The sequence below is a fragment of the Antennarius striatus genome, chromosome 3, assembly GCF_040054535.1.
Source record: "Antennarius striatus isolate MH-2024 chromosome 3, ASM4005453v1, whole genome shotgun sequence".
NCBI classification, from domain to species: Eukaryota; Metazoa; Chordata; class Actinopteri; order Lophiiformes; family Antennariidae; genus Antennarius; species Antennarius striatus.
The window spans coordinates 2,388,896-2,533,074 of NC_090778.1; the positions used below are offsets into that span (position 1 = coordinate 2,388,896).

At 40.7% G+C, this 144,179-nt stretch overlaps 6 protein-coding genes and 1 long non-coding RNA gene across 10 annotated transcripts in view; 5 read left to right on the forward strand and 2 right to left on the reverse strand.

Moving 5' to 3' along the window:
* Positions 1 to 1,178: 1,178 nt before the first annotated feature.
* abcb9 (ATP-binding cassette, sub-family B (MDR/TAP), member 9) lies at positions 1,179 to 9,429 on the forward strand. Its single transcript, XM_068310991.1, has 13 exons — positions 1,179 to 1,263; positions 1,347 to 1,389; positions 1,515 to 2,167; positions 2,746 to 2,860; positions 3,757 to 3,887; positions 3,974 to 4,179; positions 4,248 to 4,445; positions 4,525 to 4,653; positions 4,742 to 4,930; positions 5,063 to 5,236; positions 6,757 to 6,916; positions 8,207 to 8,343; positions 8,419 to 9,429. Exons 3-13 carry the CDS (start codon positions 1,516 to 1,518, stop codon positions 8,728 to 8,730), a joined length of 2,403 nt encoding a protein of 800 aa, XP_068167092.1. The 5' UTR covers positions 1,179 to 1,263; positions 1,347 to 1,389; position 1,515; the 3' UTR covers positions 8,731 to 9,429.
* Positions 9,430 to 11,820: 2,391 nt separating this feature from the next.
* On the forward strand, positions 11,821 to 27,249 carry vps37ba (VPS37B subunit of ESCRT-I a). The gene is made up of 4 exons (XM_068311653.1): positions 11,821 to 12,010; positions 17,313 to 17,484; positions 23,518 to 23,600; positions 25,068 to 27,249. The coding sequence occupies exons 1-4, from the start codon at positions 11,906 to 11,908 to the stop codon at positions 25,533 to 25,535; spliced, it is 828 nt and encodes a 275-aa protein (XP_068167754.1). The 5' UTR covers positions 11,821 to 11,905; the 3' UTR covers positions 25,536 to 27,249.
* Positions 27,250 to 28,491: 1,242 nt separating this feature from the next.
* On the forward strand, positions 28,492 to 55,210 carry ppp3cca (protein phosphatase 3, catalytic subunit, gamma isozyme, a). Of its 2 annotated transcripts, XM_068309901.1 has the most exons (14): positions 28,492 to 29,132; positions 34,047 to 34,244; positions 35,779 to 35,903; positions 42,237 to 42,348; positions 45,686 to 45,831; positions 45,991 to 46,130; positions 47,333 to 47,410; positions 47,493 to 47,587; positions 47,686 to 47,811; positions 47,959 to 48,036; positions 48,615 to 48,699; positions 50,139 to 50,236; positions 52,187 to 52,213; positions 54,244 to 55,210. In XM_068309901.1, the coding sequence occupies exons 1-14, from the start codon at positions 29,072 to 29,074 to the stop codon at positions 54,402 to 54,404; spliced, it is 1,530 nt and encodes a 509-aa protein (XP_068166002.1). In that variant the 5' UTR covers positions 28,492 to 29,071; the 3' UTR covers positions 54,405 to 55,210. The 2 variants fall into 2 exon arrangements, with proteins under 2 accessions (XP_068166002.1, XP_068166003.1); XM_068309902.1 differs by lacking the exon at positions 52,187 to 52,213.
* A 1,471-nt stretch (positions 55,211 to 56,681) lies between these two features.
* Positions 56,682 to 70,667, reverse strand: adam28 (ADAM metallopeptidase domain 28). Of its 2 annotated transcripts, XM_068309900.1 has the most exons (23): positions 70,534 to 70,667; positions 70,189 to 70,266; positions 68,902 to 68,990; positions 68,727 to 68,803; positions 68,153 to 68,231; positions 67,897 to 67,973; positions 66,699 to 66,882; positions 65,790 to 65,852; positions 65,579 to 65,650; positions 65,219 to 65,388; positions 64,669 to 64,750; positions 63,791 to 63,924; positions 63,362 to 63,539; positions 61,498 to 61,587; positions 60,223 to 60,418; positions 60,032 to 60,137; positions 59,779 to 59,935; positions 59,611 to 59,691; positions 59,113 to 59,206; positions 58,916 to 59,006; positions 58,760 to 58,832; positions 58,584 to 58,679; positions 56,682 to 57,567 (listed from the first exon to the last, which is right to left on the reverse strand). In XM_068309900.1, exons 2-23 carry the CDS (start codon positions 70,244 to 70,246, stop codon positions 57,535 to 57,537), a joined length of 2,280 nt encoding a protein of 759 aa, XP_068166001.1. In that variant the 5' UTR covers positions 70,247 to 70,266; positions 70,534 to 70,667; the 3' UTR covers positions 56,682 to 57,534. The 2 variants fall into 2 exon arrangements, with proteins under 2 accessions (XP_068166001.1, XP_068166000.1); XM_068309899.1 differs by lacking the exon at positions 70,534 to 70,667 and having other exon boundaries at positions 70,189 to 70,345.
* Positions 70,668 to 84,360: 13,693 nt separating this feature from the next.
* On the forward strand, positions 84,361 to 85,268 carry tcima (transcriptional and immune response regulator a). The gene has a single exon (XM_068311118.1). It carries the CDS (start codon positions 84,463 to 84,465, stop codon positions 84,763 to 84,765), a length of 303 nt encoding a protein of 100 aa, XP_068167219.1. The 5' UTR covers positions 84,361 to 84,462; the 3' UTR covers positions 84,766 to 85,268.
* A 1,090-nt stretch (positions 85,269 to 86,358) lies between these two features.
* Positions 86,359 to 94,495, forward strand: LOC137591950 (uncharacterized). Its single transcript, XR_011034926.1, has 3 exons — positions 86,359 to 86,475; positions 87,073 to 87,269; positions 94,362 to 94,495. It is a non-coding gene; the product is annotated as an uncharacterized lncRNA (long non-coding RNA).
* A 39,768-nt stretch (positions 94,496 to 134,263) lies between these two features.
* Positions 134,264 to 144,179, reverse strand: part of zmat4a (zinc finger, matrin-type 4a) — a 96,777-nt gene continuing 86,861 nt past the window's right edge. For both annotated transcript variants that reach the window (XM_068311467.1, XM_068311468.1), the window contains one exon: positions 134,264 to 134,398. In XM_068311467.1, coding sequence (XP_068167568.1) covers positions 134,371 to 134,398 — 28 coding nt within the window. In that variant the 3' untranslated portion in view covers positions 134,264 to 134,370. The remainder of the gene's footprint in view (positions 134,399 to 144,179) is intronic.

The following is a 144,179-nucleotide window of genomic DNA, read 5'->3' on the forward strand; positions in this document are numbered from 1 at the left end:
GTCTCAAGACATCAGCTAAGGTACTTCTGATTTCTACAGTAAGTTAGTAAAGGTTCATCATCCCACAACTCAAAACATGACAAAGATGTGGCATAATTAATGCTAATTCTGAGCACCAAAGCCTTTAAAATATTTTGCCATTACATCACAATATTGGCATGAATAGAGAGTACACTTGATGTGGTTGTAACAATTTTTGGAAGTTTTCATCCTGTTGATTTATAACGTCCTTATGTATTGCTAATATGAAATTACAGCACAAAAATTGTAAACCAGAAATATAAAATCCAGTCATGACACTCCTACATTCCATTTAAACATCTTAATCATTTATGGATCTCTTTAATTTATGTGGGAACGTAAAGTTTTGGTGAATGTTTTTTTAATAGCGGCAGTAAATTTTAAAGAACCATCTTCAGATAAATTATTTCTAATTCATTATAGCCATTTCATTTTTAAGTTGCTACTGCTATTTAATTACCAAAGGTGGTAATGCAAGCTGTCACGTGATCGTCCTGCTCCATAAACACCTTGTGGGAGGGACTACAAAGAATTCACTTCCGCAATAACACTCAGAGATATGACAAACAAGAAGCATGTCACTCTCATCCCTTTCCGCAAATTTACATTGCTGTACGTCACGTTTGCTCAGATAAGGGTGTTTGTTCACGGGACCGAGTCGAATCGATACTACGTAAAAGAGATATTTGACCCAGAGACAGACACAAGAGCTTCGAATTACTTTTTAACTAGTTAATTTAATGGAGTCAGAAATATTTATATTCAGATAACACATGTACTTAGGGGACATATTTCCATTTGGATGGAAAAATGTATAATCTTAAATATAATTTCAGAATATTCTGGCAGCTGGTTTGAGTATTTGATTTCGATATCAACACCAGTAAGTCACTCACTGCGGGAAGCAGCCATTGTAACGCGACACGCGTGAAAGCGTGAAGCTTCTCGCATATTAGACGATCTTTGATACCGGTGTCCGGTGGTGTCAAACGACCTGCTCGGTAACCGATCAGACGCATGTGGACGTTGTTTGGTCGCAAGTAGCCATCCTATTTCCGATGTGGTGGTGATAACATGAAGAAGAATATGTAAATTATTTTGTAAATGTAGTAAATTATTCATATTTAGTCCTGTCTGGACATTTAATAGCGGACCAATCAGAATGTGAAGCATTAGTAACGCAGCTGCCTGCATGCTAATTGCTAACTAGCTAGAACCATCATATGGTTTAAACCAGTCTGGGTTAGTCTGGATGTTTCAAACTTATTGCACATAAGAAGAATTAAAGTTAGTTTATTAAATTAACCGTATAATTCGTTTTACAGCTTCGGGCCAGAGAATACAGGAAGTTCCTCCTTCAAAATAAAAGTAAGTGTAAAGAAATAGTAGCTTATAAGTCTTTTCTGCTATATTATGTGTGTGAATATGAATTTAAATTTTAACACTGGTAGGACTCAACATAATTATGTGTTTTGCTCTTTTCTGACTACCAGCATGGACTCCAGAGTGGCTGTGGTTGGTTCTGTGTTGTACGCCGTGCTGGACTTCTTTATCACCACTGTTCTCTACACACATGGACTGAACTTCAGCGTATTCAGAGATGACGCTCTGAACTTCAGCATCCTTCAGTCAGTGCTGGACATTTGGGGGACTGCGCTGCTCAGAGCCGCCCTCCTGCTGGGGGCCTCCGTGGGGGTGTCGTTGAATGACGAACACGGCCCACAGAGGGTCGCTAAACTCACCAGCTCCATTATCTTCACCTCTCTGCTCGTCATCACCTACAGCCTGGCCAAGATGCTGATGCTGACGGAGCTCGAACCTCTGACCCGTCAGCCCTGGGCGTTGAGCTTGATATGTTGGACCTGTGCCACATCCGCGGCTGTTCTGTTGCCCTGGATGCTGCTGGGAAGGTCCAAATCAACCACAAGTTGCCATAGCAACAGAGGCAGAGGAGGCTGCGAAGATGTGGAGAATTTGTTGGAGACTGCTGGTGAGGAAGAGCAGGAGATCGGGTTTGAGAGGAAGGAGGAGGACGAAGGGGTGAAGACAAACTCCGGCGCGACGCTGGGACGTCTCCTGATGTACTGCAGGAAGGACGGTTCACTGCTGTGTGTCGCCGTCGTCTTCCTCCTCGTCGCTGCAGTGTGTGAGTGAATCAGCAAACACATCCCATCATATAATTGAATCCAGTCTGTTATATATGATTAAAGCCCTCATGGAACAGATCGACAAACAGCTTGTTTCGTTTCTTTTGTGGAGATTGAGGGTTTTTTTTAAATTTTAATTAATTTATTTTTTTGAATATTTTTTCATTATTTTATTTTTTATTATGTAATTGTTTTATTTTATTATTTATTTTTACATTTTTTACATTTTTATGTTTTTTTTAATATTTTGATTTATTTAGCCCTCATGGAACAGATTGACAAACAGCTTGTTTCGTTTCTTTTGTGGAGATTGTAAGAAATGTTTTTTTTTAAAATTAATTTATTTTTTGGAATATGTATTTATTTGTATATTTTAATTATTTTATTTTACTTTTAATTTAATAATTTTATTTTTTAGTATTTTCATTTTTTATGTTTTGTTTTATTTATTTATTTATTTATTTATTTAATATACTTTTATAATACCCGAAGAGAACTTTAGAATGCACACTCACTTCTTTATCTTCTTTATCATCATCACGTTAGACAAGCAAATAGCCTTTGTTATTAACTGCAGGTGAGGCCTTTACGCCGTACTACTACGGCAAAGCCATCAACGCCATTGTGGTTCACCAGAGCATGGAGTACTTGAAGAATCCAGTACTCATGGTGTTAACACTGGCTGTGGTCAGGTGAGGTTCTTCTGATACTGGTTAATGTGTCGCTGTGTGATTCTGTGTGATTCATGCTAAAAGTCGAAGGAACACTACTGTTAAATCTTATCTTACAGCAGCTTTACAACCTTTACAATTCCATATTCAAACAACACACCCATCGATATGTCCGGATCTACACTTCAGAAAATCACCTGGAGCTGCTTTTTGTCTCCATGGTTACAGGTGTAGAACATTTAACACAAATCCATCAGGTGCTGTTTGAGATCCTCTGCTAAAATACACAAACGGTGGTGACAGAAGGAATAACATGACTCACGTTTGTCATATGAAAGTGTTTCTAGCTGGAACACTGGTTTTTTTTTTATTTGTAATTTCAATGATTACAATTTGCTTTTATATTAGAATCAGGAACCAGTTGAATGACATGATGGAGAAAGAAGAAGGATAGAATATGTTGCATGTCCATATTTAAATACAGTATTTGCTAAAATAGATAGATATAGATCTATCTATCTATTTTATAGATATAGATCTATTTCTATAGATATAGGCCATTCATTGAAGGGGGGCCTTTTAATCAGATGCCCCGTAAAATCTAGTGCGATATATAAAATATTATATATATATATATATATATATACTGTATATAATTTTTTATAAGCCATTTATTGAAGGTGCGCCTTATAGTATAGGAAGTACTGTACCTTAAAACAACTAGACCTTTGTCATGTGTTTCAGTTCTTTATTATCTTAAACAACAGCATGGGTGGATTTCTTAATCATAAGAACATCCTCCACAAATCCACATTATTTAAATTCTTTCTTTTTTTTTTCTTCTTTTTTTTAGGGGTGCTTTGCAGCAGAATTTATATACATTTAAATGCCTCATGGCTCCTGATCTCTGTCCTCAGTTCATTTGCGAGGGGAATCCGTGGAGGCGTCTTCACCCTGACATTTGCCAGATTGAATCTTCGGCTCAGAGATCATCTCTTCAGAACTCTAATGAAGCAAGAAATTGCCTTTTTCGATGAGAACCACACAGGTGACGTAGGAACCCTTCATATCCATTCACCTCTGTGTGACATAGCAGCCGCTTTAGTGTTATGACGTGTCTTTAACGCTCTGTAGGCGACATCATTTCACGTCTGTCAGCTGACACCACCCAGGTGAGCGACCTCATCTCCCAGAACATCAACGTCTTCCTGCGGAGCTCCATCAAGGGTATCGGCGCCTTCATCTTCATGTTCGGGTTATCGTGGAAGCTCACAATCATGACAATCACGGGATTCCCCTTCATCGGCTTCATCTCTAGTCTTTATGGCGAATACTACAAGGTAACGTGACTTTGCGTGTGCATGTGTGTGTTGATACTTTCATTTTGACAAAAGTTTTTCCTCCCTAGAAATTAAGCAAAGAAGTGCAAACAACCCTCGCAGAGGCCAACAGAGTCGCGGAGGAAACTGTTTCAGGCATCAGGACGGTGCGGAGCTTCGCCAATGAAAGCGGAGAGGCCGACTCCTACTACACCAAACTTCTGCTCATGTTCCAGCTCAACAAGAAACAAGCTCTGGCCTACGCCTGCTACATGTGGTCCAGTTCTGTATGTAAATGTGTTCCATTCTAAATCAGATGTGGAAAACATTACAGCGGCTCCTCATAAGAGGTTGTTTGTCTTGCAGTGCTCAGAGCTCGCTTTAGAGGTTGCTATCCTCTACTATGGAGGCTACCTTGTTATAAACCATCAGATCAGCAGCGGTGACCTGATAGCGTTTTTCATTTACGTTCTGGAAGTGTCAGAATGCATGGAGGTAATTCATCCTTTCATTTTCCTCCATCATGTAAAAAGTCTTAGAAGACGCAAGTAAAGCTTAATCGATGCCACATTTTACATTCCAGAATATAGCTTCTGTGTACACGGGCCTCATGCAGGGCGTTGGAGCTGCTGAGAAGGTTTTCGAGTACATGGACAGGGAGCCCACACACTCCGCTGACGGCACGGAGGCCCCACAAACGTGCACCGGCTTGGTTGAATTTAAAGACATCACGTTTGCGTACCCAACACGTCCTGAGACCGACGTTCTCAAGGTTTGTTTTAGAACATCGGTCTAAAACTTCTGTGTTCACATTCAGTCCAGGAATCACGGATTCTGATTCACCGACACAGAGGTGTGATGAAACCTTTGTAAATGACGCCCTCTACTGGTGCATGTTTTGCAGGGAGTGTCGTTCACTCTGCAGCCGGGCGAGGTGACGGCCCTCGTGGGTCCTTCAGGCAGTGGGAAGAGCTCCTGTGTGAGTCTGCTGGAAAACTTCTACGTTCCTCAACACGGTCAAGTCCTGCTGGATGGAAAGCCGGTCAACACCTTCCGACACGACTACCTGCACGCCAAGGTGTGTCACTCAGCGGTGAACGACACAGAGGAAACGCGTGATTCACTTTTAAGGCAGATCTTTGATTTATTTCTTCATTCTTTTATGTGAGTTGGGACGTATTTCGATGCTGTTCTGTGTTCTCGTTTGCGTGCGTCCTTGCGTCTTTGATGCACGTTTTTGACGCGACCTTTGAACGCACTTCCATTCAACAAAAATATTCACAATATCTCCATTTCTCCACTTAAATTTCGAACCTGGAAATGGCCATTATGTTTTGATCTTGCAGGAGAAACGTATCACGAGACTCACCTGCTTGAATTACAATCGACCAAACTGCAACATGGCGTGTGTTCGTTTTAACATGCTGCATAGAGAGAGGAGTGCATTTCACACCGAGGCCTTCAGTAGTGCTCCGTCTGAATCAATCCAACCCTCAATAACTACTTTTTGCAGGCCCTGACGGCCCACCACTGGTGCGACCTTGTTAGGTCCTGTTGGGTTTCTCTTTCTGCTAAAGCGCTTTGAAATGTCTGCTGATGTGATTAAGTGTTATACAAATAAAGGTTGATTGATTGAATGATTAATTATCATCATGCTTCTGAAAAAGATGCAAAAGTTGCAGAAAAACGACAAAAATGACAGAGTTCTTTCTTGTACTATTGTACTATTACTACATAAAAATAATCAAAAGTCAATGAAGAAAAAGAGACAGATATTACTACAGATATAACTACAGATATTACTACAGATATCACTACAGATATTACTACAGATATCACTACAGATATTACTACATATATTACTACAGATATTACTACAGATATTACTAAAGTGTGTGTGGAGAAGGTTCTGTCAGCTTGGTGCAGTGTCCACAGGAGGAAATATGAATTAAAGGCAAAGAAAACTATTAAGTGAAATGCAAAAGTCAAAAAAACAAACTGTATTGCATCTTTATTTCTAAAACTTTTTTAACGACTACCATTTTGATAAAGCTAATATATAATTTTACTCTTCTTTTTCTTTTTACTTAAAACAGTTATGACGTTGTTATTAATAAAATAATTTAAAATAACAGTTTGTTTAGTTTTTATATTGTACTATTGGCAAAACTCAGGGATGCACTGCATTCTGGAGGTAAAATGAACTCTGGTTGTTGTAGTGGGTCTGAGGGAGCTACTGGCATCAGTGGAAATATGTAAATATTCCTTAGTGATAAGAATTGTTTTTAATTTCCTGAATTATCATTTAGCAGTACTGTATTATTTTTTTAAAGCAGTGATTTATTAATCAACTGGACATTTCTTTCATCTCATTTTTGGTTCTGTTGTAACTTGCTCTTGAAAATACTTTCTTGACTTCTTTGAGTTTCATTGTCAGTGGTGTCTGGGAGGTGATGAACTTCTGGATGCTTTGTTTAGCGTCCACATGTCGATGACAGAAATGAGCGGACAGATTTTCTCCAAACGTGGTGGAAGAATGAGACACAACCATGAAACGTAGACGCTGATTCACAGGAGTCTTCCTCTCTCTCCCTCCAGGTCTCTCTGGTGGGCCAGGAGCCTCAGCTGTTTGCTCGGACAGTCAAGGAGAACATCGCCTACGGCCTGACTGATGTTCCCACGGCGGCGGTGATGGAGGCTTCCAACAATGCCAAGGCCGACGATTTCATCACCCGCCTTCCTGAAGGCTATGAGACCAGTAATTACTCCCTGAGTTCATTTATAACTCAGCAATTAAAGTGGACTTATTTAAGTTTTTGCTATATCAAATCATCATCATTTGATTTAACATTATTTATATAGCGTCTCAAACACAGGAAATGCTGCTCAAAGCTCTTTAAATTACAACAAAGGGCTTCACATACATGGAAACAAGCAGGGATAAACAGTGACTTAACCTGGATCCTGTCATACTGTTAAACATAAAATCTTGTTGCAACAGAATTAAATCTGGGTAACAGAATTAACAAAACAAAATCTGGGATTAAAACTACACAGAAAAATATACTACAGATAAAAGCGCTGAATACAAATAACGAAAATGAAGTTGTATTTAGTCTAATAATATATATTCCACTTCTAATGCAGTTTACTGTTGTGGTTAGAGTTTCATACGCTGCAGCTGTATTTCTGCTATCCCTCGAACGGATTTCACGTTAGAAACAGCTTTAGACTTAGTGAGATTTTAATATCTTAATATTAATCTTTTGTTATGAAACATACAATACGAATGATGTCGTTTTAGGTGTTTCTTATACATTTTCAGTTCACCAGCTTGAGTTTTTATCTTTATACATATTTCAAGAATTTTTTTTACAACCTGCTGCTCAAAAAAAACAAACAGAATTCTTTTATTTATTTATTTATTTTTAATAAGGAAATAGAGCTGAGGGTCATTTGCAACACGATGATAACGGATGAGGGAGTGTATCTGTAAAGGATTTACTCTTAGTCTGTTCTGTAAATAGTTTATGAATAAATAATAAATATAGCAAATTCTGATCAGTTATTAATTTATAACTTTTTTTGGATTCATTCTGATATTTTCACCCCCACCCCAATTCAGCTTAAGCCCATATGTGGTTTAGTTTAGTTTATTTGAAAGGGGACAATGCAATTTCATAAAACACATAATTACACATGATTAGAAAGGCCAAAATTAGCCAGAAGGCTAGTTTTCATCTGTAGTCCTCTGGCTATGATGTATAAAAGCAGTAAAATCAGTAAAACAGTAGAAGCAGTAAAATAGATCTACAATATAGTAAAAATATACATATTCAAAGTACTATTAGTACTATTAAAAGAGAATCACACGTATCAAAACATCACAACAGGCTTATCGTTCAGTGTTGGCAGCTATAGGAGTTGATAAACCACATTTTCAAGTTTTTGGTTCACATCAGACAACGTAGTTTAACCGATAATTATATAATGACGCATGCTTTGCAGCGATGAGGTTGTAGAACTATATCATCTTTCCCTTCTCCAGGCGTCGGAGAGAAAGGCACTCACTTGTCAGGAGGCCAGAAACAAAGGGTGGCCATCGCTCGAGCTCTCATCCGTAAGCCTCGCGTTCTGATCCTGGACGAGGCCACCAGCGCCCTGGACACGGAGAGCGAACACCTTGTGGGTGAACCCATCTGTCAGCCGTCGCCTCATTGGTGCGTTGGTTCGCGTCTGATCGTCTCGCGTCTCCTGCAGGTCCAGCAGGCTCTGAACAACGTCATGAAGGAGCACACCATGCTGGTGATCGCCCACCGGCTCAGCACGGTGGAGAAGGCGGACAGCATCATCGTGATGGACAGGGGCAGCGTGGTGGAGCAGGGGTCTCACGCTCAGCTCATGGCCCGGGGGGGGCTTTACAGCAAGCTGGTGCAGAGGCAGCTTTTAGGCATCGAGACGGGGGCGGAGCTTCTCAATCCGTCCAACAAACTCAACTCGACGACTGGCAGGGAAAGATCCGTCAGTCGGCAAAGCAGCACCAGTGAATCCGAGTACAGCACTCGCTACTGAGGACACCTGGGGGCTTAGAGCTCATTTATGGAAGAAGATATTTTCTTAGGTATCCAATAGGCCAAAGTCTTACTATTATATGCAAGAACATAAGTTGCTCAATTTGCATTTAGATCACAGACCACTCCACACACTTCACACACTATACACACCGTTAATCATCTTTTTCTTTGGGCTTTTCCCTTCAGGGGTCGCCACAGCGAATCAATTGCCTCCATCTAACCCTGTCTTCTCATCCTCTTCTCTCACACCAACTACCTTCATGTCCTCTTTCACTACATCCATAAACCTCCTCTTTGGTCTTCCTCTAGGTCTCCTGCCTGGCAGTTCAAAACTCAGCATCCTTCTACCAATATATTCACTATCTCTCCTCTGGACATGTCCAAACCATCTCAGTCTGGCCTCTCTGACTTTATCTCCAGAACCTCTAACATGTGCTGTCCCTCTGATGTACTCATTCCTGATCCTATCCATCCTGGTCACTCCCAGAGAGAACCTCAGCATCTTCATCTCTGCTACCTCCAGCTCTGTCTCCTGTCTTTTCCTCAGTGACACTGTCTCTAGACCAAACAACATCGCTGGTCTCACCACAGTTTTGTACACCTTTCCTTTCATTTTACCTGAAACTCTTCTATCACACATCACACCTGACACCTTCCTCCACCCGTTCCATCCTGCCTGGACACGCTTCTTCACCTCTTTTCCACACTCTCCATTGCTCTGGACTGATGACCCTAAGTACTTCAAATCCTCCACCTTCTGGATCTCTTCTCCCTCTAACCTCACTCTTCCACTTGGGTCCCTCTCATTCACACACATGTACTCTGTCTTACTGCGGCTAACCTTCATTCCTCTCCTTTCCAGGACAAACCTCCACCTCTCTAGCTTCTCCTCCACCTGTTCCCTGCTCTCACTGCAGATCACAATGTCATCTGCAAACATCATAGTCCATGGAGATTCCTGTCTAGCCTCGTCTGTCAGCCTGTCCATCACCATAGCAACAAGAAGGGGCTCAGAGCTGATCCCTGATGCAGTCCCACCTCCACCTTGAACTCCTCTGTCACACCTACACACACCTCACCGCTGCCTTACAGTCCTCATACATGTCCTGCACCGCTCTAACATACTTCTCTGCCACTCCAGACTTCCTCATACAATACCACAGTTCCTCCCTGGACACCCTGTCATCAGCTTTCTCCAGATCTACAAAAACACAATGCAGCTCCCTCTGGCCTTCTCACCTCTTTAGTCTTTGTTCTCTCTCATTTTCCACGTTCATCAACTCTTCAACGTACTCTTTCCATCTTCCATCACACTACTGGCTCCTGTCAATAGACTTCCATCCCTACAAGTCATCATAAGCCCCTTGTTTGGCCTTTGCTACCTTTTTTATTATATGCAAGAAAATAGGTTCCTCAATTTGCATTTAGATCACAGACCACTCCATACACTACATATTTTTACACACTCCACACACCATACATACTTCACACACTTAATATAATTTTAAAAGAGACATTTAATTTAATTTTAGTGTTAGACTCAGGATAAAATCCACTATAGATCTCCATTCTTCAGTTCCCTCTAAAAGCCTGTGGACCTTTTTATGACAATGACTACCTCTGCCCGTCCGTGTGGTGGCATTCAGTCCTGAACAAGCTGGTATGGAGGTGTGAGGAAGAGGAGTCCACTCAACAACCGCCAGCAGGGAAAAAAAAAACAAGGATTGTGTGACGATCCGACACACAGATGAATGTATCAAAACATTTCTTTAATACTGTAAGCAGGAAATAGAACTGTGAAATTCACGAGTACTGTTTTATTATTACATTAATTAACTTTGAATGTCAAGTTTGTTTCCAAAGCATTTCAGAGGCATCATTTGCAATATAGAAACAGTCATCTATTGACTCTTGAACTGAATGCACTATGGAGATCTGAATGTTGTGAGTATAAAATAAGTTGATGGCACTAGTGATACCTAAATGATATACGTCACAACAAATAAAAATACTAGTTAATGTTGGATTTGCGGAAATTTATTAAAGCAAAAATTTGGAAATGCTCCAATTCTCTTTTTATCTTCCATTTCATATTTCTGTCAATGTGTAAATCAAATTTTGAAAGATGGTCATCTCTTCTTTAGTCACTTCTTTGGCTCTTTCAGTATGTATGTATGTACGTTTATGTTCAAGGCCTCCTTGTGGCCACACATGATAACCAACATCCTGGAGGAGATTGGCATTTCAACCATCAGTCATCATCACCCAACACTGGCCTGACCTGGGAGGCTACAGCGGAGAACAGGTCTGCTTGGGGATAACAACGATCACCACAGTGCTGCAGTGCAGAAATGCAAAATGAAGAGTCACTCCACCAAATGTAATAATCTTCCAAGTATTCTTGTTTACTGTTAAACAGTTCCTTTTTTCTGTTTTAATTTTTTCAAAATGTCATTTTAAAAATCAGATTAATTAGAAAATCAATTTTCGATTAATTTGTACTTCACAAAAGTAAAAGTAAATCACAATGAGTAAAATTATATTTTGTTTAGTTTGTTTATTATTTTCCTACTATTAGTTGTTTTTGAATGTAAATTCCTTTTTGCTTAAATCTCAATTTGGATTTTGTGTGAATGTAATTATTTTGTAATTTGTTTTTTTGTGTGAATAAACATGCTTTTAAAAATCAAAATCAAAGTGTGTACCTGCAATTTGCAAAGCGAGTTAACTGGAAAAAGTTTCCACCTAGCAATATTGTGCGCCCTTGTTGTGTTGTGTTTAAGGAACGCAGATCTTTTTAACTTTCAGTTTTAAGCGTTCTTATTGATTCAGGCAGAGAAAGACCACTATTCATAGTACAGAAACGTTGCCTATTCATATTTTATTAAGGACACATATCCATAGATGGCTTTGAACTTTAAAAATGCTGACATGTAAATAATTCTGAATATAAAAAGGCATATAATAAAATCAAAACTCGGAATATATCAAAGTAAAAGTAAAATTTTTGATCGGCCGATCATAACTAACATTTTTTCCTGACTGCCTTTGAAGGCAGCATCGGGCCTGCTTTCTGACTACTTCCTGTAAGAGAAGCTCAGTCAGCTGTCACAATCGGGGAAGGCGAGTAGAGGAGGACCGCAGACCGAGACGAACACCCAACAAGAGCTAAAATGAGTAGTTTTTCCAGCAAGTTTAGCGCTTACACGATGACTCAACTCAACGAATTTCTGGAAGACGACGAAAAACTCACCCAAATGGTCCAGGAGATGGATGAGGTACGTTAAAACAGTTAGCTTAGTGACGGCAGTCGGACGTTAGCTAGCTGCTGGCTCCTTGTTCTTTTCCTCCTCGACCCTTTGTTGTTCTTCCATCACGGGACGGTGATGGGAATGGCTCGGAACGGTCGCAGTTAGTCGAATTTAGTCGTATCTAAATGTTAAACAAGCAAACTTTGTCGCACAATGTTAAATAGGGTTGAAATCGTTAACCTTGGGACAAGCAGGTGAACGCGTTAGTTTTAACACACCAAACTATCTGCGCTCAGTTTTTAAGTGGGAACAGGAATGTCACTTAAATATATATATTTTTTAAAAACTAACATAAATACCGAAGCAGTTGTTTTATTCTCGATCTTTTCTTTCGGTAAGATCCATACGTGAACTCAGAAATGTGTCGGTGTGGCTGGAGGCTCCCAGGCTGTAGGAAACCGAGGAAAACAAAACTTATAAGAAACGTGAGGTGTGGACTCAGAGCAGAGGCGCCACCAGACATGTTACAAACCACAGTTCATTTATTACTAATTTATTTCATTTATTTATTATTTATTTTACTTATTCATCGTCTTATTTCACACGTTCAAATCAGATCTTAAATCGGGATAGTTAGACGCAGGTTCAAAGTGCAGAACCTCCATTTATGGCCCCAAATGAAAGTGTAGTTTGTGATCTGTTAACCCGCAGTCATATTCTGGGAGTTAACTGGTATATAGTTAACTTCTTTCTTTAAATTCTGACAGGAAAGCACAAAAACAGCTGTTTTCTCTTTCTTTTTTTTATTTCTGCAGATATGGCACTTTACCTTTTGTAGCACAGAGTTGGTCATAATTGTCACGTTCAGTTATCCCTAAACAGGTGGCTCCTTCATCCCCTGACCTTGTGTCACCACCATCGGCTCTCACCGATGTCCAGTTGTTGTGTATCTGCTGTCGACTATCAAACGTCTGACCTTGCCGTGATAAGTCGCTGATAAGCTGTGAATTTTCCATTGCCAGTTATCTTCCTGAGGCAGGTTTTACCACGCAGACGGATTACACCGTTTTATTTCCTACGTTAATGCCTTTTCCTAAATTTTTAATTTTGGGGTCTAATCTTATCTTATTGTCGTCTTGTTTATTCTGCCCCACTAAACCCTTGTTTTTTAGAAGAATATTCACGCTCATTTTTCAATTTATTGGAAAATGTAAACTCTCCAGGAATTATTGTCTTCTTCCCTTTTTTACCCTGCAGTTTCAGTGTGATCAGTAATTAAAAACATAAAACGTTTTCAGGACACAGGAATGTTTATAGTCTGTTGTCATGGTGCTGTGGCTTTCACTCTGGCTCTCTAATTTCAGCTCAATTTATATACCAATGGGGGCTACGTGTCTTAAATCTGATATAAGCATTAGATCCATTTCACTTTGTTATAACAAGAAGAATACAGTGTAGCATTTGGATGAGTGTTGCTGCTCCGAGCGAGGCTTTTGTGTCATCAGTTCTGTTTTGGATCCACACCCAGTTTGATTGTCTCCATGGTTTCATTTCCTCATCCCATCGGTTACAGAGAGGGAGGCACTTGTGTGCTCCGGTGACACATCAGCTGTTGACTTAAGTCAGTCGAAGTGATTGAGGACAGTATTCGAGTAAAGACTTGACCAAACCAAAGGTGGAACCGTCTGGGAAATTCTTGGGATGGGAACAAAGCCAGTGTGTGTCATGAGGCATTGAGTGAAACCCAAGCGTGCTGAGAGGTGCTGCGTACGCAGCGGGGGCAAAAAGACAAACCCTGTTAGGAGACCGACAGCACACATGTTCCCTTCTGGGCAACAAGCTTCTCATTTTGCAAAGCGCACAATAAATCTCTTGAATAATGTAAATAACGCTCTTGCAAGTTTGATCAAGTCCATTCTTTTTTTTTGTCATTTCATGAATTAACTTTAAATTTTTCGTACCTGTGCGTACTTTGCAAAAAGTATTTTCCTTACTATAAGGCACTCCTGATTATAAGGCGCACCGTTAATGAATGGCCTATTTTAAAACTGTTTTCACCAGAATAGGGCGCACAGCATTATAAGACACATAAAATATAAACTACTGTAGTACAAGGCACACTGTTGGTTTTTGAGAAAATGAAAGGCTTTTAGGTGCGCCTTATAGTGCAGAAAATACAGTATTTGTCTGTAAAAGAGTAGATGAATCTTGTTTTGAAGAAAGCTGAGGCTTATTTTTAACATCGTCACATCAATTTAGTAACGTTTTGATCAGCACACCTTTTGAGGGTTGGCTGAGCTACACCATTATGATCTAATTTGTAGGTGACCCAGTTGTAGAGTACTGTTTCGGGTCATTTAAGCCTTCTAGTCTAACTTTTTGAAATGAATTAGAGAAGATCATGCTGAACACTGTTTCTGGCCTTTGGCTGATTTTCTTTTGGAGGCTTTAACTAATTCAGGACTGTATTTACAAGGCCTATATGCGGCACTTTATTTGTGTTAAAGAACAATAGAAAAGTTACAATACTTTCACACAGCTTTTCATTGATCGTTTTTGGTCATTCAGTCTCAAAAATTGTAGCACTTAAATTTATTTCATGCAATCATTTTCCTGAAGATGAGATGATCAAAAACCGTCTCTTCAGCTGCTGATCTGAATCAGGCTGTAGGTGGGAGACGATGACGATCGTCCCATCAACAAGAACATAGATGGATGTTATCAGAAGAAAACGAAGCACCCTGATGGAACGGGCCTTTACATGGACCGTCACAGAAAAGATAGAGCAAGGTGTACTTCAGCTGGAAAAGTTCATGAGTTACAAGCCTTACAAGTCACCAATTACCAGCAGTACAGATTGGATCTGACGTGAATGATTAACAGGGTCCAGGTAGAGACACGTGGCTACTGCTGTCTGTAGTTGTTATACATGATGGTTTATTCAGAACTGAAACACAGTGTTCTGTAGTGACACTTTATATGATCAGCTAGTTTTTTGGTTTTTTTTTGCTTTTTAACATTATCCACACAAACTTAAGTTATATTTTGTGTCATAATTTTAGCGTTTATATATAAAGACTGGATCATTGAAAAGTGTTTTCTCCAGGAACAAGCCTGCAGGTAAAGATGTTATTTAAAGGTCTTGTGAATGAGAACATCAGCTGGTTTGGAAGATGGGCCGCTCACCCCAGGATACAACAGAGTCGTGTTAACAGACGTATTCAGCTGCTTTTCATGATATCTCTTGTCATTTCATTCTATTCATTCAGTCTGACTGTACTGAATGTCGCAAGCAAGGCTCGTCTGAGTCACTTTTAGGAGAAAATCCATAATCACCACCAACGCTAAAGTGTATTTTTAGAGTTTTCTGCACATACAGCATATTGGCTGGATGTGTGAAATGTGTCCTTTGAGAAGTAGCAGCAGTTCTGATTTGTATTTAACCCTGAACTGTTCAAACCACATGTCGTTCTCATGACACTGTTTCCATTCCAAACTTCTCTAAAGGGGTTCTCCATCTGTTTTTGGACAAATTCTGTTTATCTTTAGTGAGAGGTTCTTCTCAGCCTTTAGAAACTGTTTCATAATTTTAAGTTACTTGTTTGAGGTATTAAAATGCAACCTAATGACATCATTATGGTTATCTTACCCTGGACTTGAAATCTGAAATCTGCATTACCAGCTGGCATTGTTGGAGTTAAGTAAAAGAAGGACTTTTTGCAGCTTTGCTCCTAATATTCCTCACAGGTTAGGATTCCCAAGCCTTTGCTGCTTTATTGTTATTATTATTATTATTATTATTTTATTTTATTATTATTTAAAAAAATAATCCTTACATTCCCAAGCCTGTGCTACTTTATTATTGATTGATTTATTCATGTATTATTTTTATTATTATAAAGAAATCCTTAGGATTCCCAGGCCTCTGCTTTATTATTATTGTTATTTTATTTATCAGTTTTATTATTATTTTAAAAAAATAATCCTTAGAGTTAGGATTCCCAATCCTCTTCTGCTTCATTATTTATTTATTTATTTATTTATTTCATTCATTCATTCATTCATTCATGTATTATTTTTATTATTAAAAAAATAATCCCTACAGGTTAGGATTCTCAGGCCTCTGCTGCTTCTTGTGACAGCTGGCACAACGTTACATACCCCTTACAAGACTCAGTGAGGCATCTTCCTAATCACCTGCATGGTATTAAGTCCTGAGCAAGGGTTCGTGAACTCAGCGTGACGAAAACACTGATGATGACTCCTCTCCCTGAGTCCTAGTTAGCTGTAACAGGGACTCCCTGTTTAACAAGTAGGGCACTTTATTCCCCGTCAAACACTTTCTCCCTGTAAATGTTCCAAATCCAGCTGTTCCTGATGTTACTACACATTAAACTTGATCCAGGTCCAGGTACTGGCGCACCTGAATGGAATGCAGCCATGGTTTCTGGTATCGGTACATCCATGGTTTTCCTGCCTGTCCAAAAGAAGGTTTTTTTTTTGTTAAATAACAAGAGAGCAACTGCAGTGTCTTTCAAATAAATATGTAGAATCATAATTTTTAATCAAACAATTATGTCTGGATGTGAAACTTCTGTGTCACAAGACCCACATGTAATTATATTTGTTGATATTTGAGTGTGTATACATCTGAATGGGGCTTTATTATAATACAACACATTATTTATTATTGTTGTTGTTGATGATAATAACATTGTTATTATTATTGTTATTATTTAGGGCAACTCCCACCACCAAAGTTGTGTCCATATCTGACGACATCGTGGAAGTTTTCCCTTCACAGGAAAACTCTTTTGTTTTGTCTCTCTAGACAAAATTCTCTCTGAAATCTCTTGAGATAAAAATTGATAGAAAGTGACGATGAAAACGTTGGATTTTTAAATGAGACAACAGAGATACTCCTCTGAGAGAGACTGCTTTAGCAAGACTTGTGAACATAAACTTAACTTAATTTTGAAAACCGGATTAATAACTATAATTAATAAATTATATTACATTATAATCAGTCACAAAAACTGCATTTTCTTGTTGCTTTTTCAAATATTCTAAATTATTGTCTTTTTAATTATGTGGACTTCTTTTTGGAGTTGTTTTGAAAATAGGCACGTATATTGGGCTGATTTAAAGTTAAAACTCATCACATTAACCTCTTTTTAATTCATCCAACAACAATCCGTAGCAGTTGTTCCTCAAACGGTTAAATGTGAGTCCATTATTGAGACCGAAAACGTTCGTAAGACTCTGCGATCGACGGAAGGTCAAAGGTAAATCTGTAAATTCATTACTGATGGGTTATTCTGTTTTGCAGATGCAGGAAGTCCAGCAGAGCAAGGAGAGGACGCTGGCCAGCAACCGAACGCTGGCGGAACAGAACCTGACGCTTCAGCCAGGCCTGGAGCTCCGGAAAGAGCAGCTCACCAAGAGCTACGGCCGTCTGCAGGAGCAGTTTGAGTCCTATCAGCTACGCAAGTCCACGTTAGGTACAGCAGACGTACACACACACAGGAAACACACACGATCCCCTGATCAGGCCCATCTCTGTGAGCTGAGTGTGGGACACAAAGTATATTCATATTTATTCCTGCGTCAGATTGCTTTCATAATGAAATTCGGGACTGAATTATAAATTAGGGGATGCATAATAAGGAGCAATATTCTCTATTTCTAATACATCAGGAGCTTAAGTCAGTCTTTGTTCACTAGATGGTTGTTTTGTTGAGACGCTGATATCCACCCAGATGTTCCTCCAAGAACCTCTCAGGGAATTTTAAAGCTTCATATTTGACATGAACTGTTTATAACTGACCGGTTGACTCCACAGTCACATCATGAGCATAGATGTACGCTCAAAAGCTTGTTAGTGACCATAACACAACATAACTCACATTTGGATTGTCTCTCACCTCCAAACTGACTGCGCTCCATTGTTTTAGAGGGATTTGTTGTTTTCTGATATTTAGCTTCGGGTGGTTGTCGTTACATCATAATACGAAGCCTCCCTCCCCGTCAGTCACCACGTTATGACTCAGACGTGGCTATGAGCTCCAACTTGACTGGTGGGGGAGAACGTCAACCGGGAAGCTCTAATTACAGAGTTGTTGAATAATGTAGTTCTTTTGTTATGCAAAACTGAGTAAAACGTCTTGAGTCATATCTGTGGTTTTCACATTCTTCTCCAGAGGAAAAAAAAAAACATATGTGGTGTATTTATCCATTTGAATTTTGGAGTGGAATATTTCTCACTTGGGGTTTTACCATGGTAAACCTCGAAGCCATTTTTTTTTTTTTTTTGAAAAAAATAATAATTTGATAATAGCGATAATCCCCGTAATGTTACGTCACACCAATTGTAGCACAGACTATTTTACATAAGTCTACAACTCAATATAAAGTGTGAATTCACGCCCGGCAATGCAAATGAGCAGATTTAACATCATTTGCATGAGTCACACTGGTTGAAAAAGTAAACTTTGGGATAAAATGTTTACTTCCATCTTGGTTGATGTGAAAAACAGTGGAAATAAATGTCTGTAGGTTCATCGTCATTCAGGTTGAGGCAAATCTTGAGTAGAGATAAATATCATTGGTCACATTATCAGGAGTTAGTGACGTAAGTAAATTCTAATTTACTCACAGGAGTAAAGTGAGTAAATTAGGAGTGATGCATCACACTTGGTGTGAACACAGTAGAAGGGATCATTTGTTTTTACTGTGTGTGTGGAACTGGAACACGTTTTCCCCCAGAAGCCCTCGAGGTGACAACAGCTGTCTGTCGCTGGTGCGTCTCAACCTTCCCATTCTGTCGGTCACCGAAATGCTTGTTTGAAGTTCTTCTGTCATGTTTCCCCACATTGTTTGTTCTTCTACTTAAACGCCAGCTGAAGAGACCAGTCTCACCAGTTCTCATGTTTTTCCGATCAGAGGCAGCATCAGACTTTTTTTTTCCCCTCCCATCTCCGTTGACATGTAGTTTCAAACAGGGACTGAACTCAGGTTAGCTACGCTCCAGAAATGCTTTGCAATTTCTCTGCAGGATTTTAAAGGGTGGTAATGCCCCCCACTGACTCACCTTCAACATACTTTACCGTGTGTAAAGAAAGCAAAGCGGCGATACTTGTGACCTTGTTGACGCACCAGTTGCCATGCGGCTCTCTCAAAATAGCATGCCAGCCATTCACTAATCTGTAACACTGATATGTTTGAATTCTCCTCCTTCCTCTGCCAGATGTCCAGGATCTGAAAGTCTGGTGCTGTCATGAATACAACACACACAGTTCCACAGTCTTTGTCATTAAGTGTTGTAGTTGGACAGACACAGTATTTTCCGCACTATAAGGCGCACTGGTTTATAAGGCGCACCTTCAATGAATGGCACATTTGTAAAACTCTTTTCATATATAGGCAAGCCTCTGTTTCCAACCACATTTCGTTCTTGAAGGCTGTTCGAATAGCGATTTGTTCGAATTCCAAATACATTTTTCCCATTACAAATAATGTAAATGGTCTTAGTCCGTTCCAAGATTCTAGAAAACTACCTTTTTTCAACATAATGTCATTTCATAATGTCATATATATATCAAATTGTATGGTAATGAAACATATCAAAGAAATGTAAAAGAAAGAAACAAACATAAGAAAGAAAAAACATGGACGTAATCAGGTTAGCCTAAGGTACGAGTTACCGTCGTCTTTAGGACAGCAGTTTATGGTACCATAACTCGTACCATAGGCAATGGCGAGAAAAAGGCGTTTGTTTGGTGTTGGACTTCCAAATTTTGTTCGATTTCTAAGACAAACAAATTCTGAATTTTTTTGTCTTAGAATTCCGACTTATTTGATGTCTAAAGCGTTCGAAAACCAAGGTTTGCTTGTATAAGGTGCACTGCCGGGTGTTGAGAAAATTATTGGCTTTCAGGTGCGCCTTACAGTGCGGAAAATACTGTAGTTGTCCAAGCAGTTATTTCTTTTTATACGAGGTCCTGTTTATCATTTGCAGATGGTTTGGTAAAGTTTTTATGAAGGATAGAAGGTAACAGTGATAATCTGTGCTTCACAATCTGAATTCCAAGCCCCTTTTTCTGAGTAAATTTGTCGCTGCCCATCTTTAGATCACAGGTTTATTTGTTGTCAGCAATCAGCGGCTTTTGTCATATGTAGGTTACCAGTGCGTGTGGTTCAATGCCCCGCACCGCTTTGCCTTCCAAGCTCCATCTGTCCTAGTTATGGATTTAGCATAAAGCAGCTGGGGGGGTACCAGAATGTAAAGACTATTTCACCAACGTGAAAGATCTGACACGCCGTAGCTTGTTTCGCCGGGATGGCACCAGCATCCTCTTCCCCTCTCCTGGAAATGTTTCTGCAATGACCTTCACTGTGGTTTCATTTCTGGAGGCGATCTATCTGATGATCTCCAGGCCCAGAATGAGCTTCAGATCAGCAGGCTTTCTGCTCAATCACCGAATCCTAGCTTTGTGTGGAGAAGTGTTGCTGACAGGCCTGAGAGTCGGCCTTGTTGTGTTTGAGAGAGCGAGACAAAAAGGAAGTGGGGGGGTTCACCCTGGGAAAACATTCTCCTGTGAGGGAAGATTTGCTTTTGCTAGAAGAGTTGAGAGCGTTTTTGAGGCTTTTGTCATTGTTTCTCTGAACTGAAAGATAAGTTCCTGTAGCGTGTTTTACAAGCTCATAACAAAAGGTTACAACATTCAGTTATGCATATAGTCAACACATTCCTGTCTGCCTGCAGTAGTGCTGATTATATGCTTGAAGATTCGGTATTATTTAGTTAAACTAAATAAGACTAAATCGTTTTTCTGATCATCATGTGTGCACACCAGATTTTGGTTATTTTACGTCCAATGAAAATACTTAAACCGAAGTGATGACGCAATGAACTGCATTTGTAAAATTTAAGTTGAAAAATGACATCAAAGTCTGAATGTGTAATCCAGTCACATGTCTGGTAGAACTACTCAGTCGTGTAAATGCAAATCTTGAGCACTTTAGCACTTTGTCTGATCTTCCTCGACTCTGAGAGGTTTTGGAACAGAGAGGAAATATTCCCACAGGATGAACGTTTATTGACATTTTCTACACACTGTCCACGCAGCCCATTCCAGAAGACAGTCTTTGTTTGATCCATTTTTAAATGTATTGCTGGAAGCAGTATGTTAAGATAAGAGCTTTTATCTCTGATGTAACCTGTAGCATTATGGCAATCATCTGCATGAACTTAAAGAATAATGCTAACGCTAGCTGTTGTCTTAATTATGTTAGGTTGACAGTTCATAAACACATTGTAATGCCATTTGTGACATCTTATCAGATGGGGAAAGAGCTGAATACAGCAAGAAAATATCACACATTATTAGTACTGGATCACTGAGCATAAAACCCCCGATGCAACCTTTCTTCTTCACCTCTTTCTCACTTTTTTTATTAATCTATTTCTTTTGAGTTTAAAGACATTCCAGCTCTGATCCACTGTCGTTATAACTGAGGAAGACTTCTTCTACTGCATGGACTTCTTCTAGTGCTACTATTTCTACTATAACTATTATTACAATTCCTGAAACACCGATTCTTCTGTCAAAGTGTTAAGGAAAGGGTATCTTAGCCTTGACTTTAATTTACACTGCTTTCTTATTTGTTTTAGCCTTTCATGTGGAATCACCCTCACTCATTTACCTTTACACCATTACTAAACCCTGCAGTATGTTCAAAACCCATAAATGACTGTGGATGAAACTCGGACCAGCAGTGAGAGACGTATGGGTGGACATATAGAAGAGTTATTATGGGTGGTAATTGTGTATAATCATAATAACGAATTCTTGATTTTGACAAATTATTCTTGTTAATGCTATTTTCGTGTATTAATTTAATCATTTATTGAACTAAACCACAACAATATCTGTAATGTGAGGGAGGACTTGAACACGAAAAGCTCAAGATGTAATCAGCAAATCGGCAAGCTGTTCACTGGTGACGTCCAGCAGAGTTGAATTATTTAAAACAGTCGCTGTGGATTGTGCACAGTTAATATCCCCCTCGAGACGAACTGTAATAACATCATTTTATTGTTAAATCCATTCGTCAAATAATATCATTCATGACCAAATACCTGCATGAATAATTGAATCATAATAATAATAATCATATTAACTAGTGAAGGGAACAAACATCCATGGATAAAAGTGCTGACACTGTCAGTTGTTGTTGGTTTATTTATATACAGTAATTAGACCATTCACCAAAAAATTTGGAAGTTTGTGGGCATACATTGATATCAATACGATGGTTTGACTGTTTCCTGTCAGAGATGCTCCTCTCAGATTAGAGCTGGGCGATGATGGAGGTGGGCGGGGCTCTGATGGAGCTCAGTATTAAGTGAAGTGAGACTGGTTCAGAGCGCCGCCCTGCTTCTCTTCGATCCCTTCTCCTGCTGTTGACATGTAGTCAAAGCAGCTTCGCTCACAGACACACTGGGTGTTTGCATGTTCACAGTGATCAGAGTGTTTGCCCTGCAGTCACAGGATGCTTTGGATGTCCCACATCTTTTTAAATCTGTTGTTACTGCGTCACAGGAGGAACTTAAGCTCTTTGATTAATGCAGGTGTGGATGCTGCTTGGAGAGCTGTGTAAACAGTGCAGCAAAGTTTTATGTTGGTGACGGGGAATAGATTGTGTAAACGAGAAGATGAAACACAATACTGCAAAATTATACTTGTTCTGGTTCTAGAGCACATGTGTCAAACATATCATCATCGCGTCTGTCCTCAAAGGGCCGGATGTAATTAAATGTAATATAAATGTAATATAAATGTAACTACTCCTTAATGTTATATAACTCTGAATTTATTACTTATGCAAGTTCCAAACATTACAGTTGCACAGAAAAAACCTGTTTGTTTGTTTCTCTGTTCTAACATAAGTCCTTTTGTCAGGTTATTAAACCCACAGAACTCCATCAATCAAGGATCAAACTATCAATAAATAAAGAAAAATAACATCAGACACAAGTTAGGACATTAACTTTGTTCACAACATTTTTTTCAGTTAAAATGATCTGAATACCTACATTGTGGGAAATGTAGTTATTTTTTAGACATTCTGACCTTATATGCTCCTGCGGGCCACATAAAATAATGTGGTGGGCCACATTTGGCCCCCGGGCCATGAGTTTGACACATGTTCTTGAGCGTTTATCATAAAGGGACTAAAACAGAGTCAGACGTACTGAAGATGGAAAGATCCAAGAATCCAAGCTTGTAAATAAAGAATAATGTGTAGTTGTAGTTTAAACCTCACATCATCTGCACTCCTGTAACTTTGACCATCCAACAAAAAATATTCTAGTTATGACTATATGAGTTCAGCCACACACTAACACAGTCATGTGTTTTTGCTGCCACAGTTCTGTACTCCCGTATTTCCTCTGACTTGTATTAACTACACCAAAGGGGTCCAGGAGAATAATGCCATTTGCACTGTTTTTCTGTGTCGTTATTGAACAGATCACAAGTCCGGAAACACCTCCCTGGACATTTTGCTGGCCCTGCTGCAGGCTGAAGGAGCCAAAATAGAGGAGGAGACAGAGGTGAGCTTTGTTTCTCTCTGCACAGATGACTTCATGAGCAGTGACACACGTCCGCATTTCATATGCTTCTCTGGATGTTCACGTCCTCTCCTACAGAGGCTCCATTGTTTAACCCTTACTGTCCTGGTGGAGAGCAGATGTCCAGTAGAATGTCTGATTAACTTCACAGCTTCATCCCTGCAGCACCAAACTGTCTGATCGTGTGGCTGATCTGTCATTCCAAATGTTTAGATGCTCTTCACATCGGTTGGATAATTATGAATTTATGCAATGACTTCTAGATGTTACCTACGTGGTTTTCAGTTCTCCCTTGTTTTGAGAACATCCATAAGACGTGTTTTGGTTCTTTCTATTGGACATGGATGTGACGTTAGTTCACTGGTTCGTCTGTTCTGACCGCTGAGCATCAGTTACATCATCAGCTGTGATTTTATGATATAATATTATGAGACCTCTCCTCTGCGACTGCAGCGGGATGCCAGAGAGCTGCAGACAGTGATGTACGTTTTTAATGAAAGCTACAAATTATTACAGACCCTGAGATTGTTGGATTGTTTTCTATTTTTATTTGCTGTCACCGCTCTCAGGAATAAGAACCAGTTTCCCCCTCAGGAAGCCTCGCCACAGCCTCTTTCTCATAGAGAACATGTAACACTGCCGTTACTACTTTTTTTTTGTCCACACTGAACAGTAAAAGGTGGAACAATACACCAAGGTTTGTGACTTTTAAAGTAGCCTGTCAGCGCTTTGTGAGCAAAGGAAATGCGACATTTAACCCAGCAATATCGGGTCTTGAATGACGTCAGCCGAGCAGCGCTTTGTAAGGAACACGACACTCATAAAGAAAGATTTGCCTTCTCAGTTTCATTCTTCTGTTCTAATAATCTTCCAAGCGTTGAACTGTTTCTACCACATTTCTGACTGTCATTATGCTAACCGCTAACGGCTATTCTCTAACTCCAGCATCATACATGATCAGACCGTGTCAGCTACGCCTCTCATTCACACAGCTGTCTGCACCTCCACTGCCCCCCCCCCCTACATGTGCTTTCAGGATAAAGGAGCCCTAGGCACTCACTGAAGTGCTGCATGAATTAGGCTAATGCTTCATTTTCTAGGCGGGGTGCATAATGCATAAATAATCACACATAAATTGATACGTAAATAAGTACAAATGATTTAAATTTCATCTCATGAAATGTTTTGGTTACACAAATAAGAAGTATTTCTTCTATGTATGATGACAGTTGCCATGTACACACTGACCAGCATCAACATGAACTGCTTTTTTTTTTTAACTTGTACTTAAAAAATGGTGTAGAAAATAATCATTTGATCTTTTTAGTGTTAAATCTAACAAGTATCACTGTTTGATTTTCTGAAAAGACTTTTTAATGTGTTTTTAGTGGGAGTCTGAAGGTGTGTCTCTAGTTTCAAGCTCCTTTAATCCATTACTTATGTCCCCAGAATATGGCGGATTCCTTCCTGGACAGAGAGGTATCCCTGGACTCCTTCATCGACACCTACCAGAGCAACAGGAAGCTGGCCCATCTGAGGAGGGTGAAGATCGAGAAGCTGCAGGAGATGGTGATGCAGGGCCAGCGGCTCCCCCAGGTGCCCATTCCTACCTCACGATCTCAGGACGTGTCGGCGGCCGAAGCCGGCAGCGGCGCTTCCCCGGTCGCCCAGCCGAGAAGGAAACCCCCGCCGCCTCCGTCCCAGCCAGCCCCACCTCTGAATCCAGCTCCAGCCGCCGCCTCCCAGCCTCCGGTCTTCTACTCATCTCCGTACCCGCCGATCCCCCCCAGAACGGGCCAGCCCTTCCCCAGCGTCTCCTCCGGCTATCCGAGCCACTTTCTATCTCAGTACCCCCCGGCTTTGCCTCAAAGGCCCCCACCTCGTATGGCCCCGCAGCCTGGCTTCATCATGCAGTAAATCACAGCTGCTCAGAGGATGGAGTGTGTGGTCAGCCTTCCACCAACCGGAGCTCCTCTGAGAACAGTTTCCCTCAGCCCGTCGGCCTTCTTGGAATGCGACCAATAACAACACGAGGAGGCACAGGCGCGCCGGTCTGGTCGCGTTGGGCCGAGGCAGACGTCTAAACAGTCTGTGGATTCACCCGTCACTCCCATCAACCCCGCCAAACAACACCCACAACAACAAAAACACAACGAGATCGGCCAGACGTTTGGCTCGCCTCGAGTCGCGACGAGTGGGAGGGGGGCTCGCCGCGAGCTGTACGAGACACACACACACACACGCGTGTGTGTGGGTCTGTGGGTCTTTGTCACGCGTCAACAACCTTTTGTCAGCTTAACAGGACCCTCGGCTCTGCGGGCCCGTCGTATTTCAGTCTGGAAACACGCTGCTCAAGCATTTATAAACACTAAAGTCATTCAAAAAGAGGCTCGTTTCCCTCTTTAGCGTAATTTACTCGAGGTATATGCAAGCAAAAAAAAGAGACCCTAATTACTGTGCAGTTTGGATTCAAATCTCATTTCCCAGAATATATTAAGGCAAAACTGAATACATGCTGTGGTTTAAAAACAACATCATCATCTGCATATAGAGATTCACAAGGTACAAGGACATTTGAATTTCAGCATCTTTTCTTGATATCGTACTAATGGAGTTACTTTAATTCTAGACTGATTAACATGTGGTAAAGATGGGCTTCAGTTTGTGCGTCTCCTCCGGTGTGAGTGTGTGTCTGGTTGAAGGTGGCCGACTCATGGACTCGTGTCTATCTCAGGGGCAGAAGGTGGGAACGGGAGACGGAAGGGAGAGGATTGGTGGAGAAGCTGGTGTAACAAGTTGATCGGGGCTTTTTAGCCTGAAGTGAATGATTTCTGTATAGCCATGCAGTGCACTCTGGGGCGTCTGTCGTTTTTTTTCTTGTGGGTTCTTGTTGTAACGCAACACTCCTTTATGATGTCCATTGTGTTCAACAGCTGGGATTGGAGATGATGATGATGCCAGCAGTCCTTTGGATGTCATTCAGTTTCCTCACACTGAGCACCAAAGACTTCCCACATCAATCTGTGTTTGTTTAACTTCATCAGTGATTTATTACGTCAGTGAAACATTTTATTTAGGTAATCTACAATTTATCCCTTCATTTGTATGTTTATGACGTTGAGCTTTGTAATCAACACAAAGTCGCATTTATCCAAGGGGGAACTTGAAAGATCAAGTTTGGTTTGCTATGGAAATTGTCCCGGTGTAAAAGTTTTGTGTTCTCCTCTTGACTGCTGTCGCTGTGCACTGTTGAAGAGCCACGAGTGCCTACACTCCGAAGTGAGGTTGAGCGCATCCTGCTGACTTCCCTTGTTACTTTATGCTCAGCTGTTGAGGACGCCCAAACTGTCAACCCTTCAAAGAAACAAACAAAGTTGCAGCAGCCTCCTGCTGATTCCATGTTTCACCAGAAAAGTAGAAAAAGGGCAGCTCCGGCCTTTTTCCCAGTCTGGTTTTTCCTTTCTGATGAGAAGCTGAAGGCCAAGATAGAGTGATTCTGAAGGTGTGCCAGAAAGACCCTTAAGCTGTACGTCTGCTGGTGCTTCTCCTCTATTCTCACTCCACTTATATTGAGCTTTGTTTGAGGTGAATTTGTGTCTATTGTTCTGTTTTTCAATCTGGAAAAAAAACAGGGCTCTAAACTATTTCGTGTCATATCTTTTGGTGATGTTTCACCTTAAGACAAAGAAGTGGACCACAGATTGGACACATCGTACTCGTCAGCAGGTAAATCTACACAAATAGAAGTTAAAGGATGAATATCTATGAACCAGCATTTCTAACAACTAACAATGGATAATTCTTTCGTGCATGGCCTTCGCTCTTTGCGATCATTCTGAAAATTCCTTTTTAATACTTATTTAGTTTTTTGAGCTGCTTTTTACGTTCAAACTGATCTACAGTATATCCATTGTTTTATGTGACTGGTGATATTTTCAGTGTAATGTTGTAGGTATTTACTTAAAATGAATGTTTAAGTGGAATTTAATGCTATTTTCAAGTTCAATAAATGTTGATTTTTTTTCTATCTGTTTCCTGTTTTACTCTTAAGCACAGAGCATGAGATGAATGCTTGGGCTGAGCAATAGGATTTTTGAAGTGAGACAAGACAGCCATCTAGTGTTACTTGTTGATCATGATTTTTTTAAAACCAAACAGTGATGGGTTGAAAATACCTTGCTGTCAAACATAAACAACCATCTCTTAAAAAATTCGAAAGGAAACACTGATTAGTGAACATTTGTTGAATACAAATGTATAAATGTCGAATTTAAATGTATCTTCAATAAGCTTTCATCCAATATTAGGTAATAAAAGTCCTGATGTTGACAATTTTCAGATATTACAAACCCTTTAGAAATATGGCAGCGTGTTTGGGTCAAGGGTCAAACAACATCAACAGTGGACGTGACCCCTGCCTCAGGAATGAGAAGTTCAAGTGTGATTTGAAGGATGGGACATTTTTTATTTTTTACAAATTTACAATGGATTTAATGAGTTCAGTGGTTTTTATAGTGTTAAAATAAACAGCAATATGCAACTTAGTTTAGATTTAAGAAACTATTTCCAGCACAAAGCGGTCAATGTATGATTAACTTCGGCAAATCCAATCATATTGTGCCCATGTACGACTGGCTTCGTTAAAAGAAGGAAAATTCATGAAACGCACATAAGCAGACGGAAAATAATATAGAAATAAAATAAAGCTATAAATTTAAAATACTGCTGCACTGGGAAAACGAGAAGTTAACACCACAGCTGTTTTAGTAGCTTTGACTGGTGGAGCGACCCCACCGGAGGCTGAGTGTTTTTAAACGCCTCTCCAAACCACGTGTCACGTTTCCATAGTTACGTCACATCGGCTCCACCATGTTGTAGGAAATCCACCTCCGCTCCTCACTCACTGTCAGATTACACTTTAATCCGGGGGAGGAAGACACACCGAAGACGCTGCCTGGCATCTTGAACGGATTCTCGCTCTAAACGCGAACTAAATGAACGCGACTTTTTTTTGGTGCTGCTGCCGTTTTTTCCTGAAGTGAAGCCGGCGGAGGAGACGCGGGGCTTCCGCTTCTGGTTCCGTCTGTGCGCCGATTTGCCAAAATGTTAAAATGTTAGCCGGCTAACTAGCTGCGAGAGAGTAACTAAACCGGATCAGCTGCAAAACCCAGCTAGGATTTATCGTTCTTTATAGATACTGTCGCTTATTTTTAGATTTTTTATCTCCATATTTTTAATTTTTATTCAACATTCATGTCAACGTAACTACTTTGTATGTTAATTTCTGTCTTTAATAAATGTTTCTTCCTGCTAGCTAGTTGAGTAGCGGCTCACATCCCGACGGGAGCCGGAGCTCTTTTTTTGGCTAGCTGGGCTCCTCCGCTGGTTCGGGCTAGCCGGATTACAACCCCCCCAGATCAGCCTGGTTTTTTTTTTTTTTTTGGACGGTGAGGATGTCCGGAAAGGATAAAGACAAGCAGGAGAAGCAGTCCACCACGGAGCGGCTGGTCAAAGGTGGGTTCCACTCCCGCTTCCCGTCATTAAAACCTTTATTTCAATGTAACGTTAAAACCACCTGTAGCTTCATCCAAAGTCCTGTTCTAGAGAGGTTATAACACTTCATAGCAAGGTTATAATGCCTTATAGTGTCGATATCTAGAGGAGTTAGTTTGTTATTCCACTATATATTCACATGCTTTCATAATCAATGACTTTTTTTCCCCAGAAAAAATAATGAAGCTAGTTTTTTGTTTTTTTTTGTCAGATTGGAACTTTTGAAATATAATATGTCCATAATTTTCCATTGGTGTATGTATGACACTATTACACTTCATACACTTCATCATAGCAGCAATCAAGCATGAGAAGTCCCATTTCGCTGCCCAGTGTCCTTGACATTTAGGCTGGATGAAGGATCAAGTCTGTCGCTCGCCGGTTTGCATGTCCAAGGATTGCTCAGGTCAGCAGCAGAGAACAGGTTGTCGTGTCCCCACTGAACACACAGACCATAATATGCTGTGACAGTCCAAGTGGAGACCGGCTGAGCCAAGTCTGAGGTAGCTTGAGAAACTCACCCCACCACCACCACCACCATCATCATCAGCGCCAACCTGCCTTCTTAATGCCAACTGGGCCCACATCGTCGTCTGTCTGCAAGGACACTGGGAGAGTGTCCTGCCAGAGCGCTGGAATGCTGATGTGTGAGCCAGTGGGGGGGGAGAGGGTGAGTTAATTGTGGAAAGAATCTCCCCAGTGATGTTCCCAACATGGCCAGCCACATGTTGGTGAGAGAGAATAGGAACGTGACAGGGAAAGAAGCGGAAATCCAGTCGGGGTGGAACCCCCTTAGAAAAAGTTTTCCATGAAAATAACACAAACTTTTGAATCTGTCACATGGGGGGAAAAAATAATTGTGTATCCCAGCAATGGATGTTCCTCATGTAACTGGTGCCTGGAGGAGGGTTTAACCAGGAGGCTACGTCAGACTAATGCTCTGCTGTGGTTGTGTAAGTCAAAGAGTTAAGCTCATTCGTTGCTGAGTATCGCGGCCGTCCTGGCAGCTCAATGGTTTGGTCATTTGATCTGACGTTTCCTCACCCAAGTCCTGTTTGAACACACTGTAGACACGGGCCGTCCCCGTACAATACCAGGAAAAAAACTACAGCAAAAACACAAATACGTTCATGGCGCGTAAAATGCAGAAACTTACAGTATTTTCCACGCTATAAGGCGCACCTGATTTTAAGGCGCACCTTCAATGAATGGCCTTTTTTCAAACTGTTTTCACCAGAATAGGGTGCAGCACATTATAAGGCCCATAGAATAGGAACTATTGTGCTATGTGTCCACTAGATTGAGGTGCGCTAAAGGGATTGCAGCATTTTCTCAAATTTCCAGAGCCAAGTCGCTCCTAGCCAAAGGCACCTGGCACGCTACGATTGATTCGAGAATTTGGTTGACACCTGAAACTGCAGATAGGCAACAGCGTGGGGGGTTGAGGTTACAACTGAGAGCTGAGAACTCATCTTCAATGAATGGCCTATTTTCAGACTTGTTTCATATATAAGGCGCACTGTCAGTTTTTGATTAAATTAGGGCTTTAAGATGTGCCTTATAGTGTGGAAAACACTGTAATCATTTCAAAAGTCTTTCATTTTGAAACTAGAATCATTACATCAGGTGTAAAAGTTCCTAAGCCTGCCTGAAATCTTGCCACTCCTGTCTTATATTAATTTAATGTTAAAGTTTAAGACTAGTTTAAGTGAGTTAATAGCTTTTTAAATTCTGCACTAGTCCAACAGTAACCGAGAACAACTGTTTGTTGTCACCTTTAATGAATCACCAGTGACTTTGTCTCCACTTGTTTTTGGAAATCATCGGTGATCCAACGAGTCTGAAATCACATCCTGCCGATAGAAGACACAGAGAGAGAATGAACAGACTAAATATAGAGAACCAACCCCGGGCCTGGAGATGTAGCTCGCCACGCTAATGCATTCACCGATAATTAGAGCAAACTGAAGTGGACTTCATGATTCATCCGTCCCCTGCAGTCTGATCCATTCATTTCTAACCCAGCGACGTCTTTTGTAATTCAACCCCCCCCCCCCCTCCATTTATCGTGTGGATTTTTTGAAACAATAGTGAACATATTCCAGCCTCCTGGCTCGTGTCACCGTCCAGAACATTATATCCTCAGTGCCGGGGGCAGCGTCGCTCACACAGTCGTGTCTTTTGTGTCTGGAGTCGTCTGTTGTCGTGCCAGACAAGCGTGGGTGTCGCAGCCCAAGTGTGTGTGTGTGTGTGTGTGTGTGTGTGTGTGTGTGTGTGTGTATGGTGCTGAAGAGTTCATCAAACATTAATGCTAATTAGGTCAAACAGGCTCCAATGAGAACTCGGGTTCAGGGGCGTTTGCAGATTATTTTTGACGAAACGGTTTTTTTCTTCGTTTTGGGACAGAATGGACTCAGTTGTGTTTCCTGGAGCTTCATTTCTATCTGTGTTTGAACAGCTTTTACTGTGCAGACAAAACCAAAACTAGAATGGATGATTATTGTAGTTATCCTGGTTGGATGGCAGGAGATGGAAGGAGTGTGTATGTGTGTGTGTGCGTGTGCTCTCTGGTTATCAACCGTCCACCGTGGAGAATTACTGGCAGCCTCCAGGACGGGCGGTTGTAAATTTGTTCGCTGTGACTGTTGCCTGAAACGCTTCATGGTCTGGTTATCTCTCTCATTACGCTTCCCTATTCGGTGTCATCGTTTTTTTGTTGTTTTTTTTTCACACAGGGTCTGCTTTTGTTGGAACTGGAGCCTTCCATCAGTGTGACGAGGCTTTTAAGTAAACAGGCCCTGAATCTGGAAGCTAATAGAGGCTTTAGCTAATCTGTTCTTAAGGCTCGTACCTCAGCTTACAGCTTTGTTCGCAGCCGTTCCTCGTAAGGCCAGGGAGCACTTACTGTTTATTTATACCACACTGGTCAACGCATGACAGCTTGTCCTCCACAAGATGAAATTGTGCTTTCCCTCCCCAGGCCGGGACGTCTTTTTGATGAGTTACCTGCAGAGAGCGACACACCTGAACCACATTCAGACTTTTATTGCAGTTGCAGCGCTTTTTTTTTTTTGCAGGATTTGTCACAGAAATATATATTTTTTAAAAACTTATAATGGATTAGTCTGAACTGATAAACGACATGTACAGTGGTACCTCTACTTACAAAATTAATTGGTTCTGGAAGAAATTTCTTAAGTGGAAAATTTCCTAAGTAGAGACGCGTTTTCCACGCAAATGCCCTAATCCGTTCCAAGCATCAAAATATAAAGCATCAAAATGCATCAAAACTTGTAACAAATACATGTTACGATTATATTATTACACAATAAATGAGAGTTGTGTATAACGTAAAAAACAAAGAATATAGTAAAGAATAAAAACGGTGGTCATTTACCTTTTAATTGTTTTTTGCCCTCTTTGGTTCATGCCCTCTTGCCCCCCCCATGAACAACAGAGTGAATTCCAGTCCTCCTTCTGAACTTCTGCAACCACCCACGCAATGCCTTAAACTCCTTAAACTTCCTTTTGTTTTAATAACGTGGTGATTGTAGATGCATTACGGACATATTCTTTGGTGAGATCAACCAAACGCATCCCTTTTTCAGGCTTTTCTATCGTCTCTTGCTTTGTTTGTACGGACAAAAAAACTCTTTTCTTCGTCTTTTCTTTTCCTCTTTTCTCCGTCACTTTCTTGGGGTCCATAGTGAATACTCTAAAAGTTAATATATTTACGTAAAACTATCAGAACACCTCATGGGTCGAGGGCCGAATGACGAGGACGCTGCATAGACACCGATCTAGCTCCACACAGAGGTCCCTCTTAGCCAATGGGATGCCAGGATGCTAGGTAATAGCCAATGGCAGTGCAGCTATGAGAATGGTGCGTTCAGGAACCTGTGGGATCTGCGAGTATCAGCCCATACTGTATTTTTACCTTTCGTAACTCGAAATATCTTTCGCAACGAGAGGCAATATTTTTCTGTTGAGGCGTTTCGTAAGTAGAAAATTTTATACGTAGAGACATTCGTAAGTAGAGGTACCACTCTAATGTGAGAAATGCGTGAGGGGTACTTCAGGCACCACGCCACACCAAAAGCTCATTCACACGTTTTCTTTTTTTCTCTTATTGCCCTTCGATTGGCTCCGTGTGGGCGTGACAGCATCCTCTCTCTCTCTCCATCCTCATCTTGTTCATTACCGGTGGCACAGGTTATCACATGCTGTCTACACGCTGATAAAGTGTTTATGTCACACCTGAAGTGTGTGCTTTGCACTGTGTGTGCGCGCTGACCTGTGGATGGTGAAGATATCAAACCAGCGGTTCATCTGGTTCGATTTGATGCTGTTTTCATGTTAAAAAATAAATAAATCCATTGATTCCTTTTGAGAATGACCGTCCATGTCTATTAAAATAGATCACTGCACTAATGCTGGATCCTGCGTTTGACGCTGTTTTAAACGTTCCACTCGTAACTGTTTCGGTCTTAAAGCCTTCAGGTCTCAGCTTTTGAAAGCATTGGCCTTTTGTGGTGACAGTAAAAGGATTGTGTAGGAGGTGCGGAGGAGATTACCGCGTGAGGGTTTGTCAAGTAGAGGTACGGGGTGTCTATCTGGGGCATGCGTTATCATGAAGGTGTATGCATGTGACTCAGCTAATGTGAATGGAACTGCTCATCATTACAATTTCATGCAAATGCAAACTAGGCTGCAGAAAAAGCTCCAGTGTTCTTATGACTGGTATGAAATGGTGCTTCGATTTTCCTTCCATACCACCAAACTTCCTGGGATTTTTTTTTTAAATACATTTTCAGATCTCCTTTAGCTCTTCTCCATTGATTCTATGTAGCTGATGTTGCTCTTTTCCTTGGACAGCTGTGCCATACCCTCCACAACACAAGCTGACTTTGAAAGAACTCTTCGAAGACGGCAAACCCAACGCCGAGCTGCTCCGCAACCACCTGGTCAAAGAGGGCCGGGTGGAGGAGGACGCGGCTCTGAGGATCATCAACGACGGGGCCAACATCCTTCGCCATGAGAAATGCATGCTGGAGGTGGAGGCGCCGATAACAGGTAGGCTCTTTCAGACGCCTTCTGATGTTTCTTTCACGCCTCATTTTCAGCTCCGGGTTTGATGGTCGACTTTGAACTTAATATGGCGACCATCCTTCAACGGGAGGTCCAGTGTTCAAATACCGTCTGATAATGGACACCTAACTCTGCCCTGGTATATTTAAGGAAAACACCCTCACTGCCATAACAAGCGGTGCTATTTAGCTGCTAATCCTGACCTCAAACGTAAGGTCTTATAAAGTATATGCAGGCAGTATTTGAGAAGCCCCAGTGGTGCACCAAGATTCTAACAGTTCTACCTTGTTAGGTAGTGTGAGGGATGAACCACTGGATGCAGAATACATTCCAAGACAGTACAGATAGTGCTATGAATAAAGATTAAACGTAGCCCCAGCTGCAGCCTTATTCTTTTGCAGCCCAGTTCCACGCTGCAGTCTCATGCCCCCTAGAGGCGGTCAGAGTCACATCAGGCTTCAGTCAGTTCCTCAAAAAATCTCTGCACACTTACATCCAGACAGCTCTCCAGATGTATTATTTATTTAGTTGGTTTTTTTTTCTTTTTGGACATATCATTACAACAGACTTCAACCACCTTCATCTCAGTTGCAACATCAACAACATCTGGAAAAAAATTAAAACGGCTGACGGGTAGACGTTGTTTAGCTTACGTAGTTCCAATCCCCAGAATCAGACACAGGGGTGTTGAACTCATTTTCTCCGAGGGCCACATCAACAACGGCTGTCTCAAAGAGCCAGATGTAACTAATAAATGTAACTTCATGTAACTTCATGTAAAATAAGTGTAACTACTCCTTGATGTTAAATAACTCCGAATTTCTGACTTATTCATGTTACAAACATTATAGTTAGACAGAAAAAACATGTTTGTTTGTTTCTCTGTTCTAACATAAATCCTTTTAATCTGTCAGGTTATTAAACCCACAGAACTCCATCAATCAAGGATCAAACTATCAATCGATAAAGAAAAATAACATCAGACACAAGTTAGGACATTAACTTTGTTCAAAACGTTTATTTCAGTGTTAAAATGGGCAGAACTACTGCTTGTGGGAAATGTAGTTTTTGCTCTCGCGGGTCACATTAAATGATGTGGAGGGCCACATTTGGCCCCCGGGCCTTGAGTTTGAAACATGTGCAATAGACGTGTGTGTTGGTCGTGTGAACATTTTAAAATTTGGTTTGACACTGATAATCACAGAGAAGAAGTTGAAATAGAACAAAATGAAGAAGAAGAAGGAGCATGTTGTTGTCATGGTAACCCTTAGCTCCTCTAAGGGTCAGAGAAAGAATCAAACCAATGAGTTTTATTGTGTCAAATCTCATTTGTGTGGATTATTAAATAGTTCCACTTCCTATATGAGTTTGTTTGAGGCTTTCCTGCTTTCTTCATTCACTATAGGTTGATTTTTGTGTCCAGTCTTTGAATGTTGTATTAACAGGTAACAACTGTATGTGTGTGTGTGTGTGTGTGTGTGTGTGTGTGTGTGTGTGTGTGTGTGTTTATTTTCCACAGTATGTGGAGACGTTCATGGCCAGTTCTTTGACCTCATGAAGCTGTTTGAAGTGGGCGGATCACCCAGTAACACTCGCTATCTCTTCCTCGGGGACTACGTCGATCGGGGATACTTCAGTATTGAGGTACGTTAGCGTGTCCTCACGTCGGTTTTTTTTTTTTTTTGGATCCACACGAGGGGGAATTCTCTTGACACACTCTCAGATTCTTACACACACACACAGACACACACACACACACACACACACACACACAACGGGCCTGTACGCATGTAATGGAGAGAATTTGGAGTGGTAGATTGAAGCCTGGAGCAGTTTGAGAGCAGTTTGTGGCTCTCGATGCCTTGCTTGAGGGCACCTCAGCAGTGCCGATTTCTTTTACCCTCAGATAAACTCGTGTGAGTTATGTGATTAAGATAGTTTCAGGTCTTATATACTTCACACAGTACGTATGGATGAGGTGTACAGTTACAAATCTAATTTCTTCCATAAAGAAGCGTGTTATGGAGCTAATTTATTCCCTCATTCTGGGAAAGAGGAACCGGTGTGGACGTGTCGTTTTAGTTATGGTTTAATTTAATTTTGTGCTGCCTGTTGAATTGTGATTTTTTTTCTTGCAGCTGTTGATTTTCAAGTAAAGAAAAACTCATTTTCACTCAGTTGTGATGAGCGGGACAGAAAGCCTCACATTTTGTGTGATTCATGTTGTTTCTTGTTATCAATTATTTCTCATGAGAGCAGAAATATGTTCTTTGTAAGTTTCCTTGCACATAATCTTTCCTATTTTTGATTTAATAAATGTAAATGTCATAAATGTGATGAATGAAAAATAAACTGATATCTGTTGTTGTGACAGATGTCAAAATTTAAACTGTTTCTATACTATGGTCGTGATGCAGGCTGGTGGCGGCTCCAGTTTGGATGGAGACGGTGACTTCTAGTCAGACATGCTCTTAAAATGTGAGGCTTGCCGCGCTGAAGATCTCACTTCAGCTCCACTTGGCTTTTTGTTGTCTGTAATTCTATTTCAGCCTCAAAGGGCACAGTTCAAACTTGCTTATTAGAACAGTTAAAAATAAGACGGAGGATTGGAATGGAGAGCTGCTCGTAGGGTCGCCTTTGTATCCTTAACAAGATCCCTGGCCAGAAAGTGGCAGCTGTTGTAATATTCCTTCGTGGCAGAAGCAGCTTCGTTGTAAAAATCATACCTATAAAACGTCCATAAAAGCGCAACTTGTGTGTCCAGCTGTGATATAACTCAAACAATCAGACTTTCACTGCACCCAATAACATCCCTAATCTAATTCTGTATCTAATAATTTACAGAGAGATTTTCTTTGATAGAGATACACACAGTATATACATAAAATAAAAAAAATAAAAAAAAGTCCCTCTCACCCTTTCAGGGTGGTATCTGTGTGTCATCCTCAAGCTCGGGTCCTCTACCAGAGGCCTGGGAGTCTGAGAGTTCTGCGCAGTATCTTAGCTGTTCCTAGGACTGCGCTCTTCTGGACTGAGGCTTCAGATGCTTCAGATGTTGTTCCATACATATATCAATGAAAATTAAATAATTTTATATACAGTATATAATCAATTATAATATATATGTAATTATACATATATATAATTATATATATAACTACATGTAATATTATAATTATATATATATATATAATATATAATATATATATATATATATATATATATATATATATATATAATGAAAATCTCTCTAAGTTATTAGATGTTGATGTTAGTGTCTGTGCTCACAGAATTAAATTAGGCATGTTACTGGGTTCAGTATTTTGCGGAATTTGCGAAGTTCATTTGAGTTTTGTTTCATTTCAGCACAGCATGAGTGAAGTTTTTTAGCCTCAGGGAAAGAAAAATATTGTTTTGTTCTTTTAGTCACGCATCACACACAGACACATGGAATGACACATGTGGGATAGCATTGACAGTTTAACCTTAACCCAGACACATCTGTTATGCTGTGACTCAACGCCAGTGTTTGTCAGCACATCTATAATTGTTCTTGTGTTCTTGTGAACACTCCAGAACACACCTGAAGCTCTGGCCAAACTGTTTGCAGTCAAGTTGACTGTCAGTCATTTGCCGCCCCCCCAGTCGCCCCCTCCTGTTGGATCACAACACCATCCAACCCATCTGACTGTCCCACCAGCTTCTTCAAGATGTTAGCTGGTGCTAACGTTGTTGTTGTTGTTGTTGTTGTTGTTGTTGTTGGGGCTGTGGTTGAACATGTGTTGTGCTATGAAAGAGTTTCCCCTTATCTCTTTAAAGTGTCCATTGTGTGTTGGTTTTTACAACTGAATTGCTCAGTAAGTTAGCCACAAATGTTGCATCCTTGACCAATCAATGTACGAACATGATTGGCATCACTTTACAAACAATCACTAAAGTCCCCACCATCACATCTACCCAAATCAAACGGAGAGTTCATCGTACATTCACAGTGGCTGGTCTGTAACACTATTACCAAATAAAAACAGTAAAAGATAGACTTTTAGGTCTTTTTTTAGGTCTTTTTTAGGAAGTAGATCTCCTAAAAGTTGATCAGAAGATGCACAGACACATACCTGCCTCTTCAGAAGACATTCTACTCGGCACACTTGATTATACTCTTCAACAAATTCACTCACCCATCCTTGAAAAGGAGGTTCTTCCAGCTACTTCCTGTTTCTGAGAACGATTTGCCGTCCAAACACGTAAGCAGTCTGACTCTGTTTTTTTTTTTTTTTTAACATTAACAATTTATTTGTGAGTCTTCATCCAGAATTTCTGGATTTGGGGGCAAATCTGTACCATGTGCATTCTTATTCCCTCATCACAAACTCATTTCCAACAAGATACAGATTCTGTTCAAGCCATTGGATCTCATCTACTTGGAGACTAATATAAGTTGGGTTGTGTCGCCCCAAGATGTCTTAACTACCCATCTCATCCCATCCATTTTCACTCCTGTTCAACAAATACTACTCCGACATCTCATTTCCATACACATTTATATTTTCTGTATAATCCAAAAGGAGTTTATAATATTTAGATGCCTCTCGCCCTTCCCCAAACATCTGGAGAATTTGTCAGATTTAGAGATTCTAACCTTAACCCTACGATGATTTGAACTGCAAAGGCAAAGATACATCCAAAAGTGACTTTTATATATATTGTTTTGCACCCAATTAGTCCAATTATTTCAGGGTGTTGGCGTTATCTAAAATATCCTTCTCCACACATTCCTTCCAAATAAATGATTTTACCAGATACTTGACTCTTCATTTAGGTTGGTGTCTAACTTAATCAGATCGGCAGTTTTCCTCCATGTCTTCAGGAGATGAGATGTAATTGGATCCGTCTTCATGCTGGATAAGCAGTGCAGCAATGGTGTGCAGTGAGTGGTGCAGATCCAGACTGTTCAATAATGTGCCATGGGGGGAGCACTCTCGGGGGAGTAATGACCAGTGAGCCAGATACCGGAGGCTGGAGGCATAATAATAGAATAAAGTGTTTAGGACTGGATTTTTAGGCAGTCCTAATTCATCTTTTTGTTGACCTGAAGACGTATTACATCAGTGCTACAAATGCATTCATAATAGCAGTTTGGCGTGGGCTAGATGTGAGGGTCAACAAGTCAGCATGCCAACATTTTGACCACCCTGTGGGGGATTTTGATGGCCGCTCAGCAGCACTCTGAGGTGGGTGAAATGTCACAGATGAAAGCAGCAGACTTAAACGGCATCGGAAATGACAAGCAATTTAAGTTTGATGTCCACACCTCAAAAAATTGTTACTGAGATTGTTCCCCCCAAGTATTTCAATGTTATGATGGTCGAGGACTTTAACTCCCCCAAAAGCGGTGACTGACATTTTCACCTAAAAACAGTTGTATGAGTCTAAGCTAGTCCAGAATTACTCCACTCACACTTAGGTGAATTAGTAAACATTCTACAATAGAATTAAAGATGAATGTCCAAGGTTTCTAAATATGGGTAACCCCAGATGTCTGTGTAGGTTCTCAGCTGTCCAGGTCAGGGTTATCCAAAGCTGTTTAAATCAATCCACTGGACTTTAAGAAAGTTTCTTGAAGACGTTTTGTCTCTCATCCAAGAGGCTTCTTCAGTTCTGAAGGTGACTGGTCTTGTCCCAGCTTATTAACCCTGTGGGGTGTGGTCAGTGCTATTCACATTTCAACGACAGTTGTTGAACCCATCTGGCTCCTCAACGATGGTCTCATGCTAATGACCCCCATTAGTATACAAAGGCTCGGTGAAACTCACATTTCGACGACCCCCCTTTGGAACCCCCTGGTACCCCCAGCAACCATCGTTCCTGGGATAAGACCAGCCACCGTCAGAACTGAAGAAGCCTCTTGGCTGAGAGGCGAAATGTCTTCAAGAAACTTTTCTGTGGATTGATTTAGACAGCTTTGGGTAAACCCAGATGTTTGTGGGTTTTTGGTCTATTGTGACAGGATTACAATATAAATGTAGCAACATGGGTAGCCGGATGCATTCCTCTTGGGAGAAAAAGGGTCACTGCACCCTCTTCAAGTTGCTTATTGAATTTATAGGTCAACAATATGCCAACATCTAAATTCAATGTGTTTCCCCCCCTAAGCTGTGCTTTATCTGCAGAGTAAATTCTCTTTGATGCTGGAGAGTGTGTCCGTGGAGTGTGTGTGTGTGTCTCTACATGTGTGAAACACAAAGCCTTGTCCCATTTCCTTTGTGTGCTTCCCCACTCCAGGCTCAAACATGGACTGGCTGGCTAAAAGTGTTCAGAGGGCTGTCATTAAAGCCCATGTCAGCCTGAGTCGCTCCAAGCCACCTCAACGCATCAGATCAAGTCCCAGAAATGTCTTCTGATGTGATTGAGCGCTATACAAATAAAGATTGATTGATTTATTATCACCATGCCTCCAAAAAATATTCAGAAATTGTATAAAAAACGAAGTGCTTTCTTGAATAAAAAAAATCAAAAGTTAATGAAAAAAAAGAGACAGATATTACTACAGATAATACTGAAATGTGTGTGGAGAAGGTTCTGTCAGGTTGGTGCAGTGTGCACAGGAGAATATATAAGCTAAAATAATCCGTTATCGTCCCACAGTGGGAAAATTTGTGAATTATATATGAAAAAAAAAAAAATCAAAGGCAAAGAAAAGTATTGAGTGAAAAGCAAAAGGGAAAAAAAATGTATTACATCTTTATTTCTGAAACTGTTCTTAAATATATAACTAATATGTAATTTTACTCTTTTTTTTATTTTTATTTAAACAATTATGACGTTATTAATAAAATCATTAAAAGTAAAACTTTGATTAGTTTTTATATTTTACTATTGGCAGAATTCAAACCCTGCATTTGGTTTCTATCGTATATTCTGTTATTACTTTTGGGATGCATAAACGTCGTGTTTGGATGCACACATTTTTCTTGAAGTGCATCCCAGGGATGCACTACTTTCTGGAGGTGAAATGAAGTCTGGTGATGAAATGACAGACCATATTTTGTCTGCCTGTTAAACAAATAGACAAGTGAGTGCTGATGAGAAAGCTTCATTTGCTTTGCAAATAATAGACTTGCTTTTTTTAATTGGAACCTCATGTAAACATGGTGTTTGTCTCTGACATGAGTTTTGAGAAGGAAAAACGTGTGTGTGTGTGTGTGTGTGTGTGTGTGTGTGTGTGTGTGTCACACCCCGGATAATGGTACACACATTTAGAGCAAATTGGTTTGGTTCCTTTTCACGTCTTCTTTTGGCTCCCACTGCAGATGGAAGTGTGTGTTGGTGTGTGTGTGTGTGTTCTGAAACAATTTCATTTGCAATGGAAGGAGTGTAGCTGTGATAACCAAGCTGGTCCAGTGTCGTTTGAATAAGTCTCGTTGTCTTTGCTGCTGGTGGATGGTGTGTGCAGGAATGTGTGTTTTTCAAACAGAACACACGGGTCAATTTTTATCAATCTACAATTTTACCTTTATGTTTCCTACATTCTATCTATTGTGTTGATTCGCAGACCTTTCAAAGACAATTTGGACTAGTACGTGAAACAGTTAGATGATCAGTGAGAAGATTGTTCTTAGAGATTGTAACCAATGAATATCCCGTCTTCTCTGCTTCCAGGTTCTCTTTTTTGAGCATTTGCTGCGTTTATTTATTTAATATTATGTTCACATGAATATTTGGGCTTTGGACTGTTGGTTCTACAAAGTAAGATGTTAAAAAAGACACCCACTCACATTCTGGGAGATGTAATGGGTATCTTTGGCAGATATTTCACTTGAAGAACAATCAGTTCATCAAGAAAATTTTCAGGAGCAGGTTAATTGTTAGTTCTAACAGTAATGTGTCTTTGTTTGATCCCATCGATACTGAGTTTCACTGCTTGGAGAAAATGAAACCCAGAGTCTTTGAATGACATTTCACTCTCTGTCCTCCCAGTGTGTTCTCTACCTCTGGTCGCTCAAGATCAACCACCCCACCACACTCTTCCTCCTGCGTGGGAACCACGAGTGCCGACACCTCACAGAGTACTTCACCTTCAAGCAGGAATGTAAGTCCAGTGCATCTCCCCACCATCTGGAGGCCAGTCTGATGTGTTTTCTGTCTGTGTAGAGGCACACAATGTATGAACGGTGTCTCACTGCAGGCACCACAGCTTCATTTCAGCTCATTTATTTGTCATTTATGGTTAAGGTTTGGACTATTTCTTGGGCAAAACACTTCAAATGCACCATTTAAGGCTCTAGGAAATTGTATTCAGAATTAATAGCAATTATTATTATTATTATTTACAATTATTAACTATTAACTATTAATTATTAACTACCGGTCATGAAAACACTCGTGAAAATAACAGTACAGTAGTACCTTAAGATACAAGCTCTTTGTCATAGAAGTTATTTGAGACACAAACTCGTTGGACTCCACCGCTAGTTGGTGGATGGATACAACATCAGTGAGACCGGATCTCATTCTTTACCATGTGTTGGTGGATGGATACAACATCAGTGAGACCGGATCTCGTTCTTGTTGGTGGAGTAAAGACGTAGCTCATTTGTTCTCATGACTTTTTTTTTCCTTTCTTTTTATTGTTTATCATTGTTTACGTAACTTTAAATATTTTATATTAAAAAAAAAATTTAAAAAAAAATGCATTGGTAAAATCTGCATGTGTATTTGTTGAATTTTTTTTTTTTTTCATAATTTAGAAGGTTTGGTACTTTTTACAAGGCTAGAATGGATTAAAATGATTTTAGTTATTTTAAGTGGGGGCAGTCACATAGTGAATTAAACCCGTATCTGGTGTTACTGCTGTAAATACAGGAGCTGATTTAGAAAACAACCATTAGTTGCAGCCCTAACCGCAGGTCAACAGGTTATCATTCTATAAATACGACGGATCAAAACTTCTTTAGAGATACAGTGGTAACTCTACTTACGAATGTCTCTACTTACGAAATTTTCTGCTTACAAAATTTACTCTATTCTTTGTTTTTTACGTAATGCACAACTCTCATTTATTGTGTAATAATCTAATCGTAACATGTATTTGTTACATGTTTTGATGCATTTTGATGCTTTATATTTTGATGCTTGGAACGGATTAGGGCATTTGCGTGGAAAACGCGTCTCTGCTTACGGAATTTTCTACTTACGTAATTTCTTCCAGAACCAATTCATTTTGTAAGTAGAGGTACCACTGTAGTTCTTTTCCCATACCGTTGAAGTATGACGTGTGTGTGACTGACAGCAGTGAGTAAAACAAGTGGAGCCCCTTAAGTAGGACCTGATCGCCTCTGAGTGTGTGTGGGATCAGGAGGTTCATCAGGGCTCCACACCGGAGAGAGGAGACCAAACCTGTTCCTTTTCATGGCTGGTACACTTGTTTTTCAAACTGTGTCTCACACACACACACACACACACACACACACACATTCACACACCGGATCTGTGACAGTTGAATCCTTGTGAATCCTCGTGCGAAGCAGGTGTGGACACATTAGCATGTCGACTCTGGAACAAAGACATTTTGGTAGACAGCTAAGACAGCCAGCTACAAATAGACTCACGACATCTCCCTGCACCTCCACCCACGTACCACCTCAGCTGTACACACACACATACACACACACACACACACACACACACACACTGTGTCCTTACACACTGTAGCACCTTTCAGTGGTGTAGTGGTGTAGGCGAGGTGTAATACTTACAGAATTAAATGCATCCTTTTCATTGTGGAAGCAGCGATCAGTGTGTGCATGAATTGAAGGAGCAGATGAAGCTGCAGGGGAAGGAGAGATAATCAGTTGGTAGCTACCGCCCCACCTTCACTGATGTGGAGTTAATAGTTCTCCAGCTAAACGGCTTTTGGTTTTCATCCTCCTCTGTCGCTGCAGGAGCGGCTCGATACGCTCCGCTACCCGATCTGGTTTATTTTAGGTACCGACTAGTCATTTCAGCAGTGAATCATCGTATCATGGATGTGTAGTCCTGAATGATTACAAGTGTGACCAAATTACAGACATTTAATTAGCGCCCCATTCCTCTGACCTTCACCTGACTGAGAACAGGTTTAATAATACAACTCTTTCCAAACATTTTCATTCTCCCATTGCCATTAACCTTATTTGATGGTCGTGCTCAGGATGTGACAAATAATCATTGTCATTAAAAGGGATGAAATTCAATTGTGTGTGGAATTATAAAGCCTTAAACCTAAACTTTGTTTGAAGCGTCTTTCCTGACATGGATCAAATGTTTTTTTTTGTCCATAATGAGAAGCATTTCTAATGGATCCATGTCAAGAGAAACGCTTTAAAACAGGGGGGTCAAACCCATTTTCATTGGGGGCCACATCAGCATAACGGCTGTCCTCAAAGGGCCAGATGTAATAAATGTAACTAAATGTAAAGTAAATGTAACTACTCCTTAATGTTAAATAACTCTCAATTTATTACTAATTCAAGTTCCAAACGTTACAGTTACAACTGTAACATAACTCCTTTTAATTTATCAGGTTATTAAACCCACAGAACTCCATCAATCAGGGATCAAACTATCAATCAATAAAGAAAAATAACATCAGACACAAGTTAGGACATTAACTTTGTTCAAAATGTTTTTGTCAAGGGTTTAAAAGGGCTGAATTACTGCATTGTGGGAAATGTAGTTGTGCTCAAAGGATACTTTCGACCTATTTATTTTTAGACACTCTGACCTTTTATGCTCTTGCGGGCCACTTAAAGTGACGTGGAGGGCCACAAAGCTCTAAGTCCAAAGTCGCCCCACATGTGGTAAAATCAGAGTATAGTAATCAGAGTATAGTAATCAGAGTATAATAATCAGTCATATATGTTCTGTTTATCAATTCCATCTTAACTCAGTAATTACATATATTAACGATTAAAGGCAATCAAAATAAGAAAAATACCATGCAAATGAAGCTTAATTTGGAAAAAGAAAGTATAAAGGACATGTTTTCACTGCACATATTCCATTTAAACCATGAGTCAGCAGACATTTCCATACATTTCCATACATTTCCAAGATAAAGCGTGAATCCACAGATGTCTGTCTGCCCTGAACGCAGCGCTTTAACGCCGCCTGCATCGTGCTGCTCCTTCCCTATAAGGACTCGACTTCCTCCTGCCCTAATCTGACCTGCTGGTCATGTGACCTGTCACAAACTGCCTGGAAACCATCATCAGTGCTGCTGCTGGCAGAAGAGCTCCAGTACTTCTTCACATCATCCGACAAACGCAATGTTTACCTCGTTTGTGGCTAAACTGTATTCCCTAAAGCAATTATTACAGATCATTTTTATGTGTACTGAGTTTAAACAATAAACCACGTTTTGTGTTGCCTCCATATGTTTGCTGCAGGTAAAATTAAATACTCTGAACGGGTGTATGACGCCTGTATGGAGGCCTTTGACTGCCTTCCCCTCGCTGCCCTCCTCAACCAACAGTTTTTGTGTGTTCACGGTGGATTGTCACCCGAGATCAACTGCCTAGACGACATAAGGAAAGTAAGTGATGGTGATTTATTTGTTGTCTAATTGAACAAACAGAAAGCAGTGGATAAATATCCCTGTTCCAGTTATCACGGGGGTGTCATGCAGGTATGAACTGGGTCTGAACAATACAGTATGTCCATTAAAACATGTTTTTTTTCCTTTGCTCAACAGTTAGACAGGTTTAAAGAGCCTCCGGCGTTCGGCCCCATGTGCGACCTGATTTGGGCCGACCCTGGAGAAGACTACGGCAGTGAAAAGACCACCGAACACTTCAATCACAACTCCGTGCGAGGTTGCTCGTACTTTTTCAGGTATCAGATCAGTGATAATGATCCTTTTGACATTTATTTTTATTTTATTTTCAGTCCTGTGTTGATTTATTCCATCAGGTTCATCATCTTAGTCCCGCTGTCCAAGTTCAGTGTCCAGAATAAAGCGGAGTCAGACACACAAAGGGTTTTATTTAAATATACTGATCAAACTGTGGACTGATTTTTGGTGAATAAAGGTTAAAGAACACATAACACGATGACAAATGATGACAGAATAAAAAAACAGGCTGGTCAGAGCGTGAAGATTCACTTTTTGTTGGTCAAACTGATTCAGCGAAACATTTTCACAAAAGGACCTGTTTATGGATAACACAGCTTGTTGCTAGTAGGTTATTTAGGTATACATAAAAAAGTCATAAATATGTAGTAGTTGTTAGAATGAAAGTTTGCTTTTTTTTTTTTTTTTTTAATTAAATTAAAAATAATGATATGTATTTTGCTCTTTTAGAAATTATGTTGGCGCTTTTGGGGTTCCACAGTCCTACAGATGTTTTCTCACTACTGGTTCAGTCATCAGGACAAAACGAGTTAAACCGGTAGTTGGAGCTGGAGCTGAAATGATGAATGAAAAATTTATTACGATCTTTATGAATGTTGGAATTTGTTGCTTTAAAATTTTTGTTTATGACATTAAATGAAGAATTTTTGCATTTTGGTTGGAAAAATAAGCAGAGAGCAGACATCACCAAACCATAATGACTTCATGAAATTCATCAGTAGGTGCAGCTTTAGCTACAAACAACCCGGTTATGTTTTCACACTGTGGAAAATACCAGAAACTAAGAATTTCATTTCATTTCAATCAGTCTAATCACAATTATCTGCCTGAGGAGGATGAATGTAACGTTGATCTTATTATAAATTGATTAGTGGGGCAATGAGAGGAAGGAAAGGCGGTGAACGACTCCTTCAGTCCTCCAGCCGAGCCGGTCGCTGTCTGGCTGTGTTTTCTGGAGGAAGCCAGCAGAGCCCATAAATACTTTTTGAGTCTTGGCTCTGGATGCTCAGCATCCTCAAATCCCCCCAGCTCGACAGGGCCGAGCACGTCACGCCGAAAATAAATATCAGAAGTACTTCCATAGGCAGGCAGTGAGGTCAGAAGTGGCCGCATGCTGTTCTTTTAATGGTACGAGTTTGAAGAAGGTTTGACCTCCACTCTCTGCTTCTCCTTCTCTCTGCAGTTACTCAGCAGTGTGTGACTTTCTGGTAAATAACAACTTGCTGTCAGTAATAAGAGCCCATGAAGCACAGGATGCTGGGTAAGTTGTTCCTCTTATTTGATTCATTTGGGGCATATTTCAAATTCAGTGTGTGACGATTTTTTTTCTTGTGGCTTTATAGGTATCGGATGTACAGAAAAAGCCAGACAACAGGCTTCCCTTCTTTAATCACCATCTTTTCAGCTCCAAACTACCTAGACGTCTACAACAACAAAGGTTTGTCTGTTTTTTCTCCACTTCTTGTTGTATTTTTTACTATTTTCCCAAGTTTTGAATCTTTTCCTCTCTCATTTCTTTCTCACCCTCAATCCTAGCTGCTGTATTAAAGTACGAGAACAACGTGATGAACATCCGTCAGTTCAACTGCTCCCCCCACCCTTACTGGCTGCCCAACTTCATGGACGTCTTCACCTGGTCTTTGCCTTTTGTTGGAGAGAAAGGTGTGTGTGTGTTGTTAAAGCAGAAAGCAGTTCTCTTCTGACCAGTAATCACGGGTTAAAATCTGCTTTTCATCTCGTGATGTGCAGCTAATGTTACAGTTTAATGGAGATGTTTTGAAATGTAAATGTGTTTTCTTTGCCCCTCAGTGACAGAGATGCTGGTGAATGTTCTGAACATTTGCTCTGACGATGAGCTCATGTCCGAGGGAGACGATTTATATGAAGGTAAGGATCAGGAAGCGAAAATCACGTCCTAGTGAAAATGATTCCCGCTTTAAAGAAGGGCAGCAAAGGGGATAAAAATGAGATGATAACCTTGACCTTGAGAAAACTAGGTCAAGGTCAAATTTCAACTTTTGTACATTTTTATGCACAAATCTCAGGAATCGGATGAGATAGAAAGACGAAACAAAAGGCGTTATATTCAGGGAGGAAAGGGGATGAAAATTAGATCACAACTATGACCTTGAAAAACTAAGTGAAGGTCAAATTTTCACTTTTATACCGTTATTCGGTACACATCTCTGAAACCTGATGAGATATAATCACAAAACAAAAAGCAACATTTTCAGGAAGCCCGAGGCACAAAAATGTGATGATGACCTTCACCTTTGGAAATCTAGGTCAATGTCAACTTAACACTTTTGTATCTTTTATGGTGCAAAATTCTGGAGACGGACAATAAAAATCAGAGATCGAGGAAAGCAGTAGGTCCAGAAACCTGGAGCACAACAAGGCGTGTGTGTGATGCTGTGTTCGTGTGAAGCTGGACGTCACTGCATAACTTTTGTTTCTTGTTCCAGGTGGAACGTCTGCAATGAGGAAGGAAGTTATCCGGAACAAGATTCGCGCTGTGGGGAAAATGGCCCGAGTCTTCTCCGTCCTCAGGTCTGACCCCAGTTACTAACACCCCCCCACTCTCATGAGATCACTCCAAAGGATCCTGTACATGTATATACAGATCATAATGAGCTCAACGGGATGGGGTTCACATTGACAAATTGAATGGCAGGTCACCATGGTGACGTGAGTGGAGTCAGCTGAGTGGACAATGGAGTTGTGTTTGGAAACACGACGTTGTCCTGTTAGGATTAATGAGCTGGCACCAGATTAATCACGACGCAGCTGAACTGCATAATGATATCAGACATTATTCCAGATTAATGGTGCTCCTGCCGCGTCGCTCCGCTGCAAATGAGCAGCTTGTTTTCAAGACCAGAGCATGTAGGTCAGCGCTTTGAGAGCTTTTTCTCAGTGAAACCAGGAAAATCCAGATGTCAAGGCGAAATTGGTTCAGTTTAAGTCAAACTAATTCCCAAATGGATGTTAGTTTTAAAATATATTTTATTCTGTAAGTTGTGCATAAAAGTCATTTGAGTCTTTTAACCCAGGTTCTGGGTTAAATTGAATTGTATATATATTATATAATTATATTGAATCTAAATACTTAACTCCGTAACACACAAAAATGAAATTATGTATTTATAATTTAATTTATATATTATACATTTATAATTGAATATATAAAACTATTAATTAAATTATATATTTATTATACATGTATATTGAATTGAAATATTTGACTCCATAACACACAAAAATTAAATTATATATTTATAATTTAATATATTTATAATTAAATATATAATAAACGATTAATTAAATTTGATAAAATTATATATTATACATTTATATTTAATCTTAATATTTGACTCCATAACACAAAAAAATCATATTCTTTGAATTTGTAATCACATTATTCTAAATTTGACTAAGAAATTAAATGTATGCCTAAGGTGTTTTTTTTTTTAATAGGATCTAACCACCTTCCAAAATATAAAAATGTTGTAAAAATGACAAAATACAAAAACTCAAATGCACAGATGTGTGGTAACACACCTTAATGTAATATATGAAAGAACTATTGATCACTTCAGCTGCTAAATTTGACACAAGTTGCCAGTGACCCAGTTTCAGAACCAGGACACCAAGTAGAAGTTTGGCTGCAGGCGTTTGGAGCTCATCGGTCTGTCGGGGCAGTGAGTGGGCTCAGGTTCTGAATCCATCAACCTGTTGGTAACAGAACAGTGTGTTAGCCCTCAGGTGTGTGTGTGTGTGTGTGTTTGTGTGTTGTGTGTGTGTGTGTGTGTGTGTGTGTGTGTGTGTGTGTGTGTGTGTGTGTGTGTGTGTGTGTGTGTGTGTGTGTGTGTGTGTGTGTGTGTGTGTGTGTGTGTGTGTGTGTGTGTGTGTGTGTGTGTGTGTGTGGTGACAATCTGCCTCCTGAAATGTAATCTATGCTGTTTCTTCTTTGTTTTTTGGGGGTTTAGGGAGGAAAGTGAGAATGTGTTGACTCTCAAGGGCCTGACCCCGACTGGAACGCTTCCTCTGGGGGTTTTGTCAGGGGGGAAGCAGACCCTACAGACTGGTAAGTGTGTTAAGTGTGTTACTCATCACACTCCACATTCAGCAACTTAATACCAGCTCCTCTGAATATCTGTGGGTTTGAAGTTAAGGGGCAGTCATGAAGCTGAAGATACAACCGTTGGCTTTCTTATGGACAGATGCAACTCATCTGATCTTTAAATATATAGCTGGAGCTAGCAGCTTTCTAGCTAGCCTGTCTAATGGCATTACCTGTAACATTTGTTATTTAATCTGTGATATTTCATTTTTTTATTCCATACAAAAACCAAAGTGGGAATAATTGTTTCTTGGCCGGCAGCGTTAGCTTCCTGAAATCGTCTCTGGTTGCCAGACAACCGCTCCTGACTGCTAGCTGGATGTTATTGACTTGTTCTCTTGGACGGAGGACGGTTTGTTGTTTTCTGCTCTTTCTACGCTTTTTTTTTTGCCAAGATTATCTTAATCTGCTGCTTGCTCCAGCTCATATCTACTGCACCTCTTGAGCAGTTAAATGGGTTCTACTTGCATGGTTTTATAATACAGGAAATAACAGTTATCTCAGAATGTCATCCTTCCTCTCTTATTCTAGCAATAAAACTACCAAATGTTGATTTTTTAAATGTTTTTATTTTGCAGCAACGGACGTGTTTGATAGAATATTGAAATTTAGGCCGGTAACTTGAGCAGCATATTTGAACTACAGTATTTTCCGCACTCTAAGGCCCACATAAAAACCTTTCATTGTCTCAAAAAACAACAGTGCGCCTTATAATCCGGTGCGCCTTATAGTGCAGAAAAATGTCATTATTTTGCTCAGATGTCAGAATCTCCTCATTTGTCAGTATAAAACTAGCTGGATGTAACATTTACGTCATATTTCCATCAGTTTTTCCACATGTGTTTGTGTTGTTTGATGTTTGATGGATCCTCATTACCGACAGCATCTGTGTTTGAGATTAAATGAGCCTTTTCTTCTTTTTTAATAAACACCCATCCCCATTAAATGATCCATGATCCTGGAAACACATGTTTAAAAGCCTAATTAGAGAAGATATGTCGATTTTAATGCAAAAAAAATGATGTATTCTTATTAATCTAAACCTCAACTGAGTTAAACTCGGTTGCCTCCCGTCCCTCGTAAAGCCCGTTTGAAAGGTTCTAGATCAAAGATGGCAGCAGAAACTTTGGGAGCTGAGCTGTGGGCGGACCACTGATCTAAAGGGCACCGCCTGGCCTCGCCCCGACAGAGAGCATGCTGGGAGTCGTGCTTTGCTGGGCTGGAGGCTTAACAGACATTGAATAATCGGACGACGAGCCACACGTTGGGGACCTTTTGTGGAGAATGTCATTGTGTGTTTGAGATCAGTGAGTGTGCTTTGAACAAAGAGTTAGCGATCACGGATCGTTTGTCTTCGTAGGCGCAGCTCACCAACTGTTCGTCTTTATCGCACTAATTTTTAATTCAAAGGTGTCATTAGATGTTGCTTTTGCAAAATCTAGCGAATCTGACCCCCTGACGGTGTGTGTGTGTGTGTGTGTGTGTGTGTGTGTGTGTGTGTGTGTGTGTGTGTGTGTGTGTGTGTGTAGGCGTGCTCTGCACAAACGCATCGTCCTACCTGCTCATTGTCGCACGTCTCCATTCTTAGACTCTTAGCGCTCATCCAAATCCCCCCCCCCCCCAGCTCCACACGACTAAGTCTCCATGACCCTTTAACACCAGGGCCGTCTTAAATCTCCAATCGGCTCCTTCGCCCTGCGAGCTCCGCCCACTGGCTAACACGTAACATTACGTTTTTCCAGCTGTTGCGAACGTTCACGCCTGTCTGTGCTCTACAGCACCCCCTGTTGGTCCTACCGGGGGTCACACCTTGACGTTACTGTTGATCATATTGTTGTATTTGCTGCTTCCGGCTGCCTTTGACGACTCCCTTCTCTCCCCCCCTCCCGTCTCCTTTTACTTTCATGAACATAGCTACGGTCGAAGCAGCTAAAGCAAAAGGTACGCATGGCTGTGTGGCTCCGATTCTGTGTCTGTCGTGTGTGTCGTTCACCCTTTAAACACAGTCCCATCCTTAAAATGTGTATTTCTCTCTTGTCTTTATTGTTTCTTTAGTGTCCCACACTTATATGGCTGATTTATTATATTATATTATACTATATTATATTATATTATATTATGTTATGTTATATTATGTGATATTACATTATATTATATTATAATTTATTATATTATGTTATGTTATATTATGTGATATTACATTATATTATATTATAATTTATTATATTATAGTATATTATCTTATGTTATATTATAGTATGTTATATAATATTATATTGTGTTACATTATATTATATTATATTAATTATGTTATATTATGTTATATTATACATTATATTGTTGTACATGACTTATCATTCTTAGCTCTAGTGTCTGTTGTGTATTTTGAGTTTAGGTAGAACTTTTCAGATCCGGGGTGGCAGGCAGGCATTAAAAAAAAAAAAGACTTGAAAACTTGAAAACTAGCAAGTTGAAAACTAGATTTTAATTAAATATAAGTATTTCTAAAACGATGACTGTCCACAGCCGAGGCTGACTCCCCTCCATCTGCCCTGCTGGGCTGTGGTTTGCATCGGCTTCTCCTGCCAGCGGCTCCCCAAACAGAGAAAAGCCAGCTAAGACCTGGCTAAAATAAGACCGGGGACATCCCTGCCTGGGATATTTTCAGAAGCTAATCCTGTTACACATTTGGCTGTTGCTATACTGTTTGCCCCCCCCCACCCCCCACCCCTGTGGTCTGTAGTGGTTCAACACGCCTCGGGCTAGAGAGAGTCACTGTCACGAGTACAGAAATGAAAGAAGTCACGGTTGTCCTGGTGCACAACCTCCCAGCAGCAGTGGTTCCCAACCGTTAGTACATACGTGTACTCACATCACACCCCTGATGTAACTAAATGTAACGACTCCTTAATGTTATATAACTCTGAGTTTATGACTTATTCTAGTTCCAAACATTACAGTTAGACAGATGTTACAGTTAACATAAATCCTTTTCATTTGTCAGGTTATTAAACCCACAGAACTCCATCAATCAAGGATCAAACTATCAATCAATAAAGAAAAATAACATCAGACACAAGTTAGGACGTTAACTTTGTTCACAACGTTTAGTCAGAGTTAAAATGAGCTTAATTACTGCATTGTGGGAAATGTAGTTCCTGATCAAAGCACACTTTTGACCTACAGTATTTTCCGTACAATAAGGTGTTTAATAATCAATACAAGTTGAATTTTTTTTCAAATTAAAAAAATGTAAAAAGAAAACAACAAAAACATAACATGTATTGATTCTGTTTATCCAACTCTTAGAACAGTCATACAGGATGTCTATTTCACCAATGATCCAACTGGTAGAAAGTGCTTCTAGCTTCATTTTATAATTCTTATTACTTGTTTAATCATTACTTTATTAATGTTTTATAGGCTTATAAATCACTCGAATGTGCAGTCATTACAGAAAGGCTGAATATCTTACGACGGTTGTAACGTCAGAGTTCCAGTCGTTTTTGCCTCAGCAAAAAGATGATATCATGTTAAACTATCCTCACTCCTGAGGGGTCCCCGATGTCGTCATGGTTACAGCTTCCTCACGTCAGGGTAAACCATCAGGTCCGAGCTGTAAAACCAGCCGGTAAATGTTCTTCATGTTTGACTTGATGACTTTGTCTGAACAGTCCCTCACCTTTGCTTTTCACTTTGCACGTTTTCTGTCCGGTTTCCCCTCGGCTGTTTGGACGTTACCGTAAGTCTACGACGTGTGAGGTGTTTTACCTGTTGTAGGTGGTTTACCTGTGCATGTGTGGTATCCTCTGTCGTCTGTACTGTGATAGAAATGATGCTGTGTTTGGTGCCGATCAAATGAAACTCCACCTGGAGTCCGATTCCTCTGAAGAATGTGTTTTTATACTTTCAGGTTGATGGTTTGTGGCGTTCTGACTGTTTTCTGTCCGGTGTCTTTTCTCCCCCTTCAGCCATTCAAGGCTTCTCCCCCACGAGGAAGATCCGTAACTTCGAGGAGGCGCGCGGCCTGGACAGGATCAACGAGAGGATGCCGCCTCGCAAAGACGGCCAGCAGCCGGACGGAACCACCATCAACACCAACGCCCCCAACAAGAACGGCACCGACGGATAGAACATCGCCCCTCCCATCTCCAACTCATACATCACAGCGCCCCCACCCCAGCCGCTCTCACAATCAAAAGAAGGTCACAGCGCTGGGAAAAATACTTCCAGATGCTGACAGAAGACAAAAAAACAAGACATGGAGGTTAAATCTAATCTTATTTATTACAGATGAAATATATTAGATATATATATATATATTATGTATTGGCAACAAAAGGAATAAATGAAGACATTTTTTTGCAGCTGTTCAAATGTATACTTGTTCACTAAAGTCCTAACTTATACACGTAAAAGTTAAAAAGACAAAAAAAAATTTTTTTTTATAAATTTGACTTGGTAATGATAGATGAAGCCCTGGTTCTGCAGGATTTTTAGTCACTTTAATTTTTTTATGATCCTGTATGTGGTGAAGTGAAGGTCAGAGCCTCTAAAGCCTCTTGAATCAAGGTTCTTTGTCGACGCTGGAGGTTCTGCATCAGATGAACTATGACCTCCGTGATGGAAGAAGAAGAACATACTCTTTATTATCCCCTTAGGGGAGTCACTTATATCAGAACAAATAGTAAAAAATCAATGTTTTGCACTTAACAAGACAAGTTCACTCCAAAATGTTCTTCTACCTGTTCTAATTTTGGGGTAAACTGTCCCTTTTTAAAAGTAGGTATTAATGAAGGCTTGTAGTCTTACGTATACATTTTCGCACATTTTGCAACAACAATTTCATACTATAATTATTATTTGTGACCGCCACGGTTAAAGTGAAGGATTAAATGCTTTGTGAGTGATGATAGTTATTGTTTGCTGCCTGTTTCTGTGCTGGTTATGACTTGTTTTCACTTGATGGCAAATAGGATAAACCAAAAAAGGGATGCGCAGCGTCGCAGGCTTTTTTTTTTTTAATTTTTTTTTTATGTCAACTCTCCCACATCCTGTTTTTGGAAGCGCCTCCTTCTTCTGACGCCCTGAAGCTGAGCTCTCTGGGAGTTTAACGGCGTGTCGGTATTCACTTTGACAGAATAGTTCATCATTCAGAGGAACTGCTGGACATACCGTCCTCAAAAACAGACTGACGTTGATTTATTTATTTTTTTTGCTGATGACATGTTGGTGTATTTATCCAATTTTTGGCGGTTTTTATTTGCTGTTTTCTTGTTAAACACTAAAGAAAAAAGTAGTTCTCAGAGGGATTCCTGTGTTGATGACGATATATGAGTGTCTCCATCCCCTTGTGGATGAGGAGTGCACACCTGTTTTGCATTGTGATCTTTGGTGAACCTGTGGCGGTACAGTGACGACACGTCGATTGCTGCTGCACCCACAGGAGATGGACTAGTCGTTCCATTCCGCTGGGATGATCCCATCACGGCACGTCAAGCTGCCCATCGAGGACTGAAATCATCTCAATCGTTATTTTTACAACGAAGACATGTGGTGTCTAGTATTCAGACTTCCAGCTCCACAGGACGCTCAGCCCTTTAAGACCTGCTCGCTCTCGGGACACACAACCGACCCAACTGGTGCTTCGACACGCCCGACTGTAATCCTTGCTGTCTTTTCGAAGAAATAGACTTTAAGATTTTGCTATTTTCTTGTGATTACACCCTCTGTTTTCTTCAAAGTAGGCGTTTGCACTCGTGCCATGCCACCTCAGCCGTGAGAGTGTGTGCGTGTGTGTGTGTGTGTGTGTGTGTGTGTTGTGGATGGCGAACAGAGTTGGGTCAGATCTCCATTCACAGGACTGAAGATTTAAATGTCAATGATTTTAACTTTGGTATCCTTCAGTTTTAACAAATTGTTGTTTGCCACTATATTCAGTAGATTTCTGGGAAGTATTTCAGTTTGCATTCTTAACTGTGATGTTTAAATTTTGTTTTAAAGGTATGGCTTCATTGGGTGAGCCACGCAGTATACTGAACGCCTGACAGGTCCTATACATATCTTGCGGAATGTAAAAAATATTCTTCATCAAGAATCTTATAATAATAGCTGTAAAAAAAAAAAAAATGGGTGAAAAAAAAACTGTACCGTTCTTGTCATGCGAAGCCATGGAATCTTTTATGTAGATGTGTCACTTGAAAGAAAATAATAAAATTCAAATACAGTGTTTCATTCGACTTGTGCTTGGATGTTGGTTTTATTTCCGTCTTTATTCCAACTTCAGCTACTGTTGAAGCCTTAATGGTGACCTCACGCTGCCGGCTCTGCTGCCCTCTAGCGGACGAAGCAACAATGACGTGTTTCTGATTTAAAGTCCAGTATTCCTTATGCCAGGTTTCACATTTTTATTAGTTACGCCCAGTTAATCTGTACAAAATACTTTACATTACAGGATTAATTTAGATAAAAACATTTCTGATTCCAAAAAAAGTCCAGACATTCTGCTCAGAGAAGAAGGAATTTACTTGATAAAAGTCTCAACAGGCATGATCTCCATCTGGTTTAGAGTCTCCTCAAAACACAGCAGCAACTTATACAGTATTTAGGTTAAAGGAATTGTGATGCCTGACATCCTCACTGTTTGTGATTTTTACGTTTAATCTGCTGTTTTCATCCAAACATCAAAATAACACCATTTTGCAGTCTGTCTAAAAATTCTACTATAAAAAAAGGGATTTTCATGGATGTTACTTTGGTATTGAACCAGCAGCGAACGGCATCTTGATGTCTTTAATGTGCTGCTTATACAAACTCAACTGAGCTGGTGTGACATTTCAGCAAAGCATCATCTAGGAGTTCCTAAATGAGTCTACAGACACTAAATGGACGACCATAGCTTCAAAATACCTCTGTCGTATTCCTGTCGTAGAATTTTCATCAAATATTCTCTGAAAATCTTAACTCTCTTTTCATTCTCTATTTTCAATGACGGCATAGCATGGATTTAAATAAAAAAAACATGAATATTTGACTGTTTTTGATCATGCCATGACCCAAAAGTTTTTTTAAAAAAGTGCCTTAAATTGCTTTAAGCTTGCCAAAATGTGGCATTAAAGTCCCAGTTGAAGGTCCAGTTTGTCGCTCCTGCAGACAAACACCCCATCAAGCTTCTGCCAAGCAGAGCAGTCATGACAGAACGTGTGTGATGAAGCTTCTCAGTAACGTCTCCCCAGGTCTACTGATTTCTGGCTGCTGTGATGTCACACCTTCGGTGGAGGAACCGGCCTCAGAGCCTAGAGGACAAACCAGAAATAAGCATCTAAGTTTAACATTTTGATTTATTCTTTATAGCGTCAGAAACGACACTGAAGGGTAAACACTAGTTGTGAAATATGCCCATTAGCTCTGAGAACGAAAATGACAACAGTCTGAAACAAGCCGTAACAGAAACATATGATTCTCTAAAGATAAAGAAAAAATTCCTGTAAGACACAAAAGGTTCGAGGGCAAAAGTAGAAAATTTCTTTCCTGAACTCAACAAGTTTCAGACAAAGAGTTTTGTAGATTGAAAAACTAAAGAAAAAAGTAAAATATATGATTGTAGATGAGAGGATTTTTTCTTCTTAATTTTGCCTGCTTTTTAAAAAACAAAAAAGCAGGCAAAATTTAAAAATTTAAAAAACTAAAAAAAATTTTTTTTTTAGTTTGATAAATGTTAAAAGTTTAGATGTTTCTTTGTTCAGGAAACACAGAGTACTATTGAAAATCCTCTTTACGTGAATCTCTTCAAGATTTTGTGATGTGATTATTTTGTAATTTGACTTTTATGAATAAACATGATATTAAAAATTTTTTAAAAAAAAAATTGTGTAGTCATGAAGTTCCTCATCTTGACCACAAGATGGCGACTACTTCACAACCTGAGCGGACTACACGGCCCCTCTGAATGCTGCTCTGTTGGAAGTTGAACGTTTTCCTGTTGATTTATGACTTGGTGGGTTGATGACATTTTCTTTTTTTTGTAACTTTTTGCGTGTACGGTGTTATCGACTTTCAATCTTGCTAGCATAATATTAACTGCTTAATGCTAGCATAATGCTAGCTGCCTGGATTGTTCCCTCGTCTTTCCAGTCTTGATAACAATCCATCCTGCTGATCGCTCTAGCGTCGACTTTGAAAGGATCTTTATGAATCAAACTTTCCGTCATCCACCCAGAGTTGGATTGAAGGAGCCAAAGTGATGCTCAGCATCAGAGGAGTGTAAGCCGTGTGTAACATGCTGGGAAAAACCCTTATGGGATGTAGTTACCGGGCGTCCAGGTGTGTATTTGGGAGCTGCAGGTTTGTTTCGGTTCCCCGCTGGGGGCGGGGGAGGTGGAGCTCCTCTGGGTTTGGGCCTCGCAGCCTGAAAGCGGAACCAGGAAATACACTGAGTAGAAACAGATTTATCTGTTATTTTAATAGCTCTAACATTTCCAGCATTACCAGTGGTTGTGGCGGGGGTTGGCTGGTTGGGCTGAAGGGACGATTGGATCCGTCCACTGCTAGGGGCTTCGTTCTGGTGTAGAATAAAGACAACTCTAGCGACTGGCTTTCAGATCGAGACAAAGTGAATTAAATTTGACCAAACCACGGACTTACCCCTTCCGTTTTTTCCACATGTACACAGCCACTCCAGCAATGATGCTGAAAAGCACCAGCAGCGCCGCCACGACGATACCGATGATGGCTCCTGCAGAAACAGAGCAGACAGCGTTTGTGTGTCTCCTGATTGGAGGGACATTAGTTGTGCGTCTGATTCCATATTGCGTTTGTTCGGGTTGCTGCACAGGTCTTACCAGGAGAAAGAACTCGGAAGGATTCGTCCTCTGACGTGCACGAGGGCGGCGCCCACCCGGGCTTGCACTGACACTCGTTCTTGTGATTGCACACCTGATCAACACAAAGCAAACCGTGATTCTTCATTCCAGTGGTGCTCCCAGTGCATCTAATGGTTTGTTAGCTTCCTGTTTGACCTCCACAGAGGTCATCTTTTCACCCCTAGCGCTTTGATCTATGACAGTAGGTCAGAGCACTAGCTTTGTATTTGACCTACGCAAGTAGGTCAGGGTAAAATTTTGAATTCAGGGGTGTCACGGGATGTTGCAGTCTCTGACTGTTTTTTGCTGGGATTGCAAAAGAAATGTGACCTGTTGGGGCCACGGGTCAGACAGGAAGTCAGTTTGGATCCTGAGTAACTGTTATCAAATGCAATGGAGTTAAATTGATGAATTTCGTTGTTTTTATTTCTCACTTTTTATTTACAATGAAATAATTGGGACACGTTCTGTACTTACAGCATTGCCTGAACATTTGGTGGAGCAGTTGATGTTTCTGTACGCCACTGGGATCACCACACACTCGTTGTCTAAGCAAACCTAAAGAAAAAAAAAAAGGGTCAGTTTCTTTCAAACACTGATTGTGGGTCACTCACACACACAGGTATCCCTTTGGCAGACTGTTACCTTTCCAGGACCACATTTGGACCCGGTGTCCACCTGGCCGTAGTCTTTGGTGTAGTCTTCGAAGAAAGCTGCCTTGCAGTCGGAGAACCGGACCATGCGGCCGTAGTTTGGGCTGTTTTGACCGTTGTGGCAGAAGAGTTTCCCGCAGTAGATGTCTCTGAGAGGCAGAGGAACCAGCATGGAGTAGAGCTTTATTCAAACACAGATACTTTGACGGGTCTGCAGAATGAGCCGTGTTGTTGTTGAGACTCACTCTTGCTGGCAGGGGATGTACTTGTCATCTGCGGGCCGTTTGCAGAAGGCGTAATAGACGCCTCTGGTGTTCTGCGTGTAGCAGAAATGACGGGCAGGAGTCGCACCTGGAGGATTCCATCGCGTGATTACGATCTCTTTAAGCAGCACAGTGTTTATCCAAATATCAGTGTGTGACAACACGGCCTTCACCTGAGCCATACAAGCGAATGCACTGTTCTGCCCTCCGCGGACACTGGCCGTTGAAGCAGTAACCCCTGTCGTCATCGCATGAGAGGCCATTCAGGGCAAAGTTGTCTTCCGGACAGGTGGCGCTCTTCCCATCGCAGTACTCCGCCAGATCACAGTCATCCTCCTTTCCACGACACTCCATGGTCCGAGGTGCGATCTGTGTGGAGGTGCACGTAGAGTTTGTGTGAATCACCACAGACCCGACTCTGTCATGCCAGACAAAGTGACTTTTATACAACACAATTTAACTGTGTTGTTATACTTTATATGGTGAGGGTTTGGGGAAAATACTGTTCCAATGACACTCAAGGGAAGCAGAAATAAGATGTGAACAAAACACCCATTCATTTCAGAATTATATAAAAACAACTCTTTTTCAAGGGCTGTATTATTATTATTATTATTATTATTATTATTATTATTATTATTATTATTATTATTATTATTATTATTATTATTATTATTATTATTATTATTATTATTATTATTAATAATAATAATAATAGTTATTGTTATTGTTATTATTATTATTATTAATAATAATATAATGTCATCATTATTATTTTTATGTTATTAATATTCATCTTTTTATTATTTATTGTTATTATTATTTATATTATTAATGTTATTATATTATTTTTTAAAATTATTATTATTATTAATAATAATAATAATAATAGTTATTGTTATTGTTGTTATTATTATTATTAATAATAATAATATAATGTCATCATTATTATTTTTATGTTATTAATATTCACCTTTTAATTATTTATTGTTTTTATTATTTATATTATTAATGGGTTTTTTTAAAATTATTATTATTATTATTATTATTGTTATTAATAATTGTTATTATTGTTATTGTTACTGTTATTATTTTTGTCGTTTATTTTAAAATGTGTTTTTGTTCCATCCACCTGATGGAAGTCTGTGATCTCTCTCTTAGGTACGTATCTTAGTAAACTGTCTCTGTGACTATTAACGGTAAGAACTGTAACCTCCTGCCGACAATTCTTAACCAGAAAACGTTCCACAACAGGAGACGTCAGGAGAACCTTCTAATCACAGACAGATTTGAGATGATGTCCAGATGAACATGAAGTCAGGCTATCCTGGAGATCTTAGTGTGGATATGTGTAATACCGGAAATGTCCACTAGAGGACCAGCGGCCCACTGAAGCAGGGAGTGACAGACAGAAATCAGCATTTGCACACATGACTGAATGGTCTCACCTGACAGTTCTGGCAGCACTCCCCCTCCCCACACTGGGAGCCCTCCGTCAGGCTGCAGGTGGTGGCGTTGCAGCATGGGTTGGTGCAGTCCTGAAACCACATCACACACATATGAGTCTGGTCCCAGTCTGTCTCTTGATTGTTCTGTGTTAAACCTTCGTTTCTTTCGTTGTGTTCTTATGCTCTTATTAAAATCACATTATTTCATCATTTTCCCTCCAACTAGATCTAAAAGATGAGGTTTCTGTTCATTTGGTACAAAATGACACCAAACATGAGTGTCGGGCTGAGGATCCGTTGATTTGATGTTATGGATACAGAAATTTAACAGGTTCTGATAATGCAAGATCGGACATATTTTGACTTTTTCCACGAACTTTTCATTAAATTATTTATATGTTTGATGAATAAAGCACAATTAGTCTGTGACTATGTATGATTTAGGGAGTCTCCGATCTCTGCAATGTGTGGTAACATGTCGGCACATGTGTTTCCAAAGGTATTTAATCTCTTACACTTTTTTTAATTTGTTTTTGATGCCACAACATTATAAAAATGTAAAAAAAAACACCACAAAGCAGTTGTGGGAGCATCAGGTTATAGTTCTTAAAGCACAGTTTGTGTTTATTGTAGTCACAACAGCAGGATGTTCCACTTTGAGTTTTTAAAAAATAAAAATATATAAATATAAATAAAGAAATTTATATATTAGACTTTCAATGTTAAATAGAATAAAATTATTTTGGAAAACCATTTTAATTACGTAATAATACATCAGTTGCTGTAATTAAAAATTGCTGACAATAATTTCCTTTATTCCACAAACAAATCCCCTTAAATAATAAACGTGTTATGGTGTCAGTGGTGCAGGTATATACTCTGTGGTTTTTATTTGCCTTCATGTTTCCTGCATTATAGTCCTTGTTAAAAGTATGTGCTGCAGTGACTTGCTGATAAATTCTTATCTAATGTCAACAGTGGAATTACTTTCATTTTCAAACGGTAGTTTCAAAAGTTCCTGTTTCATTTAGACTGGAAGGAGACGATCCATACTCCGTCTCTGTTAGTGGTTTCATTCCAGTGGAGGAAAACAGGTCTGAGCAAATTCACAGTCAATGTCATGCAAAGAATCTGTCTCTGTCTGCCTGTTTGACTGCCTGTCTGTCTGCCTGTCTGTCAGCAGATCCTCTTTAAGAGCCTCACAGACACTAAACTCTCGCTCTGAATCATTTTATGGGCTGTTGACTCTGCTCGCATCAAATTCCAAACAGAAATGATTTTCTGGCGCCTCACTTTAGCCTCGCGGCAGAAACAGTTTCAAAATCAGTCCCACAGAAACATTGCAATCACAATGTGTGTTTATAACATGTTTATAACATAACAATAACGAGATAATAACTGATAACGATGCGAGACGAGGATTTCTGGTGACTGACAAACACGAAGAGTTGCACAAGGCGTCTGAACCAAATGAAGTCGATTGTTTGGTTACAGGAAATGTTTTTGGGCGTGGCCGTTTGGGTGTGTAGAAAAACAATACTTAACCATCTGTTGTCTGATCACAGTTATAGATAGATAGAGAGATACTTTAGAGGGAATTGTACAAAAGTCCCGTTTCTGTGTCTTGGACTGTAGAAACACTGCTTTAAAATTTTTATTTTTATTTTGCGCCTTATAATCAGATAAACCTTATTGTCCAGTGTGCCTTATATATGAAAAAAAGCTTTAAGAGAGATCATTAATTGGAGGTGCGCCTTATAATCCAGTGTGCGGAAAAACTAATAGAGTGGAAAGTACCCCCGTGAGGACCCCGTGTTAGGATGGGTGTGTGGGCCCCTGGCGAGGGTCGGTTTGGTTCACTGACCTTCACACTCCCACAGTCACACTGTTCTCCCTTCTCCAGGAAGCCGTTCCCACAGACGGCAGGGGTCACCACGCCGCCGAACGCCGGCTTGTCCAACACGCAGTTGGGTTTGCGTCCGCTCAGGTACTTCTCATAGTTGTTGTGGCTGCAGCTGCTGAAGGTTCGTGGGATATTCCAGCTGAGGAAACAAGCAGGCCTTTTTCTGTTCGCTCAAGTTTTGTGAGAATGGTCATATATTTATACGTCCTGTCAAAAAACACTCATGATTTACAGCATCTGACGCGTCGTCCATGTAGGACTCATGTGAGTCACAGATGCTGTGACGGTGAACCAACTACAGTGTGTTGGTTCAGTTCAATAAGTGGTCAGTGAACGTCATCCAGTAACCCAGTCTGTAGCCCGTTGGGTCTCCTTCACACCTGGTCTCACCTGAGGGCGGCGGCCATGATGCAGCTGTCCCCGGTGCAGGTGCAGCCGCTGGAGTCATCGTGGTCCATGCCCAGGTTGTGGCCCATCTCGTGAGCCAGGGTCGCCCCCACGGCAATGGCCCTTTTATTGTGATCCTGAGACACACACACACACACAGACACACACAGACACACACACACACAGACACACACATGGAGGTCGGTCAGCCAGCGCATGACCCAACACATTTGTTTCTTGATTTTCTGAGCACTTCTTGAGGAAGTTGTTGCTTCCATAATGGACGAGACGAGACCGCGATAGAGTTACAGATAAAAACAAGATGCACTTCCTGTTCTTTGAAAACAAATAATAAAATCTAATCTTGACAAATTAACGATCGTACGAAGGAATCAGACATTCTATAGTAATGGTGGATTATTAATCTAGGAGGAACATCCACCCATTTTCTTGTGGCCCGCGAGAGCATGATTTGTCTAAGAATAAATACCAGTAGGTCAAAAAGTGTGCTTTGAACAAAAACTACATTTCCCACAATGCAGTAAGTAAGCCCAATTTAACTTTGACAAATTTATTCATTGATAGTTTGATCCTTGATTGATGGAGTTCTGTGGGTTTAATAACCTGACAAATGAAAAGGATTTATTTTATAACAGAGAAACAAACAAACATGTTTTTTCTGTCTAACTGTAATGTTTGGAACTAGAATAAGTCAGAAATTTATTTAAGAGTAGTTACAATTATTTTATGTTACATTTAGTTACATTTATAAGTTACTTCTGGTCCCTTTGACGACAGCCATGATGCTGATGTGGCCCTCAGTGAAAATGAGTTTGACCCCCCAGTGGTAGAGGTTGGGGCATCTGTTTAAAACACCTCACCTGTATGACGCCTACAGAGTGACCTGTACACAGAGTCCCAATGAAAGCCAGGCCCACCGTCGATCCTTCAAAGTCAATACCGCTGAAAAACACCAGCGACAACACGAGGATGTTGATCTGTTCACACACTTCTCCATGCAGTTATCTAATCAAAGATTTGATCTCCCTATTCACAGGTAAGGTGGCTATAATGATCAATAATATATGATTGGTCAAACATTCAAGAAATCTGACAAAATTCATGATAGTTCTTTCGACTATGGGCTAATTTTATTAGCTTTTCCTCCTGTAAAACATGCCGGCTGGGGGTTTGAACTCATTTGGGTGTGACCACGGCTTCCTGTACAAGTGATGAAAATCAAATTACTTAAGCAAGATGTGGCAAATTTCAGTTGTTCATCAGTACATCAAGAGTGATTGCATCTTCCCTATATTGAAGAAGAAATGTAAGCTGAGATAAAAAATGACGTATTTGATGTCTGTGTTGGTTAATACTGGAAAAATTCCCCTACAGGGATGATTAAAGGATTGATTTATTTTTCTCTTCTACCTGACGAGATGTGCGTTGTCGTGCTTTTTCCTCTTCACCAGCTCAGAGTTTCTCCACCTCATAAAAGCATCCAGGTTGGCCCCGGCGGGAGGGGTCACTGTAATCAGGTCACCTCTGGACCAGATCTCCAACCCCACCAGAGCGACAAAGGTCCTCAGAGGTTTGTACGCCTGCAAAAAAACCACCCCAAACACACCATGAGAAGGGCCGCGCTGATCGGCACGGAAAAGGAGAAGTTATTCAGGAACATTTTGGAGGAAATGAACTGTAGGCTGAGGAGGAACAAATTAAAACGAAAGATATCTGCACGTCTTCAAGTGACTTACAACTTTACCAGACACGGGAGAGGCACTGACTCACCATGTTAACAAAGTTGACAATTTCAAAGATCCTCTTTCTCAGCTTGGTCTGATCTCGATCCATCTTGATGTACTGAAATGATGTCATAATAAAAGGACATTATTTCTCAACATCTGATTCATGACGAACCATGATTTATGCTTAATCACTGGGTTCTACCAAAATTACTATATTATGGGTTGTTCTTGGTGTTTCCTGTGTGTGTTATTACCTCACGGTTGTCAGCCACGAGGTAGAGTTCGATGTATTTCTGCTGCTGGAGGATAGAAATACCCTAGAGGGCAAAAAGTGGACACATGAAGTTTCACTGCAAGATTAGCCGACGTAATAACATGTGTCAAACTCAAGGCCTCGGGGGCCAAATATGGCCCTCCACATCATTTAATGTGGCCCGTGAAAGCATTAAAGGGCTAAGTGTCTCAAACTAAATAGGTCAAAAGTGTGCTTTGACCAAAAAATTCCATTTCCCACAATGCAGTAATTAAACCCATTTTACAAACCCACTTAAACAAAATTGCTGTGAACAAAGTTAACGTCCTAACTTGTGTCTGATGTTATTTTTCTTTATTGATTGATAGTTTGATCCTTGATTGATGGAGTTCTGTGGGTTTAATAACCTCACAAATTAAAAGGATTTATGTTAGAACAGAGAAACAAACATATTTTTTTCTGTGCAACTGTAATGTTTGTAACTTAAATAAGTAATGATAAAGAATGAATAAAAAATACATTTTGTTATTTTTAAATTAATTTTGATTTAATTTAATTTTTAAATTTAGTTATTTTTTAATTTAATTAAATTTAACAACATTTAATTAAATTAAAATTAATTTTAAAAAGTTTTTAATGAAATTAAATTTTTTAAAAATCAAATAAAATCAATAATAAATTTAGAGTTATTTAACATTTAAAGAGTAGTTCCATTTATTTTACATTACATTGAGTTACATTTAGTTACATTAATTAGTTACATTGACTCTTTGAGGACAGCTGTTATGCTGATGACACCTTGGTGAAAATGACTTTGACCCCCCTGAACTAGACTGAAACTGATGGGATGTTTCAGTGACGTTTGTTCTGCTATCAGGTGATGTTAAATCCTGGGTGGTGGTGTGGTTACCCCCAAACCGGAGCGGCTGCGGCCCGTCGGAGGCTCAAAGTCATCACTCCAGCTGGTGTTGGTGACGCCACACACAGCGGGCGTGGAATTGGTTTCGTTGACGGTCATCACTGCGTGATCGCCCTCGTCGTCCGCGGTCAGGGGCTCGATCAGGTACTTCTGGGCAGATGTCCTGAAGTAGCCCCTAAACACAGGTCGGGATGGTTAGGCGTAAATCTAGTGATGCAAACGTCAGAGAGTAAAACCTAAAACCTTTTTTCTGTGACATTGGTGCATTTAATCTAATTTAACAACTAATGAAGAAATAGATAAACATTTTTTAGTTTCATTTCCATCTGTGCACATGACGTATATTGTTAAAAAATAGCACTTCAGTATAATTTAAACTGACTGCTAGTAGCAAAAATTATTCAGAGACTTCTCCCTCTTTGAGCATTTAGCTGATTTATTTCAAAGTATTGTTCTGTCTTAATTTTTTTGGTTCCTGCCATAGTTTCAGAAGCATCTGATGATAAACCGTTTGTTCTATTAGGAGCAGATCTTTGAAGGTTGAAGCTAAGCAGGAAGAAGATGTATGCCTCCTAGGATCACAGAGAAATCAGAGTTACAAGTAACTAAGTGATGTGTGTATCCAACGTGACCAGACAGACCAGATTAGTGTGATGTAACTCCTGATGTAACTTATAAAAGTAACCAAATGTAACTCAATGTCATTTAAAATAAATGTAACTACTCCTTAATGTTAAACAACTCTAAATGTATTACTTATTGACAGAAAAATAACAACAAAGACAAGTTAGGACATTAACTTTGTTCAAAACAGTTTTGTCAGAGTTAAAGTGAGATTAATTACTGCATTGTGGGAAATGTAGTTTTGGTCAAAGCACACTTTTGCACTTTTTATTTTTAGACACTCCGACCTTTTATGCTCTCGCGGGCCACATAAAATCATGTGGAGGGCCACATTTGGCCCCCGGGCCTTGAGTTTGACACATGTGAGCTACAAAGACGATAGAGCTTAAGGAACAGGGCCGACTGGACCTCTTGGTGCCGGGTGGACAGAAAGAAATGTGAAGAACATTGGAAAACATCTCTATTTTGCTGACTAATCATTTATTCATCGGTTCATCTTCACAGCATGTTTTATTTTAATCCTTAATCCTTTCAGTTTGGCGACAGTGAAGGTGCGGGGGCTGACCTGAGGCCGTCACAGGTGCTGATGCTAGCAGACGATCCTCTGTCGTTCTTAATGCTCCCCTGGTAGTAGCAATGATCCTGAGGACGAGATTATCTTAGGTTTTTAATCTGCTGTCAGTCTAATAATTCAACAGTCGATCACTTTTAGTTTAAAATTATTATTTTGAAGCTAATGTGAGTGGAAAACAGTTTCATTAGACATCAGCTTCTTCTTCTGTGGGGGGAACTGAAACTCGCCCCCGAACACGAACACTCACAATGTCGTTGGGACTGGTGGTGACCAGCGTCCCGTCTTTTTCGTAGAACGTCTCTGTGTAGTCTTTGGTGAGTAACTCACTGATGATGACAAGATACAAAAATAAACCATCACATCATATTATCACGCTATATTTGCATGTGATCTGTTTCCGATGGCCTGTTTCATTTGTATTTGCACACGTAAGACGGTTAATGACGCTGGAAAGATCTGTCCTAATGGAGAAGAACAACATGTTCCTGATAGCAACTGATGCAGGAATAAAAATATATTAAATAGTAAATAAAAATAAATTAAATAAAATATTTTATATTTAAAATATTTAATATTAAATATATTTAATACAAAAATATTTAATATTAAATATATCTCATATATTATTTAATAAATTTAATACATTTAAATTAAAACAGAAAGTAGTACTGAATCAAACAAACCAGCGAATCTATTGTCGATCAAGTGATAAATATTTCATAAATTCCCTGGATTACCTTGAAAGTGGGTTTTATAACTACATGAGTCTTTTTGTTCCTTATATTTAAACAAGAAATGTATTAAAGGAAGTCAGAACTTGCTTATTTCTTTCCAGTTGCATTTCGATGTTTCTTCCTCCAACCGTCATTGCATACTTGATCTTCTGAGGCCTGATGCTCTGTAGAGAAGAAGACATATGTATGTTGGTGGAATCACAACCTCAGCTTTTGTGTACATAGACAAGACAAATCCGTACGATTGAGAAACAGGAAGTACCTCTGTTTGTCTTTTTCTAACGCCGTGGAGTCTCACAGGTCGAACCACCTCGTAGTCCTTCACGTCTTCAAACCCATGACCGCGGCTCTCTGTGACGATCCAGAATATCAGTCAATCAATATACGATATGTCTGTGAAGAGAATTTGTCTCCGATCCTTGAGTTTTATTCCCTAAGTCTGCTGCTTGTCGCATATTTTTACTTTTTGCTGAGGTTGATCTCCTGGTTTTGACCCAGGAACTGTCTTTACCTGTATTGTCCGGTTTTCCCATTCACTAAAACACATTATAGGCTATTATGAATGTTTACAGCACCTGTTATTAATGTTCAGCAACTCCCCTGTGACTTCAGGTGTGTCACCCAAGATGCAACAAATAATAATATAAGACGTGCATAATGCTGTTTTCAGTACAGTCAGCTTAGCGAATTGGACTCTACACAAGATGAGGTCGAATTCTTGCAAGAGCATTACGTACGAAGCTGAAACAGTTGTGAAACCAACAAATGCACTAATGCAATTATTTTCTTGTTCCTCTTTGCAGCTCATGACATGTTGATATCAAGTCAATTGACTAACACCAAATACCTGAGGCTCTGCCCTGACAATGAGCGAAGGATCCTGTTACATGATGATATGCTCTGTGTTGGCTCCATGCATCGGCCCACATTCACGTTTTGCAACTCACCAACAAAAAAAGATGTTTCCTCAGTTCTTCATTCAGATTTTTCATCCTATTTTAAAGTGTTCAGTCATCAGCAGAAATGTGAAAACTTATGATGCACGAATGATGGAACTCCCCCTGGTGAAATCTGCTCATAAAGGACGTGACTAAGTGGCTCTGAGTCACGTTACACCTGGGAAGGTGGTGATTTTGGAGTCCGGTAGCGATCATGTGTCATATCAGCAATGCATTAAAGTTAATGACCACATATTTACACACATTTACGCTCATTTAGCTGATGATGCCTGATCGCACGCAAGGCATTGCACCAGGTATTTCCTTTCTAGTCATATCCTTCACCTGCCAGAGTATCAGGTTATTCTATTCACAGTGATGTAGACGTTGTAAACTGCCCCTTTGGAACAAACATCACTCTTTATCCTGAAAACAAGGCAGGTAACACATCCTGCTTGAAGCATGTTAGAGATCATTCTAACACAACATACCACATCATGTGTGTTCTTTATTTAATGCTCAACAACACAGTCTAAATGCCTCAGTTGAATAGGGATTAGTTATTAATTAACCAGTGTTCTGAGTGGGGGTAACAGTACCCGGTGGCTCACCTGAGGACTGGAGCATGGCATTCAGAATGAGGACCCACAGCAGGATGGCTGGCGTCATGGTCGGAGTGCAGACAGTGGCTGTAACAGAGCAGACGGGCGCTCTGATCAGGCTTTATGTCGTCTACCTGCATGCTGTGTTTCCCTTCAGGAGGCCACTCCCTCCCGGGTCCTAATGGACCTGTCACAGATACTTCCTCCTTCTTGACGGCGAAGCAGCGGCATGTGCACAACCAGCCTGAACACGCCTCTGTTATGCTCCAAGAATGCAGGAAGAAGCAGAGGTGGTCTCTGACTTTGACTTTCATGACATCCCACCAGCAGAATTTAAATCAATAAGTATCCTACCTTTTGAGCTGCTCCTTCTTTCTTGGAGTGAAACCTACAAATCAGGAGTTTGTCACATCCTCTGTTGTGACTGTGTGACTCACTACTTAGTCCATCTCATTCCCACAGATGTCATTTATCACACAAGAAGTCACCACATCCTAAAGTTTCACAACATTTGCCAAATGCAGACACAGCGTGAGTTCCAGTTGTAGACGTGTTGATGTCCTTGTGTCGCCTCGCCCACTCAATGCATGACCTGATGGCAGCGCAGCATCCACAAACAAAAGGGCCAATGTCTGTGGACTGTCCGAGGCAGAGCCGGACAATTCAGCACACACACACCAGCGATCAGTTCAGGAGGTGGAGCGAAGAGACCTCCGAGTAACATTCCGTGGCAGATTCATACGATGGAGGATCTCTCAGGGTCAGTTCGTGTGGAGGTCAGACTCCTACAAGCCTCTCGATGGCGTTCATGTGTAGAAGAACACATCATCAGTCAACATGAGAAACCAAATGAGCTCTAATGATATAAAACTAACTCACGTGTCAGAAAGAATCCATTCATGGACATCCTGGTAAAACATTTTCATTTAGGCAGTTTTGTGATGCCCCTTTCATTCAGGACATGACCCCACGCAACAATCGGCCCACTGTGACCCTGGTGGTCACGTCCCTCCGGGACACGCGTGTGAAATGAGTTCAGAGCCTGATGCTGCTTCCTAGGGGACCGATGGATGCTTCAGGATTTGTTCCATATAAAAATGGAACTCTATACATGTTTCCATATTCAGGTCTCACTTCACTAATTTTTTCTTGAAGATGTGGCTGAAATCAAACATTTTCTTTCTCCAGTGACGTGACTGAGGAGTAGCTGAGTGGTCGTCATGATGAGAGTCAGGCTGTGTGGAAGAAAACGGAAAATATTACTTCACAATCGGGACAATTCACATGAAAATATTAATATATATGTAAATACATGTGTAATTGAATGTTGTCCTCCTGTACGAACTAAATGATGTAGGAACCAATGCTGTCCTCCTGTAGGAACTAAATGATGTAGGAACCAATGTTGTCCTCCTGTAGGAACTAAATGATGTAGGAACCAATGTTGTCCTCCTGTAGGAACTAAATGATGTAGGAACCAATGCTGTCCTCCTGTACGAACTAAATGATGTAGGAACCAATGTTGTCACCCTGTAGGAACTAAATGATGTAGGAACCAATGTTGTCCTCCTGTAGGAACTAAATGATGTAGGAACCAATGTTGTCCTCCTGTAGGAACTAAATGATGTACCCCGGTTGCTCAAACGTACTCATCTTACCTTCCTCAGACTTCAGAGGCATTTTTTCCCAGTGTCAGACTAGCTCGTCTCTCTCGCCACCTGGTGGTCAGATCTTTACACTGGAGGTATGTAGGCTGTAAGGATATAAAAACATCAAACCATGCAGATCGTTTGTTCAAAGTCCACTCTGTGAATAAGAATATAAAGAGCTGCAATCTCATGACCAGCACTCAACACAGGCACAGGTGAGATGGGGGTACACCTCTGGATTAGACGCCAGCTCATCGCTAGGCCACATGAAGAACAAACAATCTCTCACGCACACACTCACACCTACATATAATTTGGTGTGACCAATTTACCTAAGGTGCGTGTTTTTAGAGGTGAGAGGAAGTCAGAGAACTCTGAGAGAACCTGCGCAGACACAGGTGAACCAACAAACTCCAACAGAAGGGAATCAAACCCAGAAATTGTATATTAATTAAATTACACCAATCAGCAGGTTCATATTTAAATGTCAAATACATTTTTTGCATGCTGAGAAACGTACATTTCTGATTACACTTGTCATCTACAAACTGAGTGGTTTTTGCTGACTGACGCCCGACTCCTCCACAAAGTGTTCTGGGAACTGCTTCAGTGGTTTTTTCTCTCTATCATTTTGCCAACAAACACATAACCTGACTGACGCGGGTGAAAAAAAAGAAAAACAACCTCTCCGGTAGATGGAAATGACAAACATGTGTTACACTAAAATATCACCATTTTATTAGAATATTAAAAAACAGAGATGGGAGGTTCATTAAGTCGCTTCTTTCTCATGCAGTAACTGGAAAACTGCTCTTCTAGGTTAGCATCTGGTTGTACTTAGACAACAAGACTATTTATTATAGCTTACATTTTATTGCTCAAACTTCTCAGACCTCTTGTTGCTTCAGTGCATCCCCAAAAACGATTTTAATAAGCAACCTTTAAACAGTGCTACAGAGATAATTAATAGTTAAAACTACATAACAACACAATAAAATAAACCCCATGCAGGCAGAACAAATGTTTGAGCTATCCGTCACACATCTGCTTTCATCCATTGTGTTTGTGTCATGTGATCTCTTCTTGTTGTTGTTTGTTGAAATACTGTGACATGATTGTTGATCTTATTTGAGTAAATGTACTTTATTGGAGTACATGTACTGCAGTAAAGACAAACGTAGATGATAACACAAAGAGGGAAATGTATGTGTATGAAATGTATATATTTTTCAAAGTAAAAAAAAATCATAACAATATTATAGGGGATTTGATGCTTTATATGATGAATCCTCCACCTGTTAGACATGTTGGTGATTGCTGGGATGTAGTTCTTTTTCTCACCACCAGTGGGCGACGTCCTCCCGACAGAAACACCCAGGCCTGCCTGTGATGAGGTCACATGACATCAAGTTCAATATATGTCATTTACTCTCATGCGGAGTCACACACACACACACACACACACACACACACACACACACACACACACACACACACACACACACACACACACACACACACACACACACACACACACACACACACACACACACACACACACACAGCACTTTATATATTTATATATATAGTTTTTCACTACCATAATAACCAAAAACTGCCCGTTTTCAGCTCCCAGTTGCCCCCACCCCCTAACCCCTGGGGCTTTTGATGCTGATGTGGGAGGACAACTGGCTTGTGTGGCGTGTGGAACGTGATGGGAAAATGTGACTTTATCGACCACACACAAATCAAGTAGGACAACTTAAATGATGAGGCCGATGGAGTCCTGCCAGGGACAGGAAACCAGTTTCACAATTGGTCTGACCTCTGAGATCACAGATGAATCTGGCTCCTGGTTTCAGTTGTCCTAGAGGTTGAGATCCATATTATAATTTTATAACAGAATTCCTCCTCACAATTGTTCTGAGTTCACCGGAGTCTTCATCGAATGAAAAGATGAAACAGAGAATACAGCAGATGAAGTGAGAAGAAGAATCTTTTTCAAACATTTGCTTATTTAAATATTCAATTTTGTGGAAAAGTACACATGTATTCATCAAGTATACTCAAACCATATATGCAAATTGACTTCTTGTGTTTTGCTTCATATAATTGAGACAAAGGAGGTTTTTTTTTTGAGCATTCTGCCTTTCTCCTGTGGACAAAGGTTTTTGTTGCTTCTGACTTACAAAAATTACATGATCTGAATCAATTCACGGTCTGATCGGAATACAAGAAAAATTCTGGAGAATTTGAAAAAAGTGTGAGACACTAGGTAATAATGGTACAGACTGAACTGAGATCAGATTGTAACTGAAACCACACTGATCACATTTGGGGTGAAATATGACATATTTTCAAAAATTGGTGATCTCGATCACGATGAATGAACACAGTAATGAAATATTGAATTTCTAGAATAAGAACCAAAATAATCCCAGTATTAATGTGCAGGACTTTTCCCCCCTTTGCTTTCTTCTCCTCCAGATAGGTTCGTGACCCAGCTCACCCCCCCCCCCCAGACCCCAGGTGCCTTGGTTCTTCTGCCTTGTTTCCATCTTGATCTCACGTAAAGCCAGTCTACAGTAGCCAGCTGTAACTACTAACATGTGTGTGGATGTTTTTGAGAGCACACAAACCAGAACTGGACAGTTCTGAAAGTATTTACTTAAGTCAACATACTTCAATATACTCTTACATATCCAAAAAACATTAATAGTACTTGTTATGCAGAATAATTTCTTCTGAATTTTATGTATTCCAGTATTTATATATGAAAGTATTGAAATTTTGATTTAACAAATAAATGTAAGAAGAGTGACAAATATTAAATATTTAAGTATCGTCATGACATCAGTATAGCTGTAGATTGTCTGGTCTTTAAAAGGATGGATGATGAATGGATGGACTATGAATGGATGGATGGATGGATGGATGATGGATCAATGGATGGATGACGAATGAATGATGGATGGATGGATGGATGGATGGATGGATGGATGGATGGATGGATGGATGATGGATGGATGGATGGATGATGGATGATGTTTGGATGGACTCCTTCTGGCTTCACTAGAAGCTGCTAAGGGACCCACAACGACACAAAACAACAAGAGACCCCATAACAGCTGAAGTGTAAGTATACACACACATTGAGCCAGAACACACTCATCAGGACGACGTGATGCCGTCTCTGTATAAATGCTGCACAAACATGTTGGTATGACATCTCACTGTTTGACAGGCTTTATATTTATGATGAGCCCTTCATCCTTTGGTGGACCGTCCTCATCCCAGCGCTTCTCCTCCATGTCAGAGCTGGAACAACACTGCAGGCTGTCAGCAGAGGCTGGAGGCTCAGCCTGTATTAAACACATGGCTCCTCTTTGTTAACGCCACGTGCTCCTGCCTACCCTGGACCAGGACGGATGACGTACCTCCTCCCTCACAGCCGGTTTAACGCTGTATTCTGACACGATGCCTCCATTAGCATTATCATGTGCATGCTGCTGCCCTAATGCTACAGAACTCCACTGACTGTTGACCTCATTCCTGTGTTTCAGCGTTTATCTCTCATCTGTTTCCCTCTTTGCTGCTGTCACATATGTGATGCTGTGCTTCACGTGAGGCTCAGCTCAGATAAGAGGTTTGTTTTTTGCTGGCATCACTGATATTCGCTCCCACTCTCCAGCTGCTTCGGGTAGGAACAGGAACAAAACCCTAGTGGTGAGAAAGCTCATCTCTTCCAATCAGACCGGTTCGAACCAGCCTGAAGCTGAATCTGTCAGTTCCACATCCAGGCTACCAGAGTAAGCAATATTAACCCCCCCGTGCAAGGAATGTTCTAAATGACTTCCTCTTAATGTTTAGTTTCACTAAACATGAGTGTTACTCGGGGATATCTCTTTTTTGATTGCATGTCTTAATAATAGGGTTCCCATAATCTAACAAGGAAGAGCCTCTTGAACTCACACTCAGTGTCCCAGCAGTCTAATAAATGTCTAATGATGGTAAATAAGCTGTGTTTAAGTGATGTTTTCCTCTCTGTCTCAGCTGCTGTCTGACTGTTTGACATTCAGTCTGCCTTTTAAAAACCAGTGAGTCACCTCCTTGGTTCCCTTGTGTCTGCTTCGGAGTGGGAAATGAGGTGAGCGCGAAGACTTACTCTGTGATTGGAAGAAACCAATTTCTAACCTTCTTTGTTATTTTTGAAAATGACAGCAGGGAGGGGTCAAGGGTCAAAAGAGGCACTTTTCTACCTGAAAAGAAGAATTCCAGTTTGGTCTGGAACACTTAGAAGAAAAATGTTGCAGTCAGAAAGAAGACGGTTGATGTGTCAGAATAATCAGAAAACAACCTTCGTAAGTAAAACCGACAGGATTCGCATCAAATTGGACCCTCGTCACATAAAGCATTGATGTTGTGAAGGCAGAAACATGGCGGACGGCAGTGGATGCTTGGTTGAAGAGATTATCATTTCCTTTCATAGTCCAGGTGAATTGATTTTTCGTACATGTCATTTGTGATAAATTTTCAATTTATAACTGTCCATACAGTGTGACCCACATTGATTAGAAGAGTGATCAATCATCATTAACACTGATAACAAGTCATTTAGAGCAATATCTGAGTGTTTTTATGGAGGGTTTTGGTACAGCAACACGTCTGGAGCAACATCAGTGGGTCACATAAGGCTTCAGCCATCACACGTTTGACCCGTCTGAACTAATAGAGCCTTAGATGTCTTTAAACAATCAATCCACCTTAATTTAAATAGCACTTAATCACATCATCAGACATTTGAAGCACTTTAACAGACAAAGAAACCCAACAGATCCCTGCAGAGCAAGCATAAGCGACGGTGGCGGGGAAAAACTCCCTCATTGAGGAAGAAACTCTGGGCAGGACCCAGACTCTGGAGGGCAGTCATTCGCCTTGACCGGTTTGGTTGGGAAAATAAATGTACTGGGGATGTGTATATGTCCAATCCAATGGGAGACGTCAGGATCGCCCTTCAGAGGTGTTTGACCCATTTCTCCTAAATGTCTTATTTTATAAACTTTCTGGAACTGAAATAGCATTTTATGGACAGATCAGAGCATTGTTAGGTAAAATCCTCCTGTTGGTTCTACCTAAGAGTCGTCAGGTCTATCCAATCGGAGACGCAGGAAGACGGGACACTGTATAACCATTGTAACAACTGTAAAGTTACTATAAGGCTTACTGCTGGCTAGCTGTAGCTCTATAATAATAACCTCGCAAGAGTGACAGCTCAAAGAGGGTTTCCCTGAAGGTCTACCAAGACTTCTTCCTCAGAAGACTGTGTCATCAGTCCAGCGTTGCGTGCAGTGGCGTCCGGTCTCTCTGATGTGACCATGTCCTCCCACCAGGAGGAACAATGGGTCCAACGTCGAGTGGCTCCAGCACTTTCCTCTACCTGGAGCCGGACCAAACTCAAGCAATTCATGTCCTTCTCTATTGTAATGTTGAGTGAATGCAAGGTCAGCACATTTGACCCGCGGCCAGCTTTATGTAAGCTAGTAGAAAATTCTGGAGTGGAACACTCACGACTGTTTGTGTGGAATCAATTACATGTTCCTATTGAGGGTCAAAGACCTGACAGCTCCTGCTGCTCATCAATCACGTGTTTTACGCAGCAGGAGGCTCACCATGGTGATCGTTCCTGCCTGCTCTACAACAGGATGTTACACTTCATCAAACTCCCTGAGTCACCGATTGTTTGTTGGTGTGTTATGGTGACCCAGTCACAACCCGTACTAAACATTTGTGTGCACTTTCCAAGATTGAAAATCTTTTATCAAGGGATATTAAAATAATTATCTTGTGTTTAAAGCTATTTACCAGTTGTTGTTGTCTTTTTTAAATCTGGTGTACTTATTTCCAGACTGAAATTCTTGACAGATGAAATGACGTTGTAGCATGAACTGATTATTCGCAAATGTCAGGCTAGTTAGTCCACAGATTCCTTGTTTACTTGTGTTTTAGCCTCTTGTTTATGCAGTGCAGCTTTATTTTTGCCGTCTCTCACGCCTGCTGGAGTCTAAACTCTGGGTAGACCGTGAGCATGATGCTAATATAGCGTCATGCTTATAGGTAACAGTCTCGTCTCAAATGGGATTTTAGGAACATCAACACAGTACATTATAATTATAAAGCAATTTTGTCCCAGACTTGTTCCTGCAGCAACTTGTTTATGAAAGTTTAGTGGAAAAAACTTGCCATAGCTCAATTTGTTAGCATAATAATGTGCTAATTACCTTCATAATAAGGGCAGCAGTAGCTCAGTCCACTAAGTCTTGGGCTGGGGTACCAGAAGGTTGCTGGTTCAAGACCCCTGTTAAGCAAAAAAAAATTGTGATCTGGCAGTGGATGACTGCCAAGGCACCCTTGAGCAAGGCACCATCCCCTTTATCAGCTGATCATTGGGCGCATCAAGAAGTTGCTGCCCGCCGCTCTGCCTCCCATCGCTTGCATGCCTACAGGACCCTTGTGTGTGTGTGTGTGTGTGTGTGTGTGTGTGTGTGTGTGTGTGTGTGTGTGTGTGTGTGTGTGTGTGTGTGTGTGTGTGTGTGTGTGTGTGTGTCTGTTATGGGGCTGTGCTCACATGTATGTACATATATATATACACACACGTGACTAACAATGTGTGTGTAGAGTAGAAAGATAATTTCCCCCTATGGGGGATAATAAAGCAAAGTTCATTTAATTTCATGGAAACGCTTACTGAAACAGACACATTAGCTTGAAATATGGTTGGTCATGAAAGCAGAATATAACACACATATACGTAGAGTAGAACTCTAAGTTCTGTAAATATATTAAATTAAGTGAACATAGACATCCTGCATAGTTTCAACTTATTATCTAGTTCTCTATTCCTGTGTAAATACCCTGTGTGCAATGCAAACTCCAGTCAAAGTCCCTGTATGTGTAGCTAATGTTAATTCTGAAGTCATTATGATGTTTTGTCTTGACTCGTAGGATATTTTGAAGTTAAATTCATCCTGAAGAAGTGACAGTTGTGACAGGATGAAAGTCAGAGGATGCTTAAAGTCATGGCATTTCGTTTTCTGGGAACCCAAAGGAGTGTTTTAATGGACCCAACCTCGGTCCATTAAAACGCTGCTTTTTAAGGGTTTACGTTAAAGGCATGAAGACATTCTTTGTGTACCGCAGCTCATCTAAAAAAAAAATGTGTGAGAGAAAACAAAAAGCAGCTGTGGGTGCATTTAGGAAAGCATTCGCGTTAACAATCCACCCCTGAGGTGAAGAGAGGTCAGGCAGGTTTGTCCTTTCAGCGCCACCCGGCATGACGGTGACCTCAATACGATCCACCTGACTCGGACGCGGTCGTCCAGACTGGGGGGCGTCGTGTGGATGGATGTACAGTGAAGGTTGCCCCGGGGCTCCAGCGGTGCAGCCAGCCGTGACGCGGACGGCTGCAGCCGGATCAAGCCGGTTCAGTGTAATAGTGCCTCGGTGTTCAGTCACTTAATCTGCATGTACCGTCCGGTTCCTGGTGGGGGGGAGAGGGGGGAGGATGAGAGAGGAGCAGAATAAAGAGGAAACATGAACTCTACATTGCGTGCAAAGTGTTAGCGTTGGGCCTGTTGTGGCTCGGATGCTTCCCACACCAGCAGGTTGTGAAACCCTCCAAACCTGCATCATTAAAAGAAAAACCTGGTGATTCCTCTGAAGCCCTCTGAGAAGCTTTCAGAACAATTACCCTCAGACTTCTATGTAAGAAATGAGCAAGACATCAAAACAGAGGAAGATGGTTAAACTCTTTTTTTTTTTATGAGGCAGCTGCATTAAAAAAAAATACATGAAGTTAAATTGTGTTGTTTAGCGTCGTCTGATCATTACGGTGTCAGTCAGACTAAACCACGCTGGGTTTATGGTTTTTGCGATGTCTCATCATGAACTTCTACTCCCGTCCAAATCTTCTTTTTCTGGGAACTCTGATTAACTCCTACTTCCAGCATCAATTTACAATATTTGAAATACTTTGCCCCCCTCCTCTGCTTACAATGCACCCTAGCCATAATAGGGCTATTTCCTAATGAGTCAAAATGTTACCGCTCCTCTGTGAGACATTACACCCACAGTGCTGGTTAATGTTAGTAATAGTAATGTTCAGAATCACCGCTTCCCTTTGGCCATGTGTTATAAGAAGCTGCATTCACCCGCAAACACCTTTCCTCTAGAGCGGGGGTGTCCAAGGTTCACATCAGCATAACGTCTGTCCTCAAAGGGCAAGATGTAACTAATAAATGTAAGTAAATGTAACTCAATGTAATGTAAAATAAATGTAACTACTCCTTAATGTTAAATAATTGAATATACTATTCATTCATATTTTTTTGTCCTTTTAATTTGTCAGGTTATTAAACCCACAGAACTCCATCAATCAAGGATCAAACTATCAACCAATAGAGAAAAATAACATCAGACACAAGTTAGGACGTTAACTTTGTTCGAAACATTTTCATCAGTGTTACAATGGGCTGAATTGCTGCATTGTGGGAAATGCAGTTTTGTTCAAAGCACACTTTTGACCTATTTATTTTTAGACACTCACCGTTTATACTTTCGCGGGCCACATAAAATGATGTGGAGCCTTGAGTTTGACACATGGTCAAACACGTGGAACTCCATCAATCAAGGATCAAACTATCCAAGTGAATAAAGAAAAATAACATCAAACAATATGTGTGTGTATATATGTGTATATAACTTTGATCAAAATGGGCTTGATTATTGCATTGTGGGAAATGTAGTTTTTGTTTAGAGCACACTTTTTATTAATCTATTTTTAGACACTGACCTTTTATGCCCTTGCGGGCCACATAAAATGATGAAGGCGGGTCACATTTGGCCCCCCGGGGCCTTGAATTTGACACGTGTGCTCTAGAGACTCACTCCCTTCTCCTTTCCTGTGCTAACGTTGCATAACCATCCACATGCTAACGGCACACGCTGGTGACAGAGTACAGCGAGGCCCTTCAGTCAGATGTAAACACAGCCGGGAACAAGTGTGTACACAAAGCCTGTGTGCAGCCGTTATTCACCATTATTACTGGTGCATTGAACCCAACTGACAGCACTGACTGCTGTAACAGTCACACGTCCAGAACATCATTGATGTATCGACTGAATGGGGATAGCAGCTCAGTTTACCCATGATGCAGCTCTGGTCTGATCTCAGTGCAGATATATCATTATTATTTGTTATCTCAGTGCAGTAAATTCAGACGTTCTGGATCATCAGGTTCTTTTCTAACAGATGGATAAACATTGAGATAAACAAAGCAGCACTGGCTAAAACATGACCTCCTTGTTGTTGATAAGATTAAATCGATATATTTCCATTTATCTTCTGACGGTTTTAAACGCAGGACTCAAAGTTCAAAGTCTCACCTGACCTGTGAAGTCTGTTGTGATAAAGCCGTTTTTTTGTTACCTGTGGTGTGTGAACCTATGGTGAAGGGCCAGGTGTAACTAATAAATGTATCTCAGAGTAACTTAATGTAATGTAAAATAAATGTAAAATAAATGTAACTTCTCCTTAATGTTAAATAACTCTAAATTTATTACTTATTCAAGTTACAAACATCACAATTAGACAGAAAAAACACATGTTTGTTTGTTTCTCTGTTCTAACATGAATCCTTTTAATTTGTCAGGTTATTAACATAAATAAATTAAGAACCACAGCAAGGAAACCTTCATATCATTTCAGTGCATAGATCATAGTCAAAGAAGGGTTTATAATTTTAAGATTCAGGATAAATGTTTTGATTCGTGATATTTTATGATGTATTGATCGTCAGTATCACACGCTGTTCCTCACCTCTTAACATTCATTCTGGAGGCCGACTATTAATATGATGATAAATAAGAAATAAATTGAATAAATACTCTGTGATAAACTGACAATCTTTTATTTGCAAAAGACAACAAACGACTTCATGTCTCTCACAGGGGAGCTGTAACCTTTTTAATGCGTTAAGGTTTGACAGGATGTCCGATTTAGATAAAGATTATTGACCCTGTGTTTAATATCAGAGTACAGGCTGTAAAACTGGGAATGTCAGGCAACCCGGAGCCTTACGTAACATTCCTGTGGTGAGTTTAGAGCATTCAGAGCATCCCAAGACTTTTATAAGTGAGCTGGAGTAACTCCTGCACAGGTTTCTGCTGCGATCAACATTTTATTTCCTTCGCGACGGAGCAGAAATAAACAGACGTAACAAGGAGGGAACGGCAGAAACACCATCCCAGACAGATACCGCTCTAATCTACGACCTGCACTTTATTTTGGGACAGTTGTTATGTAAATTGTGCCTAAAGTTAAACATTTGTGGACACGATCTTATCTCGGATAGATAAAGAGGAAGGGAGGAAGCCCGTCTCTTGGGCATCCCTCCTGTTCCAGTTTCCGTCCACTCCTTGGAGCTTCATTGTGCAACGCATGATCCTTCAATCCTGGGGGGCGGGGAGACTCTCGTAAATATGCCTTTTCCACTAGCTGACACGTTAATGTTCTCTGTCTCCAGTTGTGATTTCTCTGCCGGCACGAGACGGGCATCCTGTGGCGACACATTGTTCACTCTGAAAGCTGTCAGAGAGGATCTGGCTGTTGTTTCCCTCCACAATACCTCCAGTTTGTAATTCCACTCGTGCAAACAAGGTCGTTGCCCACATGCCAGACATAGTTCTATTCCGCAGATCCCCTGGAGGACGTAATGCCCCATCCAGAAACCCCTTTGCGGCCGCTGGTTCTGGCTCCTGCTGGTGTTTTCTCCATATAAGGGACTGCTTTATGAATTATTCCTGGAGATGGGACAACCAGGACAGCAGGAGGGTTACGTCAGCATGAGATTGACACTCGCTGCTGTTTATGAGGCGTTGCACCTAAAGGCGGGAACGCCTTGCAGCTTTATCACCCCTAGATCAGCCAGACTAGAGCTTCGGGTCAACTCCAGCCATAAACACCCCCACCTTCTAGCCCTCCCACCTCACGGCCAAGTGTAAGTCACGTATTTTTAGCTCTATGACTGGAAAAGGCAGATAAAATCTTCTGTAGCGATTTTCAGAACACGGAAAACACACCTAAGTTACCAGCATGGCCTAATAATGTTGCAACCTGCTTTAATTAGCAAGTAAATGCCCTTCCAAACACATCAACTAGTCAGTAGTCAGTGGTAATACTGCAGGCCATGTGTAAATACAGATATCACCGCATCGGAACATCGACGTCTACATCAGAGCCGCGTCCAGTCTGAACGGACGTCCCAACAGGAAATGAGCATCTCGTCCAGTAAACACACAGGAAGCACAAACAGTTTGAATGAGCTCACCGCCTTATAAACTGTTTCTTTGTCACGTCAACCGACTAGATTAACAAATATGAAAAGAAGAAAGTACACACACATCACATCTGTGGTCACCACATGTCAAACAACCCTGATTCCAAGGAAGAGCTCGACGCAGAATAAATCACAAACCCTTGATGGACTTTATTCCAGTTAAGACGTTTAAACCACAAACATGGACGCCTTGATGCACCGTGTGTGTGTGTGTGTGTGTGTGTTGAAGCATTGCTGAGTCCACGTTGTGATATCCTCCGTCCGATCACGTTGGTTTTAAACGCGGCGCCGCTCGAGGAGTCAAAGGTCAGGGACGCACCGTGTTGATTTTCCTCCTCACCTCTCAGGGATTCCTCTGATGTTATGAAGTGTGTTTGGTCAAACCCTGAATGCTGTACCTGGACACTGAGCAGGACGTTCAGGAACACGCTGAGACTGCTGGACACACAGTTTTTCACTGCCTGGTGAACTTTGTCCCTGTTGATTGACTGAAAATGATGTGAAATTTAGCCTTTGTACTATTTTAAATTATTTAGTTTGGGACTCTTTCTAAAGCAACTTTAGCAGGAGAAAAATTTTCCTTATAATAAAGTTAATCTACTCTATTCTTATTGTTCCTTTACTTCAGAAGTAGTGGTGAGTGTATTTTCAACAAATACTGGATGAATGGCCTATTTAAAAAAAAATCTCATACATAAAGTACACTGGATTATAAAATGCATCTGAGAACTCATCTTCAATGAATGGTCTATTTTAAAACTTTTTTCATACATAAGGCACATTGGATTATAAGAAATTGAGAAACTTAAATTCTTTATAGTGCGGTAAATACTGCAAATTGTATTTTTAATAGACTAAAAATCTTCATCATAAATGATGTGGTTGATGAATTTGTGAACACCAGTGAATAAAAATCGTGAAAATGGTCACTAAAATTCCAACATGATGCATTTGCAACTCCTCTGCTGGCATCCAAACGCCTGTCGGCTCGTTGTTTACCGGGCGGACGGATGGAGCGCGACCCCGGCTCCGTGGGACTCTCTCCGGGCTGCGCGCCACGAGAGGCGGCGCTCCAATCCGCCTCACGACTGCTGACGTCACCGCTCCGAGCCTCCCTCTCACGACTATAAAAGTCTCAGCTTCAAGCTCCAAAGACGCACCAGCCGAACGCTGCGCTCCTGACAACCCAAAGCGCACCGCGTTGGAGCCTGCGCGTAAAACGAACAAACAAAAGAGTCGACATGTCCAGTTACGCGTCCTCCGAATGTCGCCGCGTCAGCCCGTCGGTCCACGGCAACAAGTTCGACACGGCGCACCGCAAGAAAGCCGTGGCCAACATTTTTGAGAACGTCAACCAGGACGCGCTGATGAGGCTCTTCCAGAAAACGGGCGACATGAAGGCGGAGGAGAGAGTGAGGAGCATCTTCTCCTACACCCAGGACCCGGAGGAGACGGCCCGGGCGCTGATGGCTCTGAAGCAGCGGAAGAAAGACAAGTTCCTCCGGATCGCGGGGATGCTCCGGCAGCTGCTCAGAATACGATGACTGTCTTTCTCTTGGGAGTCGAATGTGAAAACGCTTCCAGCCTGACTGGCTTTTTCTGTTATTATACGGCCGCGGTGCGGCTCACCTGTCGCCCCGGATCGGGTGCGTCAGGACGCGCTGGCCGCCTGGAGGGCGACGCGCAGCGGGGACCACGGGAGGAGAGTCCTGCGTGGATCAAACGTCTGGGAATTAAAAAAAGAAAAGAAAAAAAAGGGAAGACGCGTCTCAGATGAGACGTGAACTGTTCATGAACGCATTCCTGAGGATGCTGGAGGTGTGACCTCCATGATGATGATGATGATATGGATGAAGGTGATGAACCAGACTGTAGTGCCGAAGAACCGACTTGCCTGTTCCTGAACACATGCCTTCACTTTTGTTATCTGAACACTACTCATGTGTGTGTGAGTGTGTTACAGCATCACATGTAGCACGATGACGTCATCTATATGTTCCTTTGTCCGTCATTTTTTAAAAATAAATTATTACCTAATATACAAAAAGTTTGTCCTTCTTTACACCTCTAAGGTTAAATTCTTATTTATGGGAGTGGGATTAATTCTCGCTTTACCGCTCATCTCACCAGGTTATCCAGCTAATGACTGCAGATTAAGTATCATCTGAGGCCTCATTGTAGATTAAAGGATAGAAGTATTAAAGTAGGTGAAACTGTGACCTTTAGCTCTCAGGGATTAGTGAGGAGTCAAAGCGTGCAAAACGAAAACCGAACCTCCAGCCGGGGGCCTAGAATTTAAAGTCATGATATTTTTCTAATTTTTTAAATAAATAGTGAGGAAAGTATGATTAGATCTAAAAGTCACTCAACATTTTCAGTTGTCCTCTGTCCAACAGAGTGAAAGAAGGGAGGTCAAACCATTCTGGTTGCCATGGCGATGGGAAACATCCAGTGTAGTGTTGATTCATGGAGGGTCAGGTTGGACTGAATGAGGCGGTTTTTTATTCTGACTCAGCGGAGGAACGGATGGAGGGAACGCTGTTACTCATGGAAGGAGCGTCGGGTTTCCCCATCACAGCATCACACAGGCTTCACCAGACCAGCGGGAACCAGTTTGGCTCGGTTTGGTCGAGGAGGGAGGGGGCGAGGCAGGCAGGCAGGCAGGCAGGGAGGGGGGCTTTCACTGTGCAGCTTGTTTGTGCAGGACTCTCTTTATTGCTCTCTAGATAAGAGGCTGTGTAAGCAGCATTACAGGGTTTAGACAGTTACAGTCACCCCCCCCCACACACACACACACACTCACACACACCCCTCTGATTATTAACTGTTATTAATCTACTGTATTCTGCCCATTTTAAAGCACATCACTGCTTGTGTGTGTGTGTGTGTGTGTGTGTGCGTGCGTGTGTGTGTGTGTGTGTGTGTGTGTGTGCGTGTGTGCGTGTGTGTGTGTGTGTGTGTGTGTGTGTGTGTAGTGGATGCCCTGCTTAATCTCCTCGCTGTGTGAGTTCCCCTGCTGGTTCAAACCAGTTCTCTGGTTGTTGTTGTGTGTGTGTGTGTGTGTGTGTGTGTGTGTGTGTGTGTGTGTGTGTGTGTGTGTGTGTGTGTGTGTGTGTGTGTGTGAGGATGTGTGTGAACCAAGGCGCTGCTCACATGTGAAGCTCCAGTATCAGTCGCCTGCAGGCACCGAGCGCTCAGGTGTGGATCCATCAGCGGCGGGTAAACACCAGGGAACAAAAGAGAGCACATCTGAAGTGGGTTCAGTCGGTTTCACAAAGAAAAAGTCCAAAAGTCATGGATTAGATGTTCAGAATAAATAAAAAGAAGGAAAATGGTTGAAAATAGAATCATCAGATTGATAAAATTCAATGATTCAATATTATTTAATTCAATATATATGGAGGTGGTATAATAAATAAGGTGTGTGAAGGGGTTTTTATGCAGAGAACACACACGTGTGTGTGTGTGTGTCAGCTTCAGGACGTTTGTCGCCAGTAAATAAAAATTTAAAGTAGTTTTGTGACTAACCATCAGAAACAGGTTCATGAGCTCAATAATTTAACTTATTATTTCGCTATCTGAGCGAAATAATAAGTTGACTTCCATGAATGCATGAGATAGCTCAATATTGTGAGTGTGGCTTCGATTACTTTCATCTGAGTCATATCGGTATTTAACAGTAGATCAAATGAGTCCTCAGAATGCCTGAAGGTGTATCAAACGTTTTCATTTTAAATCTTTCCAATAGGCTGAACAGGCGACACATCACCCAGTTTGTAATCTTTTGGTTCAGTCTGGCTCGTGTTTCTCACACCAGCCAGCTTTTTATTGACCTCCTTTTCCCCTTTTAGGGAGTACAATTGTTCCCAGCCACATGTTGGACACTCGGGGCAGACGTCCTGGCCTGTGTCTGTGGTGTTGGCAGCCGTGTGCAGAGCTGGACCCCAGCCGGTGGGGTCCCTCCTCTTCCTGCCTTTCATCAGTCCAAAGGTGAAGCTTTGATGTGAACCAACTCAGACTGGATGGCGGAGCATCAGGCTGGGTGGAGGTGAGCGCCGTCCGGGACCAGGACAATAACGTTACCTAAACGTGACCATAAAAAAAGATGAGTAAAAATAAAAGAATATGATAAGAATATGTGAAGGATGCAGCTTTTTGTAATGTATGTGCATGAAATGTATATTTTTTAAATTTTTGTGTGTGGAAATATCTATATCTAAGGTTAGCATATATATATATATATATATATATATATATATATATATAATAAAAATGATCTTTCTGTTCTTTCTGTAACACCTTTTGCTTAAACAAAGAAAAGCTGTTGGTTTAATTCTGAGGCGTTCCCTGACAGGTTAACCATCAGTGTTTTCACAGAAATGCATCTGTCTATATGCGTGTGTGTGTGTGTGTGTGTGTGTGTGTGTGTGTGTGCATGTGTAAAAGACAAAGACATGAAGAGGCGGCACGGAGAGGCGCTAGACTAGTGATTACAGCACAGGGAGTGGCAGCCGACTCGATTCCAGCGCAGACCGGTTCCAGCCGAGGTCTGTGATGAGGAACTAAGCATGAGCTGTACACAGGCTTAGGATTAGTCAGCGTTCAGTTGAAAGACACAGCCATAAAACACACAACCTCCAGTCATTTCTTGGGTTTGTGTAATGATGGGCTGGGACACTTGGCGGGTTTCACATTAACAAAAGGATCTTCTGGATTCTATATTTATCTTATTTTGTCAGTAGAACAAACCAATGTGCTGGATCTCCGCTGAAAAGACAAGTGACTAAAATGATAACAAAGGCATTTATCAGACATTGGAAAAAAAATACTTTTATTCCCATTACTTATTTTAAGAAGCTTTTTAAAGCAAGTGTGGCAGGTTACCAGCAGAAACACACCATTATATGTAATCATTCATGCACAGACATGAAGCCCTGTTACAGACCTGAGACCAAAAAAATTACAAAACAGTTGATAACACCTCAACAAAAATATTTTAAGGCTCCATAATTACATGATATTATATTTGATCTCTCCCACAACAAGTTGGGAGTTCAGCCGACATGAGGTTGGGTTGGATCCACATTAAGGAAGTGCAGCGCGTTGCAGTTTCTAAGAGCAGAGAGGCAGGAACATGAAGCATGTTGAGCCACATCACACGTGTTGTATTTGAGATTAACATGATCAATCAAGTGCAATCAAGTTTTATTTTCTCTTTGTCTTACCCTGTCTTTATCTTCATTTTATTTCTTTTCCACCCAACCGGTCAAGGCGGATAGCCGCCCAAAAGAGTCTGGGCCCTGCCCAGAGTTTCTTCCTCAATGAGGGAGTTTTTCCCCACCATTGTCGCTTATGCTTGTTCTATTAGGTTCTGTTGGGATTTTCTGTCTGTTAAAGTGCTTTGAAATGTCTGTTGTCGTGATTAAGTGCTATATAAATAAAACTTGATTGAGATTAAAATGATTGATCTTGGCCAAAGTTAAGGGTTCCTAGGGTAGCGCTGGATTTGGTAATCTTGTAGAACATCTAACACTTTCATTTCAGGGGTTATTTGAGTTTCTTTCCCCGCTGGGGGCCGTTTGAGCCCCTCTCTGGTATCAATCATTAATCAATAGGATCAGTCATTTCATCATCTGGGTAGAACCTGATTAACTCCGCTGAGCGACGCTTGTCTCACTGAGATAATTCGGGTTCAAATCGTTTGTCTGGAGTCGGTCATTACGTAAAGTGAAAGTAGAGCCCGGCGTGATGACTGTTTAGCGTGTCTCGTTCAAATCCTCCAGAATCCTCGAGCATCTTTACTCTGTTGCCTCCCCCAGTGAGGAGAGTGTGTGATAATTGAATCCCTGCCCTGTTTTCACCCACATGTGTCAGAAGCAGCTGGTTGGCTGTTGGGACAGAGCAAAGATCAAGAGGTGATGATGATGATGATGATGATGTCAGACCCCCCCACAGGAAGAAGGTCAAGTATGTGAGGAGAAGAAGAATGCAGGGAGAGAATGGGCAGTGTTGTTGGAGGTTTTTCCTTGAAGCGCCAGCCTGTCTGACACATTTCCCCCCAGCGGGGGCCCCGTGTGCGTCGTGGCATCATCCGGAGTCGCAAAAGCTGAAAATGAAACTCACGCCTTGGCACCCGAAACAGGATTCCTAGAATTCGAGGCATCTCTGGTGATTGATAGTCTTTGTCCAGATGTCCGTCTGTGTTGTTTGTGGGTGAGTCGGTGTATTGTGTGCGTTGGAGGTGACCCTCGTCACCGCGCAGACCCAGTGACGCTTCACATCCCAATCAAAACACGTTGAAACATCATGACAGTCTAAGATCACGCTAGCGGTTTGCGGCAGCTGCACTTCCTGTCCCTGCAGCTGCCTCGTGACAAACATGGGATGGAGGCCAGAGGTGACCATATAGGGTAGAGAGGAAGAGTTGGAGTGTGGTGTGTTTTGCTAGATTAAATTCTTTCCAATTCAAACTGGTTTGGTTTGCCCACACTTTGCCCTTCATGACGTCAAAGCTGGACAAACGTAACATGAGATAATCTTGTAAACTTAAATCCAAAGCGACAACAGACTCTGGAGTGACGTCGTGATGAAACGTTGTTGTGGAAGTACAGTACAGTGTTTTCTGGGCTATAAGGCGCACTGGACTATAAGGCGCACCTTGAATGAACGGCCTGTTCTTCACCTCATTGCCAATTTTTAGTAGGTAGTCACATGATACCGTACTTGCATTCTATTGGCTGACTGCTACCGGAAGTGCAATGCGTTCTGAAACTCACTTAACGCAGCGCACTTCCGTGTATTAAAGAAACACTTAAAAGCGCTTTAAACAGTCTATAATATCATGGGAAAAGGTAATATAGATAGAAGGTGGTTTAATATCAGTATGGGGGGGGTTCATGAACTTTTAAATTACCATAAAAAATAAGATCAATAGACACTGTGAGTCCGTTCAATGGAGCAGATGGACTATGGGTCTCAAGTTGGGAACAACTTCCCCAACAAGTTTTCCCAGCAAGTCCTGCAAAGACGAGTTCAACAGGATAGAAGAACGCAAACTCATAAAATATATAAGGCTTAAAATTCTTGTCATGCTTTTCTTTCTGCAGCGCTGTAGGAGTCATTCAGGCTGAATGTGACCATTAGCATGCTGGTGCTAACGCATAACATGTGAGCAAGATAGAACGGATCATTGTACAAATGGATTCTTGACGTAGATGTTTGCATAAACAAAGAACTATGTAAATCAACTTAGTTTAAATGACAATTTTTAATCAAAAATTAATTATTTTTTTTGCATTGTTCTTTCTGTCGACGACCGTAAAAAGCCACACGTATAGACCGGACCGTCAGAGGAAAGTCGCTCATGACTTCTGTCGTCTGTTGTGAAGCTGATGGTGGAGCTCAGAGCCGATGGTGATTCCTGTCCGTTATCTCAGGTCACGGCGGCAGCACGGCTTCATTTTTTGAATGCTTTTCCATCAATAGGAGATAACTAGAAAAACCAGCCTAAACCAGAATGGTTCCTAACTAACAGGCGAATAAACGCTGGGGCCGGTTCCACTACGAAACGTTCCAACCCCTTTGCTCACCTTCGGCTTCGGCTTGACGGGACGGACTGTTCTTTGAGCTGGTTTTGCGATGACTCCCTGGAGTTAGAGCTGGAGTCGAGTCCAGGGCCTGGTCAGGATGGAGGGGGCCTCCATTGTTTGCGTTTGTCTGCATCGGTGTGTGTGTGTGTGTGTGTGTGTGTGTGTGTGTGTTTCTGGAGGAAGCCCTTTCCTGTGTGGCGCTGGATGTTCCTTCTGGGGCTGGGCGGCCCTGCAGACATGCTGTCTCGCTTCAGTTCCACCACAAGGCCTTACCATTGTTCTGTGTCTTACTCCCTTTGTCCTGCTCAGTCTGCCCCCCCCCCCCACACACACACCTCCACCCTCTCCCCCTTGTCGCTCGCCCCGCAGGTGCAGCCGATCCATCGCTCAGTGAAGGAAGTTCTGTCCTGAAAACAATAGATCCTATTTCTGCACGGGTTCTTTGTTTTATCTGTACGTTTGACTGACTGCTTATTTTAGGTTTTTGACATCAGTTTTCAAATTGTCAAATCACAGTGAATTGCAAAACCCCCCCGTCAGCAGTCACAGCCTCTTTCTGCTGAATGGTGAGTCACTTTAAATATCTTTATTGACTGATGTAATTGTGCCGTGTCGATCACCCTCATTTCCCACGGAGATTACTCTTCATTCCAGTCATATTTTATCAGATGGGATGGAATTAAAGCTTTGGCTGCAGCTTGCAACACCGTCACTGGGATTGCAGGTAAGAAGTGCAATAAAGGTGTGATGTAATGAAGTGCAGGGGGTCAACATTATCTCTGCTGTACGAGAGCCACCTGTCATTGATTACGTCTTCAGAGATATTGCTTGTCAACACGATTATGACAGAGATCGAAGGGCTGCCCAGTGGACAGATAAGGTGGAAGAGGCCAGTGAGTTTGGTACGGTGCCGTTTGGAGGGTTTCAAACACAGAATCCACTCCTGGCTGTAAATGACTGATAGATTATTACCGTTTGTTCTCATTTCAACAATAAAACACAGGTAGTGACCCCTCAGATAGTTATCTAACAATTATCTCCACCTGGAGGGGTCAGGAGTTCTACTTGATGGAGGTCAGATGGAGTCCAGTTGTCTGCTTATTGGGTAAGAGGATCTAAAACGAACTGGATTTCCATAAAGTTGTGTTCGCCCCAATAAATTTGGGTTTGGATCTGACTAAAGGGATGGATCAGATATAGTTACCGCTAATTATGCAATAACTAGTGAAATGATTTCCAGTCCTTGGCTTGGGCCAAGTTCAAGACCCGTGTCAGGCAAAAATTTCAGACCGTGATCTGGTGATGGGAGGTGAACACTGCTGAGGTGCCCTTGAGCAAGACGTCGCTTTATAAGCTGCTCATTGGGGCGCCCCATGAAGGAGCTGCCCGCCGCTTTACCTCCCCCTCACCTACAGGCCCCTGCATTCATCATCTTGTCTTTCTTCCTTGTTTGGCAGCCAGGAAACTACTACACAATGCAATTTGGATGATGCAAAACTACCACTTTGCATGTCTTCTGTTCACCCGGTTGTGATGCTTTCAGACTGAAGGCGGCGATTATGTGATAGAGGCTCTGCTTACTGCTAAGGGTTTATCTCCAAAGGGAAGCTGGGAGTGTGTCAGAGCTGTGCAGCAGAGGAGGAACACAACATGACAGCCAGAGAGGAAACAGGCGCTTCGTGGACAGCAAACCTCTGTCACGGCACCAAAACGCTGCAAAGTGTTCAAAAAAGTGAAAACCTGTCCGTGTTTACAGGAGAGGATGTATTCTCTCTCTGGTTTTCCACTGGGTGCACAACAGAGAAGCAGCCAGGTATTATTCTGTCTCTGCAGCTCTCAGTGAAAGCAGCTCAGCCTCCCAGAACGCGATTATAATTCATGTTGATGTAATACAACCTGAAATGTCAGGTTTTCTTTGGTAAATGTTGCCTTTTTACAAGAAAGTATCTTTGCTCCCGCCGATGCAACTCAGCTGTTTCAGATATTTCACCTGGTAAATTGAGTCCGGATCAATTGGACTGATTCGGTTGGCAAAACTCTTATTTATCGTGACCTGAAAAGGTTTGGCAAGTTGATGCAGAGTGCTTTACAGTGCAAGTCATTCATTCATTCATACAGGGGGGTGGGGGGGGGCAGAGGCTGCAATGCAACACACCACCTGTAGATCTTCACACAGTGACTCACACCACTGGAACAGTGGGAGTGAATTGGGATCCAGTAACTCGCTCAAGGACACTTCCTTCCACCCAGCGATGTAGTCAGAAAAACAAACACGTGTTATCAGAAGGTTTCCAGTGGTCAGAACAGCAAACACTGCGACAATGGACCGGCCTGGGAGGGAAGATTCACTGTCATGGATTCTGACCGAGGCTTCAAATTTCAACTTTTTTGCTCATTGCGGATTTTTGGTAGGCAGTCACGTGATACCGCACGCGCATTCTATTGGCTGACGGCATCAGGAAGTGTGCTACGTTCTGTGAAAGTCGGACTTCTGTGAGACACAAAAGTGCTTTAAACAGTCTATCAGAGTGTTTTAAAGGTAATACAGATAGAAGGTGGTTTAATGTCAGTATGGGGGGGGGGGGGGGGGTTCATAAATGTTTAAATTACCACAAATAATAATAAATAATAAGATAAATAGTTTGTGGCTCTATCGCCGAATTTGTTAATCACCTGTGGTTTCTACCGGGACTTTTCTCGGTGTCCGAGTGAATTGAGCGCAACAATTGGCGCTCCTGACGTCCATCGGCTCAGACAGGAAGTCGATAACGAACGAGGAAACCCACAACGCTCGATTGGTCTGTATGAGCAAACGTGGGGCCGTACGCCACCGGGGCTCGAGGTCATGTGACCGTGCAACATAAAAGACAGGCCAGGCTGTCAGATCAAAGTGACACTCCTGACTGTGAGCCATACCTTCATATTAGAATCTCCATCCTCTGTCATCATTAGAAACTTTGTTATTATGTTGCAATAATTTAATTTGATATAAAAAAAAATAACTATTGTACATTTTGTCAGTCTTAGTCGAGTATTTCATGTGTGTGTCTGGCATGTAGGGAGGGAGGGGTTTACCTTTGATGTGGTTTTTCTTTTTAATTGTGTTTATGGTTTTTAATTCTGTAAACCCCCTTTTTTATATTTTGTATGAAAAGCGCTCCATGAATAAAATTAATTTAATATTTGATTTAATATTTTGTATTTTTTTTTATTTTTGTAATATTTTGTAAAAATAAATAAATAATTTTTTAAAAATTAATTAAAAAAATTAAACTCCATTAAGCTGCAATGCATTCATAAAACGTTTGTCTAATTAAACAGCATGATTAAAATGATTATTTTTTAAAATTATTAGGACATTATCAGTTTTCCTATGATTTTTTTCTTGGATCTTGGATTGACTGGAAATTGAACTTTGACCTTCTGCTGGTGGTTGAGGAAACAGCAAATCCCCGTAAAAACAAGCTGAGATTAATAGTTTATTTATTCTTGCAGAGCAGCATGAACTAATAGTAATAAAATTGTCCCCATCCCTTTGTTCTGTTGTTCAGCTGCTGATTACATGCAGGAGTCGGATCCTTTAGAATCAACACGACTGTGACAGCGAGCAGGTTGTTGGTCGAAGCGTTAATCTGCCCCAGCGACAGCGAAGACGAGGGCTTTGGCAGACAGACGGGACCACATGATAAGAGTCCGACTGTCGTGAGAGCGTCCTTAATGGGGTCAGGGCTGGGGGAGTCAGATGTGGTCTGATGTTCTCCACTACCCCCCATCTGCAGGATATGATAAAAAAAAAAATTTCAAAGGGTTTAGAATAAATTTGTTGAAACATAAACAGTGTTAAAATAGATCTGGAGTGTTGGAGAGCGTTGCTACAACAACAAACCATTCAACATTTATTCTAAAAATAAAAAATGAATATGTCTTTGTGAAATGAAGTGAGTGTTTCTTTCAAGATCACTTTGGATATTCCAACCACATGGTGTCTCTAGACCTATAAAGGATTAATTATATTTATAAAGTTGAATTCTAATCACAAAATAATTATAATTATCAAAGTTTAGTATTTATTTAACATGTTTGTCCCCAATCATACAGTCACATAGACATACAGTATTTTCCGCACTATAAGGCGCCTTATAGTGCGGAAAATACTGTATTTTTATTCTACTGTAATAAATCTAAAGATGCATTCAGATAATTTATGCAGCTTTAGATACAATTTTGTAAAAGCTGCTTGAGATGTGTGTGTGTGTGTGTGTGTGTGTGTTTTGAATATATTCAAACTGTTGTGTGAGTGTGTGTCATTATGCATTATAATCCCCAACACAGTTCAGGTGTACGTTGGGTTACTTGGCCAGACTCACCAGTCGTCTGTCTTTTCCCGCCTTTTTATGAGCGAACTATTCTAATTTTATCTTTTACCTGAGGTGTTTCTTACGCTCCACAGTGCGTCATTACTTGCATACCTCGTTCCTGTAATAATATCAGGTCATAGTGAGGCGGCGTTCTCCCAAATCTGGCAGCCAACGCTCTTATCGTCAGCGCAGTAGTCAGGTGTACTTTGGCCGAATCTCAAAATGTGACTGACGTCACGACAGTGTGTCATCGGACGAGTGAGGCGGATCCATCCGTCCATCCATCCATCCGTCCATCCATCCATCCATCCATCCATCCATCCATCCATCCAGTTTGATTGAAATCAGTTCATTATTTCAAGCCAGCAGACATGAAAACAAACCAAAAATTCTATAATCTCTTGTCAGTCAAAAAAGCGAGCTGAGGCGAGAGCTTTAATCCTCAGTCAGTATTCGGAACAGGAGAGAATGAAGCTCACAGAGGATCTTGCATGTGCTTGGATCACCCCCCCCCCCAGAACCGGTTTCAAACCTGTTCAGATTAACCCCGTGGGTCAAATCAGAGGGAGCGTAGTAGAGCACACATCGCTGGTTTATCCAGGCAGCCTGGCACCTCCAGCAAAGCCCATAAGAAGATCAGCTGTCAGCCGTCCAGAATAGATGGAGCACATCGTGCTGAGGAGTTTTGTGTGGAAATCAACTTCCACGTGGAGATGTTAACTTTCCAAAGATAAATTCCTTTATTTGGTGTTGATGCTAAACGCCTCGTAAAGACAATCCGAGATCGCCATCGTCCAAATCCTGCTCAGCTTTGTGGATCAATGACCCGGCTAAAAGATCAAGCCCTCGTCGGTGGCTCCACGCCTGCAGATGTCGGACGAGGTTCGGAACACTCAGCACATTATTGTTCACCAAATCATGACTCATTCCTTTACACACGCTGCACTTATCAGCTTCGAGGTCAGCTTCTGGATTTCCACACTTCAAATGATGCTATCAGTGATTTCTTCTGACCTGACTTTGTGCAAAACATTTCGTAAAGTGTTCGAGCAGGAGAACAGAAAGGTAAACTCAGGTCACGTGACCCTGGGACCAATCACGCAGCAGCCGTTTCACTCCAAAAACTGCATTTTTCTGACACCTCCACACAAGAATGACTTTTTCGTGGGGTGAATATGCAAACTTTTGAAACTTTTACCCCATCATTGTCATGAAACCTGAAACTCATGTCCTCCAGTGTAGATTTGCTGCAGCCTCAGTGTGATCTTGTCCTACTGTCAGTTTGGAAAAGCTACACCACCATCTACTGCCTTGTCAAATACACTACATCATTTTATTTTGTTTGATTTTTATATATTATATCTATATTTTATATTACTGTTATAATTATATTTTAGATTTTATATATTATATTTATATTTTTGTTTATATATGTATAAAACTTTTACTATATATACTATATACATTATATATTATATATATAATTTATGTAATAAAAATGTAATAAATATATAAATGAAATTATAAATACAAATATAATATACAACACTATTATAAATATACAATAATAAATATTATATATAATATTTCTCATTGTATATTTATAATATTTTTGCATATTATATTTACATTTATATATTTATATTTTTAAATATACAATTTCTATATTATTGTAATTATATTATATCATTACATTATTATCTATAGTTTTCAATAAAGATCAATACCAGCATCATATTACATTTAAAACTTGCAAAGCAATAATGTCAGGAAGGACTGGGCCCAGTCTAATACCTGTAGTAGGTCAGGCAACGAGGTGAGATGTTAGAATAATCTCAGTCAGGGAAACTGGTTCTAACTGGTTGATCTGATCCCACTCACATGACCAGTATCATTCTGTCACTGCTGCTTTAGGTCATTTCCAGTGTGGTGTAATGACTGTAATGAAGTTAAACTAACCCATAATTTAGAGCCCGAGAAACAGTCACATCAAGGTGAACAGCACCCTCTAGTGTTAACACAGGAAAATTACTTTCATTTTCAGTGATACCATTTTTGACTCACATTGTAGGTGGCTGGTTGTGTATTTTCTAGTATTTTTAATGCTGTGTCTATTTGTTTTGTTTGTTTGTTGTTGTTTTTTGTTTGTTTTTGTATGTCAGCAGGATTACATGTGAACTACGAAACAAATGACTGTGAAACTACAAAGATGGATAACAGACTATAATAGAAGTCATTAAATTTGGATGAGGGCAGATACAGTAATTCATTTTCAGTTCTAACATTCTGGTTTTTGTTTAATTTGGTACAAATCTTTGTAAAATTTGGATCCAGAAGATGTTTAATGTTTAGTTTTCCCGACTCTAGTAACTTAAAATGATATTTACACGCCTATCTGATCAAGAGTCTGGACAAGACTGAATGAATTATGAACGAAGGGATGAATTAAAGGAGGCAGGAACAGGTCAGTTCTGGTGATGTCATCTTCTTTTCTTTTTCTGCTTTTGAACATTCCTTCAAAACTAATATTTGTTTATTCAGAGAATTCTTTTACATAAAGAGCTTATAATTATGAAGTAACCATAAGCAGGGGTAGATTCTATCATACATTAACGGACACACAGTCACAGCGCTCCTGCTTCCTGTAGGAGGTGTCATTACCCCATCATGTGGTCAAACTCCATCCTTTATTGGTCAAAGCCCTTACAGGAATTCCTTCTATATTGTATGCATTTCTCTTTGTGCAGCAAACAATGATAAATTATTTCTTACACACATGACACAACACACGCTTTGCCTTCTGGGTGAAACAATCAAGACAAATAATCTCAATGCAAGGAAAGACTCACACTTCCTGTGTTTACTTTAAGCCTCCAGAGCTATTTTCTCCTTATTTGGAATGCAGATTCTTTACCTCGTGCTTTGTTCCAATTCCAACAGTCATTGTTTGTGCTATAGTCTGTCATGGGGAAAGACAAACAGGCAGAAGAAGCAGGAAAACGGCTCAGGACAGACGTGTTTATGTCTGGTGTGTTCTGTGTGCTCCCAGGGTTAAATCAAATGTTTGTAAAATACATTTTACAAGTGAACAACACTATTTTAATATGAGCTGGGAAGAGGGAGAATGCTAACATTAGCTATTTTCTTTCAGTGAATAACAACACATCCAGTAAGTTGTTTTATTTTGAAATACGGAACACACATTTCAGTTTTGCACTTTTATTTTGATATTAAAGGAAACTGATCACTGTGATTATGGACTATTGATCGTGGATCCTACAATTCACATGATGCAGTTTTATAGCCGCCACCATGGAGACCTAGAAAGTCTGGCAAAGGTATAGTTTTAATAGTCAATTAAAATGTGTTATCGATTTAAATATTTACAATATCCCATCTGTCTTCCTTTTTCTTCCTTTTTTGAATTATAATCCAAATGTACAACTAATCAATAGTTATTTCCTGACATGAGTCAAGCAGTTATACTACTTGGCTGCTTTATTTGCTAAAACAAACTTCAACATTTTTTTTCAGAGTAGATGCCATTAAAAAAATCTTATTTCTACAGAGGAGTTATATCAAATTAAATCGCATCACTTTCACTTTATATTTCATTAAGCACAACACTTTACAAACACTTGGTCCAAAGAGCAGTTAAAGCCATTAATTGAGGTCAGTTCTTCTTTCTTTCTGGTCCATTAAGCGTTATTGTTCCCTCCTAATTGATTTTTACTGCACAGAGGCACAAAATGAACCCTGAGATGGTGATGAAGGGACATTCTTCCTGTGACGCTGTCAGAATAAAGGCTGAGCCAACACTGCCCCCTAGTGAACACACCGAGGAACATCAGTGAGTTAGCCTGCTGTGATTTCTTAGTGCTCTGGTCACAGGTACTGTACATTCAGGTCCCTTTACATAAGAATCTCCATCCTCTGTCATCATTAGAAACGTTGTTATTATGTTGTGATAATTTAATTTTATTTAGAAACTTAAGTATTGTAATTTTAGTCATTCTTATTTGAGTATTTCATCATAAATTGACATAAAAGAGGGTTTACCTTTGATATGAGATTTTTAAAAAAAATCATGTTTATGGTTTTTAATTCTGTACATCACTTTGCTTTGCATTTTGTATGAGAAGTGCTTCATAAATAAAGTTGATTTGATTTAATATTTGATTTTTGTAAAAAAAACAACAACACATCTCCATTCATCTGCAATACATTCATAAAAGATTTGTCTTATTAAACAGAAGAAACATGGTCAAGATGATTTTTTTTAAAATTATGGAAATAAAAGTTTTGGGAAACTTTGACATTATCAGTTTTAAGCTGATTTATTTCTTGGATTGTGAACTGATGCTTATGTTAATGTTAATGCAGCTGGATATGAACTCAATGCGGTATAAAGCCATGCATCCTGTCCTGTCCTTCATGCTACATGCTAACACATGACAACAACATGCTTAATTAATAATAATTACAGGTTTTTAGCAGGTATGTGTTCACATCTTATCTTAAGTGTGCTGTTTTTTTTCACCCAATTATCCATGTTATTCTAGAATTCATAGAGAAAATTCACTTTATTCTGCAAAGTCTCATGCCAACTATTTTCTTGTGCTAATCCACATACATACAGATTCATACATGGTGGTTTGCAAAAAAATAAAAATAAAATAAATATATATATGTATATATATATGTATATATGTGTGTGTATATATATATATATATATATATATATATATATATATATATATATATATATATATATATATAATATATACAGTGTATATATATTATTTGAACTTAATGTGAAGGACCAACACAATGTGGCACAAAATTGTTAAATACAAATAACATACATGATACATTTTTAAATGTATTTTTACAAGTTAAAAGATAAAAAGTGCGTGCATGCAGGCCCTTTTCTCTGAGTGAAACCGTTTCCTTCAGAAGTTGCCTGATGATCGCTGAATGATCGAATCTCACATTTCTGAAACTGCAGCTCAATACTATCCATGTCTGTCAAGATCAGTGTTCCCAGACTAAACTGCTTGCTTTTTAAAAAAATAAAACCCAAGTTACAGCTGCGATGACATCACCAGGGTTTACATTCACAGATTAAAGAAAGCTCCACGGAACAACAGTGTGTAGAAAAGTTCAATCTTTAAGAAAAAATGAGACAACACTATTAAATATACCATAAAACTGACCTTCAAAGATCATTAACACATCCTTTAATTCCTCCTCACCACACATTCACACACATGTAAATTCATTCATAATATAATTGGTTGTGAAAGTTAAAGTTTCATTTCCGTGAGGCCTTCCTGCTTCATGTTTTCCATAAACCTTAAAATAAATAGTCAGTGTATGTGACATGTAATCACACCAACATAATGTGACGACACTGTGTGTGACATATTGTGGTGAAAGAATGCAAATCGGATGTCACACGCACACACACACACACACACACACACACACACACACACACACACACACACACACACACACACACACACACACACAGATGTGTTCCATAAAAAGGATGGGATTTACAGAGGCGTCCTTGTTAGAGCTTAAAATATGGACGCCGATCTCGATCTGTCGATGGGGTGAGAAACTCTCCTGCCCGTCAGACGCCTGCAGGCTGCACGCTTTGCCCTTGTTGCCCCTTCAGAGGGCTTTGATGGGCCGGAGCTGGAGTCAGATGGGGGAAAGGAAATGCATGGCGGAGCGTGTTTAATTCCCATCGGGCCTCACGGAATGACAACAGCCAGGGGGGGGTCAGCGACAACTCGCGCGACTGAGTTGGATGCGTGAAATGGAATGAAATGAAAGAATGAAAGTACATGCACATGCATGGGGCGTGCGTCCTTACTCGTGACGACACGTGTTTCAGGTCCGCTTGCACTCGGCCTCCAGTCCTTGTCGTAAAGTAAAGTGAGAAGATCTGCTGTGATCTGCCAGGATGTCTAATCCTCTCCGGCTCATTAGCGTCGCTGTAGCTTCTAGTGTTTATTCTGCTCACTGATGTCGTTAATTGAGTGAGGATAGAAACTGCTTTCTCACAGCCGCGCTACAATAACAGCATTTACACAACTATTGTTATGCTGAGTCAGTCGTGTGATGACTCAGAGCGAAAAACAACCTTATTTACTTATGTTGTACTCGGATGTGGACTTGAAGATTCCCCATCTTATTTTAAACTCCCATCTTATTTAAAGTTTATTTACTTGAATTTGATTAAACATGGTAGAAGGGTTTAGTCCACAGCTGGACTAATACGACCCCTGTGCTGGGGTCACAGGACATCTAATCCATCCACTGTTTGATTTGTTCCATCTAGTATGGGAAGCAAACATGCAGGAGGTGTATGCAGGACACACTGGTCAGTTTTTAATAAAATACACACATGATCTGAAATGGAACGAGACCGACTGCAGCATTTAGATGACAAATGTCACTTGGATATAAATGGATTCCCAGACAAAGGCAAACTATACGGTCCAATACTCATTCAATGGCAGCAGATGAGGCACGGCCTCACCTGAAAATCATGAAAGAAAAAAAAAAAAGGAAAATGGAAGAAACAAATTAAATGCTAATATTTATCCAGTGATAATGAAGTTATTTTCCATCTAACCACCAATTTTCAGATTATTTTTACTGAAAATCGCTGAATTCTTACATTTACCCCTGAAATACTGAGAAGAGCCTCACCACGGATTGACCAATGACTCGATTAGCTGTGCTGGCAGCTAAACAGTGAGACCGTAATGCTACTGTATCTCTCTATATGTTTGCTATATGAACTAAATTTCCGTAGTTTAGCTAGCGTATATAATTTAGGGTGTTTTTTGGTCAACAGCTGTATGTGTGTAACGTCTTTCTTGAGTTGAGCGATCCTGAAACGGCTGGAAGAAGCATGAAGTGAGGCACGCAGTTCTCCTGCCTCATGGTAGGAGGCGCTGGTGATCCCAGGGATTCTTCTTGGGACTCCTTGGCCGCAGAATAAGTGACAGCAAACTATAGCCGCAATGTAGCCGCAAGAGGACACAAGCCAGTGTCTTATTGTGCCGGTCCCAAGCCCAGATAAATACAGAGGGTTGCGTCAGGAAGGGCATCCGGCGTAAAACTTTTGCCAAATCAAAGATGCGAATCAAACCTATGACTTCCATACCGGATCGGTCGAGGCCCGGGTTAACAACGACCGCCATCGGCGCTGTTGACCTACAGGGCGCCGGTGGAAATTGGATTACTGTTGGTCGAAGAAGGAGAGGAGGAAAGTGCGTTCGCACGAAGAAAGAGAAGAGGAACACCAAGAGTATAGGACTGAGAGTAGGGACGTTGAATGTTGGAACTATGACAGGAAAAGGTAGAGAGTTGGTTGACATGATGCAGAGGAGGAAGGTAGACATACTGTGTGTCCAGGAGACCAGGTGGAAAGGTAGCAAGGCTAGAAGTTTAGGAGCAGGGTTCAAGTTGTTCTATCATGGTGTAGATGGGAAGAGAAATGGAGTAGGAGTTATCTTGAAGGAGGAGTTTGTTAGGAATGTCCTGGAGGTAAAAAGAGTGTCAGATAGAGTGATGAGTCTGAAGCTAGAAATAGAAGGTGTGATGTTCAATGTTGTTAGTGGGTATGCTCCACAGGTAGGATGTGAGCTGGAGGAGAAGGAGAAATTCTGGTCGGACTTTGATGAAGTGATGCAGAGCATGCCTAGAAGTGAGAGAGTTGTCATTGGAGCAGACTTCAATGGACATGTTGGTGCAGGAAACAGAGGTGATGAGGATGTGATGGGCAGGTTTGGTATCCAGGAGAGGAACGCAGAAGGACAGATGGTAGTTGACTTTGCAAAAAGGATGGAAATGGCTGTAGTGAATACTTTCTTCCAGAAGAGGCAGGAACATAGGGTGACCTATAAGAGTGGCGGTAGGAGCACACAGGTAGACTACATCTTGTGTAGACGGTGTAACCTGAAAGAGATCAGTGACTGCAAAGTAGTGGTAGGTGAGAGTGTAGCCAAACAGCATAGGATGGTGGTGTGTAGGATGACTCTGGTGGTGAGGAAGATGAAGAGGGCAAAGGCAGAGCAGAAGACAAAATGGTGGAAGCTGAAAAAGGAAGAGTGTTGCATGACTTTTAGGAAGGAGTTAAGACAGGCTCTGGGTGGTCAGGAGGTTCTTCCAGATGACTGGACAACTACAGCTAATGTGATCAGGGAGACAGGTAGGAGAGTACTTGGTGTGTCATCTGGAAGGAAAGTAGATAAGGAGACTTGGTGGTGGAATGAGGAGGTACAGGAGTGTATACAGAGAAAGAGGTTAGCCAAGAGGAAGTGGGACACTGAGAGGACTGAGGAGAGTTGACAGGAGTACAGGGAGATGCAGCGTAAGGTGAAGGTAGAGGTAGCAAAGGCCAAACAAGAAGCTTATGATGACTTGTATACTAGGTTGGACAGTAAGGAGGGAGAGACTGATCTATACAGGTTGGCAAGACAGAGAGATAGAGATGGGAAGGACGTGCAGCAGGTTAGGGTGATTAAGGATAGGGATGGAAGTCTATTGACAGGTGCCGGTAGTGTGATGGGAAGATGGAAAGAGTACTTTGAAGAGTTGATGAACGTGGAAAATGACAGAGAACAAAGACTAGAAGAGGTGACTGTTGTGGACCAGGATGTAGCAAAGATTAGTCAGGATGAAGTGAGGAGGGCATTGAAGAGGATGAAGAGTGGAAAGGCAGTCGGTCCTGATGATATACCTGTAGAGGTATGGAAGTGTCTAGGAGAGGTGGCAGTAGAGTTTCTGACTGGGTTGTTCAACAGGATCTTAGATAGTGAGAAGATGCCTGAGGAATGGAGGAGAAGTGTGCTGGTGCCCATTTTTAAGAACAAGGGAGATGTGCAGAGTTGTGGCAACTACAGAGGAATAAAGCTGATGAGCCATACAATGAAGTTATGGGAGAGAGTAGTGGAAGCTAGACTAAGGGCAGAAGTGAACATTTGTGAGCAGCAGTATGGTTTCATGCCAAAAAGTACTACAGAAGCAGTATTTGCTTTGAGGATGTTGATAGAGAAGTACAGAGAAGGCCAGAGGGAGCTGCATTGTGTTTTTGTAGATCTGGAGAAAGCTTATGACAGGGTGCCCAGAGAGGAACTGTGGTATTGTATGAAGAAGTCTGGAGTGGCAGAGAAGTATGTTAGAGCAGTGCAGGACATGTATGAGGACTGTAAGACAGTGGTGAGGTGTGTGTAGGTGTGACAGAGGAGTTCAAGGTGGAGGTGGGACTGCATCAGGGATCAGCTCTGAGCCCCTTCTTGTTGCTATGGTGATGGACAGGCTGACAGACGAGGTTAGACAGGAATCTCCATGGATTATGATGTTTGCAGATGACATTGTGATCTGTAGTGAGAGCAGGGAACAGGTGGAGGAGAAGCTAGAGAGGTGGAGGTTTGTCCTGGAAAGGAGAGGAATGAAGGTTAGCCGCAATAAGACAGAGAACATTTGTGTGAATGAGAGGGACCCAAGTGGAAGAGTGAGGTTACAGGGAGAAGAGATCAAGAAGGTGGAGGATTTTAAGTACTTAGGCTCAACAGTCCAGAGCAATGGAGAGTGTGGAAAAGAGGTGAAGAAGCGTGTCCAGGCAGGATGGAACGGGTGGAGGAAAGTGTCAGGTGTGATTTGTGATAGAAGAGTTTCAGCTAAAATGAAAGGAAAGGTGTACAAAACTGTGGTGAGACCAGCGATGTTGTTTGGTCTAGAGACAGTGTCACTGAGGAAAAGACAGGAGACAGAGCTGGAGGTAGCAGAGATGAAGATGATGAGGTTCTCTCTGGGAGTGACCAGGAAGGATAGGATCAGGAATGAGTACATCAGAGGGACAGCACATGTTAGAGGTCTTGGAGATAAAGTCAGAGAGGCCAGACTGAGATGGTTTGGACATGTCCAGAGGAGAGATAGTGAATATATTGGTAGAAGGATGCTGAGTTTTGAACTGCCAGGCAGGAGACCTAGAGGAAGACCAAAGAGGAGGTTTATGGATGTAATGAGGGAAGACATGAAGGTAGTTGGTGTGAGAGAAGAGGATTCAAAGGACAGGGCTAGATGGAGGAAATTGATTCGTTGTGGCGACCCCTGAAGGGAAAAGCCGAAAGGAAAAGAAGAAACTATAATCTACAGTCAGCAAGTTAAGTGCAGTCATTCATTTGTTTTTTTTATAATAAGGCTCGTCTTGCCTTACTATAAAAATGGAGGATTAAATATCTCCAACTCAAATGTTTTTTCATGCTTTTGTTTTTTTTAACCAAATGTGCTTATTTGTGTGTAAATAATACGTGCAAATAATTCTGCTTTGAGATTTTAAACATAACCCACTCACCGTTGATAATTAAATGGTGAATGAGCTACACTGTAGGTTCATAGTTTTGTAAATCTAACTATGATGAAGTCATATTATTCTCATGTTACTATTAAACGGTTTTATGTGCTGCCTTCAGTTCCTTTAAGTGTTTTTCTCATGACGTTCTGTGTCTCCGCTCGAGGCCAAACTCCTTTCATCTATTCGAACATGAGAACAGAAGGACGGCTATATTTAATGTCAGGGATCAATGAGAAACTGTTGTAAATATTCAGTGGCTATCCCCCGGCCCCCCGTCCTCCACAGCTTCTAATGGGGGCTCTGATGCCCTTCAGTTTTCATATGACAGCATCGTGACAGACTTGCCAATTAACTTGTAAGCCTTCAAACAACGGATCCAGTGGAGAACGCTCCGGTGACCTGCGCCGCAGCGGGAAACCAATGCTTCATGGAGTATTTTTCCAGCATCTGGTTACAAAGGCAGCGCAGCGTTTCAGATTACACACCTGCCACTTTAGTGAGACAATGCCAGTTTTAACCATGAATGTTCCTGAAACAGATCACAACAGGGACTTATTCTAATCCAGGTTTTTTTCCATCTCACACAGAAGCCTGTAATTCAACATTTATCGCTTGTGACTGGAACACTAGAAAGAAAAAAATTCAATAGAAAGGGACATTTTTAGTCATAGCCTGATTGTCCAGATAAAAATATATGCTCGATCAAATAAATGTGGCATACAGTAGTTAAACTGTAATCCATTACTTCCTTAATACTCACCACCACCAGCACCACACTGACACTTTTAACCAAATAACCCTTGACCCTGTTTTCATGTGAAAGCATCCATTCCTGTAAAACTGCTTCTGGTGGATTGTTGTCAATCAGCCTTTATTTGTATAGCGCTTAATCACATCAGCAGGCACTTCAGGGCGCTTTAACAGACAGAGAAACCCAACAGAACCCTCCAGTCAATTCAATTCAAAAAATTTTTATTTTGTCCCCAAGGGGCAATTGAAGGAACATAAAGCAGCAGTATTGGTGCAAAAGATTGGTGCCGAAAAAGGAAATGCAAAGAGTGCAAAGAGGGAAAAAACAGATTTAATTCACAGAAAACCAACAATAACACTAAAATACACAATAAACAGATATATGGAATATAAACAGGCATGTCTGATGGGGTAATAAATAATAAATGAAAATACAAACATATCCGGCAGACCCTTCATATTGTGCCGGGAATACGTGTGTTGCTATGAAGAATGTAAACAGTGTAAACATAAACAGTGTAAACATAAATAGTAAACATTAACAGTGTAAACATAAACAAACTGTAAACATAAACAGTAAACATAAACGGTGTAAACATAAACAGGTATGTAGTTACAGGTAAACACAGATTTGCCAGCCGGAATTTCAGTTTAACTCTTCTATAAACTTGATATAACTTTTTTTTTGGCGATGTGGTTCTACTGTGTATCAGTGACTTTACTTAGTTGCCGTGCCGACAGAAATTTAATCTGATTTCCCTGCAGTCCAGCCACATGAAAAGTTCCTCTCTGATTCAGTCCAATCCGTTAGTCATCATCCGGTCTGTAGACCACTGTACCCCTATCCCACCACCACCCCCCATCTCTTCTATATGGGAGGGTCCTAATTATTTCTAGGTGGTGGTCGGTGAATGAATGAGCTCCATTAATTCATCATCTTTAAAAAGTGCTATAAATAAGTTATTTAGAGCAGTTCTTAGAGCTGGACCATCATGATCTGTATATCCACCAGAGACTGTGTTTAAATTCTACTCATAAATTAACAGTAAGTGGCTCCTTGTATTGATTGAAGAGTCAATTCATTATTAACTTTTCATAGCAACAAATCGATGATCAGGGATGAAGAATTTCACAGCCCTCTTGTGTCACTTTGCCATTTTGGAGTTTGATAAATAGAAATTAAATACTGAATGTATGTTCCACAAACAAACGGTGAAGACAGACTGCTGACTCGATGATTCTGTCGCGACCATCATCATATTTCAGAATGAATTTGAATTTTGTGACGCGTCACGTCGTGCTGAACTAGTTTGTTGTGATTTAATTCTGGGGACGGTAATATTATGACATGTCATTGTCTGTTCTGCCCGCCTGGAGCTCCTTGATAAAAGAGATTCATGGTTGAGCTTTAGAGTCATTATACAGACAGGACGGTACAATAAGATGTAGTTGTCACTTCCCTACACACTAAGATGTATAACTATTAATATATTTTAAATGAGGATGGAGTTGATCTGAGACCGATAAGTCTGCCTCATCTAGAGTGTCGAAGTCAGCTTAATATTCAGCCACAGGATCATTGTTAGAGATGTCAGCTGAGGCCATCTACTTCACAAATTTTAAAACCTAAAAAAAGTAATACACACAAAATAATGTAAATGTGGAGTCCAAGTCTTAAAATAATACAATTATCCTGTAATTTCTTGTTCAATGAATGATAAAATGGGACACATTTGGGATGCCCTGACTCACAGTAATAACAGAAGTTGAAATCATCATAGGGTCAAACATTTAATGGTTATAGAATGATATTTTGTATGAAAAGCAAAAGCAGGAAACACCTTTCTAGTATGCATCTGCATTGATGAAGAGTGTCTGTCCCTTTGTCGGTGTGATAAAAGCTGGATTGAAGGTCTCATCTGTCACGTCTGGAGACTCTGGGCTGCTTTACTCTCAGCTGCACCTGAACAACCGTCTCCTCTTGTTTATAATGAATGTCTCCCATCATCATTTCATCTGAGCTGGAAACCTTCTGGTACAACTCAGCGAAGACAAGGGACATGCACACAATAATTCTTCTATGAAATAATTTCTTTCATTACAAAGACGAAGTCTCTGCAGTCCTTTCAAAGTCCTTTGAAAAGATGCTTTCAGGGAAAAGAACATCAGGTTCTTTTTGAAAGTTTTGAAATGAAGTGTTGAACAGCTGCATGTCTGAAGATTTAATGTTCATCCCTCTAAAACAGGAGGACGGCGTAGACACCATGTCCATAGAGCAGCAGCCTATCAGCTAATGCAGCTTTAAACGTGTTGGTTCTTCCTTCAGTCGTACCCTGAAGGTCAGTCTCCACACCGCAGGACAGGATGGACGTCTGTTTCCATAGTTACAGGCAACATCCAGCTGATGTCGTCTGGCAGCACAAGAACAGGCCCCTAAGTACAAGAGCAATAGAGGCCAATATCTACCACAGTAGATCTGACCCAAGGTGCAGGCTATGTAAAGAAGCCCCAGAGTCAGTCCAGCATGTGGTAGCAGGGTGTAAGATGCTCGCCAGCTCAGCATACATGGAAAGGCACAACCAAGTAGCTGTGATAGTGTACAGGAACATCTGTACCCGGTATGGACTAGAAGTACCCAAATCCCAATGGGACATACCACCGAAGGTGGTTGAGAACGACAAGGCTAAGATCCTGTGGGACTTCAGCTTCCAGACCGACAAACAGCTGCTGGCTAACAAACCGGACATTGTGGTGATGGACAAAGAGCAGAAGAGAGCAGTGGTGATAGATGTGGAGATTCCAGCTGATGCCAACATCAGGAAGAAGGAACACAAAAAGACTGAGATGTATCAAGGGTTGAAAGAACAGCTGGAACAGATGTGGAAGGTCAAGGTTAATGTGGTTCCCGTGGTAGTAGGAGCACTTGGGGCAGTGACCCCCAAACTGGAAGAGTGGCTCCAGCAGATTCCTGGAACAACATCTGAAGCCTCAGTCCAGAAGAGCGCAGTCCTAGGAACAGCTAAGATACTGACAGAACCCTCAGACTCCCAGGCCTCTGATAGAGGACCTGAGCTTGAGGATGACACACAGATACCACCCCACAAGGGTGAGAGGGACAATATATATATATATATATATATATATATATATATATATACAGTATATATATACATACATACATATAATGTAGCCGCAAGAGGACACAAGCCAGTGTCTTATTGTGCCGGTCCCAAGCCCGGATAAATACAGAGGGTTGCGTCAGGAAGGGCATCCGGCGTAAAACTTTTGCCAAATCAAAGATGCGAATCAAACCTATGACTTCCATACCGGATCGGTCGAGGTTAACAACGACCGCCATCAGCGCTGTTGACCTACAGGGCGCCGGTGGAAATTGGATTACTGTTGGTCGAAGAAGGAGAGGAGGAAAGTGCGTTCGCACGAAGAAAGAGAAGAGGAACACCAAGAGTATAGGACTAAGAGTAGGGACGTTGAATGTTGGAACTATGACAGGAAAAGGTAGAGAGTTGGTTGACATGATGCAGAGAAGGAAGGTAGACATACTGTGTGTACAGGAGACCAGGTGGAAAGGTAGCAAGGCTAGAAGTTTAGGAGCAGGGTTCAAGTTGTTCTATCATGGTATAGATAGGAAGAGAAATGGAGTAGGAGTTATCTTGAAAGAGGAGTTTGTTAGGAATGTCCTGGAGGTAAAAAGAGTGTCGGATAGAGTGATGAGTCTGAAGCTAGAAATAGAAGGTGTGATGTTCAATGTCGTTAGTGGGTATGCTCCACAGGTAGGATGTGAGCTGGAGGAGAAGGAGAAATTCTGGTTGGACTTTGATGAAGTGATGCAGAGCAGACCTAGAAGTGAGAGAGTTGTCATTGGAGCAGACTTCAATGGACATGTTGGTGCAGGAAACAGAGGTGATGAGGAGGTGATGGGCAGGTTTGGTATCCAGGAGAGGAACGCAGAAGGACAGATGGTAGTTGACTTTGCAAAAAGGATGGAAATGGCTGTAGTGAATACTTTCTTCCAGAAGAGGCAGGAACATAGAGTGACCTATAAGAGTGGCGGTAGGAGCACACAGGTAGACTACATCTTGTGTAGACGGTGTAACCTGAAAGAGATCAGTGACTGCAAAGTAGTGGTTGGTGAGAGTGTAGCCAAACAGCATAGGATGGTGGTGTGTAGGATGACTCTGGTGGTGAGGAAGATCGTGGAAAATGACAGAGAACAAAGACTAGAAGAGGTGACTGTTGTGGACCAGGATGTAGCAAAGATTAGTCAGGATGAAGTGAGGAGGGCATTGAAGAGGATGAAGAGTGGAAAGGCAGTTGGTCCTGATGATATACCTGGAGAGGTATGGAAGTGTCTAGGAGAGGTGGCAGTAGAGTTTCTGACTGGGTTGTTCAACAGGATCTTAGATAGTGAGAAGATGCCTGAGGAATGGAGGAGAAGTGTGCTGGTGCCCATTTTTAAGAACAAGGGAGATGTGCAGAGTTGTGGCAACTACAGAGGAATAAAGCTGATGAGCCATAAATTGAAGTTATGGGAGAGAGTAGTGGAAGCTAGACTAAGGGCAGAAGTGAACATTTGTGAGCAGCAGTATGGTTTCATGCCAAAAAAGAGTACTACAGATGCAGTATTTGCTCTGAGGATGTTGATAGAGAAGTACAGAGAAGGCCAGAGGGAGCTGCATTGTGTTTTTGTAGATCTGGAGAAAGCTTATGACAGGGTGCCCAGAGAGGAACTGTGGTATTGTATGAGGAAGTCTGGAGTGGCAGAGAAGTATGTTAGAGCGGTGCAGGACATGTATGAGGACTGTAATACAGTGGTGAGGTGTGCTGTAGGTGAGACAGAGGAGTTCAAGGTGGAGGTGGGACTGCATCAGGGATCAGCTCTGAGCCCCTTCTTGTTCGCTATGGTGATGGACAGGCTGACAGACGAGGTTAGACAGGAATCTCCATGGACTATGATGTTTGCAGATGACATTGTGATCTGCAGTGAGAGCAGGGAACAGGTGGAGGAGAAGCTAGAGAGGTGGAGGTTTGTCCTGGAAAGGAGAGGAATGAAGGTTAGCCGCAGTAAGACAGAGTACATGTGTGTGAATGAGAGGGACCCAGGTGGAAGAGTGAGGTTACAGGGAGAATAGATCAAGAAGGTGGAGGATTTGAAGTACTTAGGCTCAACAGTCCAGAGCAATGGAGAGTGTGGAAAAGAGGTGAAGAAGCGTGTCCAGGCAGGATGGAACGGGTGGAGGAAAGTGTCAGGTGTGATGTGTGATAGAAGAGTTTCAGCTAAAATGAAAGGAAAGGTGTACAAAACTGTGGTGAGACCAGCGATGTTGTTTGGTCTAGAGACAGTGTCACTGAGGAAAAGACAGGAGACAGAGCTGGAGGTAGCAGAGATGAAGATGCTGAGGTTCTCTCTGGGAGTGACCAGGAAGGATAGGATCAGGAATGAGTACATCAGAGGGACAGCACATGTTAGAGGTTCTGGAGATAAAGTCAGAGAGGCCAGACTGAGATGGTTTGGACATGTCCAGAGGAGAGATAGTGAATATATTGGTAGAAGGATGCTGAGTTTTGAACTGCCAGGCAGGAGGCCTAGAGGAAGACCAAAGAGGAGGTTTATGGATGTAGTGAAAGAGGACATGAAGGTAGTTGGTGTGAGAGAAGAGGATTCAAAGGACAGGGCTAGATGGAGGAAATGGATTCGCTGTGGCGACCCCTGAAGGGAAAAGCCGAAAGGAAAAGAAGAAGAAGAAGATATACATACATACATATACACACACACAAACACACACACACACACACACACACACACACACACACACACACACACACACACACACACACACACACACACACACACACACACACACACACACACACACACACACACACACACACACACACACACACCGTATATACAGTATATACTGTATACTGTATATAACCTATAAATTAATCCATGCTTTCAACACTTCCAGAATAGATTATTAGAACACACTTTTTTCAGGCTGCCCCAAAATGTCACTGAAGACACCTCATCTAATCCAGAATGCTGCAGCCCGTGTTCTGACCAGGACCAGTACCAGAGACCAGGCTCTGACCAGGACCAGTACCAGAGACCAGGCTCTGACCAGGACCAGTACCAGAGACCAGGCTCTGACCAGGACCAGTACCAGAGACCAGGCTCTGACCAGGACCAGTAAAAAAGACCACATTTCTCTTGTATTGGCTTCTCTGTTGTTGTCTCTCTAGGCTTCTGCCACTGGGCTTTTTCCAAAATTTCTGGGCTGGCTTGACATCTGCACCAATACCTGGAACACACGTTGTATTTGTGTTTTTGCCTGCAAATCTAGTCAACTTTATTCAACACAGAGATAAGTTCTCTCTTTGTTCTTAGTTATTGAATTCTGCTGTTTCTGGCCTGAGGAAATAATTGTCCTTTTATGAATGTAAGTGCACAAAAAATCAAATAAAGTTCCTTCAATCTGAATCTGATCATTTGAAAGTCAGTATTCCTAATCAGAGAGTCATTTGTGTAAAAATAAAAGTCCATTCTTAAATCTGACCAGTGTTTGAGTCTTGTGTCGTTGTGTCCGTGTCAAGGCACCTCTGACCTCTGGGTGACCTCTGTTCCCTTTGCCCAAAACCTCAGGTCACAGCCGAGCCAAGGGGCTTGGCACACAGACAGACCTCAGGACAGAGTCTAGTCTGTCTAGGAGCTACAGATTATCTTTTGAATTAATTTTCATAATTTCATAATTTTCATGGAATAATTACATATCTTTCATTATGGTATGATCCCTTTCAGTATTTTTTACGTGAGAAGACCATCTCTTTAATGTAGTCGTTTCTGTGGTGGGGATTGATAGAATAACTTTCTCACTATCTAAAATGTCAACGTTAAATGTCAGCACCTCAGAAAGGAAAGATTGATTTTTTTGAATAACCTTTTTTTTTTTTTTTTTGCACCAGCATTAATAATATATATCAGTTTCTTGACAGAGGGAAAGTGTAATGTAGGTATTTCCGTTCTTGGGTGAGATACATGATAATTAATTTAATTTGATGCATATTGACCATGAACTGAAATGCATGTCCTGTCTTCATAAATAAAATAAAAGCATTATTTCTATTGATAAGACATCTGTCATGAAATATAACATAAGGAATCAGCTGTTTGATGTCGACTCTTCCATCAGGATATTTTGTCAGGCTTCATTAATTAAATCTGCTCTGTGTTAATTTCATGAACAACACAACAGTTTAATTATAATCTGACTCAGAATGATAATTACAGGTATTTTATTAAAAAAAACCTGTTTCAAGAAGATTAGAGGAGCATAGAGGAGTGGAACCAGAGGGACAGAAGATGGGATGGAGCAGTGATGCTGAGACGCTGACCACTGTTCAATACTGGACACTTAAACCAATCAGTTTAAAGTGATTTTCAATATTGTTTTATTTCTATTGTATTTCCTTACCTTGACTGTTCTGCACAATCTAATCTGTAGTGCTGCTGGAATCCTAATTTCCCTGAGGGAACCTCCTGAGGGATCAATAAAGTTCTATCTGATCAAATAAATTCTACTCTAATTTAATCTAATCTAATTATAAATAAATAATATGATCAAAAGAAAGTAAGGAAAGTGTTGTTTAACTGGTTAAGAACATTATTTAAAAAAAACCCAGATGGATCCAACGTCAAAGCGTTCCCACGTCAAGAGGTGAAGGTCAGGACTGCATTATTTCTGGTGTATTTTTGATTGATGTTAAACTTTTTATCTTTTAATATTTCACACAATTCAAATATTCCTGCTTTAACAATTTCTATAAGGAGTGATTTAAATGTCGCAGTAGGCAGACGACAGTTTTATTTTTCTGTAAGGATAAATCACAGATACAAGCAAGAATTTTCTCTAGCCTTGGACCTTAAATTAATGTTAGGATAAATAAAGGTTTATGTTAATATAAAACTGATCAGCACCTTACGTCTCACATCAAGCGTTCATACTTGGGAGTTATTGTAACAAAAGATCACATAAAGTAATATATAAGTCTTATAGAACACAAACTTACACTAAAATGAAAATGAAAAGTCTTTGAGAAGTTGAAGGAAATGACTTCATTAATATAAATGAAGGTTGTCAAGGTCGAACCTCAAACTCTGACCGTTAACCCTAACCTCCCCACCCAAATTCTATTTGTAGTAGAATTCCATTCTAGGCAAAGAAAACAAACTGTTCCATGCAGCTGAGCAGCTGATTCTGAATTAACTCGCCTTCAAGATCAACGCATTCGAAATAATTACATTTCCGCACCTGCAAGCCTTTCATTTCATCAAAAACCGACAGTGCGCCTTATAATCCAGTGCGCCTTATATAACGGAAAATACTGCAGTAGTCAATGAAACATTAACACAACAGTCCATGTGTGGTCATTTTATTTTTGATAGTTGAAAGCTGAGCCTCCTTTGTAATCTGTGAGGAATTGAGTCTGTAAATGTGTGTCTTTCGGTGTAGCCTTTGCTTATTTTATGTTTTTCTGGTACGATTCTACTGTTTGGGGAGTTATTTGCCGCCGCAGCCAAGCAGAAAATATTTCTCCATTAGCTACAAGAACGGTCATGGAATAGCGTTTTTTCTGGGGTGGGGTGGGGGGTGGAAATGTGTTTACATGGCTTTTTTATGTTTTAGTTGTCATCTAATGGTCTCAGCAGAATGAATTTCAAAATAAACTGGCCATCTCATTTGAATAAAGTGGTAAACATTTCAGATTTCTGCCAGACTTTGGCATTAAACTGTTGAAGCTGCTGTTTTATCATTCATCAAGATCATAAACAGAATACCAAAGCAAACAGGGTCATTACAGACTTCATGCATGGTTAGAGCCGTTTCTAACCGGCTTGTATTTGTCTGTCATCCACGGTCCTCAGCAGACGTCCAATTATAAAGATCAAAAATAGGATCCTCTTCCTGATGTCTCACCATCACATGAAAATTATCCTCCACAATACAGTTAATGAAGAAGAAGTTCTCCAGCATCGTCCCACCTCCAAAAACATGCAGCTTTGGTGAATCGATGATACACAATTGCTCGTAGGTGTGAGTGTGTTTGTGCGTAGTTGTCTGGCGTTGCGCCTGGAGTGTACCCTGCCTCACGCCACCTGTCAGCTGGGATAGACTCCATCACCCCGTGACCCGCAATAACGGATGAAGTGGATATTTGACAATGAGTGACTTATCCTTGACTCACAATGTTGTTCACCATTTTATTGTTATGGTAATGCTATTTAATTATTTATAAATAATGGTTATTAACATTAATTATTATTAATATTATTAATAATTAATAAATACATAATTGTATTAATAAGCAATTGTTATTATAATTATTTAATTATAATTATTTCACAATAATTAATTATTATTTATTTATTTATTAATTATTATTAACAAAAACTATTAATATTTAAGGAATAAATAATTATTTAATCATTCATAAATAATGCTATTTTTTAGTGTGATTATGCTCCATTTTAGCTACAGTATTTTCTCAAAAACCGACGGTGCGCCTTATAATCCAGGGCGCCTTATATATGAAAAAACGTTTTAAAGGTGCGCCTTATAGTCCAGTGCGTCTTATAGTGCAGAGAATGCTCCATATGTGTCTCTAATCCACATGAACACTCAACCAGATGAGTTATTACTTACATCACCATGCGATGAATGATCCACTAAATGTATTTTGGTTATTATTCAGAGAGCAGATGATGACGGATGTCTTTATTTTAATTTTATCACAACCAACAACTAATCAGCTCTGAGTTGTTTCCTCGGTAAGGTCACTCTAACGCCAACTGCGGCGCCGCTGACAGCGGCGACGATATTTACAGCCGATACTGCAGAATCCACACGGCTCAGCAGAGCGTCCCAGCGCGCTGCACCATTATTTAAGGTGTTGCACTAGACAGAATGAAGAACGACAAGTCATTTAAAATTTTCCTGACTGTAGGGATTGCTGATAATGTGTCTGGCCTGTTTTTAGGCAGAAATTCTATTCAGATTAGAAGACGGTTGACTGAGATGTAAGTCTATCTAACGCCCCTTCATGTCACCTTGCAATGCCTGGAAACTAAAAAGATTCATTTTCAAGCCTCAGACATAAAATGCAGGCGGAAATGTGTTTCTCAAACGGTATTTTGAAACGCCTGATTGCGAGAAAATACATCATTTCTACAAACGGACGAGGGTCCGGCGCACCGGCGAGAAATCGTTTCTGAATTGTGTCCTCCTACCTTCGGTTCCCATGAATGCTTGATGAAATTACCCCTTGACTGAGGGCAGAGTGGAGGGTGGGGGGGGTGGATTCAGGAGGCAAGGCCAAATGAGATCACAGTGAATGTGCGATGCACGAGGACGAGCACAAGGACGGCGCTGAGGGAGGAAACCCTGACTCACACAGATTGACGTCTCTGCCTGTCAGACAGTAAAATGACCTCAAACACAGCAATTCATGAATTCACAATATCACCCGTTCACTTCAAATGAGTTCAATCAGTTTCAGCTCGAATAGCAATAGTTTAATATAAACGTGATTCAATTTATTTGATGGGCTGTAGGCGAGATACATATCAGCCGACGGGCATGATGAATTGATTGTGTATTATCATCTTGGCTTTGCACTGACCATCCCAGCATAAACAACCCATCGCATTTAACATCCTAATCCCACTGATACTAATCCTGCTGGATCCCACAGAATCCTGTTGAAACTGGTGTTGAGCGAATTTTCTAATACAGTACGTGGAATTGAATTCTGTGAAAGAGTCACAGTTTGAGGAGAAGAGATCAAAACGAGTCACAGCTTCACATTTAACACACTTTTATTTTGTTTATTTATTTATTATTTATTAATAATGGTTTTTTTAAAATTTATTTTATTTTTATTTTATTTTACTTAATTTAATTTAATTTATTTTCCCTGTTTCTGTTTTTTCTGTGTGTCTGAATGCTGCTGCAATGTTTAAATTTCCCAGTTTGGGATAAATTTCATCTTATTATCTTATTTATTCCGCTCTAATGGAAAACCATTCAGTTACTGTTCTGATTTGGGACTGAACCCGCTGCAGAAACGAGACAGAAATGGAACAGATTTAAACAAATATGCAGGAAGTCATTCATTAGTGTTTATAGTCTGGTGCACTGTTGTCTCTGCAGAGAGCAGTTAAGATTATACAACACACTGTTTTAGTGAATCACCTGTGAAATGATGTGATTACAGCCTCAAATTGGCCCCCGGTGGCCACTCAGGTTCCTCAGCGCTACGCCTGAGGGTGGATGAGATATGTGGGAAAAAGGGCTCCTATTTGGAGAAGAGCTTTCACAAAACAATGAAACCTGCTAATTCATGTCATTTAGGATTATTAAATACTCAACCAATCACAGAACAATCATTACTGTAGCAGGACGGGAGGGCACCTGGGTTCACGTAGCACCTGCATTAGCAGCTGATCAGAGGCTCAGTTCCAATATTTAGAGCATTCTGTGATGTAGGTGACTGCAGTAGCCAAAATATTGTTCTTAATGATTGGATGGAAGCCTGGAATGTAAATGAAATCCATACAAGAATAGTAAATGGATTTGTTGCAGTCTGTGTCGTCATCTGACATGAAAATGAAAATAAAACATCAATTGTAAGACAGGACGTGAAGACGGACATTTCCCACTCTTTCAGGCAAATTGTATGAAAAAAATTAATCCATTTAAGCAAGAAAAAAACAAAAAAACCCCAAAACAGAAATCTGCTGCACAAGATGCATGATCCAACTGGATAAGTATAGCAAAAGAGGTGGTTGTAATATTTATGAGAACATGGTGCTAAATCTCTGCAGGAAAAAGTCAGCTGATGATGCAACTGTAGTCTTCAGGGGGACGGAGCTGCCAGGGATCACACACACACACGCACACGCACACGCACACGCACACACACACACACACACACACACACCCCCCCACACACACACACACACACACCTGTAGGTACACACACACTCCACTGGAGCAGCATTCATCTCTGTCAGACAAAACTCTCCTTTTATAAGTTCTTGTATAACTTTTTTATCAATGGTATAATGGGCTTAGCTACTGCATTGTGGGAAATGTAGTTTTTGGTCAAAGCACACTCTTGACCTATTTATTTTTAGACACTCTGACCTTTTATGCTCTCATGGGTCACATAAAGTGACGCTGAGGGCCACATTTGGCCCCCGGGCCGTGAGTTTGACCCATGTGATCTACACGTCACTTTAGACTTTGCTGCTGTTGATCGATGCAACACTTTCACACATTGTAGGGTCAAGATTTTTGCAGGTTAAAGGTTCCAGTGATCAGTTTTCTTAAAAGGTAAAGAAATTTGTCACAGTTTTTTAATGTTTATGCAAATTGTTGATCATGTTTTTATTAATGCAGTGACAGTGAAGCAGTAAAACTATTTTTGCTAGTTGTAAAGTTGCTGACTGGTAGCATGTAGCATTAGCTGCTTCTGAATTTCCAGACTGGATTTATTTCATTCTCATGTCCATGAGGAAGTAGGAAGAGTCATCAGGTACAAATTATTCACATCCATGACGATTATTTGATCTAAATCCATTAAAAAAAACCTTGAATCATTCTACTTCGGGTGTGTCTGGAAGTGTTTTTCTTGTCCATTCAGTTTCAAAGCGAGTCCAACAGTCTCCAATGAGTTGTTCATGATGCTTCATGAACGCTCTGCAAACATATTTATTCACAGTCGTTTTCCTGCATTTATTTTTATGATCATTCACACGGTGGCCTTCAACCATCCTCCAACAAATATTTAATAGAATTTCTGCTACATTATGGAAAAGGACATTTCCGCTGCCGCGTGTATACCCAGGGGAAGATTGATGGGCAGCTACTGCTGAAAGTGAAATATTTTCAGTTGTCTTTTTTGTTATTATTTCTTATCCTTGAGAACAATTTGTCTCCTGCGGTATTTGCGGTTTCAGATGACAGTGCATTAAATAAAACCTGGAAAACACAACAACCTAAAAGTGTGTATATTTGCTGGCGATGCAGCAGGCTGATGAGGGCTTCAAAACCACTTCATATTACATTTGCAGTAACAGAATTGAATTCTCCCAAACAAATCTGCTTTTTCATGCGTCACACTTTTGACTTTAACCGTTTAAACCCCGTTTAAGCAGAATTTTTAAGCATTATTTTTTGATGATTGAAAAAAATTCCACCAGTATTTTTTGGGTTTTTTTGAGTCACGAGGGAAAAAATCTGATATACTTTGCAGGCTTTCACTTCAATCCTTTGTACTTTTGAGATTTGTGTAGATTGAAAACTGCATTTTAACGCAAAAATGTGAAAACTAAGCTAACCAAACCCGGGTCTGAGTTGTAGTTGTGGACTTCTGGTTTCCTATGTTGCTATATTCATGAAAACTCTCTCAATATATTTCATACTTTTCTTTCGACTACAGTGACATGTTCCTTCACTCTTGAAGTCGTGTTCCCCTCGGAGAGCTGTCCTCCTGGGAGGTGATGATGGCGGACAGTTAAACAGAGGAGATGAGATGAAGTCGATCTGATTCAGTGAGACCCGCTGTAACTGGAGCCGTCAGTCGACCACCGGCGCAGACTGCCTCGTATTGAAGTGACACTCAATACAGGACGGGACAGCTTTAGTCCAGACCCTGAACGCTGCAGCATCCTCACCTGACAGAAAGCCTCTCCTGACTCTTTCTTTCTAGCTTCAGCTGACAAACACAACCTGATCGGCTTCAGAAGAAGCTCCGAGGGGCGCCTGCTGGTATCCGCTAGCGAGCCATTCGAGGGGCAGCAAATGACCTGAGATCTTGTTGACAGGAGGGTTTTGTATCTTTCCTGGAAAGCATGCACAGCCCTTCATTCATGACACACATACAGCACGGGCCAAAAGTTTGGACACACCTTCTCAGTCAATGTGTTTTCTTTATTTTCATGACAATTTACATTGTAGATTCTCCCTGAAGGCATCAAAACTATGAATAAACACAAGTGGAGTTTTGTACTTAACAAGAAAAAGTGAAAGAAATAGCCAAAAACATGTTTTATATCCTATCCAAAACTGTTTAAGTCAATCCACTGGATGTTTAAGAAAGTTCTTGAAGACTTTTCATCTCTCATCCAAGAGACTGAACTGAATTCTTCAGAACTGAGGAAGTCTCTTGGATGAGAGATGAAATGTCTTCAAGAACTTTCTAAAACGTCCAGTGGATTGACTTAAACAGCTTTGGATAACCATGACCTGGATAACTGAGAACCTACACAGATGTTTTATATTCTAGTTTCTTCAAAGTAGCCACACTCTACTCTGATTACTGCTTTGCACACTCTTGGCATTCTGTCGATGATGTTGAAACGGTTTTCTGACAGTCCTGAAGGAGTTCCCAGAGGTGTTTAGCACTTGTTGCTCCCTTTGCCTTCACTCCGCGGTCCAGGTCGCCCCAAAGCATCTTGACTGGGTTCAGGTCCGGTAGGGCTGCCCCCACTGTAAAGCAAGAAATTCCACTAATTAACACCTGTGAAGTTAGAACCATTTTGACTCTTTTTTATTTGGTAGAAAAGTTTAACAAATCTCAAAGATCAATCAATCAATCAAGTTTTAGTTATATAGTACTTAATGATGGCAAAAGACATTTCAAAGCGCTTTAACAGACAGAAAAACCCAACTGAACCCGCCAGAGCATAAGCGACAGCGGCGGGGTAAAACTCCCTCATTGAGGAAGAAACTCCGGGCAGGACCCAGACTCTTTTGGGGGGCCATCTGCCTTGACTCGTTGGGTGTAAAAGAAATAAAAGGATGATAAGAACAGGGTAAGAGACAGAGAGACAGAGAGTGGCAGATAGACCAGATAGAGTCAGTGTCAATGTGGTTATATTTAGACGATTGGGGTTGTTGCCTTCAATACATGTTCCCCATCATGTAGTTGGTAAATTCAAGGCACAATTATATGGCTGCTACATGCACAAGCTGTGTGACGTAGATGTAAGAACAATATATCGTATATCAAGAACCATTTATCAAGAGCACAATGTTTGACGTAAAAAAGAATCGTGGATTAAAACAGAAAACTGGTGTGATCAGGTCACCTGTGTGAGAACACACAGACACGGGAGAACATACAAACTACACCCAGAATGGAACTAAACTTAGAACCTTTGTGCTATAGCACTGCCCACCATGCTGCCCACATTAAATTAGTATTAAAAACATTTACAGTATTTTCCACACTAAGGCACACCTAAAAGCCTTCAATTTTCTCAAAAACCGACAGTGCGCCTTATATATGAAAAGGTTTTAGAGTGCGCCGTTCATTGAAGGTGCGCTTTATTGTCCTGTGCGCCCCATAGTGTGGCAAATACTGTAATATCTAGCAAAGGGCTGAGGTCTAGACCCCAGCTGTAGGTGGAGATCGCCCTGACTGTGTAGACCCTACCTCTCAGACTTCCTCACAGTCTCCGACAGAGAACCCACGAGGAGATCACACAAACACCACCGACCACGGCACAGCCGATCATCCCCCATTTCCTGTTCTCCTTCTCTTTCAGGATCCGGGCCTCCAGGTCCTGGTAGTGAGCAGTGAGGACCTTCTCCTTCATCTCCCACACTAGCAGAGTCTTCTTCTGATGGTGGAGCTCCTGGTGGAGAGATGATTTCTCCTCCGTCCACTCCTTCTCTCTCTGCAGTAGATTGTCTTTCAGTTTTTGGAGCTCCTGGTAGAGAGATAACTTCTCCTCTGCCCACTCCTTCTCTTTCTGCAGCAGAATGTTTTTCTCTTTCTTCAGCTCCTCTGGCGGAGCGTTGTCATGAGACTCAATCTTCTGCAGAGTCTTACCCTCGCTCTGCATTATTTCCAGTTGATCCACCTGGAAATACGGGGACATTTTATCACTGGTCAGGAAGCACGTCTCCAATTCACCAATTCTCATCGGGTCCTCCAGATCCTCTTGAACTTCAGAATTTGCAAAACCCTGTGTTTCCGTGATGGCTAGGATATTCCTCGATATCTCTGGGCTGCCGGTGGGGGTGAACATTCCATCGTGCAACCCGTTTGCAGAGAGAGTCACCAAAATATTCTCATCAACATTCTTGAATAAATCCATGTTGTCTTTGTCTGTCGCTCTCAGACGCACTTGTGAACCAAATTCGTGCCTTTAGTGCTTTCCTAAAAAACTTGAAAGAACATGACTTTGATGACTTTGACTTTGAAGGCTTTGATGTTTTGTCCTTCCTGGTCCATGAAAGTTGTTTAATTCTGACCTGGAATCTTATCAAAGGCTTTTATCTTTTTTGATATATATCTTTGATGTGATATGATCATGTCATCGGTTACAGTAATCCCTAATTACTCGCGGTTAATGCGTTCCAGGACCACCTGCAAATTTTTTTTTAAAAAAATCTGCGATATAGCGACAAACTATTTATTTTATTATTTACGGTAATTTAAACATTTATGAACCCTCCCCATACTGATATTAAACTACCTTATGTCTGTAGTTTTCCCACACTCTGATAAGCTGTTTAAAGCACTTTTAAGTGTTTCTTTAACACACAGAAGTGTGTTCCGGATGCTGTCAGCCAATAGAATACGCGTACGATATCATGTGACTACCGACTAAAAATTCATGATGTAGTGAAGCCGTGCGTCTGGAAACCCGAATACTGTCAATATTTCCTTCCTGCAGAGGACTGTTCTTAGTACAAGATACTGCACATTTCTTATACTACAACTTGTACTTTAAATAAACTGGGAATATTTTTGTACACTTGTTTTTATAGCCACATAAAGATGAGAATATCTGAATGTTATAATAATATTATAATATGTTTGAATATCCAAATTTCTGCAGACCCACACGAGGGTCTGGGAAATAAAAACAAGGACTCCTGTGGTGTGTTTGGGAAACGCAGCCCTGCTGTTTGTAAGTCAGGCCTCACCAGTGATACCAGTAATCCCAGTAATCCAGTGAATGCAGCACCAGTGATGCGCTGACTCTTTGCATTAAGCTTGTTTATCCTAATGTGGCTAATGTGCACATCCATTTGTCATGTGTCACGTCTCTCATGAAGTATCATATCATTGTAGATGAAGTGCATGTACAAATAATTAATAAGGCTTCATAAAATGTTTACCAGGCACACAGTAGAGCACTTTTTATTTTCTATCTGCAAAGTTGTATTGAAAGCATTTTTCTTTTGTACAGTTTTATTGACATTAGTCATAAATCACCCCACATTTGAGCTCTGGCAAACAAATTCTATAATACTGTCTATGATAAATATTCTAATGATAAAGACATTCATGGAGAAACTAACTGCCTTTTAATGCCAGGGATAAAAAAAAAAAAGAGTCTTATTAGAGCTGTATTATATTATTCCTACCTTCATGTAGAGCCATTCAGAAAATAAATGGATATTTTGAAATTGAAGTTGCAAAAAGTTATAATATTGCAGGAGAAAAAAAGTCATTTTATTAGATGCATATTATGCAGCGTGGTGCCAAAACTATGGATGAGAATTTGAATCTGTTTTGACTGTTTGTCATCATTTATTACATTCTGTTGTTTCTGCCAGGTTAACTTCATCAGAGCAGGAGTCACAAGTTATTTTCAGGGAGCTGTCTTAATTATTTTATTGGCCACCGAATCACATTTTTTTTGATAACCTCGTAGTTTCGGGTTTCATCCTCGTGGTCGGGCCCGTCTCAGGATTATATTCCAGGCTGGTTCTGGGTTTCCTTTGAAGCTGCAGGTTCTTTTTTGTCTCATGAGAGTCATGGAATCCGCTGAGATGTGCTTTAGTTGTTGCGTTCCAGTAATTTGTTAATAATGAATGAGAGAGCATACAGGAATTTAAAAGAAATAGCTGTGATGCCTTCATCCACCTAATCCCAGGGGATCGCTCCAGAAAGTAATCCCATGAAAAAGCAGGATGTGAATAAAACACAGCGAAGGAGATGACCCGCCAGGCCCCCCCCTCGACCAGTTTGACCAGTTCTGCTCCATCCAGTGTCCTCATGGCAGGTTTACGTCTCATTAGACCAGTTATTGTAACATGTTCCAGCACCAGTAGTTACTAATGATCTGCTCCCTGTTTCTGTCGTCCCACCCCAGCCCTGTCCCACCCCAGCCCAGTCCCACTGCCTGTGTTTCATCTCCCTGTCCTTCCACCGATGTTTTTGACTCTGGTTTTTTGCCCTGCCTGTACTTTTGCAAAGATCATTTGGACTTTCTTGTTTTTGCCCCTATGACCTGTACCTGGCTTGAACTGCCCTTGAATTGAATTTGAATTAAATTCAATTAATTAAATATTATTATTATTATTATTATTATTATTATTATTATTATTATTATTATTATTAGTAGTAGTAGTAGTAGTAGTAGTAGTAGTAATTCATTCATTATTAATAATAATAATGGTAATAATAATAACAATAATGATTTAATTAAAATGATTATTATTTTATTATTGTTATTATTATTAATATTATTATTATTAGTAGTAATAATAATAATAATAATAATAATTTTTTAAAAATTCTCTATTTTGGCTCACAAAATAAATAATTTATTTTGCGAGCTCACAAAAAAGAGCTCACAAGTTGAACCAAATAGAGAATTTTATATTTTATATTATATGGTAGTGGAGATCGCCCCCCTCCCATTGCACAGCATGTGGCTCCCCACAGCTCCTTCCATTTCCTTGATCATCATCGCCATGTGTATGCATTTTGTGTGTGTGTGTGTGTGTGTGTGTGTGTGTGTGTGTGTGTGTGTGTGTGTGTGTGTGTGTGTGTGTGTGCATGTGTATATACTGTATGTCTGGTATGGAGGATGGAATAGAGGGGTTTATCTCTACTAATTTTGTTTTTTAATTGTTTATAATTATTATAAATTCTCTAAAACACTTTGTATGAAAAGTGCTCTTTAAATAATGTTGATTTTGATTTGATTTAAAAATATCAGTTGAAATAATTTTCAGAATCGGGAGAAGATTAGTAGCTAGTAAGAGACTAACCAGTATCAGCTGGTAAGATAACTGGTTTAGTTTTGTCCCAAATGAATGCAGTCATTCCATCACTCATTCAGTTGGAAGCCATTCCAACCAGGTTGGCTGGGCACGTGACACACACACACACACACACACACACACACACACACACACACACACACACACACACACACACACACACACACACACACACACACACACACACACACACACACACACACACACACACACACACACACACACACACACACACACACACACACACACACACACACACACACACACACACACACACACACACACACACACACACACACACACACACACACACACACACACACACACACACACACACACACACACACACACACACACACACACACACACACACACACAGATCCTTGAAGCTAAAAGTAAAAAAAAGAAGAAAAAAAGTGGTGAATTGCTAATTAAAAATGTATAGCTTGTCTTATGGGAGTGCCTGCAAATTTGCATACATTACTTGATAACCCGGAGGTAATGCTGGCAATCGCGTGCTGCCGTACATGCAATATACAGCCCAGCATGAATTGATAATGAATTAATGATGTCATTAAACTTGTTGAATATTTACCCATTTAAAAAAAAAGAAAAGATTACGTTTAACCAGAAGCAGCGTCGAGTCGCTCAAAAAACATCCAGCTGAGTCGATCCCGACTAACTGGGTGTGATAAATGTTTGCACACGTGGTGATGTCATCTCACAACAACCACTTGATGAATGTCTGACAAACATGAAAGAAGCAGCAGAAACAAATCATCCACAGCTAAATGTCAAAATCCTCCTTGGGCGGTTGGTAAATCGTAATCGTGATGATTTCTGGTTTTACAGTTCTCTCTGGGTTCTGAGTTGTAAGACAGAGTACATGTGTGTGAATGAGAGGGACCCAAGTGGAAGAGTGAGGTTACAGGGAGAGGAGATCAAGAAGGTGGAGGATTTTAAGTACTTAGGTTCAACAGTCCAGAGCAATGGAGAGTGTGGAAAAGAGGTGAAGAAGCGTGTCCAGGCAGGATGGAACGGGTGGAGGAAAGTGTCAGGTGTGATGTGTGATAGAAGAGTTTCAGCTAAAATGAAAGGAAAGGTGAACAAAACTGTGGTGAGACCAGCGATGTTGTTTGGTCTAGAGACAGTGTCACTGAAGAAAAGACAGGAGACAGAGCTGGAGGTAGCAGAGATGAAGATGCTGAGGTTCTCTCTGGGAGTGACCAGGATGGATAGGATCAGGAATGAGTACATCAGAGGGACAGCACATGTTAGAGGTTCTGGAGATAAAGTCAGAGAGGCCAGACTGAGATGGTTCGGACATGTCCAGAGGAGAGATAGTGAATATATTGGTAGAAGGATGCTGAGTTCTGAACTGCCAGGCAGGAGGCCTAGAGGAAGACCAAAGAGGAGGTTTATGGATGTAATGAGGGAAGACATGAAGGTAGTTGGTGTGAGAGAAGAGGATTCAAAGGACAGGGCTAGATGGAGGAAATTGATTCGCTGTGGCGACCCCTGAAGGGAAAAGCCGAAAGGAAAAGAAGAAGAGTTCTCTCTGGGTTCCAGATTGAACGCCGTGGAGATGGACGATCCCGCTGCCCTTTATTACAAACCAGTTATTAATGAGTGACATTTGTAGAAAGAACTATTACAAATAATCCCTGAAAACTGATGTCAGAGAGTTGTGTGTTGACAAGATGTTCATTGCAAATAATCTGTAATGTGTTTCAGCACTCTTTTGATCTTGAATTATATCCCATGAGTCAGTTTGTGTTAGTTTTCTGTTGCTTTAATACAAATCCCTACTGGTTGTTGTGGTTGAATATTACTGTAAAAGCTCCAAAAAATGTTCTGTGGATTAAAAAAAACCTCATCTCACTTTCAAAGTTGAGTGTAGAACAGCATAAATGGTCATTTAAAGGTTCTGTGATTTCTAGGAAAGCTGGGATACCAAGAGTTAAATATTGTGATCAATATGACAGAATTCATTTGATGCGCTCTGTTGTCACTGGATGCTGTGAACCCCCATAATGCAGCACTCCGGTGGCCACCACTAAACAATCCTGACAGATCTGGACTTCAGCCTCTAGGGGGCGTCCTGCAAAGTTTATGTCTGGATTTAAATTCATAATTCAGATTCATATTAATGGTTAGATGCCTCTGATTAAAAGACTGGAGCTCATTTGACAATGATTTAGGTTAGATTAGATTAGATTAGATTAGATTAGATTAGATTAGATTAGATTAGATTAGATTAGATTAGATTAGATTAGATTAGATTAGACATCATCCATATTCCCTCATATTTTTACTGGTTTTTCACGTCTGAGATGTTACATTCTTATATCAACACATTTCACAGAACATAATATAAACACCTAATGACATTAATAATAATAGTGAACCAGAATGAGAAAGTTTCTTAAAAAGAGGCAACTGAGACTTTAACTTTTTTTTTTTTACAGTGGATTACTAATCCTTGGCGTTCCACTTATTTAAGTGTGTCTCTGATTTTCTGTTGATGTCCTCCTTTGACAGCCTGTTTGTGGACATTGTTTTTCCTTTATGCAGTTGCTAATTATTAACTAGCTGTGATGACACAACTGCAGATGGTTCTACCGCATGAGCAGAAACTATCAGTATACATAAACACAACTAAGAACATCCTTCTAGTTCAGGGGGGGTCAAACTCATTTTCACCGATGGCCACATCAGCCTCAAATGGCCAGATGTAACTAATAAATAACTAAATGTAATTCAATGTAATGTAAAATAGTTGCTCCTTTATGTTAAATAACTCTGAATTTCTGACTTATTCTAGTTCCAAACATTACAGTTAGACAGAAAAAACATGTTTGCTTGTTTCTCTGTTCTAACATAAATCATTACTGCTTTGTGGGAAATGTAGTTTTTGGTCAAATCACACTTTTGACCTATTTATTTTTGACACTCTGACCTTTTATGCTCTCGCGGGCCACATTAAATGATGTGGAGGGCCACATTTGGCCCCCGGGCCTTGAGTTTGACACGTCTTCTAGTTCATTCATTCTGCTGCCATGCCCCCACCCCTCCAACTCCACCTCCCCATCACCTCCTACTCTTCTGAGATTCACCAATCTTACCGTTTCATCAGGTCCTGCAGCGTCATCAGCCACCAACTCCACCACCAGCTGTGTAGTGGCTCCATGAGGGAGTTTCTGTTAGAGTGCAGGGCCGATACATTTCACTCTCAATTTCTTTGAATATTCCAAGATTTTCTTATAATTTCATACTTTCTTTACATTTGCGCCACTTGTTAAAGCTCACCTGTGGAGCTGTGAGGAATAAAACAGGTGAAGATGCTTTAAGCCGGTTAAAAATGAGAAAATACAAGATTTTTTCTTCCCTCCAGTCTTGTCTTGGATTAGTTGAGGAAGTCATTTCTCTTTCCTGACTACAGCTTTTTTCCGTGTATCCACGCATTAATGCATCCTTTTACACGTGTGTATGTAAATTTTATATTCTGTGTTCGTGTGCTGCGTGATTTGTGGAAACATTTCAAACATTTTTCTACTTTTGCTGAATGTCACATGCGACGTTCTCTCCGGTCGTGAGCGAGCAGCTCGGAGTCAGATTCACGGTGGTTCGGAAGGAGATTTCAGCCTCAGTAAATTATGAGGAAAAAATATTTTATTAATGCGTCATTAAAAATGGATTCATATTCATTACTTTCTCTGATAACTTTCATCCAGTTTGCATGCAAAGAGAGAGTTTCATTTCCTCCGAGAAGAGACGTTAGTGGTTTGATGCGACGAGCGTTCCATATTCTTTTCCCAGACACGACTGATTTAGGACCAGAGGAACGACCAATCAGAGACTCAAATTGTTAATTCTAACATGATTTAAAAATGTCTTGATTTTAAAAAAAAAACATTTAAAAATAAATAAATAAATTAAAAAAACTACATCCTATTTATATGGACATGACATGATTACTATCTGATGTCACTATACAAATAAAAATGTATTGAATCGTATTAACAGACAGAAAAACCACTGGTCAGCTGACAGCAGCACATGACAGAGACTATTTAGCATAATCTGGTGAATTACTTCATAATTAAATAAAATGCTTTTGCACGGGATGATTTAAACATGTCAGCCAACACAGAAGAAATTACAGATCACACATAAAATATTTAAATGTGTCCCACATTTTATGGAATGTCCAGAGACTGACACCCGAGGTCGGTGTGGATTAGCATGAAGTATAAACTCCATCCATCCATGCATCCATCCATCCATCCATCGACTGTAATCGTCCCATCTTCAGCTGCTTTTCAACTTTGCGGGTCACGGAGGTTGCTGGAGCGTTTTCCAGCTGACTTCTGGCGAGAGGTGGGATACACCCCACCGGATGTGCCTGCATATAAATATTTTAATTTTTTTAAAATTTCGGATATTTTAATCTCTTTTTTTTTTTAAATGTTGGATTTTTATTTGCATCCATTGCTCAACCAACAATTATTTCTCTCTCCAAGCGTAGAAACAGAACAGTCACACATATTTCCTTGATGCAACCTCTGTCCCAGATCCACACATTCCTTTGTCGTTGCTTTTTGCTGTTTGATCGTGACCCAAACTAGCAGGAAGTGCTCACATGTGAGACTACAGTAATACAGTATGAGCACAAAAAAAAAAAAAGATTCCATATGCACCTCAGACACAGTCCTCAAAATAACCTTCCTCTTCTTTCCAACGCAGGAACCAACCTGCACCAACCCCCCTCCCTCAGATTCTCTCGGCTCAGATGTTTTCCAGCCTGCAGACTCCAACTCCACATCGCTCTTATCTCGCTCAGGTAGAACATGAGAGATGATCTGATTCTGTCTCTGGGCGCCGCACTTCTCTACATCAAACGGACGCGCACACATCAGGCGGGGCGCGGGAGGCGACGCCGTGAAACCAGATTAAAGTGCATCCAAAAAGCTCAGTCCTCAAATTAAGGATGTTTTTATTCCAAAAAGGGTAAAAAAAAGAAAGAAAATGCTTTGTGAAAGCAAGTCAACAACAAACTCTTGGTTTCTGATTGGTGATTTTTTAAAATAATTTTTACAAAGCCTTCAATGCCTTAGCGAGATAAGAGGATTTTCGTGACCCCTTAGAGGTCAGCAAAGATATCTCAGCGACGCAGGAACCAATTTAAAAAGCTTTTTCCTTTTTTAAATTCTATTCAGATTTTAAAAGAATGAATTAATGAGTCTAGTTCCTGATGTCGTGCATATTTTAATTATAATAATTTATCATCATAGGTCAAGAGACACAGAGCCCACTCATACAGAAATATTCCATTCATGAATATAAGAGAGCTTCACAGGAGTAAATTAGAAGACTAGCCGAGGATATTTAGTGAGACACCCCCCCCCCCCACTATGATTAACCACAGTTCAATGACACTCTGTCAGTCAGTATTAAATGAAAATCCTCAATGTCTCGAAGGCTTGACGTTTTCTATAATCGGTGACACGACTGTGGAATGAAGAGCAGGTTGGATGGATTCATTCCACAGCAGTGGTTTTTTATCAAACAGGACTAATTGAGGTAAAGCAGCAGCTGCTGAGAGTTTGACATGTGACACGTGTGTGACATGTGACACGTGTGTGACATGTGACACCTTCAGCTCACCGGGAACTCGTCTCCACGGAAAAAAAACAAACTTAGAAATGATTTACCGTTCAATCAACACGCACTCCAGGCCTGCAGGGGGCGCTGGAGTCTACGTCCTGCTGAGTTTATTTAACTTCAGTGGTAGCAAATCAAAAATTAAAAAGTATTTTTATATATGACACTTGCTTTTTCACCCTTTTTTGATGACTTATGTCCAAACTGCTGAGTTGCATAAACCAATCACGGACCTTCTGAAGACTGTGGGGTTCACCTTGTGTTCACGCCGTGTTCAATCACTCACTGACGGATCTGGAGCTGCAGAAGTTGAACAGTCAGTTCTGCTGTACGACTGTTTTGTCCTTCGTTTTAATCTTGTAAAACTCAATTTAATGTCGTGCAGCAAAATAATGTAATAATAGTCCGTTCTCCGTCCTTCTCTGTCCCGCCGTCCTTCTTTGTCTCTGTCTTCTATTACATTCACTGTCAAACAGCATCAACGGCTCCATTTGTTGGACTGATGTGGAGTGAACATGTCCTTTATTTCTCCCCAGGGATTAATGAATGTTTGGAATTAAAATGATAAAGTGTGTAAAACACTCACAGTCACACAGTGGCTGTTGTTTAGAATCAGCAGGTTGAATAAAAAAGCACTGTTACCCGTAATCCCAGCGATAATCCCACACAGTAAACAGAATTATTTACAAATACAAACTGTAACACAAAGATAAGCACATTTGATTAATAAAACCTATGTTTTTACCTACGTTTTTGATACATTACGTTTACTTATAATGAAGTCCATGTGCAGCTCCTTCTGAATAAAAGCATCTAAAAAAATTTGAGTTAATATATGTAATCCTCCGTTTTTATAGTAAGGCAAGACGAGCGGAAAAAAAACAAATGAACGGCTGCATTTAACTTGCTGACTATAGATTGTATTTACGGTCACTTATTCTGCAACCACGGAGTCCCAAAAAGAATCCCTGGGATCACCAGCGCCCCCTAACATGAGGCAGGAGAACTGCGTGTCTCACTTAGTGCCTCTTTCCACCCATTTTAGGATCGCTCGACTCAAGAAAGACGTTACACACATGCAGTTATTGACAAAAAAAACATTGTCCTTTATATACTTTAAAATAAATTATGGAAATTTAGTTGTAAATGACACATGTTTGACGTGATCCGGTACTTCCTTTACATCAGTAGTTATTTTAAGTAGTCTTCCGGTTTTTTTTTTGCGATATATTCGGATTAATCACGGTAATATATCAATATACAATTATAAAGTAAAGAACAGATCAGTCCTTGTGTAGTTGCAAGTGTCTTTTATTCTTTTTAGACACAATAGAGCACATAACCCAGAGCACGAGGGGACTAGAGGATGTATGGAAGTGGATCTGTGATGGACAAATGTCTGATCCAACAGAAATGTTATCAATCAGGCTGAGAAAAGTTTTTCTTTTTTTTTTTGGACTTGCAATAATAAATCAAACATGCACGTCTCATTTTGCAATGTCAAAAATCGATGTCGATGTCGTCGGCTCTGACATCAGACGGCAACAGTTTGCGTTCGGTCCATGATGCTCGGCAGCGACTCCGTCTCCTCCCTTCTACGGGGACGAATCCTCAGCGTCAGCGTTCAAGTGATTCCAGCGGGCGGTAAAACTGTCTCTAACGGAAATCTAACGACGCCAGCTACATCGATCAAACACAAGTGCGGTTAAAATGCTGTAGAAATCACTTCAACTGTAAACAGAGAGGAATTATTCGGATGCGTTACTCTGTTCTAAAAGGTCCTTGTGGTTCTCATGTGTACAACACTGGCTTTAAAGTCCACATCTTGAATTTCTTTACAATGACATGTAAGAAAGAAGAATGCTACATTAGCTTTGAATAAGATAACGTCTCTACATAAAGCTGAAACACGCCACAATGTCAAGACTCTTTTTGTAAAACAGTTACGGTTTCGGACCATTTACCCTCCCTTACCTACACATTCTACAAGGCTCTATAGTGGAACGGGTTGAATGCGTGAGTGAAAGCAGTCAGTTACTCCTCCCTGAGATGAAGACCAGACTGAAATGAAAGCGTTAGAGCTGTTATATTATAGCGCAGACGGCTGCATATGCAAACTAAAGGAGCGTTTTTATGATATTATGATAATACTGGAATAGTTGCTGAGGTCTCAGAGCAGCCAATGGTGAAACAGCTGAGTGGTCATGTGATCAGTCAGCCTGCAAAGAAGTCACGCCTTTTTTGCCTAAACCAATATTGGCTTCTTAGATTTTTGCGAGGGACACTCTTCCCTGCAGAAATGTTCTTCCAGACATTTAAACCTTTGGCTGGGGGTCAAAGTTCAAATAGAGATTTTCAAGTCTGTTGATCCCTGAAAGAACAACTGGGTGAAAATTAGCTAAAAATGACTCATTTTTTGTCATTTGGTGCCACTTCACACTATTTATATCAGAGTTCAGAGAGCCCAGTTTTATTATAACTGACAAGAATGATGTCTAAAATTGCAAAAACAAGACATGAGTTGGATTATTTTTGAATTTTTCTTTAGAAACTTTCAAAGTTTTTGGTGATAAAGATGCATCACATTAATGTTGGTCTACTTGTAGCACTACCAGAGCCTCAGGCGGTTATTTACAGCCCAAACTAGACCAAACCATTCCAACCAGTCTAACCAGGGGTCATTATTGCCATCAATTGTTTCAAGTCACACAGGGATTTCACTCCACTGCAGGTATGGATGCAGTGGAAGCATTAGAATCCAGAGCATAACTGATGAATCCCTCCGTTAGTTATCCTACCACATGAAATAATATATGTCTTATTAATTTAAATAATTACGCTGTCTTTCAAGTAAAATCAAACAACCCTCATATTTTCATTTAAAAGCCCCACCTTCATATTGTGCAAAATAAAATATAATGTAGTGCATGCATTATCTAGAAAGGCTGCCATGTATCAGATCCACTTTAATGCTCTAAGATTGTGCATAAAAAAACAAGACCTGCGGCAGGAGGTCAAAGGTCAGGCCGGCAAATGCAAACAAACTGTCTTTAAAAGTAACTGAGTACTGTGAGGTGAGAGCGTTGATGCATCGTGTTGTGTTTGGAAAAAAAAAAGAAAAAAGTATTTTCCTCCTTGTCTGAGAGGCAAAAGCAGACAGAAAGAAGAGAAATGGAACGATGTGGGGGGGGTGGGGGGGGCAGGAAGCAGGGCAGAGGCAGAAAAAGCAGGGCAAGCTGTCCACAGCTTGTCTGACATCAATCCAGTAGTTGGTTTTATCTCCGTCCCACGTTCACTGGACACATATCTGATTCTTCAGACTGTTGGATAAACACAGACAGAGAGAGGGGGGGTCATGTTCGTCACGTTCGATCAGCAGGAAGCAGTTTTTATGTAAAACAGTTGGATTTATCAGACCATTTACACACAATGAGAAAATCACTTCAGGGTCATCACTGGTTGGGTATTTTTTAATCATTCATTCACTCAGTGGGTTCCATGGTGTGTGTTTGGTTGTTTTGTCACGCACGTGATCCTTCTGTATTAATAATGTTATTCATATAAACAGCCCCTCCCAAACCTCTGCTGCTGCTACAGAACCGTTAAAGGACAGCACCAATGAACCGATGCTAATCTCTTTCCTGAGTCCATCAGGAGGTGCAGCCAATCGCGGCTGACACTGAGGGGAGAGTTGCAGGTTACACCCTAAACAATTCATAGGGTCAAAGGTCATGTGTCGGCCCAGTAGCCCGGATCAGATGAGTTCATCACTGCACAGTCGCTGCCCTCATCTCAGCTTAGCTACCAGAACTCTGAGGCCCACCGAGGACCGCCAGGATGATCCAGTGTGTGTGTGTGTGTGTGTGTGTCTATATATATATATATATATATATATATCAAATTTCCCATTACAAATAATGTAAATGGTCTTAATCCGTTCCAAGATGCTAGAATAGAAAACTACCTTTTTTTTAACATTATATGTTATTTCATCATGTCAGTTATATATCGAATTGTATAGTAATGAAACATATCAAAGAAATGTAAAAGAAAGAAACAAACATGAGAAAGAAAGAAAAAAAAACGTGGACGTAATCAGGTTAGCCTGAGCCTACAGTAAAATAAAATAAAAAGCACATTACCGTCACCTTTTTTCTCGCCTTTTCTCGCCTTTTCTCGCACTTGGCGGCAAGAAAAAGGTGTTCGACTTCCAAATTTTGTTTGACTTCTAAGACAAACAAATTCCGAATATTTTGGTCTAATTCCGACTTGTTCGATGTCTGAAGCGTTCCAAAACCAAGGTTTGCTTGTATAGGTAAACTTCCATAGTTATGCTGATGACACGTGTGTGTGTGTGTGTGTGTGTCCTCCGGTAAAGATGGTTGGTCACACCCTCATCTGGGCTCCTGTCACGTTGCACAGCTTCCAACGGCGTTTAAATCCACCTCTCCTGTTGGTCTCTCTGTGTTCCTCTCCTCCGCCTCTGATTGGCCGGCTTCATCGATGGCTCTGACTCCGGTTGCATCGTATTTGAGGTGCAATTTGTTTCCTATTTGTTTATCAGCAGGATTTCAGAACGAAGCCGGCCTGATTTGATCTAAATGGAGGTAGAAACTCCTTCCCAGAGATCCACACTCCTGTGGATCAGACAAGCGATCGCTGATCGTCAAGGATTTTTAGATTGAGCCTGATTGACGCTGCATTCAGGTGAAATCAGACATCAGACACACCTGCAGCTCCTCAAACACACACGCCAAAGGAAGATGAACGGCAAAATGATAAGCATGAAATACCCCAGGCAGGGGCATTTCAATGGAAAATGAGGCAACAAATTCCAAACTGTTTCTCAATCTTGGAGAACATATTCTGTTTTCAAAATTAAAGGCAGTTTTTGAAGGTGTTTCATAGAAACTCTTATCTGAGACAAATCCCACAGACAGACAGAATGAGATTCATTTCTCAACGTGTTACCATGGAGACAGAGAAAAAAACCCCTACGTAGCAAAAAGCCGTGTCTTGTTTTATGAAAAGTATGTTTTTCAGTTACCAAAACACAACAACAACAACAACAACAACAACAACAACAACAACGACAAACATGAAGTTTTGTTACCTTAGCGCACATGTCAGAGTCAAGGCCTGAGGGCCAAATGTGGCCCTCCACATCATTATATGTGGCCCGCGAGAGCTTATATGGTCAAAGTACATGAAAAATTTGCTTTTACAAAAAACTGCATTTCCCACAATGCAGTAATTCAGCCCATTTTAACATTTATAAAACCATTTTGAACAAAGTTAACGTCCTAACTTGTGTTCTGTGGGTTTAATAACCTGACAAATTAAAAGGATTTATGTTAGAACAGAGAAACAAACATTAACATTATTATTTTTATTATTATTGTTATTATTACTCATTAACACACCCCTCTATTAAAATCATTTTAGCAGGCAGATATACACACGGACACCCCGTAAACCCTCACACCCAGAGATGATGAGTTTCAACACCCTTGAAGTCAGGTATGGGGAAACTGCAGCCCGCGGGCCATGTATGGCCCTTTTGGCTTTGTAATCCGGCCCACCAAATTTGTTTAAAATTTTTTTTAAAAAATGGTTACATTTGTTTAAAAATATAATCAATTTTAAGAAATAAATGCAGTAGTGATACACTTTATAAAATAAGCTTTTCAAGTGTACTTTGCTGCCTATTTCTCAGAGTCACACAGCTTCCCTCACATTTCTAAGTACTTTTATCAGCCGTGTCCTCAGGTGAGTGTGTCCATAGCTCTGATAAAACACCCGCCAAGCACCAAACAGCAGACAGATAAAAGTCACGCGGTGAAGATAAAGGAGCGTTCAGCGGCTAAAGGGGCACACAGCTCCCTCAGGAGGAGGTGGTGACCAAAAACATCGAACACATTTGAATGTGCGTCTGGGGCGGCTGGAGGTGTAAATTCAGATGAAGAGGAAGAATGATTCAAACTAAATGTGCTCATTGTACATAAAATGTTACACATCAGTTGGGCCACACAAAGTTACAAAATTTGATTGGATGAAGTGTTTATTTGTACAAATGTAAATGACATTTAAAAAAGACATTATAACAGAGAAAGACGTGTCACTTTTATGCAATTTACACAAACTTACACAAACTAAAGCTGTGACAGAATTTACAGCACATTCATGTGCAAGAGTAAAAAAAAATGCACAATGTTGGGAAATTTATTCCTGTGGTGCTGTTTATTATTGGATGTTAGGGGGCGTCCATTATGAGGGAAATGGAATGCGGGCTGTTATGATATAAAAACGGATGTAACAGATAAAGTTTTAACCGCAGGAAAACATCAGTGAGGAAAAGAACGGAATATATTGCATTAATTTGATTTGTTTTTTTAATGCTGTATTATGTGTGTATTGATAGAGTTAGAGTGAAGACACACACACACTTCCACACACACACACACGTGCATTCAGGATTATCTTTTCATAATCCCCCCCCCACAGAAGAATGATCTATTTCAAAGTGTATTTTCCTCTTCGAGGCATTATTCCATTACTTCAATTCTACTCATATGAAACCACATTTAATTTGTTATGATGCATTTGGCAAACCCCACTTAAAAATGTGTTTTAATTTATCACCTCATTACACCGGTGAACAAACCTCACAGCTGGATTACAAGACCTGCTCCTCCATTCATCACGTCTGCGTTCAGAGACCATCGCTGCTAAACAGCAGGTCAGATGTTTAATTTGCTGGCTGTGTTCTTTGCTTTATTTCTCGTGGGCTCGTACACACACACACACACACAGACACACACACGCACACATACACACACACCAGCAGGAAGCAATGAAAAATGTGCTTCGGTGCTGTTGAGATTTACGCGGCTCCGAATCGACCTCTGAATCGTCCTGAAGGCCTTGAATGGACGTCTTCAATACTTTCACATGTAAGCGCTGACGGAGGAAGCGTCCCTCTATCAGGGGTCCAGATCGATGACCTTGACAATCCTTCACCGGTGACACCATGACCTGCCCTCCTCCGCCTCTGATCGCCTCGGTACGATGATGGTGTCGACGGTGTCACCAATGGCGGAAATCACAAATCTGCGTTGGGTCTTGGTTCTTTCGGGTCTGAGGAGAGACTCCCAGGGGTCCGTTTCTTCTGCTTTCTGAGGAACCTGAGGCAGCTCTCATGCAGATCACATATTAAAGTCCTCCAGTTCAGTGTCTACCAAAGCATCTCCTCCTAATTTGTCCATAAATCTCCAAAGGGATTGAGCTCTGGATCTCTCTAGTGTAAGCCCAGGGACCCTATGGACGAAGATTATTTTTGCTTCTTATATCTGTGATTTTACTCTTTCATTCAAGGCTCGAACTCTTTGCTAATGAGACGTCTGAATTCACCACTCCGCTAAGCGAAGGCACTTAAGGCATGCAGCGAGTGTACCTTCGACTGCTGGAGTCAGTAAAAGGTTTTTTTTCGTCTGAGAATGTGAAATCCTCGCCTTCCTCTGGATCAAAATGTCAGCGCTTCAATGTGCATCCTCTGCAGGCTGACAGCAAGACAGACTTTTAAAGACGCCTGGGGATGATACACGGCCTGAAGCCTGGCCCTCAAAGTCTGCTACACACACACACACACAGAGTTCATTTTACCTCCAGAATGTAGGGCATCCCTGGGATGCGCTTCAAGAAAAATTTGTGCATCCCAAAAGTAACAGAACAATATGGCAGAAGCGTACGCAAGGATTGAGATTTGCCAATAATAAAATATAAATACTAACCAAAATGTTAATTTTAATGTTTTGACTAATAACATCGTAACTGTTTAAATAAAAAGAAATAATATTAGAAATAAAGAAAGATTTAATTTTTTTTTTTCACTTTTGCTTTTGCGCTCAATAGTTTTCTTTGCCTTTAATTCATATTGTGGACACTGCACCGAGCTGACAGAACCTTCTCCACACACATTCAAATAATATCTGTAGTAATATCTGTAGTAATATCTGTAGTAATATCTGTAGTCTCTTTTTCTTCAAAGACACAAGGACGCACGCAAACGAGAACACTGGTACCCTAAAGAGAGATGCTTGATGCAAAGAGTACATTTTTTACTGTATATGATGGATCCCAGCTTAAGGCCAAGAGGGGACTCATAAGTAATTCAGCATGCAGTCGGTGTAGGTTACTCAGCTGGTCGACCTCCAAAGGCTCAGAAACACCACCTCAATGCGTCACGGCTGCTCGAGCAACTTCTATATTCGTGTGTCGTGTGACAAATTGTGTCAGCACATTACTGTAGTGAAGCATTTTCCATGCATAATTCATCCCGAGGCCTACATTCCACATGGACATGTTCAAATCCCTTTGAAGTTAATTCCCTCTTCGTGATAAACAGCCCGGTTTTGCTTCAGATGCGTCGCAGCTTATGGTTGTCTGAGCGCTTCTGCGTTAGAGGAAGTCACCTGTCTGAAAGCGTTTCTGTCGTTCGCAGTCGAAGAGCTGCAGAGATTTCCGTCTAATGATCCGCCGCGCCACAAAAGCGTTTGTTCGTTCAGAAAAGATTCAGAGCGTTTTTGTCATTCCTGATTAGAAATAAGCGAGGAATTTGCCAACAGATGCTAAATGTTGTTCCTCCTGCCTGGCTGAAAAAGTCATCATGTGCACATGCTCTGTGCATTATGAGATAAAGGGGGGGTTAAAGTCCATCCACATGTGGCAGGAATCCTCTATTTATTAACTAAAAGACAAAATTAAATGGATTACTTTATGATTTGCAAAGCGTGATGCTGTCACATCAATATGGACCAAACTCTCTGAGGAACGTTTCCAGAGCCTTGTTGGAGCTACACCACACAGGATGAAGACAGTTCTGAAGGCAAAAGGGGGGTCCAACCCGATACTAGCAAGGTGCCCCCAATAAAGCATGAATAATGATGTAATATTCTTTTAGACAAGTCAACACGTTTGGTGTTGGGTGTTGTTTCTCTTGTTGTGAAGAGGAGAGAGGGATGTACGAGTGTTGAGATCTCGTCAGACCACAGGGAGAACATCAGAAGACAAATGGAGGACCGACAGGCGCTCGTCCCACGCGGAGGTTGACGAGTGATCCCCACCCCCGCTCCGGGGAAATAATCTGTGGCTGAATAATAAAAAACATTAAAGTCTCTCTCTTTCTTCCGTCCCTTCCTCTCACCCTGGCACACGTGATGGCCGCCATTCCTCTGCTGAGGATCTAATGGGTGCAGTGTGCAGAAACGGACAGGTAGCGGTGCATTGTGGTAAATCACAGCCATTACCTGGAAAGAGGAACACCGCGGGAGTACGGGTAAAGAAATACCTCAGCATTCGCTCTTTTTCTGCACGGCACACGTTCAATATTTAGCCTCACCACCACAGGTACGCTCAATCATCCCCCACAGCGCTCCGCCGATGGCGTCATTTCAAAAACACCATTTTCCTAAGCTCCATTTATTCTCTCCATTCCCTGTGTTTGATGAGGCCACCGGCTGAAAAGCAGTTTTCAGTATCTCACGGGGACTAAATCAAGATATTTGTAGTAACATTCACATACAATGTCCTAAAATATGAATAAATATAAAACTACACAGTGTTCACGTTTAACCATTCAGTGATGCTTCGTATCCAAGAGGTGATGGTGAACGGTGTTGGTTCCCAAACACAGACACAATTGAAATTGTTAATTTTAAAATATCAGTTCGGTTGGGTTCTCCTTCAAGTTGAGTTGTCGTTTCTGTGACGGTAGGATGTAACTTCTGTTTAGTTTCCACCTCATATGTCGGAGAGAAACTGAACATTTTGTGGAAGGAAGGATGCCCAGCGTGCCTCAGCCCTTCAGTGACAATAACCACCATTCCTCCAGTTGTCATAATATGTTAAAAAGATGTAAACCCAGTCAAAAGAAAACACTAAATAATGAAAGTCTGATTAAAATCTGAATGATTCTAAATCATGATTAGACTTTTGTTTCCATTGGTCCATCCTTAGGTAGCAAATGTCATCTACCTGTGCAGAGTTCGTATGTAAGCTTTTAAATATTCATAAAAATATTATAAAACTGTGTCTTTTTAACAAAAACAGTTCTTCTCCGGCTATTTTACTACCATTTAATACATGAACAGCATCCAGTGGCCTTTACTTTGTTCCAAACCACAACAGACTACATCCTCTAAAATAAGATGTTTCTATCTGGAAAAGCCTCGCTGGAACTTCTTAATAATGGATTTCATTTACATTTGATTTGTTTTTTGTGGACACTCAATGAATCCATCATCCAGTCACCCCTCACTCATACATGTGGTGGTAGACTAAGTGTGGAGCCACAGCTGCCCTGCAGCAGACTGACGGGAACGTGTCAGCCAATCAGTGCTCACCGTGAGGCCGCATGAACAACAAGCACACACAAAGTCACACCAGAGAATTTAGTGAGATCAATTCACCTAAACTACAGGTTTCTGAAAGTGGAAGGAAGTCGTAGAACCCAACACATGTTATGGTTTAACACCAGTTGTCATTGGTGGAACTAACTAACTAACTAACTAACTAACTAACTAACTAACTAACTAACTAACTAACTAACTAACTAAATAAATAAATAAATAAATAAATAAATAAATAAATAAATAAAAAATTTTAATTAATACATAAATAAATTCATAAATAACTACATAAATAAATAAATTCATAAATTCATATACAGTATATATGTATATATGTGGAATAAATAAATCTTATTTATTTCACCAAGTCATTGGTGGAATAAATAAATAAATAAAAATAAATAAATGTAAATAAATAAAATAAATAAATATAAAAATAAATACATTAACAATTTTATAAATGTATTTATTTATTTCATTTATATATATTGATTAATTTAATTGATTAATTTATTTCACCAAATCATTGGTGGATTAAATAAGATTACTTCAGGAGAACGGCTAGTCAATCACATCAATCAATAATTACCTGATGAGTCATTGACTTACTGATGAATCACAGACATGTGAACTGTGTGTAAACTGGGCACAGAGTGAATAATAACACGCAAAGCAGCAATTGTGAGAAATTGTCACGCAGCTTAACTGTAGTGAAGAATCCATAAACTTGCCCCAGGCGTGTTTCTGAAAGGGGGGGGGCGTGTGTGATGTGTGAGTAGGGGGTGTTAATGGATGGACGAGGGCACGTTCATTCAGTGTGTGTTCACGGAGAAACACGCCATGATGGGGGGAATCGGCTGGAGGTGGTGTTACGAGCAGAATGGAGACTGGACCACCGGATCAACAGAACGTATCCTGCTCCTCCTGTCAGATCGTCCCCCCAGCCGTGTTCTCCTGCTGTAGCAGAGGAATCAGCATGAATCAGACGACAGCCCCCTACACAGTCATGTCATCTCCCCAGTCACATCCCCATGTTGTGTCCAAGTGGTATCACAAAATGGAACACGCTGTCTTCCTGGTATGATTTTTTTTTAGCATTGTGGTTTTAGGATGACAGTGATGGTCGGCCAGATGGTTCCCACTTTGGGCCTAAAATATTGTTAATAATATGGAGTGATGTCATTTTTTCTTTTTTCTTGTTCTATGTGGGTTCTATGTGACTTTGTCTGCGTGGGTTCTCTCCGGGTTCTTCGGTTTCCTACTGCATGAATGAATGAATTAAATATCCCAGCGATGTGATGGGCTAATATTACAAATCCATGGCACACATAGGATGAACCCTAATGATATTAAAAGCAAACTGTATTACTGTATATTCTATATTTTTATTTTGTCATAAATTAATATTTTTTTAATTTAATGAATTAAAATTTTAAATCAATATTATATATATTAATATTAAAATTAAAATTAATATTATTATTAATAATATTAATTTTAGAAATGAATTTTCTATATTTATACTGAATAAAACGTTTTTAAAATATGTCATTCATTGAATGTGAGCCTTATAATCCAGTGCGCCTTATAGTGCAGAAAATACTGTAAAAGTGACATCCCTTTTCACATTACCTAGTGGGTAAATCTGTTTCCTTGAATGACCATGTTCATTGGCATCCTGAATGAATCGCCACCACCAGACAGTAGAGTTAGTTTGAACTGATCCAAACAGATAAGAACTGACAGCATCTTCTGTTCAGCCTCACAGAGCCGCTAGCGTGGTGTTCAAATTCATTCACTTCGTACTGTAAGACGGAGCAACAAGACGGCGCGGTTGTGATGTTTAAATCTGGATTTGGAAGCAAGGATTTGCATGATCAGATTAGACACTGCGTGGATTCAGGGTCAGATTGGTTAAATGTTAGCAGGAATTAATCATCCGCGTTGATTTATCACTTGTTGAATGTCTTTCTAGATGAGTTATTCGCCGTCACAACATTGCAGAGAACAACTCTTCAGTGTGAATTGAGGCGTTCAATAAAAAAACATTCTATTCATTTCACAAATAAGGTTTTCATTGTCAGTGTTGTTGATGCAAACATAGATTATGACAGTTTTCAAGTGGTCAAAGATCACAAAGCCACACGAGAGATAAAGAAATAATCCATGTAAGAACGCCCACTCTGCACATTACGACAGTCATCCTCAGGGATTCACCAGAGTCTCCATCGTTAGACTGGTTCCATCCATCACGCCGTGAAATACACACACCCCTGTCCTCCAGAGCAGGGGTCACACAGCGTGTGTTACGCGTCTGTTTCTGTCGGCCATTGGCATGTTAGGTTGACCTGAGTTCCGTTGATGTACAATGAGTACACACGCGCGTAGCGGACTCTTGATGGATGGCAACTCTGTGAAGAGGTGACGGCACAATAATTAGTCTGCCAGCTTGAGTTGACCTATTGATTGCTGCCGAGTCTTTTCTGCAGGATCGCTTACGACGACACGCGGTTTGTCTGTGTTCTAATCCAACAAGAAGAAACGCAAGGATCCAGATTGAAATGACATGTTCAGTTAAATTGTCGTAGACGGAGGAAGATGCTTTTCAGTTGGAGCTAGCCTTGTTCAGTGTTTTACTTCCATGAACTGTAGGTTTTATATTGCAAAAAATGCAGTATTCCCTCGTGACTCGCGG

What these genes read in the sequence shown, in the direction of transcription:
- vps37ba (XM_068311653.1), top strand. Translation starts at nt 11,906, where the DNA reads ATGAGTAGTTTTTCCAGCAAGTTTAGCGCTTACACGATGACTCAACTC. An exon ending in TGGTCCAGGAGATGGATGAG is followed by an intron (nt 12,011 to 17,312) that starts GTACGTTAAAAC and finishes TCTGTTTTGCAG; the next exon opens with ATGCAGGAAGTCCAGCAGAG. An exon ending in AAATAGAGGAGGAGACAGAG is followed by an intron (nt 23,601 to 25,067) that starts GTGAGCTTTGTT and finishes TTATGTCCCCAG; the next exon opens with AATATGGCGGATTCCTTCCT.
- adam28 (XM_068309900.1), bottom strand. Translation starts at nt 70,246, where the DNA reads ATGACGCCAGCCATCCTGCTGTGGGTCCTCATTCTGAATGCCATGCTC. An exon ending in ACTCTGTAGGCGTCATACAG is followed by an intron (nt 63,925 to 64,668) that starts GTGAGGTGTTTT and finishes TGTGTGTCTCAG; the next exon opens with GATCACAATAAAAGGGCCAT. An exon ending in ATGTGGAAAAAACGGAAGGG is followed by an intron (nt 58,833 to 58,915) that starts GTAAGTCCGTGG and finishes ATTCTACACCAG; the next exon opens with AACGAAGCCCCTAGCAGTGG.
- ppp3cca (XM_068309901.1), top strand. Translation starts at nt 29,072, where the DNA reads ATGTCCGGAAAGGATAAAGACAAGCAGGAGAAGCAGTCCACCACGGAG. An exon ending in GGTGGAGGCGCCGATAACAG is followed by an intron (nt 34,245 to 35,778) that starts GTAGGCTCTTTC and finishes TATTTTCCACAG; the next exon opens with TATGTGGAGACGTTCATGGC. An exon ending in GGTTGCTCGTACTTTTTCAG is followed by an intron (nt 46,131 to 47,332) that starts GTATCAGATCAG and finishes TTCTCTCTGCAG; the next exon opens with TTACTCAGCAGTGTGTGACT.
- abcb9 (XM_068310991.1), top strand. Translation starts at nt 1,516, where the DNA reads ATGGACTCCAGAGTGGCTGTGGTTGGTTCTGTGTTGTACGCCGTGCTG. An exon ending in CCTCCTCGTCGCTGCAGTGT is followed by an intron (nt 2,168 to 2,745) that starts GTGAGTGAATCA and finishes TATTAACTGCAG; the next exon opens with GTGAGGCCTTTACGCCGTAC. An exon ending in ACACGGAGAGCGAACACCTT is followed by an intron (nt 8,344 to 8,418) that starts GTGGGTGAACCC and finishes CGTCTCCTGCAG; the next exon opens with GTCCAGCAGGCTCTGAACAA.
- tcima (XM_068311118.1), top strand. Translation starts at nt 84,463, where the DNA reads ATGTCCAGTTACGCGTCCTCCGAATGTCGCCGCGTCAGCCCGTCGGTC.